The sequence below is a fragment of the Heterodontus francisci genome, chromosome 40 (genome assembly GCF_036365525.1).
Source record: "Heterodontus francisci isolate sHetFra1 chromosome 40, sHetFra1.hap1, whole genome shotgun sequence".
Lineage (NCBI taxonomy): Eukaryota > Metazoa > Chordata > Chondrichthyes > Heterodontiformes > Heterodontidae > Heterodontus > Heterodontus francisci.
Window position 1 is genome coordinate 19932791 of NC_090410.1, and position 144179 is coordinate 20076969.

At 44.0% G+C, this 144179-nt stretch overlaps 2 protein-coding genes across 3 annotated transcripts in view; both read right to left on the reverse strand.

Moving 5' to 3' along the window:
* LOC137353179 (adenosine deaminase domain-containing protein 1-like) overlaps positions 1–29605 on the reverse strand; it is a 101947-nt gene extending 72342 nt beyond the window's left edge. The window contains exons 1-4 of the mRNA XM_068019226.1: positions 29523–29605; positions 26331–26614; positions 23276–23449; positions 15524–15679 (exon numbers count right to left, since the gene is read on the reverse strand). Coding sequence (XP_067875327.1) covers positions 15524–15679; positions 23276–23449; positions 26331–26614; positions 29523–29605 — 697 coding nt within the window. The remainder of the gene's footprint in view (positions 1–15523; positions 15680–23275; positions 23450–26330; positions 26615–29522) is intronic.
* Positions 29606–54367: 24762 nt separating this feature from the next.
* rnaset2l (ribonuclease T2, like) lies at positions 54368–106810 on the reverse strand. 2 transcript variants are annotated; one of them, XM_068019162.1, is made up of 10 exons: positions 106668–106810; positions 99070–99179; positions 96227–96281; positions 92180–92244; positions 89959–90016; positions 78380–78444; positions 71419–71532; positions 67274–67322; positions 61735–61803; positions 54368–54932 (listed from the first exon to the last, which is right to left on the reverse strand). In XM_068019162.1, the coding sequence occupies exons 2-10, from the start codon at positions 99150–99152 to the stop codon at positions 54765–54767; spliced, it is 726 nt and encodes a 241-aa protein (XP_067875263.1). In that variant the 5' UTR covers positions 99153–99179; positions 106668–106810; the 3' UTR covers positions 54368–54764. The 2 variants fall into 2 exon arrangements, with proteins under 2 accessions (XP_067875263.1, XP_067875264.1); XM_068019163.1 differs by lacking the exon at positions 61735–61803.
* Positions 106811–144179: the final 37369 nt, after the last annotated feature.

Here is a 144179-nt window from a genome sequence, read left to right on the forward strand (position 1 = left end):
GGACAGGACATACCCAGGGATAGTGATTGCAGTGTCTGGGACATTGTCTGCAAGGTATGATTCCGTGAGTATGACTACGTCAGGCTGTTGCTTGACTAGTCTGTGGGACAGCTGTCCCAACTTTGGCACAAGCCCCCGGATGTTAGTAAGGAGGACTTTGCAGGGTCGACAGGGCTGGGTTTGCCGTTGTTGTTTCCGGTGCCTAGGTCGATGCCAGGTGGTCCGTCTGGTTTCATTCCTTTTTATTGACTTCGTAGCGGTTAGGTACAACTGAGTGGCTTGCTAGGACATTTCAGAGGGCATGTAAGAGTTAACCACATTGCTGTGGGTCTGGAGTCACATGTAGGCCAGACCAGGTAAGGACAGCAGATTTCCTTCCCTGAAGGACATTAGTGAACCAGATGGGTTTTTACAACAATCGACAATGGCTTCATGGCCATCATTTGACTAGCTTTTAATTCCAGATTTATTAATTAAATTCAAATTCCACCTTCTGCTGTGGTGGGATTCGAACCCATGTCCCCAGATCAATACCCTGGGTCTCTGGGTTACTAGTCCAGTGATAATACCACTACGCCACCGCCTCCCTTTTCCTGCCGCTCCTATGTGGTGCAACTGCTGTCGCTTGAACAGAAGTAGAGGCAGGCTGCTCGGATCCCTGCTCTGACTGTTGAGATAATAATAGTTGACAACCTCTGGGTGTTGCAGCCCATTAGGGTCTCACCAAAGACTGCTCCACCTGCACCTATTTAGGGGTAGACTTGGCCATTGGCAGAGGAGGCAGCATGCCAGGTCTGGTAAGGCAGTGGGGGCGTTGAAAATTGGGGCACTTTGAATGGAATCCCACTTCCATGTCCCCGAACGCCATCATCCCTTGCGTTGGGATGTACCTGTCTGCTGCATGGCTGCACTTCATCCATCGTTCTATCGGAGAACAGCTTGGTGCAGATCAGTGACACACTAAATCCAAGACCAAGGGTGTCAGTCATCCTAGTGAAGGTGGAAGACAAGTTGGCATCCAGAGTCTGTGCAGCCATGGTCAAGGCATGCGTTCATTCATTTTGTTGCGCCCTTGATGATCCTTGGAGTGGGCCACGACATCCTCGCAATGCCCAGCAGTATTAATCCACTTATGCTTCAGCTGCATTCAGTTCTCTGAAATTGTCGACAGTGTGTGTGTGGAGGAGCTGCCACAATGTCAGAAATTTTCTACACTCCCTCAAAACCTTTGCATCGATGGCCCCCAGGGCACAGCAGCTGCGTTCAGCTAAGCCGGGCTGGAAGGGGGCTGTGCTCTCAGACGCAGACTATCCGGATGTCTGTCTAACTGGGACCACTGAAGTGCAAGTGCCTGTCTTGTGCATGATAAGCATGAGTCCTATGACTGAGAAGGAATCCGCTCCTGTGGATTTGTCATCATTGTGAAGGCCCTGGCAGAGAGAAAAATATATGAATTAGCAAGGAAAGAATGTTGCAACTGATCATTATGATAATCCTACTTCACTCACTGCTGAAATTAAGTCAGCATGACTCGAATGCCATGTGAGATATGGGTCACTGAGATGTCCCAATTTACTCCTCTTCGACGGGCAGGGACACCAAAATGCCACTGATCTCCAGCACTTCATTCGCTACATGTGTCAACTGGGAACTCTGGACAACCCCTCCAGTTCTCTCCCTACAATTCTGCACCCTTTTCTCTTGCAACGGGGTTCAAACAGCAGACCTATCATTGATGTAATCATATGTGTTATTCCATAGATGCAGTGCATTTGGCGAGTGTGACTATCAGGGCAAGGCATCAAATTTCATCAGGATTAGGAGAAGTAGCAGTGGTGGATGGAGGTGTGAGGAAGTACATAGAAAGAGTATGATGGGTGCATTTGCAATATAAGTGGGTATGTAATCTGCTGGAGTAGGGTGGGGGTGGTAATGCACACAACAGAATGTAGGTGAATATACAACTCTACTCACCTTTCCTGACCTGGTTAGGTCATTAAAGCATTTCCCACACTGAATCCAGGAGCGTGGCACAATGCTCCGGGCCTGCTCAACCACGCCGTCTTTGTTGCAGCAGCTTTCTTCTTCCCGTTGCACCTAGCAATGCATCATTAGATCGATGCAGTTCTTGACCATCCTGAATCCATTCTGAGACTTCACATTCTCATGGTTCAAACTACTGGCTCCTCCAAATTTTGTCTTTGGATTGGTCCTCAACACTCCAATTGAGACAGAGCCATACATCCACCGCCAAACTCTGAATACTATAATTAGGTGGCTGCGTTAAAATAGCATCAATATGCTGAAAGCCCTTCCAGATTTAACACCATCACACCCCATTCCAAATATGCCTCAGTTATTATCAGGGTAATAGTCTCGCACAACTAAACCAATTGCTACACCTCAATTGAAAACCAAGACATAAAGGGACATTCATTTTGGCTATTTTCTTTGCTTTTAGTCCTTTTAAAACTGAGTCCAAATCACCATTACACTAAACGTTCACATTGTTCACAAGTCTTTGCTTCATGCTTAAATCCTACTCATCAAGTTTTCTGAAAATCATTCTAAACCATGAAAGGGCTTTAAAATTGCTTGCGTTCTACTTACTGACAATTTGTGGGGGGTGTGTGGAAAGGGATCAGAAATGATTATTTATTCATACCTCAAACAATGAATATCTCTCAGGAAGGATATTCAGCAAGCTTCTCCCTTCCCATTACTCTCACATCAAGTCTCATTCACCTATCAGCCAGTGTTTGCTCACCTACATCGACTCCCAATCTAGCAATGCCTCAATTTTAAAACCCTCATCATTGTTTTCAAATCCCTCCATGGCCTCACCCCTCCCTATCTCTGTAACCTCATCCAGCCCTAAAACTCCCAAAGATCATGCACTTCTCCAATTCTGGCCTCCTGCAAATCAGATTGTGTCTTCAGCTGCCTAGGCCATCAGTTCTGGAACTTCTCCAACTCTAAGATGCTCTTAAAAGCTACCTCTTTGACTAAGCTTTTAGTCACCTGTCCCAATATCTTCTTATGTGGCTCAGTGTCAAATTTTGTTTGGTAACATTCCAGTATAATTTTAATGGTGCAATATAAATGCAAGTTGTTGTTGTTTTCAATTGGAGGCACCCAAGATAAAAGAAATTCAATTCAATGACAATTTTCATAGGCAGTGACAACATAAAGAGCCTTTAATGTATCAGAAAAATGAAAAAGGATGTTTCTTACTAAACTGGAGATATCCATTGCCTTGAAAAAGCTGGCTGCATCAATTCTCAGGTCAACAAAAAACATTTGAATATAACTTTCATCTCCAACCTAGATTAATGATTAAGTCTATCTCACTCCTTGACAAACACTACAAAAGGCTGTTAGCTATGGATAGATCTTTCAAGTTTTTTTATTAGGAAGCATTGACTTTCAAAAATCTTTTTCTACTCTGTGCATGCCTGACAGCAATGCTAACTTCAAAGGATGAAAATATATAAGTCAGGGAACTCTGATTGCAGGAATGTGGCGGTAGCCTGGCGCCGCGGAGATGCAAGGTATCCTTGTGGGATTAAGGGGTGTACTCCTGCTCTTCCAAGGAACTTTAAAAAGCTATTATTTTAGGCAGACACTGGGCAGCACTCAGTTAAAATGGTTTATGTGCCCCAATGAAATCATCAGGTCACAACTTTGCCATTTAAATCATGGTCCCACGTCTAAAATCAAGCAAGTTACAATTGGGAATGCGGTGTGACACCCGCGCCTCCATTGGCACTGACTGCGGTTAAAAATTGGCCCTATACAAAATTAACAGTCCCTTGGACAAATGTGGATTAATTAAGGAATGCCAGCACCAATTTTTAAGGGCAAATTGTGTTTAAATAACTTGATCAGAGTTTTTTGATGAGGTAAAGAGAGGGTTGATGAGAGTAATGCGGTTGATGTGGAGTACATGGACTTCCAAAACATGTTTGATAAAATACAACATAACAGGACTGTCAGCAAAATCCCATGGAATAAAAGGGACAGTGGCAACATGGATATGGAGTTTGCAGAGTGCCAGGAAACAGAGTAGTGGTAATTGGTTGCTTTTCGGACTGGAAGAAGCCTTATAGTGGGGTTTCCCAGGGGTTGGTTTTAGGTCCACTCCTTAACTTGATCTATGTTAGTGACCTAGGCTTGGGTGCACAGAACACAATTTCAAAATTTGTGGATAACAAAACTTGGAAGTATTGTGAATTGCATTATGACTGAGGTGGGAGGAGTGCACTGTTTATTCTAGTTCCACTTCTCCACGGGTCACAACATATATTTAAAAATTTTCCCACTTAACGAGACGGTCAATCATAGACTCTATTTTTATCCCAGAATAAAACACACCAACCAGGTTTCTTTAATAAACAAAATTATCAGTTTATTATAAAACAAGTCTTAACCAGTAATGAAGTAAAGCATAAACAGATTGAAATATTAAATTCCTAATATTTGTCAGTTCCGAAGGGTCACTGACCTGAAACGTTAACTCTGCTTCTCTCTCCACAGATGCTGCCAGACCTGCTGAGTATTTCCAGCATTTCTTGTTTTTATTTCAGATTTCCAGCATCCGCAGTATTTTGCTTTTATTGAAATGTTAAAGTTCCTTTTTTACCTTAGCCCCTCACATTCACACACATACATCGGTTAACCAGAAAAAAAAGGGATTTTTGTTTTTAAGAGCTCTATTACAGACCAAAAAAAACACTTGGGCTAAATACTTGCTCATTCTTGAAGTAACAGCAGATGAGATATGCTGTGTTCCAAAACTGGTATACAGTCTGGCCTTCAAATACGTGTAGACGTGTCACTGGGATCTTTTAGAACTGTTCTTTTCCGGCGGCATTGAGAATTAATTTAGCAGGCTTTTCTTCAAAGACAAAGGACAAAATGAGCTGACACAGTGGACTTCTCAGGGTCTTTTAAAGATGGGTTAGAAAGCTGAGCTGGGTTGCGGTCTTCTCTCCTTCCTTGGGAACTCTCTTCTCCCCTTGGAAGTTCTCTTCCTTTTTATACAGTTCAACCCCAAATCAAAAAATTTCAAAAGCAAAACTGACAACAGAAGGTTAACCTTTTGACCCTCATCAATCTTGACCTGTCACTTCTTTGTACACAACTTCTCCAAGTGTCTAATGTTCTCTGTTGATTATTGAGCTGGAGGTCTGGTGGTTTCCCTCCAGGCTGGTTTTCCCTCACACGACCTCTCAGTGCCCCTTTTAAAAAACATTTCCAGGGACTGTTTTTCAAAGTCAAGCGGCCTTTACATGACCCCCTTTGAAACCCCTCAAAATTTAACATTTCTTCAATCCTTCAAAAATGAATCCTCAAAAAATACATTTAACAAAACAGAGGCCCTTTTAGGAGGCTCGTGCTAGATTTCAGGAGGACAGACGGGCTGGTGGAATGAGCGGACACATGGCAGACGAATGTTAGCTCAGCAAAGTGTAAAGTGGAAGGACGAGGAGAGGCAATAAAACTAAAGGGCACAATTCTAAATGGGGTGCAGGAGCAGAGTGACCTGGGGTTATATGTGCACAAATCATTGAAGGTGGCAGGGCAGGTTGAGAAAGCGGTTAGTAAAACATATGCGATCCTGGGCTTTATAAATAGAGGCATACAGTACAAAAGCAAGGGAGTTATGAAGAACCTTTATAAAACACTGGTTCGGTCTCAACTGGAGTATTGTCTCCAATTCTGGGCATTACACTTAGGAAGGATGTGAAGGTATTCGAGAGAGTACAGAAAAGATTTACAGGAATGGTTTCAGGGATCAGGAACTTCATTTATATGGGTAGATTTGAGAAACTGGGGCTATTCTGCTTAGAGAAAAGGTTGAGAGAAGATTAACAAGTTAGATAGAGGTGTTCAAAATCATGAGGAGTCTGGACAGAGCAGATAGGGAAAAACTGTTCCCATTGGTGGAAGGGTCAAGAATCAGAGGGCACCAATTTAAGCCAATTGGTAAAAGAAGCAACAGTGACATGAGGAAAAACTTTTTCACGCAGCGAGTAGTTAGGATCTGGAATGCCCTGCCTGAGGTTGTGGTAGATGCAGATTCAATTAAGCTTTCAAGAGAGAACTGGATAGTTATCTGAAGAGAAAAAATTTTCAGGGCTGTGGCGAAAAGGCAGGGGAGCAGGAATAGGCGAGTTGCTCTTGCACAGAGCCGGCACGGACACGACCAGCTGAATGGCCTCCTTCTGTGCTGTAACCATTCTATGATTCTATACTTTCTAATCAACATGGTTTTGTGCTTTCAACCAATTTCTATTTTTTCACCAGCTAACGCCGGTGGGAATTGAAAAATATAAGACTAGTGCGCAGGAGCAGCTCTTGAGGTCTAGGCTGAAGTACACTGCTAAAGCAGGTTAAACTCTGGTCTTTTGTGCAACCCCACTACCTTCTCCCCATCATTGGTGGCTGTGCCTTCAGCTGTCTAGGCCCCAAGATCTAGAAATCCCTCCCTAAACCTCTCTGCCCCTCTACTCCTGTCTCCATCTTTAAGATGCTGCTTAAAACCCACCTGTTCTAATGTCTGTCCTGCTTTGGTTCACTACAGAAGCAAAATTAGACACAATTGATAAATTGCCATGGAACATTTTACAAAGTTAAAGGCATCATGCAAATGAGTTATTAACGTAAAGGGAACTTTCTTTCTTTTGGGCCTCCTTATCTCGAGAGACAATGGATACGCGCCTGGAGGTGGTCAGTGGTTTGTGAAGCAGCGCCTGGAGTGGCTATAAAGGCCAATTCTGGAGTGACAGGCTCTTCCACAGGTGCTGCAGAGAAATTTGTTTGTTGGGGCTGTTGCACAGTTGGCTCTCCCCTTGCGCCTCTGTCTTTTTTCCTGCCAACTACTAAGTCTCTTCGACTCGCCACAATTTAGCCCTGTCTTTATGGCTGCCCGCCAGCTCTGGCGAAAGGGAACTTTACTCTGCATTGAATAAGGCAGATGAGCAGAGGGCACAGATAGACTCTTGTAAGTATAATGCCATAGCTATTACTGAAACGCAGCTTAAAGAATGGCTCAACATTACTGGTTACGGGGTTTTCAGATGGGCTAGAGAGGGGGAATTAAAAAAGGTGTGGTTAAAGAAACAATCAAAGCTGTGAGCAGAGATGGTATGCAGAAAGATCAAATGAGGCTATATGGGTTGAATTGAGCACCAAAAAAAAAGGGTTAATCGCACTGCTGAGAGTATGCTATGGGCCCCAAACAAACAAACAGTCAGAGGGGATGGAATAGTAGGGGCCTGATTTTTCCTTCCGAGGTCAGGAAACTAACGTCGGATCGGTTTCTGGGTCCCAATCCCACCCCAGGGGGAAGCAGTCACAAGCCCAGCCTGTTAATTGGCTGGAGGAAGGGTTCGGTGGCCATTCAGCAGCTGCGGGGGGTGGGAATGAGCGACTGCAGGCCTGAATTAAACACACTATGGCAGCCGTTTTAGTGATTCAATTGCAGTAGCGAACGTGGAACAGGAAAAGCAGAGGGGTGGAATGTGGGGCAGAGCTGCACATCACTTCACAGGCGCAGAGCTGGAGGTCCTCCTCGAGGCAGTGAAGGAGAGGAAGAGGCCACCCTCCCAAACTAAGCAGGTCTGGATAGAAGCGGCTGAGAACGTGAACAGATGGAGTGTGGTCAGGAGCAACCGGGTGCAGTTCAAGAAAAGTTTCAATGACCTTCTCCACTCTGGCACACTGAGTGCAACACCAGATCCTCATGACTGGCTTCTGGGTATCCAACCTCCAACAGACAAAACAGCTGAGGAGCCCAAGGGCACATGCTGCTCCTAAACATGGATGGAATGTGTGCCCAGGATCCTCAGCAAGGCTGAGAGTCAGAGCTGCTGAGGACCTCCTCCCAGCACTTTTATGCAGCTTCTTACATCAAGGAGCCATTGACATTGACCATAGATGCCACCAGCACCTTAACTCTCTCTTTCTTTCGTCCTTTTATTTATTTATTTATTTAGAGATACAGCACTGAAACAGGCCCTTCGGCCCACCGAGTCTGTGCCGACCAACAACCGCCCATTTATACTAATCCTACATTAATCCCATATTCTCTACCACATCCCCACCATTCTCCTACCACCTACCTACACTAGGGGCAATTTACAATGGCCAATTTACCTATCAACCTGAAAGTCTTTGGCTGTGGGAGGAAACCGGAGCACCCGGAGGAAACCCATGCGGTCACAAGGGAGAACTTGCAAACTCCGCACAGGCAGTACCTAGAACTGAATCCGGGTCGCTGGAGCTGTGAGGCTGCAGTGCTAATCACTGTGCCACCTTGTAGGAGAAAAGGGCACATAATGCCCGCGAAATAATGCAGACCAGAGGAGGAGCTTCCCAGCATACGTTTTCACCACCATGGAAGAGGGAGCAATGATTACCAGGGTGGGTGGCCATGAGCAAGTCAGGGAAGGTGAGATGGGCCTCCCTGGTGGGGAAGGTGAATAGAAACGGCAATGCATAGATTGAATGGGTTGCAACGCACTTCAGCCCAGCCAACAGCATGCCAAAGACTCAGCTGCATAGGGAAGCCTCAGCACTGCCAATACCTCTGCTCTCTACAGCCTCTTCTCATGATCTCTTCTTGTGTCTCCTATAGGGCCAAATATCACAGGAGTAGGACAGATTCCTGTGTCTGCATCGGGGTTAGTGCTGTCAGCGGAGATATCAGAACAAGCAACATCACATGCTAAAAGCGCACACTTCACCAGCTCAGTCACACCTCGGTAGGTCCTCACTCACACCTAGATAGGATGCACTGGGTGTTGAACACATCACTAGTGAGTAAGAGGTGGTGACAGAACAGAAGCAAATGTGGGCAGTCTCCCTCAGAGAATGGAGAGCAGACATCACCATGCTCAGCTGGACACCCAAGCAGGCCCTAGGGAGTCACAGAATCGTTACAGTGCAGAAGGAAGTCATTCCGCCCATCATGTCCGCAATGGCTCTCCGAAAGAGCAATTCCCTCAGTCCCATTCCCCCACCTTCTCCCCATAACCCTGCACATTCTTCCTTTTCATAGAACTGTCTAATTCCCTTTTGAATACTTCAATTGAACTTGCTCCACCACGTTCTCAGGCAGCGCATTCCAGACCTTAACTACTCACTGTGAAAAAGCTTTTCGTCATGTCACTTTTGCTTCTCTTTCCAAATACTTTAAATCTGTGCCCTCTCATTCTCGATCTTCTCACGAGTGGGAACAGTTTCTCTCTATCTGCTCTGTTCAGACCCCTCATGATTTTGAATACCTTTATCAAATCACCTCTCAGCCTTCTCTTCTCCAAGGAAAACAGTCCTAACTTCTCCAATCTATCTTCCTAACTGAAATTCCTCATTCCTGAAATCATTCTTGTGAATTTTTCTGTACTCTCTCCAATGCCCTCACGTCTTTCCTAAACTGTGGCGCCCAGAACTGGACGTAATACTTCAGCTGAGGCTGAACTAGTGTCTTATACAAGTTCAACATAATTTCCGTGCTCTTGTACTCTATGCCCTTATTAATAAAACCCAGGATACTGTATGCTTTCTTAACCGTGCTCTCAACCTTTCAATGACTTTTGCACATATACTTCTGCACCCCCTTTAGAATTGTACCCTTTATTTTAATATTGTCTCTCCATGTTCTTCTTACCAAAATGAATCACCTCAACTTCATCTGCCAAATGCCTATCCATTCCACCAACTTGTCTATGTCCTTTTGAAGTTCTACACTATCCTCCTCACAGTTCACAATGCTTCCAAGTTTTGTATCATCTGCAAACTTTGAAATTGTGCCCTGTCCACCAAGGTCTAGGTCATTAATATACACCAGGAAAAGCAATGATCCCAACACGGATCCCTGGGGAATTCCACTACAAACCTTCCTCAAAGCCCAAAAAACATCCATTAACCACTACTCTTTGTTTCCTGTCACTCAGTCAATTTCATATCTATGTTGCTACTGTGCCTTTTATTCCAATGTCTACAAGTTTGCTCACAAGTCTGCTGTGTGGCACTGTATCAAACGCCTTTTGAAAGTCCATGTACACCACATCAACAACATTGCCCTCATCAACCCTCTCCGTTACCGCCTCAATAAACTCCAGCAACTTAGTTAAACATGATTTTCCCTCAAGTAATCCATGTTGCCTTTCCTTAATTAACTCGCATTTGTTCACGTTACTATTGATTTTGTCTCGAATTATATTTCTAGAAGTTTTCCCACCACCGAAGTTAAACTGACTAGCCTGTAGTTGCTAGGCTTATCTTTACACCCTTTTTTGAACAAGGGTGTAACATTTGCAATTCTTCTGTCCTCTGTCACCAGAGGCTAAGGAAGACTGAAAGATTATGGCCAGTGCCTCTACGATTTCCACCCTCACTTCCCTCAGTATCCTTGGCTGCATCTCATCCAGTCCTTGTGCTTTATTCTCTTTAAATACAGACAGCCTATCTAATACTTCCTCAATCAATTTTAAACCCCTCTAGTGCCCGTCTTAGCTCCTCTTTCAACATTGCCTGGGTTGCATCTTCTTCCTTGGGGAACACAGATATTCATTTAATACCTCAGCTCTGCCCTCTGCCTCCATGTGTAAATCCCCTTTCTGGACCCTAATCGGCCTCATTCCTCCTTTTACCACCCTATTACTATTTATATGCCTATAGAAAATTTTGGGATTTCCTTTAATGCTGGCTGCCAGTCTCTTTTCATGCTCTCTCTTTGCTTCTTTTATTTGCTTTTTCACTTCCCCTCTGGACCTTCTATATTCAACCGGGTTCTCAATTGTATTTTCTAGCTAGCATCTGTCATAAGCACGCTTTTTCTTCTTTATCTTAATCTCTACCTCTTCAAGAAACAAGATTTTACATAGACCAGCAGCAATAGATGTGCTTCCACATCAGAGTTCTCTGAGGTAGCGTGGGATCATGGGCTGAGAACAGAGAAGTTCATTCAGCTCATATGTCACCATGGGTCAGGACTTTGAGCGTACGAGTTCCTCCACTGAGAGACTGGCCAACCTCATGGACAGCCACTGGTCCAAGCACTGGAACGACATCTTCAGAAGCCAGTGGCCTGCTCGTTGTTGGTCTTGTGAACAGATGGCTTCTGTGTAATGGAGACATACAAGATTCTGAAAGGACTTGATGAGGACAGAAGCGGAGAGATTGTTCCCACTGATCAGGGAATCTAGAACTCAGGGACACAGTCTAAGGATAAGGGGTCAATCATTCAGGACTGAAATGAGGAGAAATTACTTCTCAATCTTGAATCTTTGGAATTCTCTACCCCAGAAGGTTGAGGATGCTCCATCATTGAACACATTTAAGGCTAGGATAGACAGACTTTTGGTCTCGCAGGGAATCAAGGGATATGGGGAGCAGGCAGGAAAGTGGAATTGAAGCCCAAGATCAGCCATGATCGAACTGAATGGCGGAACAGGCTCGATGGGCCACATGGTCTATTTCTGCTCCTATTTCTTGTTTTCTCTGTGGCTCTGTCTCAAGGTCTCGTAAAGGGGTGAGTACTCATAACTTCAAAGGAAAGCCCCTGTTCTCTAGAATCCATCCACGAAGTTTGGGGTGTGAAATGAAGAGCTGTGGCACCCTGGACTTCTGGAGGATAATGGAATCATGGCAGCTGCCAGGAAAGCAAGCGCACACATGACGGAAGCTCTTGGTGTGGTTGCAGACCAGCTGAACGTTGAGAAGTGGAAGCCCTTCCTGTTGATGAATCTCACTGGCTGATCACTAGGTGCCTTAATGGCTACATAGGTGCAATCGATGACTCCCTGCACCTGGGGATATTCAACAATGGAAGCAAAACCCACTGCCCTTTGCGTCTGCAAGGCCACATCAGTCTGGAATTGAAGGTACTGTCCAGCTCTTGCAAAAAAGGCCTTCAATAACCTGCGAGATGCAGTGGTGGGCAACCATTTGCAAGATCCTTGGAAGGAGCCAGAGGCAAAGTTGTTCAAGGGCACAGTGACTTTGATGGCTAATGGCAGGGGTTGGCGAGCAGTGCTGCAAGGTGCAAGGTCATCCACGACAAGCTCACAAATTTCTGTGACCATCGGCCTGGACAGGCAAGGTCTCTTGTAGCACTGGTTCTCAGTCATCTCAAGGTAGCTCCTTCTTAGGCGGTACACCTTATGCTGAGGGTATGGCCTCCATGTCCCGCATCCCTCTCCACTGCCCTCCTCATGCCTGGGGCTCTGCTTTCCTGCACAGGATATTGCTCCTCATCACCACAGGAACCGAAATCTGACAGTCATGCTCCCACTGTCAGCTGCTGCCTTCTGTTTGCTCAGGTGGTCTCCCAGTAATGTCTGGAAGCCTTGCCCTATCTTCTTATGCCCCCATGATACCAGCAGGGCAAAGACCCTCTGCACTGCCCACCCGTGCAGTGAACACACTCGCCTGCAACCTGTGCATTCCCAGTGACACTTGTGTCAATAGTTGAGTGCCCCTCGCTGTCATTCTCCCTTTCAAGGGGCCAACCTAATTTCTTGGGGCAGCCATGACTGTCTACTCACTGTGTTGCCATATCCATGGACCCGGCCTGCCCGTGTGCAGCACATGCAACTCCATCAAATCTCAAGCTGGCCCTCAACAAGCTCTTTATCTTAATTGGACTTATTAGCAGATCAGGTGGGTTACCAGAGCCAACCTTCCCCCACCCTGATGAACCTCGTCAGCAGCGGGAAACTAGCACACCAGCTATGCCTTTTTTCAGTGCCCACCCACCTCCATTCCCGCCTTAGGACAGGACCTCCATCTCACATCTTTTTGGCTCAGACTCATTTTGCTAGCGTGAGAGTTGTAGACACTCCAACACAAAGAAGTAAGGGAATTAAGCAAAGTAATTAAGGAAAACCAGCATGAATTATTAAAAGCAAATCATGCTTTACTAACTTGGTTGAGTTTTTTGATGAGATAACAGAGGGTTGATGAAGATAATGAGATTAATGTAGCGTACATGGACTTTAAAAAGTCATTTGATAAAGTGCCACATACAGGCTTGTCAGCAAAGTTAAATCCTATGGGATTAAAAGGGACAGTGGCAGCATAGATACGAAGTTGGGTGAGTGACAGGAAATAGAGAACATGAGTATTGCTAAAAATGGAGACATGTTGTCGAAGCTTTTTGTCTTGCACTCATCAGGACAATCCGCAAGAATACCAATGTAAGGGAACACAACAACTTTATACTGTATGAGGAGAGAGTGCTGATTGGTTGGCAAGTGAACTCTGATTGGTAGGGCTCACAATGTGGTGCATTTGCATGTATATATTAATACACAGGGCTCTGTTCTTTGCAGACAGAAAGAACATGTACAAACATTGCACCGGTTTCAGCTAAACAAAATACGTGACAGACATTCGCTGGTTCATTCCTCAGAGCAATGCCTTGACCAGACTCAAGCTGCCTGGTTTAAATTTCAAACAAAGCTTGGCAGTTAACTGTCAGTGATCGTAAATGGTGCATTCTTCATGGCAACACCTCTACCAGAGTTCATTTGCCAACCAATTAGCACTCTCTTCATGTGCAGTATAAGTTGCTGTTTTCCCTTACATTGGTTATTCGTGCGCATTGTCCTGATGAGTGCAAAACAAAAGCTTCGATAACATGTCTCTATTTTCAGCAATAATCAAGTTCTGTACTACCAAATGAGTAAATACAGAACAGTTGTTTTTTGGACTAAAGGAAGGTGTACAGTGGTGTTCCCAGGGGTCGGTACTCTGACCACTGCTTTTCTTGATTATATATTAATAACCTTGTCTTGGGCGTACAGGGCACAATTTTAAAATTTGCAGATGACACAAAACTTGAAAGTGTTGTGAACTATGAGGAGGATAGTGATAGACTTCAAGAGGACAGATAGGCTGGTGAAATGGGTGGACGCATGGCAGATGAAAGGTAATGTAGACACCTGTGAAGTGATGCATTTTCATAGGTAGAATGAGGAGAAGCAATATAAAAAAGGTTATAATTCTAAAGAGGGTTCAGGGCAGAGGGGCTGAGTGCACAGATCGTTGAAGGTGGCAGAACAGGTTGAAAGCATGGTTAATATGGCATATGGAATCCTGGGCTTTATAAATAGCAGCAGAGGGTACAAATGCAAAGAAATTATGGTGAACCTTTATAAAACACTGGTTCAGCCTCAATTGGAGTATTGTATCGAATTCTGGACATCACACTTTAGGAATGATGTAAAGACATTAGAGAGTGCAAGAAAGAGTTATGAGAATAATTCCAGGGATGAAGGACTTTAGTTATGTGGATAGATTGGAGAATCTGGGAGTTATTCTCCTTAGAGAAAAGGTTTGATAGGAGGTGTTCAAAATCATGAAGGGTCTGGACAGAGTAGATAGAGAGAAACTGTTGCCAATAGTGGACAGGTTGATAAGCAGTGGCTACAGATTTAAGGTGCATGGCAAAAGAACTTATAGCAACATGAGGATTTTTTTTTTTAAATCCAGGATGGGGTTAGGGTCTGGAATGCTGACTGAAAATGTGGACGAAGAAATTCAAAAGAAAATTAGAAAATTATCTCAAGAAAAAATTTACAGGAACAGGGCAGGGCAGTGGGACTAGTTAAGTTACTCTTGCAGAGAGCTGGCATGGACACGAGAGGCTGAATGGCCTCCTTCTGTGCTGTAACCATCCTATGATTCTATTGATCTGTTCTACATCTGACCTTGTAGCACCTAATTCTTACACTGGGTGCCCAAATAACTGATCGGTTCCCCCACAAACATTCTTCATTTTAAAGAGCATAAAAATCACAGCTGCTACCATCGATGCAGTTGGTGGATTCTGTGGTTAGATCAAAATATCTTTCGCAAGGCAAGAAAATTGTCTTAATCTTATACATCATCTAACCTTACATTTTGCTCACAGTACATTTTAGATAGCAGACAGTGGTTGAAACAAGCATAGTTCGACACTTAAACAAGGCAATGCATTGTTTAAGAATTGTGTTGTAGCCCTTAAACAGGATGTTTTGTACAAGTTGTGTCTTGAAGGGTGGGGGGTGTGGGGAAATGGGCAGGAGGGAAGTCAAAATTCTCACCTTCTGAGCATCTCAAGAATCAATTCTGTATGAAGAGTACCACCCCCAAAAGATATCTTTTCTCAAAAAAATTTAAATCTCCATTGATAATAGATTTTAATTTCACAAGAATTCAAATTATAGAACACACGACGATGTAAAACCACAGGTTCATGTCTCCATTTTGTGTTAAATATCAGAACTTTCATTAAGGGCTAGAAATGCAGCATTGTATGCAATATTCTCTAAATGAGATGCTGAATTGAATAGAACAAAATTTGGTGCATAGGTACCAGGGGAAACTGCTGCTTAATGCTGTACTTGCATGGAGCCTTTTAATTGCATTTACTTCAACCGTGCGTGCTCTGTATATAAAAAAAAAGAATGGTGGTGCAATGTTTTACATTGTAAGCAATACTGAATTAACCCAAGAAACGTAGGTTCCTTACCCTTTGGTGTGATCTGCTGCAACTGTTGGAGAAGTTGTTTCAACGCAATTTCTGCAGAATTGTACTTGGCCTCTTTTTTGCTGAAACCTACTCCTTCTTTAAACTCAAACCCATCCACAACTGCACGAAGAGAATAACAGGATATGGCGGAAGCCTCTGCCAGACAAAATATTAAGTAAAGTCAGATTTTCACCAGTGTACAGAATTAATATATTAATTATATTAAAATACCACATCTGGAAATGAGCAAATTATCTGAAAAGCATAGGAACAGGAGTAGGCCATTCAACCCTTTAAGCATGTTCTACTATTCAATTAGATCTTAGCTGATATGTATCTCAACTTCATTTACCTGCCTTTGCTCCATATACCTTGATACCCTCACTTAATAATCTATTGATCTCTTGAAAATTTGAATCCATTGCCTTTAAGGGAGAATGTGTTCCATCCAGATTTCTGCTACCCTTTTTATAAAATGACTTTCTGACTTCACTCCTAAATGGCCAAGCACTAATTTTACCATAGTGTCCCCTTGTTCTGGATTCCCCCTCCATAGGAGATAGTTCTCTGTATCTACCCTACCAAGTAGATTTTTCATTTTAAACACTGCAACTCCTCAGATACTAAAGCAGTCTGTATCCCTATGCAGCAAGACCTGGACAACATTCAGGCTCGGGCTGATAAGTGGCAAGTAACATGCACAACACAGAAGTGCTAAGCAAGGACTATCTCAGAATCACAGAACTGTTACAGCGCAGCAGCCCATTCAGCCCATTGTGTGCGCCAGCTCTCCGAAGAGCGATTCATCTAGTGCCACTCCCCTGCCTTCTCCCCATAACCCTATACCTTTTTCCTTTTCAGTTAACAGTCTAATTCCCTTTTGAATGCCTCAATTGAACCTGCCTCCATCACACTCTCAGGCAGTGCATTCCAGACCTTAATGACTCGCTTCGTGAAAAGGTGTTTCCTCATGTCACTTTGCTTCTTTGACCAATTACTTTAAACTGTGTCCTCTCGATCCTTTTATGAGTGGAAAGTTTCTCTCTATCTACTCTGTCCAGACCCCTCATGATTTTGAATACCACTATCAAATCTCCTTTCAGCCTTCTCTTCTCCAAGGAAAACAGTCCCAACTTATCTATCTTCATAGCTGAAGTTCCTCATGCCTGGAACGATTCTCATGAATCTTCTCTGCCCCCTCTTGAACACCTTCACAGCCTTCCTAAAGTGCAATGCCCAGAACAATACTCCAGCTGAGGCCAAACTAGTGTCTTATACAAGTTCAACATAACCTCCTTGCTCTTGTAGTCTATGTCCCAGTCAAAAAAGTCCAGGATACTGCATGCTTTATTAACCAATCTCTCAACCTGTCCTGCCACCTTCAATGATTTATGCACATATACACCCTTTATTTTATATGGTCTATCCATGTTCTTCCTACCAGAAAACATCACTTCACATTTCTCCACATTGAACTTCATCTGCCACCTGTCTGCCCATTCCACCAACTTGTCTATCGCCTTTTGAAGTTTTACACTCTCTTCCTCACAGTTCACAATGCTTCCAAGTTTTATCATCCGCAAACTTTGAAATTGTGCCCAGTACACCAAGGTCTGGGTCATTAATATACACCAGGAAAAGCAAGGGCCCCAACACTGACCCCTGGTGAACTCTACTACAAACCTTCCTCCAGCCCAAAAAACATCCATTAACCACTAGTCTTTGCTATGTCACTCAGCCAATTCTGTATCCATGTTGCTACCATCCCATTTATTCCATGAGCAAGTCTGTTGTGTAGCACCGTATCAAACGCCTTTGGAAGTCTCTGTATACCACATCAACTGCATTGCCCTCACCAACCCTCTGTTACCTCTTCAAAAAACTCCAGCAAGTTAGGTAAACAAGAGGAAATCTAACCAATCTCCCCTTGATGTTCAAGGGTATTACCATCACTGAATTTCCTCCCCCACCCCCCCAAAACATCCTGGGGGTTACCACTGATCAGAAACTTAACTGGACCAACCATATAAACACCATGGTTACAACAGCAGGTGAGAGGCTGGGAATTCTGCAGCGAGTTATACACCTCCTCAATCCCCAAAGCCTGTCCACCATCTACAAGGCACAAGCCAGGAGTGAGATGGAATACTCTCCACCTGCTTGGATGAGTGCAGCTCCAACAAAATTCAAGAAGCTCAACAACATCTAAGATAAAGCAGCCTGCTTGATCAACATCCCATCCACCACCTTAAACTTTCACTCCCTCCACCACCGGGACACAGCAGCAGCAGGGTGTACTGTCTACAAGATGCACAGTGGCAACTCACCAAGGCTCCTTTGACAGCACCTTCCAAATCCGCGGCCTCGACCACCTAGATGAACAAGGGCACTTGGCGCACGGGAGCACCAACACCTGGAAATTCCCCTCCAAGTCACACTGACTTGGAACTATATCCCAATTCCTTCAGTCGTTGCTTCAAAATCCTGGTACTCCCTCCCCAACAGCACTGTGGGTGTACCTGCACCACATGGGCTGCAGTGGTTCAATAAGGTGGCTCATCACCACCTTCTCAAGGGCAATTAGGGATAGGCAATAAATGCTGGCCTTGCCAACGATGTCCATATGCCATGACTGGACAGAATTTAAAAAACAGCAAAGAATGACTAAAAGATTGATAAGGAGGGAAAAATTGGAGTACGAGAGAAAGCTAGCTAGAAATATAAAAACAGATAGTAAGAGTTTCCATAGATCTATATAAAAGTTAACAAAGCAAGCATTGGTCCTATTGAAAATGAGTCTGGGGAATTAATAATGGAAAGTAAGGAGATGGCAGATGAATTGAACAGGTATTTTGCATCGGTCTTCACCATAGAGGATACAAGTAACATCTCAGAAATGGCTGTAAACCAGGAAATGGAAGGGACGGAGGAACTCAAGAAAATTACAATCACCAGTGAAGTGGTACTGAGCAAATTGTTGGAGCTGCGGGCTGACAAGTCCATGGGTCCTGACGGACTTCATCCTACGGTCCTAAAAGATGTGGCCAGTGAGATAATTGATGCGGTTGTTTTAATTTTCCAAAATTCCCTAGATTTGGGGAAGGTTCCATTAGATTGAAAAATATCAAATGTAACACCTTTATTCAAAAAGGGAGGGAGCCAGGAAACTACAGGCCAGTTAGCTTAACACCTGTCTTAGGGAAAATGTTACAAGCTATTATTAAATAAGACATTATAGCAAAGCACTTGGAAAACTTCAAGGTAATCAGCAGAGTCAACATGGTTTTATGAAAGGGAACTCATGTTTAACCAATTTATTGGAGTTCTTTAAGTAGTAACATGTGCTGTGGATAAAGGGGAACCAGTGGATGTACTGTACTTAGGTTTCCAGAAGGCATTTGATAAGGTGTCATATCACAGGTTACTGGAGAAAATAAAAGCTCATGGTGTAGGGGGCAACATATTGGCATAGACGGAAAACTGGCTAGCTAACAGGAAACAGAGAGTAGACATAAATGGGTCATTTTCTGGTTGGCAAGATGTAACGAGTGGTGTGCCACAGGGACCAGTGCTGTGGCCTCAACCTTTTACAATTTATATCAATGACTTGGATGAAGGGACTGAAGGTATGGTTGCTAAATTTGATGATGAAAAGATATTTAGGAAAGTAACTTGTGAAGAGGACATAAGGAGGCTACAAAGGGTTACATATAGGTTAAGTGAGTGGGAAAAGATTAGACAAATGGAGTATAATGTGGGAAAGTATAAAATTGTCCATTTTGGCAGGAAAAATAAACTAGAAGCACATTATCTAAATGGTGAGAGATTGCAGAGCTCAGATGCAGAAGGATCTGGGTGTCCTAGTGCATGAATCGCAAAAGGTTAGTATGCAGTTCAGCAAGTAATTAGGAAAGTTATCATTTATTGCGAGGGGAATTGAATACAAAAGTAGGGAGGTTACCCTTCAATTATACAGGATATTGGGCAACCACATCTGGATTACTGTGTACTATTTAAAGGAGGATGTAAATGCGTTGGAAGCAGTTCAGAGAAGGTTTACTGGACCAATACCTGAAACGGGCGGGTTGTCTCATGAGGAAAGGTTGGACAGGCTACGCTTGTATCTGCTGGAGTTTAGAAGAGTTAGAGGCAACCTGATTGAAACATATAAAGATCCTGAGGGGTCTTGACAGGGTGTATGCGAAAAGGAGGATTCCCCTTGAACTAGGGGTCACTATTTAAAAATAAGACAGAGATGAGGAGAAATTCTTTTTCTCAGAGGGTCGTAGTCTTTGGAATTCTCTTCCTCAAAAGGCAGTGGAAGCAGAGTCTTTAAATATTTTTAAGGCAGAGGTAGACAGATTCTTGATAAGCAAGGGGTGAAAGGTTATCCGGGGTAGGCGGAAATGTGGAGTTGAGGTTACAATCTGATCAGCCATTGAATGGTGGAGCAGGCTCAAGGGGCCGAGTGGCTTACTCCTGGTCCTAATTTGTACATTCGTATGAATGAGTAAAAAAAAAAAATCACTTCTCATCTAACTGCAGAGAATACAATTCAAGTGTCTGTCTGTCTGTGTCTTCAATTTAACCCTTTATGTCCTGGTAGAATTCTGGTGAATTCTGCACTGTATCCTCTCTAAGGACAATACATATTTCCTGAGCTAAAAGAAAATACCGCAGTTGCTGGAAATCGGAAATAAAATCTGACGTTCTAATGAAAGGTCACCGTCCTGAAATGTTAACTCTGCTTCTCTCGCCACAGATACTGCCAGACCTGCAGAATATTTGCAGCACTTTGTCTTTACCGCTTTCCTGAGGTTTGGTGCCCAAAATTCAACCCAGTACTCCAATGGGGTCCGATCAAGGATAGCACAACTGATGCATTGCTCCTTCGTTTTTGTATTCCAACCCCGTTTAGATAAATTTCAATATTCCCTTAGACCTTTTGATTACATGTTGTACCTGTGCACTAGCCTTTTATAATTTGTGTACATTAACACTTAAATCGTTTTGTTGTTCCACAGTTTCTCAACGTTCAACATGAAGATAATATTTCAAATTGTCTTTCGCGGATCCAAAGTATCTGACCTCACACTGTCCAATACTGAACTTCATTTACCATAGAAAGACTAAGTGAATAGGCAAAACTATACCCCTTCGTAACTTCCTCTGCCCATCTACACAACTTACTGTGCCTAACTTAGTGGCATCTTCAAACTTAGATACACAACTCTATTCTTTAATCAAAGTCATCGATGTACATGTAGATAGGTTGAGTACAGATCCCTAGGTATCACAGGTCACATCTAGCTAGAGAATGTTCCCTTTGTCCATTACCTCTTTTTCCCATCTCCCAACCAATTACCAATCGTCATCAAAATGTACCTAAATTCTGCATCCTTTCATTTTGCTGATAATCTTTTACGGGTATTCATATCAAACGCCTCCTAGAAGTCCACACAGCCAATATGCATAGACACTTCCCTATCCACCATTCTAGTGATCTTGACTAGATTAGTTAGACATAATCTACTATTCATTAATCTATTAGCAAAATACTGCAGATGCTGGAAATTTGAAATAAATCAATGCTCTTTCACTCGCTCATACTGGTCCAGTTGCTCAATTACTTCGTCCCCAGTGAGATTCTAGTAACTTTTTCATGATTGATGTTAAACTTATGGGTCTGGCTTCTTCCTCCTTAAATAAAACAATGGCACCTACAATTTTGCAATTCAAAAGTAGAATTTCTGAAGCTAAAGGAAAATTACGTTTAACACATCTGCAATTTCCTCATCTGGTTCTTTTAAGAATCATCAGTTCCTGGAAATTTGGCTCTCAAGTCCTATCGTTCTCTCCATTAGCACCTTTAAAATTCGGTCAACCAAGTTCCTCCCCTCACTTAAATTTAGGTTCCCTCATACTACTGGTATTTATCCTCTTCACTGTAAAAATGGATATAATATTATTTAAAAAGACTACCATTTCCTGTTACCTATTATAGGCTCACCTACATTTGCCTTTAATGGACCCACATTATTATTCTTCTTCACTCAATACATTTAGAAAAACCTTTTCAGTCGACTAGTACAACCTTTGCAAGATTTTAGTACATGTTCCCTTTCTGCACCTCATTACTTTCTTTGTATCCTGTTGTTGCTTTATGTAGCTCTCACAATCAACTGGTTTTCCACTTTTCCTTGCATTTGTTTAAACCTTTTTTATGGCTTGATATCTCTCACCTTATTTGTTGACTATGGTTACTTAACTAAACAACTGGATCCTTTGTCTTTTAGTGGTATGTACTGATTTTGTACTGTACCAAATACATAGGAAAAGGAGTAGACTCTTCAGCTTCTTCAGCCATTCAATTAGATCATGGCAGATCTGTGGCTCAACTCCATTTCCCTGTCTTGGTTCCAAATCCCTTAATCCAAATATATAGAGAAAAAAAACCTTAGTTTTTAGTTTTTAATTTTTCAGTTGACCCCAGTATCAACAATTTTTTGAAGGAACAGAGTTCTAAATTTCTACAATCCTTTTTGGATGTTTCAATTCTTTCGCGAGATGTGGGTATCGTGAAGAAGTGCTTCCTGACATCACCCCTGAAAGGTCTAGCTCTAACTTTAAACAGGTTATGCACCTTTGTTCTGGACTCACCCACCAGAAGAAATAGCTTCTCTCTATCTACTCTATCAAATACTTTTAAGTATCTTGAATACCACAATTAGATCCCCCTTAATCATTAATACTCAATAGAATAAAAGTTTAGTCTATGCAACCTCTCCTCATAATTTAACATTTAGTCCCATTACAGTGAATCTGGCCTGCATGCCCTTGAAGACCAATATATCCTTCCTGAACTGCAGTGCTCAAAACTGAACAGTACTCCAGCTGCAGTCCAACCAAAGCTTTATACAACGTTAGCATAACTTTTACCCCTGCGTACTACAGTCCCCTAATATTCCATTAGGGATTTTTTTTTTTTTTTGTCCTTGTCATCTAGTTTTAGTGATTTTTCTTCTTGGACCCTTTCTGCTCCTCCAGTTCCCAGCTTCTCACCATTTAGAAAACACTTAGCTATCTTTCTTGAGTCAAAGGCGGATGACCTTGTGCTTCCCCATACTGAACTCCATCTGTCATAGTCATGCAGTCACTTTATCTATCAATGTCCCTTTGCAACTTTCTGCTCCCATTTACATTATGTACTGTCATCAGCAAATTTGAATATACTTCCCACTGTAGGTTTACTCATTAGAATTTCACCCCAGTTTATTGCAGCCAATTCATTTTGCATCCCTTTGAAGTTTTGGATGAGAAATTAATTGAGCACAGTAAACATAAAAAGCCAAATAAAAACAAGAAATGCTGGAAATACTCAGCAAGTCTGGCAGCATCTGTGGAGAGAGAAGCAGAGTTAACGTTTCAGGTCAGTGACCTTTCATAAAAAGCCAGCAGGTTTATAGTGTGATGGTTTAATGGATTGGTCCAATACCAAGGGGTGTTATAAATATATTATCTATACTTAGTGAGTATCTATGTGTTATTTCCCACAGGGCAAGTTACCGAAGGAGGGAAAATAGGAAGTTATCATCCCAGATAATTGAGTTTGAATAGCTGGTTACAGGTACTATGGCAAGACCATGGAGAAGGTCTGCAGTGAACAGATGGAAAGGAAAAGAAAAAAAATAAATGTAAATTCTTAAAAAGGAACATGTCTAACAGAAACTTTTAATGTCTTCAGCAAAATACCTGAATTCTCCACTTCTTGGAAATGCAGACTGCATCCTTTGCGTTGGCAAAAGAGATACAGCGCAGAAACAGGATTCACGTTTTTCTCCTCAAACTCTTTCAGCAGTGCAATCAAGCCACTCACATGTTCAACTGGTTCAGTAATTGCAGGAAGCTCCTCCGTACCAGAATTAGCTAACAGAAATGGAGACTCAGTTTGTAACAATAAAAATTCAACACTGTTGGGCTGCTACCTTTGAAATAACAGCAAACTGACTGCGATTCATTTATACATTTTTAAATCTTCCCTACGATCTTCAAAATGTCCTACCCCATATTTGCTGTAGCAAATGGAGTTGATGAGGGACTTGTTATGTAGAGATTAGAGATGAGAGAAGTTGGCATTGTTCTCCTTAGAGTCAATAAGGTTTTGGGGGGATTTAATAGAGGCATACAAAATTGAGAGTGTTTTGATACTGTACATAGGGAAAACCTGTTTATACTGGCATGAAAGCCAGTAATTGGGGACACAGGTTTAAAGGTAATTAGCAAAAGAATCAAAAGGGAGTGAAGGAGACTTTATTTTATGCAGCAAGAGGTGACAATCAGGAATGCACTGCCTAAAAGGGTGGTGGAAACAGATTCAATAGTAACTTTCAAAAGGGAATTGGATAAACACTTGAAAATGAAAATTTTGAGGGCTAAGGGGAAAAGAGCAGGGCAAAGGGACTAACTGGATAGCTGTTTCAAAGTGTCAGCATAGGAAAGATGGTCCAAATCGCCTAGTTTTGTGCTGTATAATTCCATGATTTGACTCTGATCTTATAATAGCCAATGGTTAATAATTAAAAAAGCTCAGCAAGAGTTTTGGCCCAGCCTGCAAAATGACAATTATCAGCCAAATAAGTTGGCATATCTAACAAAACAGCAAATTGCGAAACATAACTTGGGGAGGCAGTGGCATAGTGGTAATGTCATTAGACTAGTAATCCAGAGCCCAGGCTAATGCTCTGGACATGGGTTTGAATCCCAGCACAGTAGATGTTGAAATTTGAATTCAATTAATAAATCTGGAATTAAAATCTAGTCTAATGGTGACCATTGTCGATTGTTGTAAAAACCCATTTGGTTCACTAATGTCCTTTAAGGAAGGAAATCTGCTGTCCTTACCTGATCTGACCTACATGTGACTCCAGACCCACAGCAATGTGGTTGACTCTTAAGTGCCCTCTGAAATGGCCTAGCAAGCCACTCAGTTCAAGGGCAATTAGGGATGGGCAATAAATGCTGATCTTGCCAGTGCGCCCACATCCCACAAACGAACATTCTCATCTACAGAACTATTCTGAATTTTAAAAAGTCATGAACTTAAAAAATTAGATAAAACAAATGTAAAACATGTGCAGAGTAATCTACTCTGCAATTGCTCAAAGCACTTATTCACACAATAAGTGATTAATACTTGGAATGGTTTTCTATGTAGGGTAGTGGAGACAAAAACCTAGAGCCATTCAAGTGGCTGCTATGAATCGGGGGAAGGGAATCAGAAGTCTATAAAAGAATGACCTACATGGGCTGAGTTCACACGATTTTATGACCTTTGTGCAACATGCAGCTAGATAGATACTGGATAGCACATATGATATAAGCAAACACAAAGGGTTCAGATATCTCAAAACCTCAAGCAATTTGGTCAGCTGCACCAACACCTCCGAGGATTGAGATGACATTATCTGAGCATTGCACACGTAAATCACTTTCTAGATAATCTGTTGTCCGAAATTCTATAGGTCTGAAAATTATAATTTTGTTTATATTCTGATTGATATCAATATAATTAATCCAATTTTGATCCCACCAGCATTAGGGCACTAAATCAATATTGTTAAAATGAAAAGACAATAAAAAATACAAGTTACTCTTATAAATGTACTTGTTTAGATTGAATTGTCTCAATCCAGTTGCTTTATCCTAGTAGAAGATTACAGGCCCATATTAAAACTGTTAAGTGGTCAAATTTAACAGGCCATACTTAAAATAAATACCAGTATGAAAGAATCTTGAAGTGTCATTTTAAGAAACTGAAGACAGGTTGCAGCTAACACTACAGCATCTGATGTATCTTGAAGTGTCATTATTCATAAATTCCCAACCACTAGAATTATAGTTAATTGCTTTAATATGTCACTTGAGTCAAGAAGCTCTGACTTTTCAATGTAGAAATGTTCTATGCTCTTTAGCTATTCAGGTTCCTAAACTCCAGGTTAGAAATCTCAAGCAGCATCATGGTTGAGGGGTACTCCCACAAATACTACACAGCAAAGCGGTGTGAAACAACTCTGCAGCTGAGATTCCTCTTAAGGTAAGCAACTGATGCCAACTATGCTGCTATGGGAGTTGCTATCCAGGTATTCTCCATGGGCAGGAAAAGGAAAACAGTATAGAAAAATCACTGTTAGGAGATGGCTATAGAGTAACTATGCTGGAAAGTTCAAACCAGGTCTATAGCTTAGTAAGACAATGCCAGCAAGAGCCAGGAAACAAAATTAATTATCTGTTTCTCTGCTCTCATGCGAAAATTTTCTTCTTCCTCTTCAGTTTTCTCTCCAGTCCCATTGTTTGTCTTACTTCCGTTCCCACTGTCTAGTTGTTAAATACTGCACATTGCCATCTCAATTAGGTACACATACATGTGCTATGTATGCTGGGAAAGCCCTGACTCTTGCAGTCAAGTGAAAATATTACCAAATCATTGCACCAACAATCACTAGATGCCTGACCAGCAAAATCAAGTCTCCTCACCACTTTCCAAATCAAGGGGAAACCAGCCAAGTTTATGCAACCTGTTGCTTGTAATTTAACCCTTTAAACCACAGCATCGGAGAAAAGTACTAATGGAGAAAGGAATAGAAGGATCTGCTGATAGGGTTAGATGAAGTAGGGTGGGAGAAGGTTCATATGAAACAAACACCAGCAGACTGGTTGGGCCAAATGGCCTATTTTTGTGTTGTAAATTCTATACAATATAACCTCTAACAATTACTAAAACCTGTATTCTCATGGTTATATACTGTACCTGGGTTGAGTGCATCCACCTGCATCTGCAAACCTTTCTCATTCTCTGATTTCTCAGTTTGGAGCTGCAATGTGGCAGAAGCAGTTACATTGCAATCCAGGTTCATTCCTGAATCAGTCTGGTCTGTGGAATCTGCTGGTTTTAGGCCTGTAGTAATAGTTGGTGGGCATTCCATTGGGCCTTCATTTTGCTCTGATGGTGAATACGGCACATTTCGCGAAAGTGACGCAGCCAATCGAAGGATTCTTCTTCCTTCCTTTGGAGTCTCCCGTGCACTCATCTTCCTGAAATTTCAAAAGTTTTCTTATTCATGCTCATTTTAAAATTAAAAACTTGATATTACAATTAATTTTCATCCCAGCACACAGATAGAAACACAAGTTTGATCGGCCACATAACATGGCTGAATCTATTCACAACATTATAGGAAGATCATTAAGATGAGCACAGCTACCTGTGTCGTACAGGCAGCGAAAGAGAGCAATTGGCAGAGGCAGATCAATTCTTGACTACAGGTAGTACATAGCAGGTAAACTATGAAAATAGAATGATTCAACATCCACACAAAATTGATTATTTTAGGCCTCCCTTCTCCACACACTGCAATACAAGGGTAAGAATATTGCTTGTTCCCAGACAGTTTCTCAAGTCAGCTGTTAAAATGTGGGAACAAGCGATCCACTACCACCAACAAATGTCTCCAGAGCCAAATAGTACCCAACCAAGTAACTTTGTACATGTCAGTTAAAGGGCAAGTACAGATCTAAGATTACCTACTCAAATTTAGATAGCTGGAATTAAAACACATACATATGAAAATGGGACAACTGTTACCAACTACATATTCTAGTGTTTCAGTTCTTACATTTAGGATTACCTGGCAAGTCATCAATGCACAATTCAGTCCATCAGTTTCACCTTGATTAAAATCAGGTTTGCCAATGGAAAACAGTATTTGCTGTTACAACAATTTTTCTTTTTGAAATCCAATTAAATCTAAAACAATGATTTTCATGGTCTGTGAAAGTGGGGGTATCATAAATAACGCATAGTCTGAGTCAGCACATTATCAGTTGTAATTAGGACACTGATTGTAAAAACCACATGAGTCACAGAGGAAGAATTTCACCTACAATTCTAAAGGGCTGGATTTTGCTGTAGTAATGACAAACTGTCAGCACTCATCAAGACTCCTCTTCAACTGGAAGTAACTTCTGCACAGTTAAACATGGAAATAAGAAGTTGCTGTCAGTGATTCCATGCTTCTCTAGAAGATGCACTGTTGAGGTCCTCCCAGGATGTAATCAATTAAAAATCATTAAACTGCCAAAGACTTCCACTCTTAGACTAACTGTAAAAATCCTTGAAAAACCTTGTTAATGAGGTATAACTAGGTCTTTGAATGGAGTATCAAGTGCATAAGTATTGCTAAACAGCCTCATTGGCCTCAAGAAGCTGATTTTATATTTGCTGAATGTCAAATTTGTCATAAGAAATGCCACATTTTAAGTTTATGATACTTTAGTTTCTACTTTAATCCCAGAAGTAAGACCCAATCATTAATGTTGCAATTTGTAAACATTTAAAATGAAAAATGAAGTAATTCAGTGTTTTTTTTTAATTTCCTGGTTTGCCGACAGAGAATTCTTCAATGTGAGCGACTGCTTATCCTGCTTGGTAACATCACTGTTCCTGGATGGCTGCAGATCCCCTTGGCTCAGCACCAGATTCAAACTGACATTGGAAAAGGGGAAATCCACACCACTGAGATCGCTATATTTTTGTGGGCAACTTTCTTCGAGGTCAGCAGCTAGTGCTGTTGACTGCAAAAGCCAGTTCTTTGTCTAGTCACCACACAAAAATTTCTAACAGCAACAATGTTCAAGTATTCCGCCCAGTTCTGCAGACTATATATGCCAACATGTAGTTGAATATGTATACTAGATCTTGCAATAACTGATTTCTACATCAGTACTTCTAAAACAAATTGCGTGAGGGTTAAATACACATTTATCAGATAGTTACACATGTTCATGCTGCAAAATGCACACATTCTCCTTTTTTAAAGACTGGTGGAGGCATGGCCGGGGGGAGGGGGGGGGCAGCATTAAACATGCCTGGTTGAGGTACAGTCAATATTGGTTGCAATCTAAACAGCCTTCCATGCTATCTTTCAACTGTATGTGTGCCAATTCCATTTTGCACACTACTCAAATTAATAACACAGGGAAGTGATTTATTGCAGCAAGTGATTTGTTATTGCTCAGAAATAGTAATTTTTAATCACCTCAAGACCTTCAACGCAAAACTGCAACATCTTGCCAGCAAATTAAACAATTTAAAAATGCATTCACATGCTGCACTACACCAGATCACTTGCCCTAATTATAAATAGTTCCTCATTTGCCCACTAACAATTCTTTAAAATCTAAAGTTGTACCTCACTGGAGTAACTTTTAAAACAGTTACCAGTGACCATCTGTTCAAACATTAAATTAAAAAAATCAGAAAAAATATACTGATGATTCATATTTTAGCACCCATCAATTAAACAGAAATCTGAGGCTCGACTGGACACAACATTCTTCCATTCCAACACATTATGGCAAGCAAGTAGGAAAAGTGTTCACAATTGCGATACCCTAACACAGTACAATTTCTATCAAGGCAGTATAAAAACAAAAATCACTGATTGCCCACAAGTGTGGCTATGGCAACATCATTTTAGCCACATTCACTAATTTTTACATAAACACCTTGCGTACACCTAGATTATATATTTAAGTAAATGTACACAGGAAATACATCATTTAGTAAACAAGAAAGTAAAACAAATAAAAGCACTCACAATGCTTTTCAGCATGCAGATTTTCACAAATAACTGTACAAGAAGTTAAATTACACCATGCATACATTGCCTAAATAGATGTACTGAGATTAGGTGTCCATCCGATTAATTTATTTAATAAGCATAAATCCAGTTAGCCCAAAAGTGGTTACCGTATTGGACAACACTGATGTAATGCAAGTGGTCAAGGGGCAGAAGTGGAAGCTCAATGGGAAAGTTACTTTTACACAACCTCCAAATGCCATTTTCAGAATCACTGACATTTAGGGTAACAAACCAAACAGCAGGATGGCAAGTGGACCTAAATATCTTGGATGAGCACAAATAAGATATAGAACACCTGCCCCTTGGCAGTCATTGTGTCCCCAGGACAGGTTAGCCTCCTGTGCATTTTTAACTCGTCAGGCTTTGGGTGACCAGCCACCATGGTTTATCAATTGGAAGGTCAGTAAAAACTCTTTTTTCCGCAATTGATGCATTTAACAAAGAATGCCGTATGAATTTGTGCCTGTAAGTGGAGCCCCAGCTGGTTATGGACTGGACGAGAGGTGCTCCTCAGAAAGAGCCACAGAACCAAACATGGGGGCAACCATTTTACTATATATATCAGCATGCTTTGAACTACGATACGTTATGCGAAATAATAACGTCAACATTTTTTCCAAACTCCTGAAAAAAGTGCATCTTATTTTTAAAACGTGAAGATAAAACTGCTACAAACACAGCCCCATCAGATTAAACAGGTGAATTTTCTTCTGATTTTTACCCCTGGGTTAAAGTGAACCCTGCTTCTGACTGGAAGAGCTGATTCCTCCTCAGGCCTGCAGCTGCCACTGACGGAAAACAGCCCCCCAAAAAAACCGCGAACCGGAAGTGGCATGTAAGCCCCGCCTTCTCCTGCTCTCGGGCCAATCACCCCGCTGCTTTTGTTGATTGACAGGAGGCACGTGATTGTTGATTGACAGGAGGCACATGATGAAACAAACGGCCGTTTCTCTGCCATGGCCGGCATTATATGCAGGCTGTTGGAGGAAATGAATTTAAAGTTAAATTCTTTTCTCAAACTCAGTGGGGAGCTCGTAGATGTTTTGGATGAGGAAGATGTCCGGCATCCAAATGGAACATTTTTTGTTTTATGCCAAGGCTGCGTATGTGCAAGTCATGGGTGTGGAGAGAAAAATGTGGTCATGTTTTCCCGCCAAAACTGTTGGTGGAGATTCTTGCTTCAGTGGATATGTTTTGTGTAAAATGCAGTTTTCGTCTGTCTGGACTTTTCTGATTGGTCAGTTTAAGGAATGCAACTTTAGGAACTTTCCCCTTTATCCAAGGGGCTCCTATCAAATGAATCAAAAATTGTTACATTTAGTAAACTCTTCTATCTCAGTGTTACAATAAAATGAGTATCTGTTGGTGAGTTAATTGGTGGGCGGTGCGTGGGTTTCGTTTTCAGTGCCATTTTCGATTGGGGCGAAGGTGAGTAGCGGAATTGAATTTTTTAGCGGGATGAGATACATGACAGATTTGTATAAGTGTTGTTTTAGGGACGTGTTCGCAAGCTGTGCAGGGGAAAAAGCGGAAGGTAAGCTCCCTGGGGTACGGTCGTGTGCTGACTTTCTGGGGAATGGTGAGACCAGGTGCCAACTCTATCAATCTCTCTCTCTCTCTGGGGGACTCACTCCCACCCCCCCCCCTCCCCACTCCCCCGCAAGAGTATAGTTAGGTGAGGTACTTGGATTTAGGATTTAGTTACTCACTCTCTCCCTCTGTCTCTGGAGTACGGTCAGGTGAGGTGCACCCCCTCCTCCCGTACCCCCGTCTGTTCCACGAAGTCTCATCTCTTCCTCCCAACATGAGGGGTTTGGGGAGTGAACCTGAGCACACGCTACTCCCACCCCCACCCCCCCCCCCCCCCCCCCCCAAAAATACATTTGGAAACACAAACCTCACGTAGTATTTTCGACATTAATTGTGAAATTGTGGGTGTCCCCCAGGGTGGAGGTAGGATGCGGGGGTCCGTGGTGGAAAAAATTAGCAGAAGGTAAAGGGAGCCCAACAACAAAGTTACTCTGGCTGCAGGGATTGTGGAGCCAGCGGTTGGGGGGGGGGGGTGGGGTTGTAGTAAAAATGCTAATTTTAATGCAAGTCTCTGCAAGTTTTATTAATCAATACTGAGTAACAGTGCCATCTGTCCAGTTTTGGACATAACAGTTAACCTTTTTGAGCAGGCCTTGTGTAAATTTCTGAAATGTAAACCAGATGCCAAAAGGCATCAAATTTAAAATATAAAATGTTTGCTGTCTATTTAACTTGTTTTTGTTCTTTCAGGGGATGTGAGCACGCTGCCAAGGCCGATGAGCTGCCTTCTTGAACCACTGCAGTCCATCTGGTGTAGTTACACTCACAGTGCTGTTAGGAAGGGAGCTCCAGGTTTTTGACCCAGCGACAGTGAAGGAGCATTGATGTAGATCCAAGTCTTTGATGATGCGTGGCTTGGAAGGAAACTTGCAGCTTGCGGTGTTCGCAAATGTCTGCTACCCTTGTCCTTCCGAATGGTAGAGGTCGCAGGTTTGGAAGGTGCTGTCAAAGGAGGCTTAGCGAGTTGCTGCAGTACATTTTGTATATGGTACACACTGCTGCCGCTGTGCATCTGTGGTGGAGGGAGTGAATGTTTAAGGCGGTGGGTGGTGTGCTGATCAAGTGGGCTGCTTTGTCCTGGATGGTGTCGAGCTTCTTGAGTGTTGTTGGAGCTGCATTCATGCAGGGAAGTCACACTCCTGACATATCTTTTGTAGATGGTGGACAGGCTTTGGGGAGTCAGGAGGTGAGTTACTTCCCTTAGAATTTCCAGTCCCTGACCTGTTCTTGTAGCCACAGTCTTTATATAGCTTGACCAGTTAAGTTTCTGGTCAATGGTAACCCCCAGGATGTTGATAATGGGGGAATTCAGCAACGGTGATGCCATTGAATGTCAAGGGAAGATGATCAGATTCTCTCTTTTTGGAGATGGTCATTGCTTGGCACTTGTTTGGCGTGAAGCGATGTCCTGGGGTTTAGATGACAACCACAGCTATCTTCCTTTGTACTAGGTATGTCTCCAACCAGTGGAGAGTTTCCCCCTGATTCCCATTGACTGCAATTTTGCTAGGCCTCTTTAATGCCACACTCGGTAAGGCAGTCACTCTCGCCTCACCTCAGGAATTCAGCTATTTTGTCCATGTTTGAACCAAGGCTGTAATGAGGTCTGGAGCCGGGTGGCCCTGGCAAAACCCAAACAACATTGGTGAATATGTTATTGCTTTCTAAGTGCGGCTTCATTGCACTGTCGACGACACTTTCCATTATTTTACTGATGATTGAGAGTAGGCTGATTGGCTGAATTGGATTTGTGGACTGGATATATGTTATCTATGTATATATTGTTATACAATTTGTAAAGTGTTCGGAACTAATTAGCTAGGAACTAGTTGTTATGTGTAAGTGTTCCAGTAGGAGGCGACATTCACGGCTGTACTGGCGAGTCATGTTATATGTAACACAAGAACCAGCTTCTACAGTACAAAGCATAGTGCTGTAATAAACCAGACTGACTCCAGCCTTTTCCAAGATTAAAGTGTTCCCAACATCTGGGAATCAAACAACATAAAAATGAAACATGGTGGCAGCGAGTGTCTGTGAGTAAACCTACAACATTTTTAAAAGCATCAGATTGAGAAAAGTGACCCAAATTAGTGCCAGAGAGAGAGAGACAGAAAAACTGAGTGACTCGTGTGAAAACTCTAAAACAAAAAAATCGAAATTTCAGCTGGGATAGGGATGAATGCACTACTACAGCCCATCATGAATTGGGAAACTGATGATGTCGTAGAGGCATTTGAGAAGTTTAAACAAAAGTGCAATTTGGCATTCAATAGTTTCCTAAAAGGCGCTAATGAAGAGAGGGTCAGCTATATCCTTCTTTGGGCTGGAGATAAAGGATTAAATTTAATTAACAGCTGGGACCTAAGCAAAGAGGACAGCAGAAACGCAGACAAGTGCATTGTGAAAGTGACAGAATGCTAGTTCTTCGGAATGTTGTACACACCTGATGGAGTTAAGCCAAGCCCTGAAAGAATCTCAGCCATTTTGGGGATGGAAGCCCCACGAGATGAGAGAATTGAGAAGTTTCCTTGGTTTGATACAATACATGAGCCCCTTTATTCCGCACATGTCGGAACACACAGCAAACCTGTGGGAGCTGACGAAAGAAGATGTAGGGTACCAGTGGTCAGAGTTACATGACAGGAGTTTCAACAAACTGAAAATGGTAGTATGCAAGGAGACAAGTATGCCGTACTACGACAGAAAGAAACCTGTTACTCTGCAAGTAGATGCTTCCACCAAAGGATTGGGAGCAGCCCTGGTACAAGAGGGAAAGCCAATAGCATTTGCATCTAAAGCTGTGACATCAGCTGAGACAAGATACGCCAACATAGAGAGAGAGCTTTTGGCAGTCGTGTATGGATGTGAGAAGTTCCACACATATCTCTATGGGAGAAAACTTACAGTGGAGAGTGATCATCGTCCACTGGAGCAGATCTACAAGAAAAAGCTATGTAAAGCACCAGCAAGACTTCAGAGTTATGATTTCACTCTGAAATGTAAGCCAGGAAGAGAAATAGTGCTGGCAGACACCCTATCTCGGTTGTCACCACAATAGAACATTGGTTAGAAGATCTAGGCATAAAGATTCATCACCTAGTGAATGTAACACCACCAAAACTGAGTCAAATTAGAGATGAGACCAGCAAAGATGAGGAGTTACAGATGCTATCTCAGCAAGTGATCCAGGGATGGCCTGATAGGATACAGCACACACAGCCAGCAATACGGCAGTACTGGTCTATCAGAAATGACACCTCCCTAGAAGATGGTGTTCTGCTGGTCGGATCCAGAATAATCATACCCAAAACAATGCAGGAAGAACCTCTCCAAAATATACACAAAGGCCATATGGGAATGGAGAAGTGTAACATGTTCAAACTGACCAGCCAACAATGGTAACTGAGGAGAAACATGAGGCTGAGGAAGAACATGACAGCCACTAAGAGAAGAAAGAGACCTCGAAATTTTGCATGACCATCAGACAGACCACTGGTCCAAAACATGAAGTATTGCAGAACAGCGGCAGCAACTAACCAGCAATACAAATGCCAAATCAGCTGTGTACTGGATAGGCATATACAAAGATATTGAACATATGGTGTCTATATGCAATGTATGCCAGAAGTACAGAAACTCACAACAGAAAGAGTAGATGATAGCTACTGAAGTGCCACCAGACCATGGCATACTGTCGGGGTCTATTTATTCACACATAATCAAGAATGGTATCTCAGTCACAGACTACTATTCAAAATTCCCGTTTCGTCCGGAAGATGAAAGGCTTGAAAGCCACAACAATAATCTCAGCAGTACGAGTTCTGTTCACTGTGCAAGGGATTCCTGAAAGATTAACATGTGACAATGGCACCCAATTTACATCCAGAGATTTTAAAGAATTCGCTAGCCAGTATGGGTTCAACATCATCCCCTCATCACCACACTACCCACGGGGAGACGGATTTATAGAAAGACCCGTCCAGACGGTCAAAAGAACACTTGTGAAATGCCAAGAGACGAAGGAAAACCCAAACCTGGCCTTATTGTCACTCCGATCCACACCTCTCAAGGCTGACATGAAATCACCTGCAGAGCTGTTAAATGGAAGAAAATGTAACACAATTCTGCCAAGCAAAATACATCCTCCAAGTGACCAGGAGGAAGTGAGACAACAACTCACTGAAGCACAGGTAAGAGGAGAGCAACACTTCAACAAACATCCTAAATCCCTACCCAAGCTGTTGAAAGGACAAACTGTACATGGACAGGATCCAATCATAAAAACCTGGAGCCCAGCAAAAGCTGTTAGTGAAGCTGAGACTCCAAAGGTCATATATCACTGAGACCAAAACCAAATGAGAAGGAACAGAATCTATACTCTACCTACACCTCAGCTGGAACAACAGAAAAGACCATCAAGAACACCGGAAATATCACTATCCAGCGAGACAAGGTTATCAACATCACCAGCAAGTGACACAACATCTCCTGTACAGCATGCCAACTCACCACTGAGCAATAAATGCCAAATGTACAAGATGGAGGCACAACATCTTACCACCCAAGCGATACCATGAATAGTATTAAAAAAAAATACACGCTATAAAAGACTCTAAAAAGGGGTTCAGATTATTTCCATAAACCAGATCATTTTTTATTTATATTAACAGTTATATTGATATAGGGGCATTATCTTTTAAAGAAAGGGATGTTATATATGTATATGTTATACTATCTGTAAAGTGTTAGGAACTAGTTATGTGTAAGTGTTCCAGTAGGGGGCCACAGTCACGGCTGCACTGGGGCGTCATAGAAACATAGAAAAATAGGAGCAGGAGTAGGCCATTCAGCCCTTTGGGCCTGCTCTGCCATTCAATACAGTCATGGCTGATCATCCAAACTCAGTACCCTGTTCCTGCTTTCTCCTCGTATCCCTTGATCCCTTTAGCCGAAAGAACTATATCTAACTCTTTCTTGAATAGATTTAATGATTTTGGCCTCAACTGCTTTCCGTGGTAGAGAATTCCACAGGTACACCACTCTCTGGGTGAAGAAATCCCTCCTCATCTCAGTCCTAAATGGCTTACCCCTTATCCTTAGACTATGACCCCTGGTCCTGGACTCCCCTGCCATCGGGAACATCCTTCCTGCATCTAGTCTGCCTAGTCCTGTTAGAATTTTGTAGGTTTTTATGAGATCTGCTCTCATTCTTTTAAACTCTAGCGAATAAAAGCCTAATCGACCCAATCTGTCTTCATACGTCAGTCCTGCCATCCCAGGAATCAGTCTGGTGAGCCTTCGCTGCACTCCCTCCATAGCCAGAGCATCCTTCCTCAGATAAGGAGACCAAAACTGCACACAATACTCCAGATGTGGTCTCACCAAGGCCTTGTATAATTGCAGCAAGACATCCTTGCTCCTGTACTCAAATTCTGTCGCTATGCAGGCCAACATACCATTTGCCTTCTTAACTGCCTGCTGTACCTGCATGCTTACTTTCAGCGACTGGTGCACCAGGTCTCGCTGCACCTCCCCCTTTCCCAATCTATCACCGTTCAGATAATCTGCTTTTCTGTTTTTGCCACCAAAGTGGATATCCTCACATTTATCCACATTATACTGCATCTGCCATGTATTTGCTCACTCACTCAGCCTGTCCAAATCACACTGGAGCTTCTCTGCGTCCTCCTCACAGCTGACACTCCCACCCAGCTTTGTGTCATCTACAAACTTGGATATATTGCATTTAATTCCCTCATCTATATCATTAATATATATTGTGAATAGCTGGGGTCCTAGCACTGATCCCTGCGGTACCCCAATAGTCACTGCCTGCCACTTGGAAAAAGACCCGTTTATTCCTACTCTTTGTTTTTTCTCTGCCAACCAGTTCTCTTACCCCAATCCCATGTGCTTTAATTTTGTACGCTAATCTCTTATGTGGTACCTTATCGAAAGCCTTCTGAAAGTTTAAATACACCATATCCACTGGTGCTCCCTTACCTATTCTACTAGTTACATCCTCAAAAAATTCCAGTAGATTTGTCAAGCATGATTTTCCTTTCGTAAATCCATGTTGACTTTGTCCAATACTGTTGCTGTTTTCCAAGTGCTCTGCTATTACATCTTTTGTAATGGACTCTAGCATTTTCCCCACTACTGATGTCAGGCTAACTGGTCTATAATTCCCTGTTTTCTCTCTGCCTCCTTTTTGAAATAGTGGGACTACATTAGCTACCCTCCAATCCATTGGAACTGTTCCAGAGTCTATAGAATGTTGAAAAATGACATTGCAATGCATCTACTATTTCTAAGGCCACTTCCTTAAGTACTCTGGAATGTAGATTATCAGGCCCTGGGGATTTATCGGCCTTCAATCCCATCAATTTCCCTAACCCCATTTCCCTACTAATACTGATTTCATACAGTTCCTCCTTCTCAGTAGACCCTATGTTCCCCAACGTTTCTGGGAAGTAATTTGTGTCCTCCTTTATGAAGACAGAACCAAAGTATGTATTTAATTGTTCTGCCATTTCTTTGTTCCCCCGTTTCTGATTGTAAGGGACCCACACTCATCTTCACATCTTTTTCTTTTCACATATCTATAGAAGCTTTTACAGTCAGTTTTTATGTTCTCTGCAAGCTTACTCTCATACCCTGTTTTTTCGTTCTTAATCAATCCCTTTATCCTCCTTTGCTGACTTCTAAACTGCTCCCAATCCTCAGGTTTGCTGCTTGTTCTGGCCATTTTATATTTCTCCTCCTTGGATCTAATACTATCCCTAATTTCTTTTGTTAGCCAAGATTGAGTCACCCTTCCTGTTTTATTTTTGCACCAGACAGGAGTGAACAATTGTTATAATTCATCCATGCGCTCTTTAAATGCTAGCCATTGCCTACCCACTGTCAAATCTTTAAGTAACATTCCCCAATCTATCATAGCCAACCCGCTTCTCATACTTTCATTGTTTCCTTTTATTTAGATTCAGGACCCTAGTCTCTGAATCAACTCTCTCACTCTCCATCTTAATGAAGAATTCTATCATGTTAGGGTCACTCTTCCCCAAGTGACCCCACACAACAAGATTGTTAACTAATCCTTTCTCATTACACAATATCCAGTCTGGGATGGCCTGTTCTCTAATTGGATCCTCAACGTATTGGTTCAATAAACCATCACGTACGCACTCCAGGAATCCCTCCTCGACAGTGTTATTGCTAATTTGGTTTGCCCAATCTATATGTAGATTAAGGTCACCCATAATTATAGTTGCGCCCTTATTGCATGCATCTCTAATTTCCTGTTTAATGCCAGTGCTGTTTGGGGGTCGATATACAACCCAAACCAACGTTTTCTGCCCCTTGGTGTTCCTTAGCTCCACCCTACAGATTCCACATCAGGATTCTCTGAGCTAATATCCTTCCTCACTATTGTATTGATTTCCTCTTTTACTAACAACTCTACTCCACCTCTTTTCGCCTGTTGCCTGTCCTTCCTAAATATTGAACACCCTTGGATGTTCAGTTCCCATTCTTGGCACCCTGCAGCCATGTGTCTGTAATCGCAACTATATTGTATCCATTTACATCTACTTGCACGGTTAATTTGCCTACCTTATTGCAAATACTCTGCGCACTTTGGTACAATGCATTTAGGTTTGTCTTTTTAACATTCTTAGTCATCTTAGCATTATTACACCCTATGGCCCTATTTATTTCTTGCCCTTGATTTCTGTGCCTTCCACTTTAGTCTTTTTGTTTCCAGTCCTTCGTTTCGATCCTTGTTTCCTCCTCCTTAGTCTCCCTGCTCAGGTTCCCACCCCCCTGCCATTCTAGTTTAAATCCTCCCCAACAGCACTAGCAAGCGCCCCTGCGAAGGCATAGATTCTGGTCCTGCCTGGATGTAACCCGTCCCGCTTGTACAGATCCCACCTTCCCCAGAACCGGTCCCGATGTCCCAGGAATCTAAATCCCTCCCTCCTGCACCATTTCTCCAGCCACGCATTCATCTGGTCTATTCTCCCTAACTATACTCACTAACACGTGGCACAGGAAGTAATCCTGAGATTACTACCTTTGAGGTCCTGCTTTTTAATTTAGCTCCTAACTCCTTAGATTCATCTTGCAGGACCTCATCCCTTTTTCTCCCTATGTCATTGGTACCATCGTACCAGGACCGCTCGCTGTTCACCCTGCCCCTTCAGAATGTCCTGTATCCGCTCCAAGACATCCTTAACCCTAGCACCAGGGAGGCAACATACCATCTTGGAGTCTCGTTTGCGGCCACAGAAACACCTGTATGTTCCCCTTACAATTGAATCTGCTATCACTATGGCTATCCCAGTTTTTTCCCTCCCTCCTGTGCAGCAGAGCCATCCATGGTGCCACAAACTTGGCTGTTGCTGCTTTCCCCTGGGAGGCCATCCCCCTCCAACAGTATTCAAAGTGATATATCTGTTTGAAAGGGGGATGGCCACAGGGGACTCCTGCACTACCTGCCTGAGCCTACTGCTCTGTCTGGTGATCACCCATCCGTTTTCTGCCTGTGCAGCCATTACTTGCGGTGTGACCACCTCACTAAACGTGCTATCCACAACGTCCTCAGCATCGCGGATGCTCCGCAGTGAATCTACCCGCAACTCCAACTCCTGAATGCGTGTAGCCAGCAGCTGCAGATGGATACACGTCCTGCACACATGGTGGTCAGGGACACTGGAAACGTCCCTGATTTCCCACATAGCGCGAGAGGAGCACATCACAGGTGCAAGCTCTCCTGCCATGACTTACCTTTAGATTACTTCGTTACTCCCTTTAAAAAATACTAATTACAGTAGGGGCCTTGTTTTACTCCAAACAATACCCACTACAATGTTATATGTAACACAAGAATCAGGTTTTACAGTGCAAAGCATGGTGCTGCAATAAACCAGACTGACTCCAGCCTTTTCCAAGATTAAAGTGCAATTCTTTCCAACATCTGGGAACCAGAAACAACATAAAGACGAAACAACATATGTGGGCAATTTTCCACATTGTAGGGTAGATGCCGTTGTTGTAGTGATACTGGAACAGCTTGGCTAGAGGCGCAGCTAGTTCTGGAGCACTTGTCTTCAGTACTACTGCCAGGATGTTGTCAGGGCCCATAGCCTTTGTTGTATCCAGCGCCTTCAGCTGTTTGTTGATATCACATGGAGTGGATTGAATTGGCTGAAGACTGGCATCTGTGATGCTGGGGACCTCAGGAGGAGGCTGAGATGGATCATACACTCAGCACTTCTGGATGAAGATGGTTGCAAATGCCTTGTCTTTTGCACTGACGTGCTGGGGTCTCCTATTGTTGAGTTTGGAGATGTTTGCGGAGCCTCCTCCTCTGGTTAGTTGTTTAATTGTCCATCACCATTCACAACTGGTTGCAGCAGGACTGCAGAGCTTAGATTGAGCCATTGGTTGTGGGATCACTTAACTCTGTCTATCACATGCTGCTTCAGTTGTTTAGCATGCATGTATGTAGTCCTGTGTTGTAGCTTCACCAGGTTAGCACCTCATTTTTAGATATGCCTGGTGCTGCTCCTGACATGCACTCCTCCACTCCTCATTGAACCAGAGTTCATCCCTTGGCTTGATGGTAATGGTAGAGTGGGGGCCAGGCCATGAGGTTACAGATTGTGGTTGAATACAATTCTGCTGCTGCTAATGGCCCACAGCTCTTCATGGTGCCCAGATTTGAGCTGCTAGATCTGTTCTGAATCTATCCCATTTAGGACAGTGGTAGTGCCACACAGCATGATGGATGGTATCCTCAGTGTTTAGTCAGGTCTTCGTCTATGCAAGGACTGTGCGGTGGTCGCTTCTACCAACTTAGTACATTTATAATGTTGAGGCATTTAGTTATTTTCGTCAACAGCAGATAAAGTCTCAGAAATCCGACTATCTCACCTCCTGCTCTGCCCTAATTTTATCTCCTGCCCAATTATGGACTTGGCTAAAGGTGGCAATCCAGTTTTCTGTAGTACCCTCTGAGTTAATATCAGCTTGGTTTATTTAGTAGTATTGTACTGTCACCTTGGAGTTAAAAGGTTGTAGGTTTAGGTTGACATTTCAACACAGTACTGATGGACGTAGAGATGCTTGCTGTGAAATTGGACAGGGCCCAAAAGCAGGCACGGGGATCGCGATGAGGGATTACCCTGCGCCTGTAGCTTCTGATGCATGCAGCACATAAACTTGCTCTCTGCTAATTTACATGATTGTAGCTTGCAGCTAGCGCTAAGTGTGTTGTTGAGTGGTTGCGCACCTGAGCAGGGGATGCAAAATTGAAAGAGCTTAGCATGAGTTCAAGCTAGCCTGCACTACTTAAAGCAAGTCTGCACCTCTTATAAGGGAGGTGCATTGTAGCTGCAACAGATGCTGGAAATCATTCTACAACTGATTCTGACATGGGAAAGACAGAGAATGACACAACACGGCAAAAAGCAGGATCCAGTATTTTCTGATGCTGCATGGAGGTAAAGAGGAGGAGAGATGTCATCTATCCCCAGGGGTCCAGGAGGCCCTCCAGCCAAACTTTGCAAAGGCAGTGGGACCAGATTATCATATTGGTCAATGCCAAGAGTCTAATCCCAAGGACCTGGATGCAGTGCCACTAGAAGTTAAAGACTTTAGACAAGTGGTCATGATCAGTGAATGTAGCTTCCAATACCATATCACACCAAATGCACACTGTCCTCCCCTAACGCACCACACACATCCCCATCACTTTCCTATTAACAATATCAACTCATACTTTACATTCATAGCTTTACCTCACCCTCACACACCTAGCACTGCTGCAAGCCTCACACCCACATCTCACAGCTTGCACAAACTGTCAGCCTTTCAACCATGACACGAGCATCACCCAAACACATTGCACCACACTCTCGGACACACATGCCTCTCTTGCAGGTTGAGGTGTCACATAACTATAAGGCAACAGGAGCTAACGAGCAGGGGACAAGCAAAGTTCCATGTCCTTGTCCCATTGCAGGAGATAGTGCTCACAATTGTCAGAATGCCAACAGCTGGGCAGGGCTGAAACCATTGAAGATGAAGGTATCCTCATACCTAATCCTCCTCCTCTCATCCCGCAATTCTTTCTGATTCACAAACTGCAAATGGTGTAAGCATGGACTGCTGGCTTTCCTCTGCCACCACCCTCTCCCCCTCCCCCGCTCTCCCCTCAGCATAATCCTACCCTTTGTGCTTTTCTCCTTTCAGATATCCAAGAAGTGCAAACTGGCAAGACAGTAGTGAAAGAGCAAGAGGTGGAGGAGGTTGACAGTGATGAAGAGAAAAACACTGCCTCTTGTTCTAACACTCACAGCCACCAGCTCAGATACTGATGCTGCGCATGCTTTAGAGGATAGCTTAGAGGCTGGATTTGCTCATGGTGAGACACCAGTCACGAGTGGCCCACAGCCAGGGTAGAGGACAAGAATAGCTCAGTTGCCAGCTCGCCAGAGGGCAAGGTTGCACATGAGTTGTGCTGCAGAGGACTCAGATGAGCATTTTGATGGCGTAGCCTACAGAAGAGGGCTGATGGGTATGCACAGCGAAAAGCTTGATGCTTTACAGGCATGCCAGAAAGCCTGCGGTCAATGTCAAGAAGTGTGAAGGAGTCCGACATCAACTTGGCACATGTCACTGTGCAGAGCTTGGAGCCTATCCTTTCCAGCATGTAAGTAGTAGCCAACTCCATTTGCATGGTTGCAGATCCAACCATGATGCAGCGTCTGGTGGCTGATATCTCAGCTTCCATTGGAACACAAACCACGCAGTGTCTGGGTGCTGCAGTGGAATCTCAGCCTGAAGTAATGCAAGGATAATTTGCTGCCATAGAAGCTCAGACTGCTGTCATGAAAGTTCAGTTTGCTTCCACACAAACTCTGACATCTCTCATGCCATCCCAGCTTATTGCTATGCAAGCTGAGACTGCTGCCATCACAGCTGCAGATACTAGTGTTCAAAGGGGCTTCCAAGGTGTCATAGCAGTCTTAACAATCTGTCCTCTGAGACGTCACCCTGCGGGAGTGGCAATGGCCCTGTGGAGCACAAAACTGCTGTCCTCCCTCAGGATGATAGTGGTCAAGTTCTCACCACTGTCACTCTGCCAGTGCCTTTGTTGTTTACTGTCGGCCTATGTTAATTATATATATTAAATGTGTTTAATTGTATTTAGGGGGTGGGCATTAACTGGGGATTCACTTGTGCTTCTATAAATAGGAACAGACTGAAACTGGGGTGGTTGCGTTAAGAGGTGCATGCTTATAACGTGTATCTCTAGATAAGAGCTTATAAAGATTGGCTCCAGTTCTATCCTTCACTTCCGGGCTTTCTGGAATACAACACTCAGACTGCTGCAGCCTGTGCCAAGATGGGGCAGTCTGAAGCTCAGTCTTCCAGCGCTAGAGCTGTTGAAGCTCATCCTACAAGGCCATCTGCAGTCTCTCCAACTGCACATAGGATAGGAGGTAATATATTGGCATGGATTAAGGATTGGTTAACATGCAGAGAGTAGGAATGAACGGGTCATTCTCGCGTTGGCAGGCTGTGACTAATTGGATACTGCAGGGGTCAGTGCTTGGGCCCCAGCTATTCACAATATATATTAATGATTTGGATGTGGGAACCAAATGTAATATTTCGAAGTTCACGGATGACACAAAACTAGGTGGGAATGTGTGTTGTGAGGAAGATGCAAAGCAGCTTCAAGGGCATTAGGACAGACTTAGTGGGCAAGAACGTAGCAGATGGAATATAATGTGGAAAAATGTGAGGTCATCCACTTTGGTAGGAGGAACAGATATGCAGAGTATTTCTTAAAATGGTAAGAGATTAGAAAGTCTAGATGTACAAAGGGACCTGGGTGTCCTTGTCAGTAAGTCACTGAAAGCTAACATGCAGGTGTAGCAAGCAATTAAGAAGGCAAGTGGTATGTTGGCCTTCATTGCAAGAGGATTTGAGTACAGGAGTAGTGAAGTCTTGCTTCAATTGTATAGAACCTTGGTTAGACTGCACCTGGAGTACTGTGTGCAGTTTTGGTCCCCTTACCTTCAGAAGGATATTATTGCCACAGAGGGAGTGCAACGAAGATTCATCAGAAACAAAAACAAGAAATGCTGGAATCACTCAGCAGGTCTGGCAGCATCTGTGGAAAGAGAAGCAGAGTTAACGTTTCGGGTCAGCGACCCTTGTTCCGAAGAAGGGTCGCTGACCCGAAACGTTAACTCTGCTTCTCTTTCCACAGATGCTGCCAGACCTGCTGAGTGATTCCAGCATTTCTTGTTTTTGTTTCAGATTTCCAGCATCCGCAGTATTTTGCTTTTATTTAAGATTCATCAGACTTGTTTCTGGATGGTGGGACTGTCCTATGAAGAGAGATTGGAGAAACTGGGCCTGTATTCTCTAGAGTTTCAAAGAATGAGAGGTGATCTCATTGAAACCTACAAAATAACTTAAAGGGATTGCCAGGGTAGATGCAGGTAAGATGTTTCCCCTGGTTGGGAAGTCTAGAACCAGGGGACACAATTTCAGAATAAGGGGGAAGCCACTGTAGGACAGAGATGAGGAGAAATTTCCTTACTCAGAGAGTTGTGAATCTTTGTAATTCTCTACCCCAGAGGGCTGTGGAAGCTCAGTCATTGAGTATGTTTAAAGCAGCGATTGACAGATTTCTAAATACCAATGACATAAGGGGATATGAGGATAGTGTGGGAAAAGGGCATTGAAGTAGATGATCAGCCATGATTGTATTGAATGGCAGGGCAGGCTCGATGGGCTGAATGGCCTACTCCTGTTCCTATGAAAATGAGCAGTTATGCTTTTTCCACTGGGATAGCACTGCTAGGAGCAATGAGACAGGCAAAGGCACAAGGAAGACAGGCACTAAGGGAATGCAAAAGGGTAATTAGTTGACATTTGAATGAGTATGGCGTGGTTTGATATATGCATTTGGTTTGGAATGTTTATTTTGTGTTTTATTTTAGCCTTGTGGCTAATGCTGTGATGGTCAGTAACAGAAGGACAGTGTGGGAATGTTGGGGAATTGGGGTTGCGTTTACTGGTATTGCAGTCAGATGAGTCAACAATAGACAGCCCGGTGAGTAAGGGACTATATCGGTTGCCGCCTCCTCTTTTTTTCATGTCATCCTCAGCTGGGCACCGTATAGTTAGTCATAAGAGCTGTGGCCTCATGATGGCGAGGTTGTGCAGCATGTAGCATCCACCACGAATCTTGATATGCATTCTGCCAAGCACTGCAGGGCTCCTCCAGAGCAACTAGGCAGCGGAAGTATGGTTTTAGTACACCAATGGTTTGCTGTATCACATTTCGTGTGGCAGTATGGCTTTCATTATGTGCAGGCTGCCCATGTGTGCATGAACTGTAGTCATGTAGTCAAAGAATAACCCTTGTCACCTAGTAGTGTCATGGTGGCTGAAATGAAGATGGCACAGTGAAGTGCTGCCAGGAGGCCAGGCATTGACCTGCATGATACATTACCTATGGTTGCACACCAGCTGGACCTTGAGGGAGTGGAATCCCTCTAGGTTGCAGTACATCGCAGTGTTGGCATGTGGCACCCACAAAATGATGTGTATGTAATCAATGGCACCTTACATCATGGGAAAAGCCTACAATCTTCATGAAACTACGTGTTCACTCTGCCTGCTTCTCTCTGGCAAGAGTAAATTAAATGTATTCAGCTCTTTTGAAATACAGTGCCTCCATGGTCTTCCTTTTGCAACAGTGTACAGCAAACAGGGAGATGTTACAAATATCGTTTGCTCCAGCGTGATGCATAAAATGTCAATGCCACAGTCATTTTAACAGCTGCTGGCAATGCTGTTCTTGCCCTGCTACAGTTGTAGCTGCGGCAGATGGCAGATTTCAGTGAGGATGTCCTTAGCTAAGAAGAGACTTCCGACACAATGTTCCTTGCTGAGAATTACTCCCTGAACACCTTGCCGGATTTGGCCACCTGCTGAGAACCTTTTTCCCTCGTCTCCCTCTTCCAGCAGCTTGTCCTGCTCTATGTCACTTCTGCTCATTCTCCCTGTCTAAGAGGGATACAAACTACTGCACCCATGTCTGGGTGCAAGTGGTTTGTACAGAATCCTAGAAGTTAGGGCAATGTCCTGACATCCTAATCCTAATGTGACACACCACTCCCTGTAGTTTTTAGCAACTTTGAACAACTCTGGAAACCACTAAACACTTCAAAAATGCAGCATCAGCCAGTAGAAATCAATCGGGAATGAACTGTGAAAGTAGTTGATGAGCCCTTTATATAGCACTGGTGGGTGGTTCTTCCTGCTGCTGAAGGCATGTTCAGCTGTGCAAGCTTAACAGAGGGCACTAGCTGGAGCATTGAGCTCCAAATTGGCAGTGTTGGTCAAAATTGGTGTGACACGCTGATTGACATTTAGATTTGCCTGCTCGGCATACTTACGGCAAACACTCCCTGTGTGCACGCTAACACCCTCATCGGAAGTGTGCACATGTGCTGTGGACATCCTTTTGTAAGCAAAACAACACTTGAAAAACTGGGTGCCAAGAAGCTGAATTTCAAAGTAGATCCCTTTCCAAGGAATATCTGTCTGTTCAGTTGTACATAAAGGTTCCCGAATCACTATTTGGAGAAGAGCAGGAAGTTCTCCTGATGTCCAGTTCAATATTCTTGCTTCAAGCAACACCACTATGGATTATACTAGCTGTGAGAGCAGATGTTTAGATGCTGAAATTAAAGGAAGAATAAAGGGGGAAAAAACTGGTCCACCATTGGAAAAACATCTTAATCCATTGGCTGCCTTTGCTAAGGTAGAAATGGGAGAGGCTATAAGAGGTGACACAAAAACAGGGAAAGAACACAAGTATGCAGAAAAGTGATGGAACTGCCTTGGCACCCAATTCCTGTAAAATGGCTGCTGAAGTGAAGGTGTGATTCATGAGGTAGTTGCAATAGAAGTTTCCATTCCATTCCTCAATAGCATCCTCGTTAATTAGCATTGCAGTATGTCTGGAAGGAGATTGAGGCAAGCCCGAGTTTACAGTTGACCATTACTGCAACCAACTGTGCCACACCTGTGCTGCATGGCAGCTGCAGCTGTCCTATGAGCAAGTAGTATTGCTGTGCATCTGTTTACTTGTTGAACTGGAACCTGTGTGCATAGCTATCTGCCAGTTGTTGCCAGTGTTATGACCGAGGCTGGAGAAATGCACTGTCTTTCTCTCATTCCACTTCTCCACGGGTCACAACATATATTTAAATGTTTTACCCAGCTAACCAATACAGCCAATTTGTATACTTTATTTTACTTTCAGAATAAAAATCTGCCAACCAGGTTTCTTTAAAATCAATAATTTTGTTGTTTAGTATTGAATAAGTCTTATTTCATAATAAGACGCAAACCTTTAACACACAGTTTGAAATATGAAAGTATTAACATATACCCTTCTAAAATAGCCTAACACACATCTGTTAAAGAGAGAAAATTTAAAGAAAAATGAAAAAAACTGGTTCTGCAGAGATCAACTTTAGGAAAAAATAGTTTGGCTAAGTTATTGTCAATTCTTGAAGAAAAAGGATAATATATGAAATGTTTCAAAAGATCTTTAGGTCTGGCGTCCAGGTACACACAGATGGCTGTCACTGGGATCTTTCTGGAGCAGTTCTTTTCATGTGACGTTGAGGATTAGTCCAGCAGGTGTTTCTGAAGAATCACTGCATCAGGGTTTCATCTATCATACTGGATTCTAAGGGCTTCTCAAAGAGGTGGAACAAGATGAGCTGGCTGCTTCTCTCAGCAGGTTGCAATTCCAAGTCAACTCTAAACAATATTCAAAAATGAAACAAATTCCTGAACCATAAACCCAGACATGTGACTTCTCTAAGTCCAAACAGGTTCATAGTCCATAAGGCTCTGGCTGTTTATTTAGTTTGAGACGTGACTTGCAGTTGCAGTAAATGTTTTTTAAAAAGTCCCAAGTGTCCTTCTATTGACCCTTTATAAAAAAAAAAGTCCAGCATCTCTTCTGGTATTTTCTATAGTCTTTTAGGCACAAGTCCTCAAAAAATATTAATAATGGAAGCACTTTCATAACACAGGTCGGTGTGACAATGCCTGAAAATATGGTTGGTGGCACCTTGGAAGAGGCAACCAACCAGGCTGTAGTTGGCTGATGATCACTGGCATGCCCTCTTTTATTTAGTACCACTGAAAATATGAGGTGCTTCTGAAGAAAATTCATGTTACAGTTAGTCAGATATCCAGCGGTACTATTAGGTCTGCCATTCCAATTTCCTTTGGAATGGGAATCATAGAATTGTTACAGCACAGAAGGAGGTCATTCAGCCGATCATGTCTGCAGCAGCTCTCCAAGTAAGCATTTCACCTAGTGCCACTCCCCTGCCTTCTCCCTATAACCCTGCACATTCTTCCTTTTCATATTACAGTCTAATTCTCTTCTGAATGTTTCAATTGAACCTGCCTCCACCATGCTCTCAGGCAGCGCATTCCAGACATTAACCACTCACTGCATGAAAAAGTTTTTCCTCATGTTGCTTTTCCTTCTTGTACCAATTACTTTAAATCTGCACCCTCTCGTTCTTCATTCTTTCACGGTGGGAACAGTTTCTGCTATGTACTCTGTCCAGACCCTTCATGATTTCAAATACCTCTATCAAATCACCTCTCAGCCTTAAGTAAAAAAGAAAGAGCTGGAAGAACTCAGCAGGTCAAGCAGCATCTGTGGAGAGTTAATGTTTTAAGTCTGTGGCCTTGCATCAGAACTGGCAAAGGTTAGAAAAGAATTAGGTTTAAGGAAAGAGAAGGTGTGTATGTGGGGTGGGGGTGAATTGGTGGGGAAGAAAACAAAAGGGAAGGTGTGTGATAGGGCAGAGGGCAGGACAGATTAAATAGGCCAGGGCAGGACAGATTAAATAAGCATTAGGCCAGAGAGAGCAGAGTAATGAGCAGCTCTGTCCAAAAGCACAAACATGAAAAACAGGCACATGGTTAAAAAATAAAATAAAAAAAGACCAGTCATGCTCTGAAATTATTGAACTCAATGTTGAGTCCACGAGGCTGTAGAGTACCTAATCGAAAGATGACGTGCTGCTCATCGAGCTTGCATTGATGTTCATTGGAACATTGCAGCAGGCCAAGAACAGAAATTAGGGCATGAGAGGGGGTGTGGCTGATGTTGAAATGGCAAGCAACCGGAAGCTCAGGGTCATGCTTTCGGATTGAGCGGAGGTGTTCCGCAGCCCCTCAGCCTTCTCTTCAAGAAAAACAGTCACAACTTCTCCAATCTATTTTCATAACTGAAGTTTCTCATCCCTGGAATCATTCTCGTGAATCTTTTCTGCACCTTCTCTACTGCCTTCACATCATTCCTATAGTATGGTTCCCAGTCCTGGATGCACTGCTCCAGCTGAGGCTCAACTAGTGTCTTATGTTCAACCATAACCTCCATGCACTAATTATCTGTTTGCAGACACAGATCTGCATCTACCAGAATCTCTCTGTTGATCCTCCTTTTCCAAATGCATCGGATAAGAGGATTCCAACTGGGAAACCCATCAGTAGCAATAATGAAAAGAAGGACAAAAAAATAACAAAAGCTCACAAGACTCTAAGGGCTGGATTTTCTCTGCAGGCTTTGTGACCAATGGAGGGTTCCGAGCCTGCACTTACTGGCAGCGTGCCCAATGGTGCAGTCTTCCCAGAGGAGCCCTCCTAATTGGCCATCTCCACATTTGCCGTCCTATTAAGAATGACAGGCGGGCTCTTGATGGTGCCGGCCCAGTCAGACGGCTGGCAGGTCTGGAGCCTTGAAGCCCCACTGGGTAAAGTGGACGTTGACGAGGATGGTCATGGACTGTGAGGGCATCTCAACATGGAGGCCCCTCGAAGCAAAAGGGAAACCCCTCCAGGTGCATAGTTTGGACCGTGAGTGCAGTATTTTCTGCCAGTGGCCCCCTCTTTGGGGAACGGAACCTCTGGCTCCGATGGCCACCCCTCCCCCCAAAAGCCTGCCACAGGGAGATGGCGGCCTTCACGTACGGGGGATGGGGGCCACTCTGCTGGCAGCAAAATGCTGGCGCGCCCACAAAATTGGAGGTAATTGGGTCCATTATCAACTTAATCGGCTGCCCATCTCCGTGGTGCGAGCAGCCGATCCAGGTCCCCAACATTCGATAGGAAACTTCTCCAGTGGCCAGAATACGTCAGTAGACACCCCGATGCTGCTTCCCTCTATTTTCCTGACTCCACCGCCACCTTCAAACCTGCAATCATGAGGTCGTGAAAGTTCATCCCTGAGTGTCGGCAGAAAGAGAAAGGAAGGAAAATGGTGTAGAGATGGCTTTTAAACTGTTGAATGAATCTTCTTGCGAGGCCCTTTAAACTTACTGCTATTTAATATACCATCACTATACTATTCACCATCTAATAACCCTGGGTACCAAAGTCAACTTTATATCATTATGAAGCTCCCACATGTTTCAGACAGGAACATCTGCCAAAAATGTGTGTCCTGGTAACATAGGAACTGGAACACACCATTGAGCCCCTCGAGTCTGTTCTGCCATTCAGTGAGATCATGGCTGATATGTGACCAAACTCTACATACACACCTTTGCCCCATATCCCTTAATACCTTTGGATAACAAAAATTTATCGATCTCAGATTTAAAATTTATAGTTGATCTAGCATCAGTTACTGTTTGAGGAAGAGAGTTCCAAACTTCGATCACCCTTTGTGTGTAGAAGTGTTTCCTAGGCCTTAATTTTCAGGAGTCAGGACTGTTCCCCTAGGGGTAAGAAGTCACTCTTTGGGATTTTGACCCGGGCACCCTGGGTCAAATTGACATGGAGGCAGGTTCCCTGTCCAATTAAAGATGGCAGGCGGGCTCTTGAAGCTGAAGGGCCAATCAGTGGCCAGCCAACTTGAGAGGAGCAGCAGCCAAAAGTAGATGGTAAGTAACTGAGAGGGTGCTTCAACAAGAATGTACCCTCTCACCAACTTTTTAAAAATGTAAATAAAAACAGAACAAGCAGCCAGGCCACAACTGTTGAGGATGGGGGTGAGGAGAATCCCTCTACAGGCAGCCTTTGGCTGCACCCGCACCCAGACAGGCAGAGAGGGCCTGTATGTCTGCCTATAGCGCTGGCCTGCTGCTGGGCACGTACTTCCAGACAGAGGTAAACTGCCCTTCCATCGCATTGGGAAACTGGACGCTGACTGGAAAATCCCAGTCGGCCTTCTTTAAATGCCATTAACAAGGCTCTTAATGAGCCTAATTGACTGACCACCTCGTGGGGGCGGGCAGCCCTGCCAGGCGCCAAACCTGCCTCCACTAAAATGACCAGCACCAGTATTTTCGGGCCCCGCCCATCTCTGTTCCTGACCTCGGTGGGTCTCGCGCATTCTGCCACGAATTTCACTCCTGGCTCTAATTTTTAAACTATGCCCCCTAGTCTTAGCTTCCCCAACCAGCAGAAATAGTTTCTATCAAGCCTATTTGTTCCCCTTGATATCTTTGTATAGCTGAAGAATGTATGATCTCTACCCCCTTTTATAGTCCTCTAGATATAAACACCAGCATTGCAGTAATCTTTTTGATTATTTTCTCTACCTGTTCATGACATTTTAATGATCTATGTACCAGGACCCCCCCCCCGCCCCCACCCCAAGTCTCTTTGGAACTCCGGTGTTTCTAGCTTTTCACCATTTCGAAAGTACCATATTCTATCCTATTTAAGCTTAAAGTGAATGACTTAACATTTGCCTACATTGAAAGCCATTTGCCACTGTTTTGCTCATTCACTTAATCTATCAATATCTCTTTGTAATTTTATGCTTCCATCTACACTAACAGTGCTGCCTACCTTTGTGTCATTGGCAAATTTGAATATGTGCCTTTCTATCCCATCATATAAGTTGTTAATAAATATGGTGAATAGTTGAGGCTTCGCTGCAGAACACTACTAGTCACACTGCCAAATAGAGGCATGCAGTTATACAGCACAGAAATAAGCCCTTTGGCCCATTGTGTCTGCTGGCCATCAAGCACCTATCTATTCCAATCCCATTTTCTAGCACTTGGCCCATGGCTTTGTATGCTATGGCATTTCAAGTGCTCATCTAGATATTTCTTAAATGTTTTGAGGGTTCCTGCCTCTACACCCCTTCAGGTAGTGTGTTCCAGATTCCAACCACCCTCTGGGTGAAAACATTTTTCCTCTAATCCCGTCTAAACCTCCTGCCCCTTTCCTTAAATCTATGCCCCCTGGTTATTGACATCTCCGTTGAGGGAAAAAGTTTCTTCCTATCTACGCCCCTCATAATTTTGTATACTTCAATCAGGTTTCCCCTTAACCTTCTCTGCTGTAAGGAAAATAACCCTAGCCTATCCAGTCACTCTTCATAGCTGAAATGCTCCAGCCCAGGCAACATCCTGGTGAATCTCCTCTGCACCCTCTCCAGTGCAATCACATCCTTCCTATAGTGTGGCGACCAGAACTGCACACAGTACTCCAGCTGTGGCCTAACTAACGTTTTATACAGCTCCATCATAACCTCCCTGCTCTTATATTCTATGCCACGGATAATAAAGGCAAGTATCCCATATGCCTTCCTAACCACCTTATCTACCTGTGCTGCTGCCTTCAGTGATCTATGGACAAGTACACCAAGGTCCCTCTGACCCTCTGTACTTCCTAGGGTCCTACCACCCATTGTATATTCCCTTGCCCTGTTAGTCCTCCCAAAATTCAGCACCTCACACTTCTCAGGATTAAATTCCATTTGCCATTGCTCTGCCTATCTTACCAGCCCATCTATATCATCCTGTAATCTAAGGCTTTCCTCCTCACTATTTACGGCAGCACCAATTTTTGTGCCATCTGCGAACTTATTGATCATACCTCCTATATTCACATCTAAATCACTACAAACAGCAAGGGTCCTGGCACCGATCCCTGCGGTCCACCACTGGTCACGGGCTTCCAATCGCAAAAACAACCCTCGACCATCACCCTCTGCCTCCTTCCACTAAGCTAATTTTGGATCCAATTTGCCAAATTGCCCTGGATCCCATGGGCTCTTACCGTCTTAACCAATCTCTCATGCGAGACCTTATCACAACCCCTTACTGAAGTCCATGTAGACTACATCAACTGCTTTACCCTCATCTACACATCTAGTCACCTCCTCTAAAAAGTCAATCAGGTTTGTTAGACATGATCTCCCCCGACAAAGCTATGCTGACTATACTTGATTAATCCCTGCCTCTCCAAGTGGAGATTAATCCTGTCCTCAGAATTTTTTTCCAATAGTTTCCCTACCACTGATGTTAGACTCACTGGCCTGTAATTACCTGGTTTATCCCTGCTACCCTTCTTGAATAATGGTTCAACTTTCGCGGTCCTCCAGTCCTCTGGCACCTCTCCTGTGGCCAGAGAGGATTTGAAAATTTGTGTCAGAACCCCTGCTATCTCCTTCCTTGCCTCACATAGCAGCCTAGGATACATCTCATCTGGGCCTGGTGATTTATCCACTTTTAAGCCCACTAAAACCACTAATACCTCCTCCCTATCAATGCTAATTTGTTCAAGTATATCACAATCCACCTCCCTGATCTCTACACCTACATTGTCTTTCTCCATCGTAAATACAGATGAAAAGTAATCATTTAAAACCTCACCTACGTCCTCTGGCTCCACACAGATTGCCTGTTTGGTCCCTAATGGGCCCTACTCTTTCCCTGGTTATCCTCTTGCCTTTAATAATACTGAAATAAATAGTCACATATGAGTGGATTTATTGCTGTTAAACTTACACATACGTATATATGATACAGAGCATTAACAATGAAGGAATAGTTAAACCAATATTTTGAACAAAAGTACAAAAGTCAAAGAAGAAAACATAGCTTTGATTTTTTTTCAACATGTATATATTTTATCAACTACCTGCAGGTTCTCCATGGCCAGATGTTGGATAAAGCTGTACACTCAGCCTCAATAATATGCCTTAATAATGATATTCCTTCCCAGTTCCTTATTCTGAAAAGTCAGAACAGCAATGGGGATTAGAAAAATTCTAAGATGTGTTTCACAGACAAAACACAAGTGCTGAAAAGTCTTGAGTGTTTGAATTTCAGTCTTGTCTGACACTCAGCTTTTGCAACACGTTGCTGGAAGCCTAGTTGCACAACACACTGGTGTACAAATGCATTACCAGAGAATGGGAAGACTCGGGTTTGAGCCCACAACTACCAAACCCGTGCATTTTCCAAACCCAGCCAGAATGTGGGAAGAGAGCAAAGGAACAGGGAATGTGAGAAATAAGGGACAAAAATATATGTGGATGTGGGAGGGAAAACACAGTTTAAAAAATCTGTAGGTCATTTTCAATGTGAGTTGAATCAGTTCTCAGGTGATTGCGCTGGAGCGATCTCAATTCAAGAGCGGAGCAGGAAACACATACACCATAGGAGAAAAGAGCTGCAGGAGAGGTCACTTTATTGTGAAAGATAAACAGTTCAGTTCTTGCTTTAGCTCCCAACTGGTGGACAATGTACAAGACAACACTTCACAAAAAGTGAGTAAACTTTTTTTAACATATACCTTAATAAATGAAACTTAATACAGTTGGGTCAAAAGTACTGCAACCTGTAGGCTAAAATTTAAGCACTTTAAAAATAAAAATAAAATAGGTCATTTCAAAATGGGCCATACACAATATCCTGCCAAAATAATGTCACTGGAAAATGATGCTGCAGCATTTGCCTTTATGCAGTAGTAAAACAAACTTCAAATTGTGATTTGGGTGACAAATGAAGAGCTGAAGATAGGAAGATCATCCTTAAAACATTGGAAGGATGGAAATAAATAACACCCCTTTAGGAACAAGGATTATAGGGATGGTGTGTGAAAGGATAAAAATATATTTCAGCCTTGTTTGTACATGGTTTGTAATAAGATTTACTGAAATTTTCCTCAGGAGTATGACAGCCAAGAGAAAGGTCCTTACTTAGGGGAATTTTGACTTGCATGAGAATCTGCCGTTTCTAAATAAACAAAGAACAAAAACAGTATTAGAGGAAATAGTTGCATTGATGGTGTTGTAATTCATTACCATTTTATCTGAAAACTTCAACAACAACTTGTATTTAAATAGTGCCTTTAACATAGTAAATATCCCAAGGTTTAACACAGGAGCCTTAGAAAACAAAATTGGACATTAAGGCATATAAGATATTAGGCCAGTTGACAAAAAGCTTGGTCACAGAGGTAGGTTTTAAGGAGTGTCTTAAAAGAGGAATAGAGATGGAGAGGTTTAGTGAGGGAATTCCAGAGCTTGGGGCCTTGGCAGCTGAAGGCATGGCTGCAATGGTATAGTGATTAAAATCGGGGATGCTCAAGAGGTCAGAATTGGATGAGCGCAGATATCTCATATGGTTGTGCGGCTGGAGCAGGTTACAGAGAGAGGGAGGGGTGAGGCCATGGAGGGATTTGAAAACAAGGATGAAAATTTTAAAATTGAGGTGTTGCTTAACTGGGAGCCAGTGTAGGCCAGAAAGTATAGGGGTGATGGGTGAACGGGACTTGGTGCGAGTTAGGATATGAGCAGCAGAGTTTTGGATGGCCTCAGGTTTATGAAGGGTGGAAGATGGCAGGCCAGCTCGGAGTGCGTTGCAATAGTCAAGTCTAGAGGTAACAAAAGCACGGATAACAGTTTCAGCAGCAGATGACCTGACACAGGGATGGAGTTAGGCCATGTTATAGAGTTAGAAATTGGCAGTCTTCATGATGGCACGGATATGTGAAAATTGAAAGTAACTCAGCCAGTCAAAATAAAAACAAAGTGCAGGTCTGTCAGCAGAAAGAAAAATGATAGGCTAAGGTTTTAGAAAAGCTTCATTAGACACCTGAAACATTTACTTTAAAAAAAAATTGAATGCTAATAGACATGCTGCATACTTCCAGCATTTTCTGTTTTTATTTCAGAATTCCAGTATTTGCTGTTTTCTTTTTATCACCTTAGGTAATGTAGACAGACATTAACCTTCTTTGAAGAGAGTTAAGAATCAGAATCAGAGATGGAAAAAACCTAACAAAATATTTTTATATGGTAGTGCAGTTCTTTGGTGAATCTATATGCAATCATATTCAGTTACATGATTCCCACATGGAACATTCCTGATCTCAGACGTAGCTTTGGGCAAATTGCACAATGAAGATTAGATACTGTCCCAGGAGGAAATAAAAAAATAGGATCAGAGGAAGAATCATCTCAGGTTTCAGGCACACACTTCATAGTGGTAGCTTAGTATAGGTAGATTTCTGGACCTAGAATAGCATTCAGACACATTGACTTTTGGTCAGTCTGTTTAGTGCCCACAAAATATAGAGGTCTGTCGCAAAAGACTAAAACTCACTTATGCACCGATAAAGTTGTGGCTGCGCAATTTACTATTTGGAAGCTCTGGCTTTTCTGCTTAGAGGAGCAAATTAGAGTTGCAAAGGGCTTTATCATACTAAAAATTCGCAGTGTGCAAATATATCACCACTGACCTTAAAAGCTGAGACAATGCGGATGCAGAGCAGCATAGTAGCAAGGGTTGAAATGAAAGCTTGGAGACTTGAGCATGTATCCCAGGGTATAATTTTTTCTTAGACAAGAGAGGCAAAGCTAGCCCTAATCTCTCACAGTTCTAATTTTTCCTGGTTCTGATGAAAGGTTATTGATCTAAAACGTTAACTGTTTCTATCTCCACAGATGCTGCCTAATCGGCTGGGTATTTCCAACATTCGTAGTGTTTTGCTTTTGTGATTGTGAAAGGCAATCTGCTTTACACTGCGCCTGAGTTTCTTTTCCATTTCGTGCTTCTTCCCAAGCCAAATTTATACCATCCCAGTCGCTCGCGTTTACAATGAAGATTCTTCTGTATCACTGTATGTGCTGGGGGTTGATGGGGTGGGATCTTTCACTTATTTTTCTCTGAGAGGGAGAAAAATTTAATCAGAATGTCTCCTACTGACCTGCTTTGTGTGCTTTTTAGTGGGTTGACCAAGGAGTGGCATTTATTTGCAGCATACTTGGAAATAGCAATCAGCTTAATGATCCTACTGCCTTGATTTAAATATGTAGCATGACTGCTCAAGGAGAAGAAGAGGTATTTAGGGAAGATAAATAGGAAATATAATAATATCACAACAAATTGACGGAGATATTTCCCCCATCCTTATATTAACGTTCTTCAGATTTTCTCCAGCCATGGCTAATAACCTAGTCTTCGGGCTCTGCGAATGTTAATATGTAAGTGACCACAAGAGTACATGGTTGATGACACCAGTACGCCATCCCCAAAGCACTGCTGAAGAGGGACAGTGCTGCTCACGCATCCATCAGCACCATCATCGAACACACCATTGGCATGCTGAAAATGTGGTTCCGCTGCCTTGACTGGTCTGGAGGGGCTCTTCAGTAGGTGCCACAAATAATCATTATCTGCTGTGCCTTGCACAACCTTGCAATTAGACAGGGCAACATTCTGCAGGAACAGGAGGATAGGCAGGCCTCCTCAGATGAGGAAGACTATGAAGAAGGTGAGAAAGGACAACGATGCCATTATAGATATGAGAGACATGCAAGGGAGTTCAGGGAGAACCTCTTATTTGCACATTTCGGCCAATAATAAGCCACTTCATCAAGGAACGTTGGGAGGAGAAACATAAACATTTCCCACACCTCTTCGCATAAGCCTGAGGTCTTGTTCTTTGCTGCAGTCTTAAAGAATCTTTGTTGCACTTTGATGTGACTGGCAGGTGAAATCTTTTATGGGCTACGATGGATGCAAATACACACCATTGCAAGCAATGTTAAGTTGTGACCGCAGAACCACAAAAGTAAAGCATGTCAGTAGTGGAAAAAGTGAATGACCATCAATCAACAAACAGCCATCATTGAAGACTGAAGGCTCAAATAGCAATGAGAAATGGACACTGGGCATTTTCTGAGATGCTTTGCAAGCATCAATGTGTTCCTGCCATAGGCCTCCAATGAACATTTTTGTTTTCAGCTGAAACCAAGCAAATGATTTACAAGAGTGCATCATATGTTAAAGTACATAAAGGTGTATTGAAACTTATTGAACAGTTGCATACTATTCGCAGCACCCGTGCCACCTTTTTGCTCAAAACTGTTCCTTTTTAGGCTGTGTTTGCTAACAACACAACCGCTAGGTGGCGCAGTACTTGCACATGTGCAAACGCAGGCTATTCAACTGGAATGTCAGTGTCTGCGACATTCAGGCAGCTGCCAGGATTCAAGATGGCACTACTCAATTTATCACAGGAAATGCTTATGGCTAGATCGATGTAGCAAACTAACCTTACATTAAGTTGGATGGAAGCCCAGTAATATGCTACGTAGTTATAGGATACTAACTGTAATCCTCAGATCCATTTAATATTCCAGTAATCCTATTAAATACAAAAGAATTTTATGATGGAATTTCCATTGGAAGATAGTGAATTGACATCCCGATCGATGCAAAAGAAAATCGGGCAGAGTATAAAATGTGCTGCCAATTCGTTATGTGATTTGTTTATGTGACTGACCAGGACTGATTTCACCTGAACGCAGCTACTAGCTCCTGCCCCACTGGCCACTCTCCCCCCTTGGCAACTCGCTATCTTCCCCTCTCCCTCCTCCCCACTGGCCACTTCCCCCCACTTAGCCTCTTGCTCCAGACCTCGCTGCTCCCCCCCACTTCCCTGGCTGATTGTTCCCCGCTTGCTCGCACCCCACCCCTCCAACCACTGGTTATAGGCCGCGCTGCTTCCCTCCTCTCAGCCACTCGCTCCCACGTTTGATGGTTCTCCATGCGCCGTCCGAAGAAGCAAGGCTGTCCGCTAGGGGTGATGGGCGACGTAGGAGCGAGTGGCCGAGAGCAGGGAAGTGGCACAGCTTCGAGCTAGCGGCTGGAGGGGGGCGCGGGGAAGCGAGAGCGAGCAGCCGGAGAGCAGGGTGGTGTGAAGCGAAGAGCGGGGAACAATCAACCAGGGGAGTGGGTGGAGCAGCGAGGTCTGGAGCAAGCGGCTGAGGTGAGGAAGCATCGAGGCCTGGAGCGAGTTGCCGAGGGGGGAGAGCTTCTGCCTCAAAGTCTCCCGTTCAGCCGCTCCCTCCAGACCAGTGGGGGGCAGGATACCCGATGACGCTTTATCGTGCATGCGTGAAGATGGGCCAGGCGTGGATACGCGATGACGTTGGCGCTGCGTGATGACATCATCCTGCGCATGCGCCACTTAGTCCTGGCCAGATGTAGGCTGCGCATGTGCGCATCTTTGAGCACTCTGATGACATCAGCGGGCTGCTACATTGTCAGGAGTCACTTTGTTTTTTTTAATGCCTTCTGCCACTACGTCTAGGTGCTACCCCAACATTAGCAGCTGAGGTGGAGGCAGTCTGCTCAGTTACTACCCCACTGCTGTGGATGACTGTGGCAGGTGTCCTATGGAGGAACAGGAACTTGATGGCTCCATCCTACTGGGCGTCTGCAGCAATGGTGCTTGAGTATCCCCATGTGCTCGCCTGCTGGAGTTAAGAGGGTCAATGTCAGCGGTGGGAGGATAAGACGCTGCTTACCCTAGGAAGTGTCCTGAGAGAAAGGCCCCGGCGCAGCTGGCACATGCTCCTCTTCCATCTGTGTGCACAATGGCACCTGCCTGTTTCCTTGAGGGGAAGGAGCACCTGTAGGGAGGTCCAGGTTCCTTGTCCCCCTCTTGCTTTGATTCTGCTGCTTGGAGTCCATGGCAACAGCGATGGAGTACAGGTCAGATCACATATGGCTCGAGTGCTCAACCAGACGCGCCACAGAGCTCGCCAAATTCTCGACTGAGGAAGCCATATGCTCAAATGCCTGGGACATGGCAGACGTCATCGCTTGCATGCACTCCTCCATGGCTTTGCTACACATCCAGCAGACTTCTCGTAGCATCATGAGCATGGGGCTGAGCAGGGGCCTGTCCCCAGCAGTGCTCCGATTGTCAGGAGACCCAACTGGCACATGCTCCCCCAGCTGCTGGGACGTGTCTGTGTCGAGCACACTATCTTGTGACCAGATTCTAACCTTAATCCCCCCCGCAGACCATGTGGATATATCTGCACTGGTGGATGTGGAAGAAGAGGCAGGTGATGGTGCATCCTCTTGGGCATTGTCTTCCTCTTCCTCCCCAGAGGAGGAGTCATGGGCTTCACATCTTTCAGACACTCGAGTGCGGGCACCTGCAGTGGAGACACGAACAGAGGCACATTAAGCATCAGCTGCGCATGAGTTCAGCCACTTTTGGTGCGTGTGCACACATGGCTGCCAGACTGAAGATAACACTTCATCCTTATGGCTTGAGGATTCTACCTCGCCATCTGATATTGCCCTGCCTCTCTCCTCTCTCGCAATTGGTGCAGCCTCTTCAGCTGGTGTCAAGACTCTAAAGTCATCAACGCCCGCTCCTTGTCTTGGCTAACTCGTGCTGGTTGTGGGTGTGTTTGTCCTACAGGAGACAGTACAGAATGAATGAGCATCACAACTGTAAACATGCATTGACATCACTCATTCAGGACTGGGTTTTGCGTGACATATCCAAGCACATCAACAATGCCAATCATCAACTTGGCACAAAATCATTTATTATATGGCACCAAGGCTGCTCATGAAATCCAGTGCATGTCTTGTTTTCCCTCTGTCTTAAAGAGATGGAGCCAGGGTGAAAAACAATGGAGCAGCTTCGCCAAGACCACATACCCTCGCCGATCTGAGCAAGTTATTGATGCACTTGCAACACTGTACTACAAGTGACCCCACAGTTCGAGAACTCCTCTGCTACCTCCATCCAGGCCGCTTTGGTCAGGCAGGAGGCTCTTCACACTCCATCTGCAGGGAAGAGGATCTCGCACCTTTCCTGACGACTTGGAGGAGAACCTACAGGGAGAACCTGCACTGAACCATCGGGGGGATGCTGCCTGCTGGATGACATATTCTTTTGTGTTGCTGCAGAAATAAAGTAAATGATGTGAAGTTGGTGCTGGATCACAAAAATTAAGGGAGGACAATGCATTTTGGATTTATTTCAAGCTTGATTTCAGGTTCCTATGCAGAGCCCTGCATGACAAGAATGCTTCTGTTCCTTGAGGCTGCAAGCACAGAATGTTTTATAACCGTGGCAATCATGGTGCTTGGCCAAGGGATGGCGGGTTCCACCAATGAAAGGCCATCCCTGCTGCTGAATCCCACGTGTCCCCCGTGCTCATCGTACACGGCTCATTTAAATATTAAATTGCGCGGAAACAGGGAAAACTGGCGGAAGCGGAAGTTATGCCACCTTCCGGTCTTGCCATCGGGAATGCCGCAGGACTCATGAAATCCTGGCCGTAGTGTGCATCAACTAACTAGGATTGGATGAGAGCTAGAGGATGCTACAGAGGCAGAAAACTGCAGGGCTGTTGATTCTGATTCGGAGGGGATTCGAGGATGCTCAAAGGAAACCATTGCCAGAGGGAACAGCTCATATACCCAAAAGTTACATCACACTGGTGCCAACAAGTTGAGAAATGCCTGTCCTGTCACAGGTATATTGGTCTACTCCATCATTGAGCGACTAAGGAGATACTTTGGAAAAAATATGAAGAACCAAATTACAAATTACAAATTACAATTACACTGCTGCTGTTAGAATAAATATGTCTCTGTAGCAACTCCATAATAAAAAATGGTTCAATCTTTAGTGTTTTGGAATAAAACCGTGTGTCTTTTGCTCTTAAATTCAATAATTAATGTGATCAAACTGGCCAACCTATGAACATCTTACCTTGTTGTTGAAACATTGGAGATTAACATGAGTGCCCAGATAAGACAGTGCAGAGTGGAAATGATCAAACTGTGAATTGAGAAAAGACAGATTCAAGTTGATTAGAAAAGAGTGAAGGAACAGCACAGGGCAAAAGGGAAAATGGATTGAAAAGCAAAAGAAGACAATGTAAAAGATAGAGGACCAGAATGGGATAAAGGATACGAGATGGCAAAGTTTAGGAATTCACTAATAAATATGGTATTTGAGACACCAGGGTTAGTAGTTGTCACAACTGACTCCTGGCAAACTGATAATTCTTTTGAGTCCAACGAACAGGTTCTTAAAAATTTCTAACATATGGAAAAAGTATATTTTCAAAAAATAAGGAAGGATAAATGCGCATTAAAATACATACTTTTGATTTATAATTGTATTGATAAAGAGTGTCACATTATATTGTATATGACACATTTTATATTATCAGTAGGGATTATATACTGAGCAGTGTGGCACCTGTATGCGATTCTTTTGGCAATTTGTGCCGCTACTACATATTTTCCTCTGAGGAGGGAGAAGAAGAGCTGATTGCTTGGCTCTTTTTATCCCATCCTTGTTATGTAGCCTTGTTTGTATTTGTGCTTTTGTAAGATATGTTGTTGCTGCAGTTTTTAGTTATTGGTCATAATCCAGTTTGATGAGCACTTTACAAGCAGCTGAAGTGATAGGCAAAAGTCAACTCAAGGGGTTAATTTTAACCCAAGCCACCTGGGTGCTGACAGTTCATGATTTAACCGGTTCTCCTAAAGCAGGCAGCAAGGCCACCCAGCCAAAGCCGACGCATTCCATTTTTTACACATACATGTTATATCCCAATAACACTATCGGGACGTTGACGGTAATTTTAACTTGGCGCCCTGAGTGGGAAGCCACAGTTAATTTCCCGACAGGCCAGCCTGATGGGGAAGAGAATCAGGGCTGGAAGAGCCCCAGAAACAGACATTTTTTTTAAACACTTTTTTAAAACTTCCCTTATGTGTCCAGGAGGAACAGGAGTGCTCTCCGGGCTCCACTGCCATGGACTCTCACCCCCCACTTCTCAATCATGGGACACCCCCGCACCCCTCCCCCCACCCAGAGGACAGCTCCAGCAGTCGACCTCGCCACTTGCCGGGTCTTGGTGGGCATACTCCGGGGAGGGTTGTTTTCTATCATCTCGCCTCAATTTCCCATCCAGATCAGAACATTTAATATATCCCAGGCCTCATTTCTGGAGCAACATGGGAGTTATAACTCATATGGCTACTCACCCATTTCATCCAGTTTAATTTGGAATAGATTCAGTGGGATATCAATGACATCAGGCCAGCCTATGGAGTTAACACGATCAGTTCCAGGGATGAGGAATTAGAGTTATATAGCGAGACTGGAAAATCTGGGGTTGCTCTCTTTAGAGCAGAGAAGGCTAACAGGAAATTTAATTGTGGTGTTTAAAAGCATGAAGGGTTTAGATGGAGTAAATAAAGAGAAACTGTTTCCAATGGCTGAAGGGTTGATAACCAGAGGGCACAGATTTAAGGTGACTGAAAAAAGAACCAGAGGTGACATGAGGAAAAACTTTTTTATGCAATGAGTGGTTAGGATTTGGAATCTACTGCCTGATTGGTGGATACAAATTCAATAGTCGCCTTTAAAATGGTATTGGATAAATACTTGAAGTAGAAAACATTGCAGGGCTATGGGAAAAGAGTGGGGGAGTTGGCCCGCCTGGATTGCTCATCAAAAGAGCTGGTGAAGACTCGATGGGCTGAATGGCCTCCTTTTGTGATAAAGATACAGAAAATCTCCCAGGAATACTAGGGAACCAAGGGATTCCTTTTGTGCTGCACTGTTCTATAATTCTAACCTGGAGTACATCTGGATCCTGATGGACTTCATCCTCGGGTCTTAAGTGGTTAATGAGATAGTTGATGCGTCCTAATTTTCCAAAGTACCCTACATTTGGGGAAGGTTCCATTAGATTGGAAAATAGTGAATGTAACTCCTTTATTCAAAAAGGGAGGGAGACAGAAAGCAGGAAACTACAGGCCAGTTAGCTTAACATCTGTCTTAGGAAAAATACTAGAAGCTATTATTAAAAACGTTATAGCAGGGCACTTGGAAAAATTCAAGGTAATCAGGCAGAGTCAGCATGGTTTTATGAAAGTGAAATCATATTTAACCAGTTTATTGGAGTTCTTTGAGGGAGTTACATGTGCTGTGGATAAAGCGGAACCGGTGGATGTATTGCAGTTGATTTCCAGAAGGCATTTGATAAGGTGCCACATCAAAGGTTATTGCAGAAAATAAAAGCTCATGGTGTAGGGGGTAACATATTGGCATGGATAGAAGATTGGCTAGCTATCAGGAAACAGAGAGTAGGCATAAATGGCTCATTTTCTGTGATCTGTGCTGGGGCCTCAACTTTTTATAATACATATAAATGATGAAAGGACCGAAGGTATGGTTGCTACATTTGCTAATGACACAAAGATAGGTAGGAAAGCAAGTTGTGAAGAGGACATAAGGAGGCTACAAAGGGATATAGATAGGTTATGTGAGTGGGCAAAAACCTGACAGATATAGGAAAATGCAAAGCTGTCCATTTTGGAAGGAAGAATAACAAAGAAGCATATTATCTAAATGGTAAGAGATTGCAGAGCTCTGAGATGCAGGGGGATTTGGGTGTCCTAGTGCATGAATTGCAAAAGGTTAGTATGCAGGTACAGCAAGTAATTAGGACAGCTAATAGAATGTTATTGTTTATTGTGAGGGGAATTGAATACAAAAGTGGGGAGTTTATGCTTCAGCTATACAAGGCATTGGTGAGACCACATCTGCAGTACTGTGTACAGTATTGGTCTCCTTATTTAAGGAAGAATGTAAATGCGTTGGAAGCAGTTCAGAGAAGGTTTACTGGACTAATACCGAATGGGCAGGTTCTCTGATGAGGAAAGGTTGGACAGGCTAGGCTTGTATTCGCTGGATTTTAGAAGAGTACTGGGTGACTTGATTGAAACATATAATATCCTGAGGGGTCTTGACAGGTTGGATGTGGAAAAGATGCTTCCTCTTGTGGGAGAATTTAGAACTAGGGGTCACCATCTAAAAACAAAGGGTCTCCCATTAAGACAGAGATGAGGAGAATTTTTTTTTCTCAGAGAGTCGTGAGTCTTTGGAACTCTTCCTCAAAAGACAGTGGAAGCAGAGTCTTTAAATATTTTTATATCTATACCATGTGGTCTTATTTTGTTCAGTAACCTTTGATGTGGCACCTTGTCGAATGCCTTCTGGAAAGCTAAGGACACCACATCCATAGATTCCCCTTAATCTACATTGCTTGTTACTTCCTCAAAGAACTCTAATAAATTAGTTAAACACAATTTCCCTTTCACAAAACGATGTTGGCTCTGCCTGATTGCATTGACATTTTCTAAATGACCTGCTATAACCTCCTTAATAATAGATTCCAGCATTTTCCCTATGACAGATGTTAAGCTAACTGGCCTGTAGTTTCCTGCTTTCTGTCTTCCTCCTTTCTTGAATGGCAGAGTTACATTCTCTATTTTCCAATCTGATGGGACCGTCCTGGAATCTGGGGAATTTTGGAAAATTTAAACCAATGCATCCACTATCTCAGCAGCCACTTTTTTAAAGAACCTAGGATGAAGTCCATCAGGATCTGGGGCTTGTCTGCTTTTAGTTCTAATAATTTTCTCAGTACCCTTTCCCTAGTGATGATAATTGTTTTAAGTTCCTCCCTTCCTTTCAACTCTTGATTCACAATTATTTCTGGGATGCTATTTATATCCTCTACAGTGAAGACAGATGCAAAAAGTCTGTTCAATTCCTCCACATTTCCTTATTTTTCATTATTCTCATTCTCCCCAAATTCAAGCTCTAGAGGACCAACACTCACTTTACTTTTTTCCTTTTTAAATACCTGTAGAAATTCTTACCATCCATTTTTATATTTCTAGCTAGCTTTGTTTCATACTCTAATTTCTCTCTCTTTATTCTTTTAGTCATTCTTTACTGTCCAATCTTCTGACCTGCTACCACTCATCGTTGAGTTGTACACTTTTTCTTTTTCTTTAACTATCTTTAACTTCCTTTGTTAGCCACTAGCCATTGTTGTAGCCCTATTTCTATTCCTGCTTTCACCATTGATGAGACCCTTCTGGCGCGTAGCATTGTGAAATTTATACTAAGTACTATATGCAGCATTAATGGTACTTTGATCCTCTAATCACTATAACTGCAAAATAAGACCTATCACGTAGGCTGTCTGTTGTACAATGCATCGCAGTTTTGGTCTTATGAATTTATGTCTCTGGTCAATGCATAAATAAAACAGATGTTCTTGGTTGGAGGGAAAGGAAAATATACAAGTGCAGCAAATGTAAGTTTATTTAGAGATACAGCACTGAAACAGGCCCTTTGGCCCACCAAGTCTGTGCCGACCATCAACCACCCATTTTTCTAATCCTACATTAATTCCATATTCCTACTACATCCCCTCAATTCCCCTACCACCTACCTACACTAGGGGCAATTTACAATGGCCAATTTACCTATCAACCTGCAAGTCTTTGGCTGTGGGAGGAAACCAGAGCACCTGGTGGAAACCCATGCAGTCACAGGGCGAACTTGCAAACTCCACACAGGCAGTACCCAGAATCAAACCCAGGTTGCTGGAGCTGTGAGGCTGCAGTGCTAACCACTGCGCCACCCAGATGAAAGAAGTACCTAGGCCTTTGCAGTGGATATCAGATTCCAGTGGGAAGGGGTTTGGTAGCTAGAAGCCACATTTAAGGTAGTTGACAAAAAAAATCCAAGGAGTAAACTAACCAATGGGTAGCACAGTGGCGCAGTGGTTAGCACCACAGCCTCACAGCTCCAGCAACCCGGGTTCAATTCTGGGTACTGCCTGTGTGGAGTTTGCGAGTTCTCCCTGTGTCTGCATGGGTTTTTGCCGGGTGCTCCGGTTTCCTCCCACAGCCAAAGACTTGCAGGTTGATAGGTAAATTGGCCATTATAAATTGCCCCTAGTATAGGTAGGTGGTAGGGGAATATAGGGAAGGTGGGGATGTGATTGGAATGTAGGATTGGTATAAATGGGTGGTTGATGGTCAGCTCAGACTCGGTGGGCTGAAGGGCTTGTTTCAGTACTGTATCTATGAATAAAATAAAATAAATAAAAATTTAAAAAAATTATGCACCAATTTCTGATGATCTGGAATGCATGACCTGATACAGTGGTGGAAGCAGATTAATTGGTAAATTTTAAAAGGAATTGGGATACATACTTGGAAAAAGGAGAAATCTGTAGGGCTTTGGGGAGAAAGAGCAGGGAAGTAGGACTAATTGGATAACTCTTTTAAAGACCCAGCTGATGGGCCGAATGGTCTGCAGTACTGCATCATTATATACCAAAACAGTAATGTACCTGACAGTCAATGAAGTGTAAATATAAATATTCAATTCTCTAAATAATTTTGGGATAGATATTAAATCTTACCGTGTAACTGTTATTACATGAAGGGATGATCCCAGCAGCAGAAAAGGCCCTGAAAAAAGTTAGAAAGTCTAAGTTGATGCTGTTGTAAATTAAAATGGGTCCAACAATTCAGTATGTTTAACCATGTCATTATGAATGTTACGAGCTCACAGGACACCAGTCTGGTGTGAACAGTGTCTTTAATGAATCTGACTGTAACAGTCAGAATACCTCATGGTAAAGGTCACATGACTACAGCAAGCCAGGAGGCACATTGGTACAGTATTGCATTTCTATCCCAAGCATCCTTTTCTCATACAAAAAACCCCCCAAAAATGTGCATACTTTATCATAGACACTGTGAGTTGCCCAGTTTATCCACTATGAACACAACTGTTCTCATGCATTAGCAGTTTGTCATTCTTGTCAGTCTCTGCACATGCATTGCACACATAGTCATCACTTAATGGTGCTTGTGCGCATTGTCATTGGTTGTTCAACTGGTTGATTTTCCTTCACCGGCGAGCATCGTTCCCGTGTCACCTGTTGCCGCGGTAACTGTTGTTTTTCCATTTCCATTGTTGGGGTGCTGTGAACCTCTGGAGCTGATGGTTGTTCTGTGGTCTGTGTAGTTGGTGAGTTCTTATCTTCCTGATTGGCCACCTGCAATGACGGAACAGCTCCTCCAGTTGTGCGTATGTGTCTGTGGTTGCGAAGGTATATCTGGTCGTTCTCTTCCATCACATACGATCGAGGTGACAACTGCTCTACGCAGGTCCCAAATTGTCACTTGGGCTGACTCTTGTTGAGAACATTGAAGGATGGATCTTGACTTGCACTTCAATGCTCAATTCTGGCAATGGTTTGGCAGTTTTGTCAAAGTGAAATTTAACTTTCTGCCGTTTCACCTTGATTTTGTCACTCACACCTGTTGCTACTTCTGGTTTCAGTAGCTTTTTTGCTATTGGAAGAATAATTTGAGTGCGGCGTGACATTAGTCTTTGTACTGGAGTACTTTCCATGTCTTCGGTAGGTGTGTTTTTCCACTCAAGGATTTGCTCGATTTCTTTATGATTCCTTTGGCAATTTTCACTGCTGCCTTAGCCTTTCCATTTGACTCAGGATAGTGTGGAGATGATGTATAGTTTGAATTTCCCAATCCTTTATGAAGCGGCTGAATTCTTCGCTCGTGAATGCGGGCCATTGTCAGTCATCATGATGTCTGGAATACCATAACGACTGAAGTGTGCTTTGAGACATTCTACAATCTCACCGGTAGTCACTGAGGTCAGCTGGTCTACCTCCCAGTAGTCAGAATAGTAGTCTACGGTGACAAGATAATCAGTTCCTATGAGAGTGAAGAGGTCTACTCCCAGCTTCATCCAAGGTTTGTCTGGGATGTCATGTGTCTTCGGCGGCTCTTTAACTTGCTTAGCTTGCTACTCATTGTACGCACTGCACTGGCTGATGCGGTTCTTGATTTCATTGCTCATGTTTGGCCAGTAGAGCACTTCTCTTACCTTCCTCTGACTCGACTCAATTCCTTGGTGGCTTGCATGGATGCGCTTTAGCATCTCTCCTCTCAACTCTTTAGGGATAATGACTCTATTTCCTTTGTACAAGATGCCATCTTGGGCTGTCAATTCATCTCTGTAAGCCCAATATGCTCTTATGACCACAGGAGTGTCCTTGATGCTGTCAGGCCATCCTTTCTTCATTTCTTCTTGCAACACTTGTAGAGTTGGATCTTGTTGGGTAGTTCACTTGATTTGAGCAAGGCGCATGACTGTCAGATTCAATGTCACTGCTGGGTTGATGATTTACAGAGCATGTCGCGCTGCAGCTTCACATTGGATTAGGAAGATTTCACACTCTGTCGTAGCATCCTCTACTTTCTTCATAGAGAGTGCAGTTCTCAACAGCATGTCAGCGATGTACATCCATTTCCCTTGCTTGTATGTCACATCCAGATGATATCTCTGTAACCAGAGATATCTTTGCAGACGCTTTGGAGCAGATAGTAGCGGCTTGAGGAAAATGCTTTGAAGTGGCTTGTGGTCGGACTCGACTGTCACTTAGTCTCTTCCAAGTAAGTATTGATGACAATGTTCACAAACAAAGACAATGGCCAGGCACTTTTTCTTGATCTGAGCCTAGTGTCGTTCTGTTTGCATTAATGCCCTGGGCACCACACTTTAGGAAGCATGTGAACGCATTGGAGAGGGTGAGAACAGGTTTACGAGAATGGTTCCAGGATGAGAGACTTCAGTTACGAGGAGAGATTGGAGAAGCTGCGGTTGTTCTTCTTAGAAGGGAGAAAATTGACACAAGATCTGATGGAGATGTCCAAAATCATGAAGGGTCTAGGCAGAGTATATAGGGAGAAACTGTTCCAATTGGTGGAAGGGTCGAGAACCAAAGGATGCGATTTAAGGTGATTGGCAACAGAAGCAATGGCGACGCGTGGAAAAACTTTTTCATGCAGTGAGTGGTTAAGATCTAGAATACACTGCCTGAGAGTGTGGTGGAGGCAGATTCAATTGTAGCTTTCAAGTGGGAACTTTATAAGAACATGAAAACAAAAAAAATTGTAGGGCTACAGGGAAAGGGGAGGTGCGTGCGACTAGCAGAGTTGGTCTTGCAGACAGCTCGCATGGATTAAATGGGCTGAATGGCCTCATTCTGGACTGTAAACATTCTATGATTCTATGATCAGGAAGTGTAATATATATTTGCACAACCAAACATTTACTTTAAACTGGAGTCTCTGAATGGGCAGCACACTTATGATTACACCTTAAACTTTCTATGATTTCTATGGATCAGTGGACAAACACACTGACAAGGCACCGATAAAGATTGAGCATGCAAGAACACAGGCATGTATGTACATTTGGTAAGTAAACAGTTGCCAGAGTATTATTGATCATCTGTGTGCTGTGCCAAGCTTACAGTGTTCTATCAGCATGCCTGATATGGCAACATTATAAAGTTTGGCAAAATACAATGACCAACACTTTCAAATATCCATAAATTTCTTGTGCACCAGTTCACACCATCTGTCACACCATCTGTTTATGTTCCTCTCACTCTGGTCTTTAGAATAGGATGCCTCAAAGGTATCACCCTTCTAGCCAGCAGCTCCCGCTACTGAAATGGTGCCAATATAACCCTTAGCCTTGCTGCAGCCATTTCTTCCCCTCAAAACATCACAGGTTTAAGGCAACCTAGTATCCATTTAAGAGGTGCTAGGAACAAAAAACCCATCCCATGACCTCAGTACTCTTCTAGCATATTATGCAGTGAGTTGGCACAATGCCGGCTTAATATAGGCCCCAACCGGAGTATTGCGTCAGTTCTGGTCACCACATTTCAGAAAGGATGTGAGGGTCCTTGGGAGGGTGCAGTGGAGATTTACCAGAATGGTTCCAGGGATGAGGGATTTTAGTTACAAGGTTAGGTAGGAAAAGCTGGGTTTGTTCTACTTAGAATAAAGGAGATTGAGGGGAGATTTAATAGAAGTATAAAAGATTATGACAGGCTTAGATACGTTAGGCAAGGAAATGTTGTTTCCATTAACAAATGGAACAAGGACTAGAGGACACAGTTTGACAGTTTTGAGCAAACAATGCAGGGGGAATATGAGGAAGTACTTTTTTAGCAGCGGGTGGTAATGACCTGGAACTCGCTGGATGATGTTGGACGGCCACCTGAGAGAAATAGACTTTCAGGGCTACGGGGGTCCAGCCAGGGGAGTGGGACTGACAGCACAGCTCTGTGGAGAGCCGGCATGGACTTGGGCTGAATGGGGTCCTTCTGTGCGAAAATGATTGTATCTGCCAAACAGCTGACCTTCCACTGGGCAAGGTTAGCCTTTAGTGTTACAGATGTGTGCATCACTCAAAAATTAACAGACAATATGCTGAATGTTTGTACTGCATTATCAGGCTCATGGTTGAATACATAACATACTGTGACTCAGTACACCATGCAATTAAATATCAACATCCTGACAAAGAGGGGACTCTCGAAGGGTGGGCAGAATATACAATTTGTCAACGGTCTAATAAATAGACAAATATTTTGGACGTGTTTAATTAGAGTGAAATCTTCCTTTTAACTTGCTGTTCTGGGCTTTCTCTTGATACACTGACAGCGTTACTCACGCATCAATGGCAAACTTTGTTCTGAGCTGGAGCACCAGGCTGAAGTATTTGTGTGGGCAAGACATGCTGTCAGCACATGCTCCGCAGGTGCCATGTTTGGACCATTCCTTTTTCCTGCAATGTAGGGAAACATCATAATGCGTAAGTGTGCCACTAACATGTAAAGAAACAAATCAGTTAGTATTTCTATACATCAGATTCAACATTGGGAAAACAAATATGTTTTGTTTATTTTGTTCTCTATATAGTCACAGATGAGGAAGTGGGAATTTAAATGTTTCCATTCCTGCTTAGAGTTTCTTCAGATTCAGTGGAGGATTTCATTTAGCATTTAACCTTAGATTGCTATGGATAAGTTATTTCATCGGGGAACAAAAATACTGCTCTATAGTGGGGGAAGAAACGCATTCTGCATTATCAGGTTTCTATCTGACACAAGATAAATGGCACCAAATATTGATCAGGTCTTTCTATGGAGGCAACCAAATACATTTTCAGTTTAGGCTTTGATGGACTGAAACGGTAACCTTTGAAGCTCAGAAATGAATATTGGTTCAGAAAGGTAAGAAAATGGTTTAAACAAATTAAAGAATAAAGATTAGAATTAATATCATAAAATATTTTTCATTTTTCCAGGAATTGCACATAGGGTGTGAATACCAAATCTTTAGGTGAAGTAGAGTTATTTGATGGGAGATAACGGCCAATCGGATTCTCCCAATTTTAAAGTCACACATTGGAGGAGATTTTAACATGCAGCAGCGGGGGGTTGGTGTGTGTGAGGAGGTCTGGTAGCATGCGGGAAACCCAGAAATAAGTGCAGCGGTCTGTTAATGTTTTTTTAACCCAGCCATTTGACTTCTGGGATTCCCGATTAATTAGTGTCAGTGAGCGGGATGACGCCTCGCATGAGGTGATTTCAATTCCACTATTTCAAGAGGCACTGAAAAGATGACTGGAGCTGGAGAAACAAAAGAAGTAACTGTCCCATTGTGCCAAGTGTGTGCCTCGCTTTACTGATGCTATGGGCTGTAGGGGTCCACAGGGTGATATCTCCTGACGACCAACAGGAGTAAGAAGCCTGCCTCTGAAAGCAAGAAGGTATGCCGCAGGTTGCTCAGGAGGTGAGCAGCAGAATTGTGATGCCACGCTCCTGGACTCAGTGCCGAAAGTGGCATAATGATCTAATCAGGGCAGGAACGGCGAGTGCAGTGGTACATTCAACTACCTCCTGCTGTGTGTATCACGCCAACCTCCTCACTCTGCCTTCTCAAGTCTACTCCAGCACATCACTCCTCACGCCAACTTACCTTGCAGATGCACCCATCCTTCTCTGTCTATGCACTTCCTCACATCCCCATCTATCTAACTTTCACTGACACCCTCATCCTAATGCAATGTCATGCCTCTCATAGTCAGCTGCAACAAATACTGTCCATCCATCTGTTCAGCTGATTCCATTACTCTCACTCATAGGTCTCTTCATTCCCCCCTCCTTGCAGGAGAAAAGAGTACAGAACACCAGGGAGAGGCAGAGAATTGGAGGTGGCCCCCAACATCTAACATCTGCAGAGGAAGAGGCGCTGGAGTTCAGTGGAATCTCGGCGTGCTTGGCTGTCGGAGGCTGGGAGATTGGGGCCTCCCAGCTGCCTGGTGATAGAATTGAATATTGCACAGCCACATGCCATATATCACTCACTTATGTTGACTTGACAATAGCAGCCAGTGCAATATGATCATGTGCATAATGATCACTTAAAATATTCTAAACTCGACAGTTCTAATTCATGTCTTTAATCTCCTAGCAAGTGTTCCACAGCAGGTGGCCCAGGAGGGGGACAATGACGAGGTTGCACCATCACAGGACTCATGCAGGCAATGCACCAGCTCAAATATTTATACTTCAGTGGGACTGGTAAAGAAGATAGTTTGGTTTTCACCCACTGACTCATCTATCACAAGGGAGCAAGAGCAGATGGCAGAGACAGGGACGGCAAAGTCCTCTTCAGAGGATGCAGGATTCTCCAAACTCTGCTGAGCTGGATACAGATGATTAACCTCGGGAGCCATCGACAAATAGGATACTTTTGAACAGGGCAAATGAGCAGTGCGATGTACTGGCAGACTTTCTAGTAGCACTGCAGAGAGATTGGAAGAGTCCATCTCAAGCATGAATGACATGATATTACTGGCACTTCCGATGTCTTTGTCCGTGGATAAAGTGGCCACCTGCATAGAGCATCAAATGCAGCAGTTGAGTAAGTGCATGCAGGCCGTCACCAATGGCTTGCACACTATGGGCTGAATTTTACCTTGACGACGGGGGTCCTGGTGATGGCCTGGAAGGCGGGGAAACCCCACCTCGGCCCTGTTTTGGACCCCCGGCCGAATTCCATGGTGGACAGCCAATTAACTGCCCACAGTCAGGGTCCCCATCCTTTTAAGGACAGGGATCCCACCTCCAAGAGTGCTGGCCAATCAAAGGGCTCAAGTACCAGCAGCGCCAACAGATACTACAGGAGGTTCAAGAGCAGTGCTGGAGCCCCAGACCTCAGAGAAGAGGGGCGGGCAGTCCGGCAGGTCCCAGCGAGGGTGGTCGTTGAGGGAAGTGGGGGGGGGGTGGTGGTGAGGTTTGCAAAGCAGCCTTTGCCACTGGGACCCTCCGTGGGCCACAGATTACCCAAGCAATCCCCACCCCTGGGAGGCTGCCTTTTTTTACTGGGCGACTTTCCCACTTGGTGGGGCTCCCACCAGCGCTGGTACAATACCAGCGGCATCAGGAAGAGTGTCCTCAGCCTTCCCCTCCCCAGACTAAATTTGAAGGCATCAGGAAGGCAACGGCCATCCTGCCTTCCCACACAATTGTAAGGCCCCACCCCGCCTCCATTCCTGTCCCTAGAAAACCCATAAAATTCATCCCTATGAAAGACACTTTAAACAGGATTGATGAAACTCTAGCCTTGACCATTCATCGCCCCACTGATCTGCAGCAAAGTGCTTTACAGCTCATTGCTAGCATGGAAGTGCAGGTGCACCATGAGAGGGAAGATGGTGAAAGGGGACATGGAAGTGGGGGCTTGCCTCAAAACGCTTCCACCTCACCTGTTGCTATCCCGTCAGTCAGTACCCCACCTGCTGCTTCATGGCCTGATGGCCGAGTCTGGCCCTGCACACGTGCAGATGGAGCAGTCTTTGGCGAGGCCTTCACAGGCTGCAGAACCGAGAGGACATTGGCCAAGAGCATCTCAGCAGTCAGAGCAGGGATCTGAGCAGCCTGCCTCTGCCTTTACAGAAGCCACAGAGGTTGCACCATGCAGCAGTGCTAGGAAGAGTAAAGATTTCTTGTTGCATAGGGGTATGCACATGGGTGTTTTACACAATGAGAGATTGTTAAGCTTCTGTTTAATTTATGAGCTACATAAATATTATTTGTTTGCACCACTTTCTCCTCTTGTCCATTTTGGTTGCCGCCTGGCAAGCAGCCTTCACTCTTTCTCTCTTGTGTTGAATAGTAAAACACAACTTTTTTTTTTGTTCATGGGATGTGGACATCGCTGGCTAGGCCAGCATTTGTTGCCCATCCCTAATTGCCCTTGAGAAGGCGCCTAATGGGGTGGCTGTGAAAGGAAGGCTTGTTGATTGCAGGACTACTTTACGTTGGTGGAAGGTGGGGTCGATGGGGGGATGAGTGGGTTTAGTATGTGCCTGCCTGATGGGTACACTGATGGAAACTAACTGAACCTTGCCATTATGGGTGGCCATAATGGTGCTGCTGCTTTGGCCCTATCACATTTCTCCTCCTCTTCTAAAGAGATTCTGTACCCTGTGCCTTGCTCCTCCTGCAGGTCCAAACCTCACTGCTGTGCAATGTTGTGCAGAGCGTAGAACACCATGACCATTCTGGAGACCCTGGCTGGTGCCTCCAGATCTGTCGAGGCACCTGAAACACATCTTCAGCATGTCAATTGCTTGCACAATGACACATCTGCTTGTCATATGGCTTTCATTGTAGTGCTCCTGGGCCTCATTGTGTGGGTTCCACATGGGTGTTGTCCGGCACTTTTTAAGTGGTTACCCCTTAAGTGGTACCCTTTTAAGTGGTCTCCAAGCAGCCAGCTGGTAGGTCTGCTTTGAGGTCCGAAGAGTTTAAGGAGGGTGGACTGGAGACGGACAAAAACATCATGAAAACACTCTGAAAATCCTGCACACACCTGCATAATCAATTTTTTGTGGTTGCCCGCCAGCTGAAGCCCTTCTGGTTCACGGACACTCCTGGGTGATCTGAGTGTGTCTTAATTGACACCTGCGTGTAGTGAATTGTGCCTGCACCTGTGAGAAGCCACCCAGAGCTGCAGACCTGAGTGCCTGATCATTCTGACTGGCATCATCGGTGACAAACATGGCATCAATCACCTGTGTGATGCATTTGTGCGTGGCCGACTGCGTGATCCTGCAAATGTCTCTGGCATGGAAGGATCCAGAGTCAAAGACATTGAGGGTGGTAGTGACTTTGACAACCACTGGAAAAGCATAGCCACCAGGTTCACTTGGCACCAGGTCTTCTTCCAGCAGGCTACAAATGTCTGCCACCAGCTGATGTGAGACCCTGATTCTCCTGAGAGACTGGTGTTCCAACATGTCCAGGAAGCTCATCCTCTACCTGTATACCCTGTGTTGTGGGTATTATCACCTCCTGTGAACTATACATCTCTCCTCATTCCCCCCTTTCTCCTGTGGAGCGGTGGGTCTGGAGTAGAAGGCTACTGCTGCTGGTGGTGGTGGTCCTGTTGCTGGTTCCCCCATTGCTGCTGATCTGATAGATCACAGCTGCAAAGTGGAGATCAGATGCACAAAGCTCCAACGTATTAAAAGACACCTCCAAAGTAGTGAAAGTCACATGTAAATTAGTGAAAGTAAACTCTCAGAACAAGTACAATAAGTAAAAGTACTTTGCACAATTAGGCAAGGAAGGTGGTCTGAGGCTTTGGTACTTAAGGGAATATTTGCCAATCATTTTTATGGCCTCCTGAGTTGCCACTGTGCTGTCGCCTGCTTACACTGGCGAGTTTCAAGAAGCCCTGCGAAACCCCTGCACCCGAAGTTTAATTCCAAAACCTCAACGAGCTAGTAGCATGTTTAAGTTGCCTGCATGTCTGGCATGAGGGCATTGCTCGTACACCACCTAATGCACTGCAGTTAAATGTGGAAGTGAACAGGTTGGAGCCAGCTTCCCAACACGCTGTCAATTTCAGTGCTTTTAATCCCACACCCATTCCCAAACCCACTTACTCCTGGAAGTAGAAATTCCCCTCATTCTGTCCTTATTTTTATGTTTCCTTTGACGGAAGATCGTAATTGCAGTTTGTCAAGTTTACATAGGAAATTTCCATTGTAAATATGGATATAGGAATTTACTGGGAAAAGTTGACAAGAATTGCATGGTGACAATATTTCATTTTTTTATACATTAAAATATTAGAATGTAAAAATAAAGTGAGAATGAAATGTGGGGGTGGGTGGGAAGGGAAGGTGAACAGAAGTACAGTACAAAAATCATCAAAAGAAAAGGAAATAGTAAGTTTTAGTTGTTAAGGTTAATATATTGTAATTAAGCTACTTCTGTTTGAGGACCATAAGAAATGTAATATTGATGATTCTTTCAACATCACAGTGGACAAGCTGAAATAGAATTGGTCCAGGGAGACTTCAATTTTTCTGAATCTGTGAGCATCTTAAGGGCCTAATTCTAATTAATATTCAGTTGCAGTAATACATGATAAACCACATATCCACAAACACAGGATAGTGAAGGTTGAGACGAGGAATTTTATTTCCTTCAAAATGTGTTGGTTCACATTGCATAGCTTCTAATAAATGTCTGGAGGGGTGGAGGGAATGCAGCACTTGATAATTTCAGGGTTATCAGTAAGAACCATGAAGTTTATTTATAGTTTTCTTTTTTCTCCCTGCTGTTTTTGATGATGACAGTGCTACGCAACATTTGGGGGCCAAGAGGATGCTTTGCTGCCAGGGCTTTCAGTGTTGCTGTGTAATCATCCCAAGGGTGATACGCACGAGCAACACAAAAAAAGCCACCTTCTTATTTTCCGTTCGACCCAGTAATCTATTTAAAGTCCCATCTCCAAAGAATGTCTTCCCAATCATATATGCTGAGGCAGTGGCCGGAATTTTACAGCCCCCCAATGAGCAGGCTGGTGGCGGGGTGGAGGTGGGGGGTGTAAAATTGAGTGGAAGGCAGAGGGGGGCTGTTCCCAACGCCTTCCCGCTCTCGCTGCAATTTTACACGGGATGGCAGCGAGAAACGGTTCTCCCGCCCCAGGCCAATCAAGGCCCTTAAGTGGCCAATTAACTAGCCGCTGCTGGTATTTTACTCGCGGCAGCCAATTGGCAAAGGCACCAAGAACAGGTTTTACCTGGCGGCCTACTTGTGGGCGGGGTGGGGTGGCGGCCTTCTGATCGAGCCGCTGTGCCCAACGGAGGGCCGCCCCCAGCGCACAACAACCCCCCCCCCCACCCAACCAACCCTGCTTGCTTCGCCGTGGCCCAGTCGATTGGCAAGGCCCCAAAATCTTACCTTTGTTCTGGGGCTGTCCTTTCTCTTGACACTGTTGGCTGGGTGTAGTCCCAGCAGTGGCTATCACTCCCAGTGGCGCTGCTGGATCTAAGAGCTGCCAGCCCGCTGCTCTATTTGGCAGGACTTCCTGCCTCAAGGAGGTGGAAGCTCCGCCCAAGGCCAATTAAGGGCCTGGGGAGCGAAAAATACTGGCCTGGCTCATCAGGCCTGGTAGAAGTGGGCTTGCTCCTGACTTTTCATCTGGTGGGTGGGGCCTCTCACCCAATGTTAAATTCTGGCCAGAATTGGGAAATCACTCTGTCAGAATCAGATTAGAGCTTGTAAAAGCATTCTTGCAATAATTACAGTATAATGGACACTACTTACCAAAATTTGAAAGCATCCTCATTGATTAGACTTGGCCAGTACTGATGTAAGTCAGCCCAAAGATCCTGAAACACAAGTAAATAAAAAAACTGAAAAGTTAAATGAAAAGCAGCAGCAGGTTTTTTATTTTATATTTTTATTATTAATGCCTGCGGCACTAAAATCTCAATGGTATGACAAAGGTTCACTCTTTAAGAATTGACAAGATCATAAAACCTTTTGGCCCGGAAGAACAGAGAGAAAACAAAATAGAATAAATCTTGGGATGAAAGAAATGTTCTCCTATCCTGTCCCTTTTAGGGCTTTGGGATGGGGCCTTGTGTTACATTTTTGATGTAAGAGGAAATAGATCCAAACTTAGAAATTCAACTATAATTATTATGAGTATAGTAATAATGTGTTAAATTCCCATGAGGATGAAGAAGTACTTTCAGTCTAAAAGCACTTCTCCCAGAAACATTACTAAGGAAAGAAAATATTGACAGGATCTCCTTCCTGCAGAGCTGCGAATAAACAGCTCATGGATATATACCAAGTCAAGGCAGATTATTATTTCCCCAATAATGGCTGCTTTATGCATTTATCCCTGACATCAAAGGATCTGTTACAGATACAGCACTCAGCGGGCCGGATTTTCAAATGCCAGCAGGGTTGAGAATTGGTATAGGCGTGGTTTAAAAATTGCAGTCCTGGAGGGCATCTCTGGATCTTGATGCCTCCGGGACGGACTTCGATCATTAAAGTGAGGATGGTGGAAAGGGAATGGGGAACCTGCTCGCCTCCAATTAATGGACCATTAAGCTGTAGGGGAGCTTGTTAAGGAGCTGGGGAGGCCAGAACTGGAATTTTCAAGTGGATTCAGGCGGACCTGAACAGTCTGGTGCACGTTAATGCACAGTTATCAGGTTCGCAGCAGGGCGATGGGAAACTGTTATTAGGTTTAGAATTTTGGGGCCATGGGGGATCTTGCGCAGGATCACATGCATTACCTTAGATTTGGATGATTGCTCACCATCTTGTTACTTTATGCTGCTGCCTGCCTTTGCCACTCGGCGCCACTAATTGGGCATTTACATTTCAAAATACTTTTGCATGAGCAACACAGTTGTGGCACGGGGTCAGGGACCAGAAATTATCCAGGCATTGGGTTCCCAACCCCGTTTTGAAAATCCAGCCCAGTATGTCACCACTTGTCAGAATCCAGGTCACCTTGGGCATGACTATCTGTGGGGATTTTACCTCACCAAAATATACAGTCACATCTCTTTCGTCAGTCAAAGCTTTATCACTATTACTTGATTTGCCTTATATCTAAATTTCATCCTCAGTTGTGATGGTTATTATCCATGCTCCTTAGAGCAGGTTAAAGTAAACTTAGATAACACATGGGTGAATAGATTTTCTGGTTTGGTATATTCTGCACTGAATGTTGGGCAGTGAGGGAAGAGCACCACTCGATTTTAAGTACACTGATCCTGCATGTATTTCCAGGGTCAGCCTCATTAAAAGATGTAGACAAACTCCGAGGGCTGCATTTTTGGGCCCCACCAAGGTCGGGAACGGAGGCGGACGGGGTCTGAAAATACTGGCGCTAGTTGGTGTGCCGGTTTCCTGACTCCGTTCCGGGTGCTGGCTGGGCAACCCACCCCGATGAGGCAGGTAGCCAAATAGGCTCATTAAGAGCTTTGTTAACCACAGTTAAAGGAGGCAAACTGAGATTTTCCAGTCGGCATCCGGTTTCCCAACGCAACAGCGTGTGATTTAGCTGCCTAGAGATGGGCATCCAGCAGCAGGCTGGGAGGGCCACACTCCAGGCAGGCCAACAGTCCCTCCCTGCCTGCCTGGGTGTGGGTGCAGCCAGAGGCTGCGCTGTGAGGGATTTCGCACCTCCACTCCACCCCCACCCCAACTCCCCCCCATCAACAGTGGTGTCCTGGCTGCTGAATCTGTTTCTTATTTAAAGTTTTAAAAAGTTGGTGAGAGGACGCTTCCATGTTGAAGCACCCTCTCCATTACTTACCCTCTACTGCAGGCTGCTGATCTTCTCAAGTTGGAAGGCCACTGATTGGCTCTCCAGCTTCGACAGCCCGCCTGCTTCTCTTAATTGAACAGCGAACGTGTCTCCATGCCAATTAAGGTGATGACTCCAGGCAAATCCCAAAGAGAGACTGTTTTCCTCCGGGGGCAGGTTCAGGTCCTGGAAACAGTCCCAACTCTTCTTCCTTCAATAGGACCAGTGAAATTCTCCTGGAGGAAGTGACCCAGTGGAACAGTGCCCTCTTTGGGAAAGAGTGCCACAGGAATCCCTGCTGAGTTGCTCAAAATGGTAGAAAGTGTCTTGTCAAGTACAACACTTGTAATTAACTCCCACTCATGCAGTGTTAAAGTACTTTCATTGTTCACCATAAGTGTGCAGTATGTAGTTGGGTACACTGTGCCACTATCTTTCCTCTGGTGATTCACTCACATACATCCCATCTAACTGCCTACTGCATGTCATGTAATCATATCCACTATGAATTGTATGCTCAAAGTTAGGTGCCATGGTTTGCCATCTTAACAACTGGAAATTCTCCATACACTCAGGCGATCACAAGAGAGAAAGAACTTGGGCTGGATTTTCCTTCCAGGGGCAGGAAACGGAGGTCAGGACTGTATCTGGGTCCCGACCCCAATTCTGGGCGGAAAAGTCACAAATTGGGATTTTCAAGGGTGTGCCCCCTTAATTGACATGGAAACAGGTTCTCTGTTCAATTTCCTTAATTGGGTGGGCACTAAAAGCTGGAGGGTCAATCAGAAGCCTTCCACCTTGAGAGGAGCAGCCAGCTGTAATGGTAAGTAAGTGAGGGAGAGAATACTTCAACATCTCTCCAACTTTTTTAAATCATTAATTAAAAAATAGATTCACCACTGTGGATGGCGAGGAGCCCCTTTACAGGGAGGCCTGTGGCTCCTGTCCCACCCAGGCAGGCAGGGTATCCCACCTGGAGGGCAGGAATTTGGCCCCGATATGAGGGTGGGAACAGAGATGGACAGGCATAGAATTTCCCAACACTAGCCGGCGTGCCGGTTCCCTGCCACGGTCCCGATTTCTGACCATTTTCCTGGAGGCAGGATTGGGCAAGGAACAACTACATGCTTTCAAGAGGTGGGTAGCTTGTTTTGTCAATTAAAAGGACAATTAAGGCCATTGATCAGAAGCCAACTGGAATTTCCCTGTGGCGTCGGGAGCATGGCAGATGCCTGGAAGCGGCCTCCTGGCAGCAGACTGGGGCAGGTGTGAGTGCCAGTGCTGCAGGATCACATTGAGGCCCCCAGTGGCTGTACCTACCTGGCCAGAGCTACGGCAATGGTGGTCTGGCAGCCGTGACCATTTTTAATTTCAAATATTTTAGAAGGGCTGAGAGAACGCCTCAAGTTGGAGGCACCTTCTCTCTCCCTTAGCTGCAGCGGCAGGTTACAGCTCCTTCTGTGCTGGAGAGGCTCCTATTGGCCCTCCAGCTTTGAGAGCCTGCCTGCCATCCTTAATTGGACAGTGAGCATGATGCTGGCATTGGGGTCCCAACCCCAAATGGAAAATCCTACCCAAAGAGTAAAGTTAAATTCTGTTTCCCACTCCACAAATGCTGCCTAACCTGCTGAATATTGTCTAGGAGCCCTACCCCACCACCCTCCTGAACATGTCTGTGGAATACATATTGATGGTGTTATAGCCAGGTGAGGAGGGGGGTCTCAGGCTCCCCTCTTGCCCTTCCTCTTATTTGACCACAACATGGTTAATTTCTTTTAAACAGTGATTGTGCTTACCACCTTTGTGAGCATTTTACCTTTACTGCGATCCTGAAAGAACCAATCGGACAGGTTTTCTTGAGTTTAAACAAGAAAGCGGTAGTTTATTACACTTAACACTCTAACCCCGATTTAAAATAATTAAAAATATGCTACATATTCACGCACACATTCACACGAGAATCACATTGCACACAAATAGATTACAGAGGGGAAAAAAAGATTTGGTGGTAGGATTAAAGTCCAGAATAAATGGAACTTAAAGTGGATAATCTGGTAGTCCTCAGGTGAAGCTGTATTCTTGAAGTACTCACTGGTCAAAGTGCACTTTGTGGTTGGCCTGCTTTGCTCAGGGTTTTCTTGAAGGCAGAATTATAGTTGGCTCTCTTCCCCTGGTCGCTGGCTGCAGCATTCTGTAGGCTTGGAGAGTCCACAGTCGCAGATGGTTTTCAAACTTAATGTTTTCTGGGGAGAGAGAAAGAGAGAGAAAAAGGGAAGCATGCAGCTTTCTGCTGCTGCATGCTCTGAGTTACGGCTTGTTTTCTCTAAGTGAAACAAAACTTCTGTTTTCTCAGAGACAGACAGACGGCCACATGGTTCTCTCAAACTCCTTTGCTTTTAATGAGATACAAGGTTCAGAATTGGCTCCACAGGTTCCAGGATGCCAAAAATTACACTCGGAGGGGTTTGCTCTTTCAAAGTCAATGTGTCTGGATGGCCTTGACTGTCGTGTTAATGAAGCAATCCTAGGTAATTCAATTACTTAGAGCAAGCCATCGTTCTGGGTCCAGGGCTTCTCAAACTTCAGTCTGCAGTTCAATCTCCTGGTATTTCAGATGCAAATTGCAGTGGCCACCTTGGCTGCTAGTTTTTTAAAAGTTAATTAGGATTTTTTCCATTAAAAGTCTAATGTAAGTTTCCAACTGATGAAATTAATATTTCTCATTTGGCATATGGGGTTTTCTTGACAATGGGATAACTGACAGCCTTAAAATTAAGGAATTGTACTGTTAATTGGGAAGCAAACCTTGATCTGCATAATTCAAAGCTGATGGTTGCAAATTAGTTAAAGATTCAGAGTGGACTCTTTTCTTAATCATCTAAGGCACACCATTGTACATAAGTACACATAAGGCCACAAGGGTGGAATCTATTACCCCCAGACCTTCAGAAATCCTGCCACTCTGTAAAATTGCACAATCCTTTTCGGCTGCTCATGGCTCTGCATGGGAAATTAGATGAAATTGCCAGTGTGACCAAATAAGGCATCCATCTTCTGCTTTAAACATATATCTGCAGCTAGTCAGCTTACGTTGCAGGTGTTCTTAATGATAACCTTGAGTGGACGCGAAGTTAAATGTGGTTGTTGCCTGGTTAGCTACTGGCAGTGCTGTATCCATTGATGAATTTGACTGCTGGTTGACTTGGAGCATGCAACACAATTCTGTCAAGGCTTCCCTTATAAATCCAAGCCACTAAGTATCTGCGGGCACAAAATTCAGAACATAGCATGTATTTTTTGGGCACTATGAGTGCACTGAGTGCTGCTTGTCTGCACAGAGTGTGAAGAAGAGAGTTTGGTAAGTAGTGGGATTTTAAGTGTTAATTCTCTCTAAAGTCTAGTTTTTGTTTACATTTGGCAATTAATTAAAATTACTATTTAAGTTAAGATGCAAGTTAAGTTTCTTTCAGTTGTAAACAGAGATATACAAGCTCTCAGAGTAGCTAGTTAATTAGGTAACTAGCTTAAACTTGTTTCTGAGCTCTAGCAGAGCTCTAGCAAAGGTGACTCATAATTGTTTGTCAGAGAGTATAAATGCAGGGGTCTCTGAGCACTGCTTGAGTGCACGGAGTGTGAAGAAGGGAGTTTGGTGAGTGAAGGAGTTCAGTGAAGAGGGAAACTATAAATTTTAATTAAGAGAAATAAATTTAATTAAATTAGCACAATTGTTATGACTGAGGCAGGAGGAGTGCACTGTTTTTTCTAGTTCAACTTCTCCACATGTCACAACATATATTTAAATGTTTACCCAGTCACTGATATGGTCAATCATAGACTCTATTTTCATCCCAGAATAAAATACACCAACCAGGTTTCTTTAATAAACAACAAAATTATCAGTTTATTATAAAACAAGACTTAACCAGTAACGAAGCAAAGCATTAACACACAGATTGAAATATGAAAGCTCCCTTTTTACCTTAGCCCCTCACACACACACATACACCAGTTAACCGAAATATAAAGGGATTTTCTCTTCAGAGCTCTTACAAAAAAAAGCCAAAAAAAGAATACTTTGGCCAAATACTTGCTCATTCTTGAAGGAAAAAAAGAGATGTAGAAAGATGTCAGTTGTCCCTTTATTCTGGCATCCCAAATATGTGTAGATGGCTGTCAATGGGATCTTTCTAGAACAGTTCTTTTCAGGCGACATTGAAGATCAGTTTGGCAGGCTTTCCAGGAGAAATGCGGCAACAGGAGTTTCTGGCAAGCCTTTCAGCAGGAATGCAGCATCAATTTCTCTATTTCTTACACTCACTTCTAAGAGCTTCTCAAAGAGATGGAAAAGCTGGCAGACTTTTCAAAGAGATTGAAAAGGATAAGCTGGGGCTTTGTCCTTGGCAGGTTGATTTTTAAACTCCTTTCAATACAGTGTCCACAACCCAACTGACTGTTCAAAGCGAATCCAAAAACAATATCCCAACGGTCAAGCCTCCTGACCCCTATAAACCTTGACCTGTTACTTCTCCGTCAACATCCTCCCTAGGCTGGCTACATATTTGAAGACAGGTGATTGTTTACAAACCAAATCTAAAAGCCTTTCCAATGACCACTTAAAAAAAAACACAAAGTCCAGCATCTATGGAATCCTTTTCAGTTTTAAAACACAAGTCCTCAAAAAAATTAACAAAAAATGGAAGCACTTTTGTAACACAATAAACATGGTAAGACAGGTGATGTGGCATGGCTGCAGCATGTGGGAGCTCCTGGATGCCGCAGCAATCCATGGCAACCACGTCTGTTGTGTTAGGGGCTTGAGGAGCTTTGGCTCAGAGTAGATGAGCTGGAGGCTGAGCTGCAGACATTGCGATGCATCAGGGAGGGGGAAAGTTACCTGAACACTTTGTTCGAGAAGGTAGTCACACCACTTAGGATAGGGTCGTCTGATTTGGTGGTCTGGGACAGGAGGGTGTGACTGCAAGTCAGACAGGTAAGGGAATCATGAAGGTGGGAGTGAAGCAGCAATTAGGCAATACGTTCGAAGTTCTTGCAGCTTGTATGGACAAGAGTGAGGGCTGTAGTGTGGATTAGCAGACTGACCATGGCACCATGGTATAGGAAGCCATTCAAGTGGGGGGAGTTAAAAGGAATATAGTGGTAGTAGGGGATAGTATAGTCAGGGGTATAGACACTGTTCTCTGTAGCCGAGACCATGAGTCCAGAAGGCTGTGTTGCCTGCCTGGTGGCCAGGGTTCAGGACATCTGCTTAGGGCTGGAGAGGAATTTAAAGTGGGAGGAGGACAATCCAGTGGTCTTGATCCATGTAGATACCAACAATGTAGATAGGATTAGGAAAGAGGTTCTGCATAAGGAGAATGAGGATCAAGGCACTAAATTAAAAAAGCAGAACCTCAAAGGTTCTGGATTATTACCTGAGCCATGTGCAAATTAGCATAGGGTAAATAAAATTAGAGAGATGAATGCGTGTCTCAAAGACTGGTGTGGGAGAAGCTGGGTTCTGGTTCGTGGGGAGATTGATAGATTTCTACATATAAAAACATCAACGGTTATGGGGATAGTTCAGGAAAGTGGTGTAGAAGTAGAAGATCAGCCATGATCTCATTGAAAGGCAGAGAGGGCTCGAAGGGCTGAATTGCCTCCTCCTGTTCCTATTTTTTATGTTCTTATGAGTGCCCTTAGAGGTCCAAAATGGTGTCCATGGTGTACACGCACACTTATGGAGTGAGTGGCAACAGCCGCCATATTGGTGAGTGCGTTAGCATGCGCACAGTTAGTGCCTGCCGGGAGTACGCAGAGTAGGCAGATCATGCCGCTTATCATTGTGCAATGCTAATTTGACATCAGTGCTGCAATTTTGGAGCTTAACGCTCACACATCTAAACACAAGTTCCACAGGAGGAAGGACTCCCCACCAGCTCTTATTTAAAGGGATCATCAACTACTTACAGGTTAGTTGCTGATTGATTTCCACCAGCTGTTGTTGCGATTGTAGAAGTGTTTGGTGCTTTGCAGAGTTGTTTAAAGTTGCTAAAAACTACAGGGAGTGGTGTGACAGGTGCTGAAGGACTTTGTTCTGACTTCAAGGATTCTGCAGAAACCACTTGCAAGATGTGGGTGCATTAGTTTGCACCCCTTTGGACTACAGCATGACTGGGAGAATGAACAGAGGCCACTCAGAGCAGGACAAGCTACTAGAAGAGGAAGAAGAAGGAGGGAGAACGCAGCAGGAGGCCATATCCACTCGGTGTTCAGGAGCAATTCTCCCACCTGAAGGTCAGCGAGAAACAATGGGTTTGGAGGCAGGGAGAGCATAAAATTGGGTGGGATGTTGGCGGTGGGTGGGGGAGGGGCAGGGCGGAGCAGTTCCTGCCACCTTCCTGCCTCTGGGGAGGGTAGATTGATGAATGGCCTTCCCGCCACCAATTTACCAGGGTAGTTAATCCCCAATTAAGGGCCTCATCCCACCGCCGCCACAATTATCCCGATGGCGGGTGACCCTGTCGCCACGCGGGAAGCACGGCACGACAAACCATGCTGGCTGCTTCCCGATTCCGGGGGGGGGGGGCGGGGCGGGCTGGTCCCTCGTTAAAAGGCACTTAGTGCCTGAACAAGGGACTCGGCATCAGGAAGGGGGCAGCTGAGACCCACTGCCCTGCCCCTCCCCTGTGATCCCTAACACTGCGAGACCCCTCCCGCCCTGATCTACCTGTGGCCTGGTCCAGCGCCACTTCTGGACCTCGGGTAGGAGCTCCTCTGGCAGCAGCCACCACCTCCACGGTGGCGCTGCTCATTGGAAGAGCTGTCGGCCTCCAATTGGCCTACAGCTGTCCAAGGTTGGAAATCTGGCGCCGGGGTTCTTGAACCCATGGAGGTCCACCGCTGTCCACTTAAGTGCCTGATTGTCGGTAGTTTCGGCGGGCCTCGCAGTGAAGAGGCAACGCAAGGTTCTCGGCGTCGCTTTTTCTGGACATCCAGACCCCCGTCACCAGCATATAATTCTGGCCAATGTGTGAAATGTCTGCACTCCAGTAAGGACACCTTAGTGACATGTGCCACCTGCTGCAGCCATAACTGCAACCTCAGAGCAGGGCAAGAACTTCATTGGGCGTAGCAATGAAGGCCATGAACATTTATGTATTGGGGTCCTTCCAGGCTGGAGCTGGAGATATTTGCAAAATCTCCCAGTTTGCTGTCCTCTGTTGCATAAGGGAGGTCACTGAGGCTCTGTAATCAAAGAGCTCTGAGTACAACAGCAGGCCGAGTGAGGATTGCAGGCTTCCCTGTGGTGCAGAGTGCTATTGACTGCATGCACGTCACTTTGCAGGCACCGCATAAATACTGAGATGTACTGCAACTAAAAAGGATGCCATTTCCTCAATGTCAGCCAGTGTGCGACATCAAGCAGTGAATCATACAGGTCAATGCCTGGTATCCTGGCACCAGTCAAGATACCTTCATCCTACGGCAGTCTGCTGTGCTACCTACATCACATGTCTTGCTAAATCACAGTGGTGGAGAGGGAACAACACTGAGTAAATGACTCTTTATAAGCACTTCCATCAACAGCTCCGATCTAAGGACCCCTGAACCCCCATTTTAAAGGGGCAGATAGACGAGTTTCTGAGATACCAGCAAGAATGTTGGGAAATTGTTTAAAGGACATTAATGCATCACTATGGCCTCATTCAAATAAAAGAACAAATAAATAAAAGTTCTGTCGCCCTAATAGTGCAAAATTGAATGAAGCACTAGATGGAGAGGTGGTATGACAGATCTCTAACCTGATCTTCAGTGGGTTTGGCCCAATTTATTCCCATTTATTGGATGAAATCAACTGGAAAATCTTGGTTAATTATCTCATGCTTAGACTGACTCATTTCTGAAAAGAAATAATTCATCTTCTAATCTGTATGCTATCTGCCAAGCAAGCAGTTAATTATCAGATTTTATTTTCAAAACCGCGATCATTATATACTTATGCTGATAAATTTTGTATATTGGATGTTTTGAACCTAGTTTGATCCCCAGTGGTATGATGCGATATATTTACGGCTAAATCTCTTGACTACTTGACTACTTTTATCTGGCAAAAATATGCTTCACTTTTCTTTCAGACAATATCTGCCAAACTGAGATCTTGTAAATTTATAAAGTTGTAAATTAATATTTGTGGTTCCATAGTTCAGAGTATTCAGAAGTCAATACAGAACTTCTACTTCTCACAACACAGAGCTGAGGATACTGTAGGGACATGGGTTCCCTATTGATGTGACTTCCTGTTTTCACTCTGCTTCTTTTTAACTAGAATGTTAGCTAATATTAAAATATTATTCTGCCTAAATAATACAACTTTTTTTTTAACTGCTCTTAAGTTTGCCATGGCACTGTGTCACATTATTCAAAGCTAGCAGAGACCCACAAAACATTTGCGGTGAAATTAGTATCTGAATGCAATAGTATTTCTTTAAATCCCCATCTCATGCCATTCCAAACTTCCCATGCCATCCCTTTCATGCCATACCCATCCCATTCCTTTCATCCCTCTCACATCACCCAATCTCATCCCCCATCCCACCCTATGCCATCCCCATCCCCCATTCCCCATCTCTCCCATGCCGTGCCATCCTGTATTCCATACCTCCCATGCATCCTCCCCCCATGTTTTCCCCTCTCCATCATGCCATCCTGTTACCACCCCCCGCCCCCATGCTGTCCCATTTTCCCCCTCCATGCCGTTTTTTTCCCCTTCACCTTGAAGAACATTACTAAGGGGGAATTTTATGCTCTCCCCCGTGGCGGGTTTGGAAGCGGGGAGAGCATGGAATCACGTGGGATGGTGGCAGAGGGGACCCTGTCACCATCCCACCTCCACCGAAATTAAGTCCGAATTGGGAAGGCCTGTGAAAGGCCTCGCTGCCAATTGAGGCCCTTAACCAGACAGCTAATGCCCAATTAAGGGCCTCATCCCGCCGCCGCAATGATCCAAGCGGCAGGTGGCCCTGTCACCATACGGGAAGCACGGCACGAGAAACCGTGCGGGCTGCTTGCCAGCTGCGGTGGTGGTGGGGGAAATCCCTCGTTAAAAGGCATTTAGTGCCTGAACAAGGGACCCAGCATCAGGAAGGGAGGAGCCCGCTGAGAGGCCCCACCCCCGCCCTTACTGCCGACTCCCCTATACCCCCTCCTCTGCGACCCCCACCCTGCGAGACCCCTCCCACCCTGACCTACCTGTGGCCTGGGTCCAGCACCACTCCTGAGCCTCGGGTGGGTGCTCCACTGGCAGCAGCCACAGCCTCCGCGGTGGCGCTGCTTATGTAGAGAGCTGCCAGCCTCTGATTGACCCGCAGCTCTCCAAGGGCGGGAGTTCCACCGCCAGGGTCCTTTATCCCGTGGAAGGCCTGTCTCAGTCCAGGTTAAGTGCCTAATTGGCACCTGATTCGGCGGGCTTCCCACAGAAGAGGCGATGCAGGATTCTCGGCATCGCTTTTTCCAGACATCACCTGGATAAATCCCAGTCTAAGTGCTTTATTTGACTATTTTTCCTTACACCAATGTCGTCTTGAGTTAACTTCCATGTGGCATTGCAGAACCGTTTCCCATCTGGCCTGAAATTAAATACAAATGCCATTATTTAGGTTGGGGCCAGTTCAACCCAATTAATCTAGCTAACTCATTCAATTAGATTTGATCCATTCAATTTTCCCAGTACATTGAAACAAATTCGAATATAGCCCGCTCAATTTGGCCATTCCAAACAAATCCAACCAGATCGATCGAAACCAACTAATTGCTAACCAACTGATTCTATCCAAATAAACATGTAAATTCTCATTACATGACTGTTACAAAAACTACAGAAATTTTTCTAATCCAAACATTTTCTATTTGTTTCATTTTTTCCTACCCAAAGTCAGAATGTCCTAACTCTTATGGGGTTAAGGTTCCACAGATGCTAGCAGTCCTCTGATACCTTGCCCTTGTGGCCATTCTTTGGGGATGAAATTACATAGCAAGTTTTGGCAGACTATTCAACCCAAATTATTGAGGGCCCGATCCAGTCCTCACCCAGTATCCACAAGCATATACTTCGCAGTAGCAGCTGCTGGACAGTAAGGTGGGAAGCATAGCTGAATGTTCATCTCCATAGCTTGGGACCATTTGTAGTAAACCAATTGTTATTCTAGCTAAATCAGATTGGAACTTGGAACTGGACCTTTTTTGATGGACCAGTAAAGGTTGCCCCAGGGTCACCAAACAAAAATCGTTACAACAAGTGATGTTTTTAGGGCGCCACTACTATGGGATGGTCCAATCAAACTAGAAAGATACCAACATAAGCATCAAGTGTCGCCAAAAACATCAGGATACCTTCCCAAATAAATTAGGATTTTATTATTGATGTCGACAAGACATTCTGTACCCTGTGCTGCCTAGCAGTTGTGGAAGGCATCAAATGTACCAATAGGCAGCACACGCCCCCTCTCCAGACACAGATAAGACCAAAGAAGAGAGATAGGCAGGCAAAGGGACCTCCCCAATGGGGTCTTGCTCTGGTCTATATAGCTTACACACTTGTCTTTGCCTATATGCAAGTACTTTCTACAGAATATAATAAAGTTACTCTTAATGTTCAAAGCTTATTCTTTCCAAAAATAATCTATATATATATATATACACTGTGTATGCATTACCAAAATAATGGTTTATTTGAAATAATTAAGTGCAGGTCATTGCTATATGCACGGAACTAGAATTTTGACTACAGAAATCACTACATGGATGAGAGGCTCAAAGAGCTGGGTCTGTATGCTTTAGTAAATCTGGGGTGATTACCAAAGGGTTGTATAATAATGAAAAGATTATGTGTATTCATGTGAACCAGTCATTCCAACTGGGTAGGTTAGAGAGGGCCAAGGGTTGTATTTACAAGTTACACAAAAGAAGAGCTAAGATGGATGTTGGCCAGTTTTTATTTTCGCACAGAAAGTGGGCCTGTACAATAGGAAGCCTGCACATATAGTGAATGTTAATTCACTGTATTTCTTCAAGAGAAAGCTGGACTTGTTTCTAGTTGGTGCAGAGATCTCCTCGTATACCTGTAATATACATTAGAGTTATGTAATCTCCTGGACTTGTTTCTATCACTCAGATTTGGTTCCCAAATTTTGTCTTAGATTTTCACTAATTTACTATCTCTCCTAGGGGATTAAGTGGCTCAGGGTGTGTAGAGTTTGTAGCGTGATGCATGGAGCATCATAACTGTGTGGAGCAGGTGAGATGCGCCAGTGGGTCTTTTTCTGTCTGTCATGTCTGTATGTTCATATGACAGATGGAGGTTTCAGATTGGCTTCCTGTGCTCGATTTTCTGAGTTGAAGCTAATTGAATGTACTAACTTTTGTAAAGAATTTGTTAGTTTCCTCAGGTTTGTTGGGCATAGTTGTGCTTTAATCTTGTGCCTTTCCACATTTTTGTTGCAAGTAATGGAAATTGGTTACTACGTGATGCTAATTATACTGTTATTCCCAGCTTTATTATAAAATACCACTGGAATAGTGCTCTAGCCATCCAAACCATCAGATATAAGCTGATTTCCATTTTGCGGCGAAGTAAGCACATACGGCTTTTTTTATAATGAGTTGTATGAAAATATCCTCAACCAGTTTTGTAATATGCCCATGACAAATTAAACCACTAAGTTCTGCAGATATAATAGAACTTCAGACAAATAAAAGTAGTAAACATATAGTTAATAGTTCTTTTTAATTACCAGAGTCCATGTATGGTCCAGCTATCCACATGCTTTGGAATCTCACAGCGAATATTTGAAAAAGTCTAAAGAAATGGAAATAATTGTTGTTCAGTTTTTTATTGTATTTATATTTCTACTACATAGCTACTCAGCTGGTATCCTCTGTCAGCTGAATTAGGCTGTAGATTATTTTTAGAGCTTCTAGTAAGAGTGTTTTGCTGCAGTGTAATACAGAGTACTGTCCTTTCACCTCTGAAACTGAAGTAGGTTTAGAACCATTTCTGAGGGACGATGGTAGGGAGCTACCACTGAGGACCACAGGAGAAGCTGAGTTGGTAGAGCCAGATGTGATAGCACGCATTGCTACATGAAGGTGTTGCATCATAGTGGTTGTCTATCACACATAGATCCAATTGAGGAGGAGAGTCTTGATTACATATGTCTTGGACACATTTCTATCCAACTGAACAGGTTATACATTACAATTTTGAAGATGATGACTATTAACTTTTTGTTTTCTGAGAAGACATTGTTCCTATTGCTTCCAACCAGCCAGAGGAAGTGTTTTCTGCACTCAAGAAAAATTAATGACCAATAGATGAGTTCAAGTGGGACGGATGGCCATTCCTCATCTCCGCCTTTTCTAATGTTTGTAGTATGGCCAACATCTGACCCTTAATTTATATAAAAGTTTTGAGGGCATTTCCACACTATAGATGTCATACTTTGTAAAACACCAACAAAAACTATACGAGAAAGAAACCCATTATTTCTCATCTTACTGAGCTTGAGGTAACATCCCAAGATGCTTAACGAGAGTGATACCAATAAAACATTTATGACACCGACCCACAAAAGGAGATATGACCAAATGACCAAAAGCTTGATCCAAGAAGTAGGTTTTAAGGAGCATCTTAAAAGAGAAGAGAAAGGCAGAGAGGTTTAGGCCAAGACAGCTGAAAGCACAGTGGTCAATGGTGCCACGATTAAAATTAGGGACATATAACAGGCTTGAATTGGAGGAGCGCAGAGATAGCGAAAGCTTCTATGGCTGTAGGAAGATACAGATATAGAGAGGGGCAAGGCCATGGAGGGAGTTGAAAACAAGGATGAGGTGTTTAAAAGTGAGGCGTTTCAGACAGAGATCCACTGAAGGTCAGCAAGCACAGGGGTGATTGTTGAATGAGATTTGGAAGAGTTAAGATAGGGGTAACAGAGCTCTGGACAAGCACAGGTTTATGTAGGTGAACGTTAATTAGCCTTTAATTGACATGAGGACCTATATAGACCACTTCCTTAAAGGCAGTACCTGATCAGTGGACTGAGAAGGGAAGACAGTTTACAACCATGCTCCAGTCTGCAGACTATCCATTGACAATGCAATCAGAGATTGACTATAACTGCTGCCATTTTGGTAAATGTTTTTATTATAGATTGTTTTTAATTTCAGTTCTATCGGCTGCAGTGGAACTTGCTGTCTACCCAGCGCCCAACATAATAAGCTATTTTGGGAAAAGAGTTAGCATACTCGCCCAATACCTCAAGGTAGTGGCAAAAAGGTATTGTTCAAAATTCTGATAGAGTAGCTGCTGAGCCATTAATTCCAAAGCAGGATGTCACTGATCAGAGTCCCAGGGTTGGCCACTGATCAGGGTCCCAGGGTTGTGGGACATTAAACCATGCCTGTTACACCTGAGTGAGGTCCATAGTTCTCATTTAACCTACTCGTCGGAGTGGCTTGCAAAAGTTAGGTGGCCCATCACCGAGAAAGACATAAACTAGCCTAACTCCATTCATGCCATCTGCATTAGTTTTGGTCTGGTTTTTGAGTGGCTTGGAAATTTCTGAAATATAAATGAAATACTAAACGTCTGTTAGTAAACGACAACTTATATTTATATAGTTCCTTTAAGGTAATAAAAGACCCCGAAGCACTTCACAGGAGCATTATAAAGCAAGATTTGCCAATGAGCCACATAAGGTGATATTAGGGCAGATGGACCAAAAGCTTGGTCAAAGAAGTAGGTTTTAAGGAGTGTCTTAAAGGAAGCAGCAGAGAAGTTTAGGGAGGGAATACCAGAGCTTATGGCCGAGGCAGCTGAGAACATGGCCACCAATGGTGGAACAGTTAAAATTGCAGATGAGTGCAGAGATCTTGAAGGCTTGTGGGGCTGGAAGAGATTACAGGGATAGTAAGGGGCAAGGCCTTGGAAGGATTTAAAAACAAGGATGAGAATTTTAAAATTGAGGTGTGTTAGTTAGTGTAGTTAGCTAGCATAAGGATAATAGGTGAATGGGACTTGTGAGAGTTAGGATACGGGCAGCAGAGTTTTCGATGACCTCAGGTTTACAAAGGGTAGAATGTGAGAGACTGGTCAAGAGTGTGTTGGAATACTCAAATCTAAAAGTAACAAAGGCTTGGATGAGGGTTTCAGCAGCAGCTGAGTTGAGACAGAGGTGGAGTCGGACGATGTTACGGAAGTGGAAATAGGCAGTCTTAGTGATGTGGTTGGAAGCTCATCATGGGTCAAATATGATACTGAGCTTATAAACAGTCTAGTTCAGCCTCAGATAGTTGAGGGAGAGGGATGGTGTCAGTAGCTAGGGAACGGTAGTGGGAAGTGAAAACAGTGGCTTTGGTGTTCCCAATATTTAACTGAAGGAAATTTATGCTTTTACTGAATTTTGGACAAGCAGTCTGATAATTTAGCAACAGTGGAGAAGATGAGAGAGAGGTGGTTGTGAGGTCGATCTGGATCAGTGTACCGGTACGTGTGAAAACTAATGCTTTGTTTTCAGATGATTTTGAAGTGGGGCAGCATGTAGATGAGAAATAGAAGGAGACCAAGGATAGATCCTTGGGGGACACCAGAGGTAATGGTGTGAGAGCAGGAAGAGAAATCATTGTAAGTGGTACTCTAGCTACGATTAGATAGATAAGAATGGAATCAGGCAAGTGCAGTCCCACATAGTTGAATGATTATGGAGAGCTGTTGGAGGAGGATGGTTAGTCAACCATGTCAACAGCTGCAGATAGGTCAAGAAGGATGAGGAGAGATAGCTTACCTTTGCTACCTTTATGGGCGGCACAGTGGCGCAGTGGTTAGCACCGCCGCCTCACAGCTCCAGCGACCCGGGTTCAATTCTGGGTACTGTCTGTGTGGAGTTTGCAAGTTCTCCCTGTGTCTGCGTGGGTTTCCTCCGGATGCTCCGATTTCCTCCCACATGCCAAAGGCCAAAGACTTGCAGGTTGATAGGTGAATTGGCTGTTATAAATTGCCCCTAGTATAGGTAGGTGGTAGGGAAATATAGGGACAGGTGGGGATGTGGTAGGAATATGGAATTAGTGTTGGATTAGTATAAATGGGTGGTTGATGGTCGGCACAGACTCGGTGGGCCGAAGGGCCTGTTTCAGTGCTGTATCTCTAAACAAAACTAAACTACTGTCACTTAGGATGTCATTTGTGACGTTGGTAATAAACATTTCGTAACTGTGGTGGGGCGGAAACCTGATAGGAGGGATTCAAACATAAATTGCTGGAAAGATGAGCATGGATTTGGGAGTTGACAGCGCGTTCAAAGACTTTGGAGAGGAAAGAGAGGTTGGAGTTGGGGCAGTAGTTTGCAAGGTCGGTGGTGTCAAGGGATGGTTTGAGGAGAGGGGTGATAACGGCAGATTTAAAGGAGCGAAGGATAGTACCTGAAAAGAGAGAGAACCATTAACAATATCAGCTAAGATAGGGATAAGGAAAGGAAGTTGAGTGGTCAGCAGTTTAATGGGAATAGGGTCAAGGGAGCAGGAGGTGAATCTCATGGACAAGGGGTTTCTCTAAAAAAAATTTAATTTTGTGTTTCGTGAAATTGAAGCATTGGTTTTAAGAGCAAAGCAAACTGCAGAATTTGTCCCATGATCCTGCTCCTTTTAACATAGTCTCTGTCTAGTTTTGGACTTGATACAAGGCAATGGAAAAACGATGGGTATTATTCTAATAAACAGTATCCCAGGAGTCCTGTAATTTGCTTTACAAAAACCTGTGAATGTAACATTATTTGCAAAATTCTTACCATGCAGAATGATCCTGGCCACAGTTGAGCAAATGTCAAACACTTCCAGTGGCAGCTTTGAAAGAAAGGTCATAAAATGAGAACCAACAAAGCTGAATGTTTTTTCAAAGACAAAAGTTTCTGAGTATGCTGAATTTCTGAAGAGGTTTTCAGATTGTAATTCTGACTGCAGACTGAAGAATGGCTGAAAATGACGAATAACATAGTTTTTCTAGGGGCTCTCTCCACCGCTGGTGCACAGTAACAGCAGTGTGTACCATAAACAAGATGCACGGCAGCATCTCGCCAAGCCTCCTTCAAAAGCACCTTCCAAACCCACCTAGAAGGCCAAGGGCAGCAGACGCATGGGAACATGACAACCTGCAAGTTCCCCTCCAAGCCACATACCATCCTAATTTGGAACTATATCGCCATTCCTTCACTGTCGCTGGGTCTAAAACCTGGAACTCCCTCCCTAATAGCACTGTGGGTGTATCTACACCACTAGGACTGCAGCGGTTCAAGAAGGCGCTTCACCACCACCTTCTTGAGGGGAATTAGGGATGGGTAATAAATGCCGACTTTGCCAGCGATGCTCACATCCCATAAAAGATTTTTTTTAAAGTATGCTGAGGTCAAGGATGTGAATTATATCCCTGACTGCCAGAACAGTGAGTTCTGGAAAGCACTGAACGAAAATAGGTGAGGAAGAGCAGCCTAAGTTGGACTGCAGTTCCACAGCTAATTGCAGTCAGTTATGAACTAGTATTGGCAGAGATATAAGACACAGGTCCCCAGGCTGGCCTCCAACTTAGAAAAGGGAACCGGGTGTAATATATTGAAGGTTGCTGATAATACAGAGCTAGATGGGGAAGTAAACTGTGACAAGGACGTAAGGATGTTGCAAAGGGATATAGACAGATTAAGTAAGTGCATAAGAAGGTGGAAGTTGGAGTATAATATGGGAAATGTGAAGTTATTCACTTTGGTAGGAAGAATGGAAAAGCAGAATATTCTTTAAAAGGTGAGAGAGCAGTAAATGTTGGGATTCAGAGGGATTTGGGTTTTCTCACACAAAAATCACAAAGTTAATGCAGGTAGGAAAGCTAATGGTATGTTAGCCTTTATTACAAGGCTGGGGGGTGCAGGGTGATGGTTGCAGTACAACAGTAAAGAAGTTTTGCTGCAATTATATAGGGCTTTGATGAGACCATACTTGGAATACTGTGCATAGTATTGGCCTCTTTACCTTGCCGTAGAGGAAGTGCAATGAAGGTTCACTAGATTGATTCCTGGGATGAGAGGGCTGTCTTATGAGGAAAGATTGAATAGAATAGGCCTATATTCCCTAGAGTTTAGAAGAATGAGAGGGAATAAAATTCTTAGAGGGTAGTCGGTAGATTCCCCTCACTGGAGAGTCTAGAACTAGGGAGTTAGAATAGGGGTTTGAACATTTAGTATCTAGTTAATCTCTAGTTCACTTTCTTTCTTCATTTAAGCCATTTAGGATTGAGATGAGAATTTTTTTCACTCAGATGTGAATCTTTGGAATTCTCTAGCCTAGAGGGCTATGGATACTTAGTCACTGAGTATATTCAAGCCTGAGATTGATAGATTTTTGAGCACTAAGGGAACTGAGGAATATGGGGATCGGACAGGAAAGTGTAGTTGATGTAGAAATTCAATTATGATCTTATTGAATGGCAGAGCAGGCTCGAGGGGCTGTATGGCATACTCCTGCTCCTATATCTTATGTTCTTATGTCCTAGTCAATAAAGTTGTGTAGGTGAGAACATCCAAGGGAAAAAATAAAATAGCCAACAAAAATTTAATTACTATTTCATTTTTTTATTTGATTAGAACCTAAGAATATATATCTAACTTTTCCTGGCATCTGTCAATGATTGCCATCATTACAACTGTGAAACTAACAACAACGCCTAGTGTCCACACATGGGCAGTTAAACGTGGAAATCCAGAAGTTGCTCTCAGTGATTGCCTGTTCCTCCATAGGGTGCTGGTTGTAGTCCCCACAGATGGAAATCATTTGAAATCACTTGAACTTCCACTTTTACGCCATTGGTCTCACTATAAAAACCCTTGAAAAAGTTACTCTTGTTGAGTAATGCGTACCTACATTTTTTAACGGTGTACTAAGTTCATAATTACTGCTGAACAACCTCTCTTACCCCAAAAAAACTAATTTTATATTTATGGAATGTCAAATTTCTCCATTATGATACAAAATTCCATATGTTTATAATATAATAAATATCAATCTTTTATGGTTTGTTTATGATATTTCAGTTTCTACCTTAATCTCTTTTGTATGTCCCAATCTTTTTTTCACTCTTTGTAAAATAATTTAAAAGTGCTTTTTACTTCTTGGTTTGCTGTCTATGAGAATTCTTCAATGTGATTGGCTGCTTAGTCTGCTTGATGACATCAATGATGCTGGGTGCCGGAAAGTTGGTGCCAGAATAAACTTAACGTTGGAATAGGTGAAAGCCACAGAGTTCACTAGAACTTTGTGGGAAGCTTTCTTTGAGTCAGTGGCAAACACTATCACTTCTCCACTGACTGCAAAATCTGGGCCATTGATTTGGATATGCTAAATGGTTAATTTTTTGCATACTTGGCATATCCTTGTTTGTATGTTTAAAGAGGAGATGTACCAATGGAATTCAGAGAAAACACAGGAACAATTATAGCACATTGGAAAAGCCTAGTAATAGTGGTGGAATGAAATCTGTGAAACTTTGCACCAGAATGGAGATGAGAAACAGGAACAGAAAATGCAGTAATATTTTTAGATACTAGGTTTATTGTAGCACCTGCAGCAGACCATAATGTGCCAAACCTACCGGTCTTTCATATCAGCTTGTGCTGCTGCGGTGGCCGTCAGAGCATAAAGCACAACCAAACATATTCCAGTGTACAAGGCCATCAGTAAGACACATTCACAGTTCTCCGCCTATCAAAAGACAGAACAACCAATGAATTATATTGTTGGGAACTTTTCTAAAGATATTATGCCAAATCTTGCTGGAAAAATAATGCAGTATTAATGGTGCATATTGTTGTTAATGCACAAAAAAGACAGCAAATTCAGGGGATTAAAGATACGCTGTGAATTGCGAATCTCCAGAATTTATTGGTTAATTTATGCTGCTCCACTACATGCTTCACACAAACAGATTCTTGCCCTTAGCCTCCCTTTTTTTTATAAGAACTTGCTGGATATGTACTTTATTTACCTATTAAACTTGTCACAGAAGTGAAGGGTCATGACTAACAGCTAAGTATCCTTTTTAACACTGTGATCATTGTTAATGCTATGCCAGCCAGCCAACCTCTTTAAGTCCAGAAAGAGAACAATTTAAACTGTTGAGTCTCCATGCAGTAAATTCTTATTTATAATTTTTTAAAATTAAAATGGTTTCCTTTTGTATATCTTTTTTCTCTCCACCTTAATCCAATCTTTCTTTCCCTCTCTTTATTTCTTTTTTTGTATCTTCCTTCTCTGTTGTCCCTCTGTTTCTTACTCAAATCTTAAATCACCTGATTAAGAAGATACCCTGTTGACTAAAGTCCATTCACTAAAGTCCAATATACCCCATTGCCCTCGCCATTATCAGCTCACACTTCCACCAAGTAACGGTGCAAACATTTTTGAGCTGAAGGGTGCAGGTAGACGTCTAACTAGTGGGGCACGCCACAAGATGCCCCACTCCAACAAGATTTAGCCCAATACATATCAGAGTGTTGCATTGTTCTACAAATAAATAGTATATTTTGTTTACATGATATTGATGGGCCAGATGTTACGACACCTGATTCTGTTGTACACGCTTAGAAGTGTTACATGCTTGACATGGGGGGTTATTTTGTTCCCAATGGTCTGTGTACAGGAAGTAGTATTTGGATACAATTTTTCCTACCTTTTCATCAAAAATTGTTGGGTAGGGTTTTGTCTGTATTGGGTATTCTGTCCACCCACCCGACCCTCCCACTGCACACATTGGGCTGATATTTTAGGCCCTGTATGGAGTGAGCATGGAGACGGGCAAGAATGAAAATTCACGCCGCCAGCCGGCGTGCCAGTTTCCCAGTGCCATCCACCCCCAGGCCATTTTCCCGGAGGTAGGATGGAGGGTGGGGAGCGGCGAGACGGCAGGTCTACCCACCCGCAAGCAGCAGGTAGCCATTTCAGTTTGTTAAAGACCTATTAAGGCCACAGTGTAGCTGGTTGGAGGCGGCCTCCCGGCGGCAGACCGGGGAGGAGGGGGGGGTGGCGCCTATGCTCCAGGTAGGCTTTGCGGTTCTCCCCGCCTGCCTGGCTTCAGCTGCAGCCGCAGGCCGCTGTGTAGAGGTGTCCCCCGCCAAATTGATGACGTGGCTGCGAAAAGTAATTTTTATTTTAAAGTTTAAAATGTTGGAGAGAGGGCACCTGTATCTTGGGGTGCCTCTCTCACTTCGCTGAAAAGCCAACCTGCTGCTTCTTCAGTGCTGGAGGGCCTGCTATTAGACCTCCAGCTTCGAAAGTCCACCTGCTGTCCTTAATTAGATGGTGAGCCCACCCTCTGGCTATTAATTGGCCAATTGGGGGAAAATTAGCCTGGCATCTGACTCCATTTGACCCTGACGGCAGGATCCCAAAGTCCACGGGGAAAACTCTCCTCATAGCTAATGCCCTCCAGACCAGGCAACATCCTGGTAAACCTCCTCTGTACCCTCTCCAAAGCCTCCACGTCCTTCTGGTAGTGTGGCGACCAGAATTGCACACAATATTCTAAGTGTGGCCTAACTAAAGTTCTGTGCAGCTGCAGCATGACTTGCCAATTTTTATACTCTTTGCCCCGACCGATGAAGGCAAGCATGCCGTATGCCTTCTTGACTACCTTATCCACCTGTGTTGCCACTTTCAGTGACCTGTGGACCTGAACGCCCAGATCTCTCTGCCTGTCAATACTCCTAAGGGTTCTGCCATTTACTGTATACTTCCCACCTGCATTAGACCTTCCAAAATGCATTACCTCACATTTGTCCGGACTAAACTCCATCTGCCATTTCTCCGCCCAAGTCTCCAACCGATCTATATCCTGCTGTATCCTCTGACAATCCTTATCACTGTCCGCAACTCCACCAACCTTTGTGTCATCCGCAAACTTACTAATCAGACCAGCTACATTTCCTCCAAATCATTTATATATACTACAAACAGCAAAGGTCCCAGCACTGATCCCTGCGGAACACCACTAGTCACATCCCTCCATTCAGAAAAGCACCCTTCCACTGCTACCTTCTGTCTTCTATGGCCAAGCCAGTTCTGTATCCATCTTGCCAGCTCCCCTCTGATCCCGTGTGACTTCACCTTTTGTACCAGTCTGCCATGAGGGACCTTGTCAAAGGCTTTACTGAAGTCCATATAGATAACATCTACTGCCCTTCCTTCATCAATCATCTTCGTCACTTCCTCAAACAACTCAATCAAATTAGTGAGACACGACCTCCCCTTCACAAAACCATGCTGCCTCTTGATAATAAGTCCATTTGTTTCCAAATGGGAGTAAATCCTGTCCTGAAGAATCCTCTCTAATAATTTCCCTACCACTGACGTAAGGCTCATCGGCCTATAATTTCCTGGATTATCCTTGTTACCCTTCTTAAACAAAGGAACAACATTGGCTATTCTCCAGTCCTCTGGGACCTCACCTGTAGCCAATGAGGATGCAAAGATTTCTGTCAAGGCCCCCGCAATTTTATCCCTTGCCTCCCTCAGTATTCTGGGGTAGATCCCATCAGGCCCTGGGGACTTATCTACCTTAATGCTTTGCAAGACACCCAACACCTCCTCCTTTTTGATAATGAGATGACTGAGACTATCTACACTCCCTTCCCTAGGCTCATCATCCACCAAGTCCTTCTCCTTGGTGAATACTGATGCAAAGTACTCATTTAGTACCTCACCCATTTCCTCTGGTTCCACACATAGATTCCCTTCTCTGTCCTTGAGTGGGCTAACCCTTTCCCTGGTTACCTTCTTGCTCTTTATATACGTATAAAAAGCCTTGGGATTTTCCTTAATCCTGTTTGCCAATGACTTCTCATAACCCCTTTTAGCCCTCCTGACTCAAGTTCCTTCCTAATGTCTTTATATTCCTCAAGGGATTTGTCTGCTCCTAGCCTTCCAACCCTTACGAATGCTTCCTTTATCTTTTTGACGAGGCTCACAATATCCCGCGTTATCCAAGGTTCCCGAAACTTGCCAAACCTATCCTTCTTCCTCACAGGAACATGCTTGTCCTGGATTCTAATCAACTGACGTTTGAAAGAATCCCACATGTCACATGTTGATTTACCCTGAAATAGCCGCCCCCAATCTAAATTCTTCAGTTCCTGCCTAATATTGTTATAATTAGCCTTCCCCCAATTTAGCACCTACACCCGAGGACTAGTTTAGTTTAGAGATACAGCACTGAAACAGGCCCTTCGGCCCACCGAGTCTGTGCCGACCATCAACCACCCACTTATACTAATCCTACACTAATCCCATATTCCTACCACATCCCCACCTGTCCCTATATTTTCCCTACCACCTACCTATACTAGGGGCAATTTCTAATGGCCAATTTACCTATCAACCTGCAAGTCTTTGGCTTGTGGGAGGAAACCGGAGCACCCGGAGGAAACCCACGCAGACACAGGGAGAACTTGCAAACTCCACACAGGCAGTACCCGGAATTGAACCCGGGTCGCTGGAGCTGTGAGGCTGCGGTGCTAACCACTGCGCCACTGTGCCGCCCTTATCTTATCCTTATCCACAAGTACCTTAAAACTTATGGAATTATGGTCACTGTTCCCGAAATGCACCCCTACTGAAACTTCGACCACCTGGCCGGGCTCATTCCCCAATACCAGGTCCAGTACGGCCCCATCCCTAGTTGGACTATCTACGTATTGTTTCAAGAAGCCCTCCTGGATGCTCCTCACAAATTCTGCCCCATCCAAGCCCCTAGCACTGAGTGAGTCCCAGTCAATATAGGGGAAGTTAAAATCACCCACCACTACAACCCTGTTACCTTTACATCTTTCCAAAATCTGTCTACATGTCTGCTCCTCTACCTCCCGCTGGCTGTTGGGAGGCCTGTAGTAAACCCCTAACATCATGACTGCACCTTTCCTATTCCTGAGCTCCACCCATATTGCCTCGCTGCATGACCCCTCCGAGGTGTCCTCCCGCAGTACAGCTGTGATATTCTCCTTAACCAGTAATGCAACTCCCCCACCCCTTTTATATCCCCCTCTATCCCGCCTGAAGCTTCTAAATCCTGGAATATTTAGCTGCCAATCCTGTCCTTCCCTCAACCAAGTCTCTGTAATAGCAACAACATCATAGTTCCAAGTACTAATCCAAGCTCTAAGTTCATCTGCCTTACCTGTTATACTTCTTGCATTGAAACAAATGCACTTCAGACCACCAGTCCCGCTGTGCTCCGCAACATCTCCCTGCCTGCTCTTCCTCTTAGTCTTACTGGCCTTATTTACTAGTTCCCCCTTATTTATTTCACCTGCTGTCCTACTGCTCTGATTCCCACCCCCCTGCCACACTAGTTTAAACCCTTCTGAGTGACGCTAGCAAACCTCGCAGCCAGGATATTTGTGCCCCTCCAGTTTAGATGCAACCCGTCCTTCTTGTACAGGTCCCATCTGTCCCTGAAGAGAGCCCAATGGTCCAGATATCTGAAACCCTCCCTTCTGCACCAGCTGTTCAGACACGTGTTTAGCTGCACTATCTTCCTATTTCTAGCCTCGTTGGTACATAGCACAGGGAGTAATCCCGAGATTACAACCCTAGAGGTCCTGTCTTTTAACTTTCTACCTAACTCCCTAAACTCCCCCTGCAGGACCTCGTCACTCTTCCTGCCTATGTCGTTGGTACCGATGTGTACCACAACCTCTGGCTGTTCACCCTCCCCCTTCAGAATGCCCCCTGCCCGTTCAGAGACATCCTTGACCCTGGCACCAGGGAGGCAACATACCATCCTGGAGTCTCTTTCACGTCCACAGAAGCGCCTATCTGTGCCCCTGACTATAGAGTCCCCTATAACTATTGCTCTTCTGCGCTTTGTCCCTCCCTGCTGAACAGCAGTGCCAGTCGTGGTGCCACTGCTCTGGCTGCTGCTGTTTTCCCCTGATAGGCCATTCCCCCCAACAGTATCCAAAACGGTATACTTGTTAGAGAGGGGGATAGCCACAGGGGATTCTTGCACTGACTGCCTGCCCCTTCTAGCGGTCACCCATCTATCTGCCTGCACCTTGGGTGTAACCACTCTCTAAAACTCCTGCCTATGATGCTTTCTGCCACCTGCATGCTCCTAAGTGCATCCAGTTGCCGCTCCAACCGATCCATGCGGTCTGTGAGGAGCTGCAACTGGGTACACTTCCTGCAGATGTACTCGTCCGGAACACTGGAAGCGTCACGGACCTCCCACATCTCACAGGTGAAGCACTTCACCCCTCTAACTGACATTTCTAGCACTATTTAATAATTATATATTAGTCCTGTTCCAGAGTTTAAAACAAAGATATCGACAATTGCATCCATACATCTGCATTGACATTTTATAACAATTTCGATTTAATCAAAGAAAATACTAAAGCAAAAAAAAACTAGAAAATCTTATAGTGCACCAACTGTATGAGATAATGGATACTGAATGCCCATAGGATTCATGCATATTGAGTTCACACTGTCTGCATTATTGAGCACTGAGTCATGCTCTGCATCAATTCGACATAGCACACCTTAATTTGCTGGGAAGCATCCCTCTTCTAGCAGGACAACAAGAAGCATCTTTAAGAGCTGCTGGCACCAGATAACCCACGTCTTAACCCTGGTGTATTCAGTGCATTATGCAATATATGCCAGGGACATTTTAATTTTGTTACTCAGCTGGTCTTATACAATAATGTGGGGTCAGCTTACAGCACCCAAGGAACAGTGTTGCACTGGCACTATGCCAATACAGTGTTAATCAGCCTGCAGTGTTTGGTACAGCACACATTTATCCCAGAGTCAATGTGCCAGACTCTCAGCAGTGTTATTATCAAGCTAATCTTGGTTGTTTCAGGAAATCTGCCTGGCAGAAAACACCCCAGTATGATGACAATGAACCGACAGTATTATTGCGTTAACAATATTTAAAGCAATCTGTTAGATCCTTAGAGAGCACCTTCCAAACCCGTGACCTCTACCACCTAGAAGGACAAGGGCAGCAAATGCATGGGAACACCACCACCTGCAAGTTCCACTCCAAGCCACACACCATCCTGACTTGGAACTACATCGCCGTTCCTTCACTGTCGCTGGGTCAAAATCCTGGAACTTCCTTCCTCATCCCACATGGACTGCAGCGGTTCCCAAGGGCAATTAAGGATGAGCAATAAATGCTGGCCTAGCCAGCGACGCCCACAACCCACAAATGAATTTTAAAAAAACATCAGATCCGACCTTTCTGGATAGAATAATGGGCTTCTATCTCTGAGCAACATTCAGAAATGAGGTATTTACAATACTGAGTATGGTCCCAATCCATTCCAGGGCTATGGCACACAGCGTATGATTTGTTCATGGACCCAGGCACATGTACTGTGCCTTGCAATTCTTTAGTACATTGTTTTGCTCATATAATTTAGCAACAACAACCTCATTCCTCATGTCCAGAGATTGCTATTGAGACATGCAGTGAAATTAATGGGCATTAATGCTTCACTAACAGATGAAAATACAGCTCACCCAGTGAGATGATATATAAAATTTATTCAATCAATTTTTAATAAAAGAACAGAAGAATTTACTCTGCCTTTCCACACTTAAACAATAGTTTTGTTTTTGCACAGGCTCAAAAAACAAAAGCATTAGACTCTGAGGTAAGTTTGCATTGCCGCAGAAATAATGCAACCTGTAACACAGTCACATCACCAAAAATAACTCTGCGCTCTTCTGTACGCCAACTTGTTAGCAGTACCTGGAATATACTTAGCAATACCACCCTTTTAAAGCAGAAAATTCCACTTCTTTATAGCGACAGTTTTTAATTAAATGTTGTAGGAATAGGTTTACCTTTTCAGTGCCAGGGCATAGAGCTTGCCGGACCAGAAGCCGTTATCACAAAATCGGACACAAATCGTTCATAATTTTCTATCTCTGCATTTTAAGCGACAGAAAATCATGGGGCGCACACCTACAGTTTCCCAATATGTGCTCCCAGGTGGCAGGGCTTTCCACTGGAAGCTCACATTTGTAAAATCAGCCTTATGGCACACATGCACTTTGCTATTTGTCCAAATCCTCCTTTAAAGAAGCAAAGTGTGCAAATAGCTGGCGGGCACTGTGCTAAAAAGGGAATTGTCACTACATCCACTGCATAAATCGCATCAAAACAACAGGGCTACTTACCACCTGTTTGCTATTTAGAATTACACAAAGGTGTTCCTTTATGGTTGTCTGCAGTTGAGCAAAACAAGACGTGTTTCAATTGTCAGAAAAATTCTAACTATATAAAGCTGAATGGTGACAGAATGAAGAAGTCTCCTATTTTACTTCCTCTTTCAATAAACAGAAAGATTGCAAAATGGGTGTAATATTATGACCAGTAATCTGGAGTTCTTTAGTGGAGCAGGAAGTAAGTTTGCAGTACTTTCCTTAACAAATTAAATTGAATTAGGTGGAGTTCATGACAGAGCAGACATTACATATGGTCTCTGGAAGGAATGGGCTTGATGAGTGAATGCCCTGTTCTCATTCCATGCTTTCTATTGTTCCAGTCGTCTTAATGTGCTATTATATAAGGAGCAGATCACATTGACTCAATTGATAGCACTCTTTCTTTTGGATCAGAAGGTTGAATGTTTGAGTCCCACACATGGGTACAACTCAGAGCAGCACTCCATTGCAATAATCAGGGATTGCTGAACTGTTGAAAGTGCTGACCTTTAGATGAAACGTTAAAGGGAGGTACCATCTGTCTGTTTGCGTGGACATTAAAGATCCCATATCACTCTTGGAAAAGTGGAGATTTCTCCTATTGACTTGACCAACATTCCTCCTTAATTAAGACAACTGGAATAACTGGTCATTCACCTCATTGCTGTCTACGGCAGGACTTCATTATTCCATTCATCAGAATCTGTGTTGCATTTGAGGGTGGGCATATCATGCACTGGTCTATAAATGGTAACAGTAGTGTAAAATGGCTTTCACGTTTGCTTAATAAAAACACACCAAAAGTAATTAATGGTATAAAACGTTTTGAGACTGACAATTTGATAAAGTGCTACAAAAATATAAGTATTTGTTTCATAGCATTTTTTAAGTTTACAAGATTACATTATTTCATGATGTGGAGTACTTTTCCAATTTCCCCTCAAGAGAAGTATTTTTTTGGTTTGTATTTTAAAATGTGCATTAATGCTTCTTTGGAAACAGCTATTTGATGATCAGCAGAAGGGAGCCCAGAGTAACAGCATACTTCCCTTCAGTGTTATTTCCCTGTGGGTAAGCACCTGGGCTGTACTTGACTGCACCTGATGACTGAGACGCTGCTGTTGTACAACTTCATTATATAGTGCCTTATCACATCAAAAAAGTATCAAAGTTCTTCACAGAATAGCTTATTTTGATGTGCAGTAACTGTTGGCAAGCAACTCGGTACTCATTATGTAGAGCAGCCACCTCTAAGCATTTTAATGGGAGAGGGGCTTCAATGCTAAAGCAGGTACCTTATCAAAAGATCTGGTGCTGTAATTATTTTTAAAATAATCTTTTACTGCTACTAATCTTTTGAATAAAAGAAGAAAGTTGATTTCATTCTGAAAATAAGGTGTGTTTTAAGAAAAGATTTATTTTGATTCTTCTTCCTGTAGACAATGCATGATTTGAAGTCTCCCCTCATTATCATCGAGTGCAAATTAGGGATGAATCAGACCTTGACTGCAGACTCCATGATATTGAAACTAATATTAAAATCTACATAATTCAATGCTGACTGATTGCATTCCACAGGAATAACACATTACAATCACATGGTACAATGATCCTGACAACACAATTTGGTTTTATTAATGAGAAATGAAGAATAATTGCCTTTGGTATATGTACTTATGCCAGTAATGAGAATCAGGTTCCATGGAGTGAGAAGTCCAATTCAAAGTTCTATTTTCTAATAAACTAATCATGTCAAATATTTACATTTTACCTAAAAATTATATTTCTGAACATGTAAACAGGCACATTCATGGATGCTGTACTACCAGCATAGAGCCTGGCCATACGGGATCCCAGTTAGGAGTAGATCTATAACTAGGGCCCTACCAAATTCATGGCTATGAAAAATGCGTCACAGACCGTGAAATCTCGGATCCTCTGTAAAATCTTGGGTCCTTTGTGAAATCGGCAATTTTGTGAACTTTGCATTTTATTAATTGTTTTATTAATTGACACAAGACTCACCTTGCTGATTGCTGGGCATGTTGTGAACATCACATGTTTTAGTCATTGATAGAAGGCTCAGTTCGCTGATTGGTAGATGAGGGAGGCCTTCCGGTGCAATTTTGAGAGAAGCAGTCTCAAGTAACAGCAGACAGGTGAGAATGTCAGAATGAACAAATCAAAAATGGCCACAACCATTGCTGCAGCACATCAAGTGTGCGTGCCGATGGTGGTATATGTTCTGTACAAGCTGCACTGTTGCATTGGATCACACATGGTGGGCAATGCATCGGTGCCACTTAGAGTCTGAAAGCGCAGTTACAGAGAGGCAATAAGGTAAATTTACATCCTCCAACTTGGTCAGAGGCCTAGCTATTAGGTGGGTGAAAACCCTGCCCCAGGAAGGATCCACGACCATTGCAGCACAGAGGAAATTCAGGTCTCATGTGTCAGCGACGGGTATGGTGAAGGCCCCTGAATTGTTCTTCACACAGCATGTTTCTCAGTGGAAATTTTTTTTAAGCTGTGAAAACCTACATTAAGGTCACCACAGCAGAAAAGAATAGAAAAAGCCACGCTACATCAATAAGAAATGGGTTAGAGAACTCCAAGCTTGTCGGTTATATGATCCCCTAACTGTCAAGGGAGACTTTGGAAAATTGGAGAGCCACTTTCGTCTCTTAGGCATATCCTCAAAGCTGGATTGAATAGAGCATTGGCAGAGGCCTGTAATCTTAGTTCTGATGCTTGTCTGCCCTATGACCTGTTAGGTTGAAACATTCTGGAAAAAAGTTATCATTGAACATTGTCCGCCAACAAGCTACAAGAACTTTGTCCTTCCCCACCTGTCAGACCTCCACAATTGAACTTCAAATGGAGCGTATTAATATTGAAACTGCCTACTCACTGATCGCTATCACCCAAATGTACCCAAGAGTCTCTCCATGGGCATCAGAATGGAAACCTAAAAATATAGGATGGGATGGGGGAGAAAAATATATGCAGCCAAAATAAATAAGTAAAAATATTCTTGCTTGGATTTGTTGCATCTGACAACTAAGTCAAATAGGTAGATTCCCACTATCAGATTCGATATTGTTATGACCAGGTGAGGAAGGGGTCTCAGGCTCCCCTCTCGCCCCTTCTCTGGTTTGGCCTTAACAGGGTTTATCTTCTTAAACACAGAGATTTTAGCTTACCACCTCAGTGAGCCCTTGCTCACTGCACTCTAATTGTAATTGCCAATCAGACAGGCTTTCTTGATTTTAAACAAGCCTTATCACTCTAACCCAGTTAAAATTACTACAGGACGCGATTCATCCATGCTCGCAGGCATATGAAAGGCACACACACAAATAGATCCAGAGGGGGGAAAAGAGTTAGTGGGGTTTGAAGTAGAGTTTGTAATAAATGGAATACAGATACAGTTCTTAATATCCTTGATATAATGTCCTCAATTGAAGTTAAGGTCTTGGAGTCCTTGCTGGGGTCACGTGCACATTGGTTCTCTGGTACCCGAAGGCTGAAGAGAGGCTTTGTCTGTAGTCCTGAAGCGTAGAAGGTGCCACTGTCATTTTCCTGGGACTTTGCTGAAGAGAGAGAGACAGAGAGAGAAGTCTTCCCCTTGAGGTTCAGAACTGCAGTCTTTTGTTCACACTCTCAGGCAAAATTCAAAAAACCTCAGATATGTTATGTGACCATCTCTTCGTCTGAAACATCAACTTCTAGAGTGGTCTTTGAACTTTAGAGTCTTTCAAGACATACTCGGTGGGGAGTGGGTGCGGTGTTTGACTCCTAGAAAGTCAAAGTAGTTTTGATGCCTTTTGATTGCTCCAATTGGCAAAACCAATCTTGCTAATTGGATCAGGGGGCACTCCCATTGTTTCTCTATTCAGCTGTCTGTCAGTCAGCCCTTGTCTTCTCAGAATGCAAATGTGCAACCATCTTTTTAGCTGTTCAGTTCTGCTTTTTTTTCTTTTAAGAAGTAATTTGTAGTGTCCAGTAAATGATTCAAGCAGTGTCCCATATGACAAAATTAATATGTTTCCATTTGGCAGGTGTGGTTTCTGTCACAATATTTTAAATCAGGACTGGCCTTTTTTAATTTCCCAAATCCAGCTGAAGAGTCAAGGCTGATAGGACACAATTAAAGTTCAGAAGAGTAGGAGAGAGATGACGTCAATAAATAATCATTGGGTGAAATTTTTTTGAAGTTTGTAGATTTTCAAAGAAAGTGAAGGTAAGGAATACCTTGCACACCTGTTGGGAGGAACAGGTATTCTGTCATGCTAAGAAATTTATTTCAAATCAACTGTTCAAAAGATATTTGAATTGCAGCCCATACTCAAAAGCATCAACTAAAATCTATACCTAAGTTAATTTGGAAAACCACCTTGTAGATTAAACGTCGAGAGGCCATAGTGGTAAATAACTGTTTCATTGTCGTTTGTGCTGAGGAACTAGGTACCGTTGACTACACAGGAACATCTTGTTTTTCATCATTCACAATGATTTCAAAGACATTGCATACAAAGATGGCAACCAATCAAAAAGCTGTTTTTAAAATGAATTTTACTTTGGCCAGCAGAAATTCACCTTTAGCGATCTTTTCCCATCAGCTGTCAAGTGAATGCGCCATCTGTTTCTGCAGTTACAATTTCTCTTGAAGCATTTTCTAGGTTTGGCTTTGTAAACACGGTGGCAAAGCCATTTATAATGGCACAGAAGCTGAATGCTGCCAGTAAAATCAGACTGAGAAGATTGACATAGAGTCTACAGTCACTGTCACCACTTTGGTACCTCGCCCAAGTGATCATCATGAGCAATGTGCTGGTAGTACCAAGTGGGCGGAGACCCCAGTTTTGGATACTAACAAGTGAAGGGCTGCTGCCTGCCCATCAAGTTCAACAAAGCTTTCCAGAGGGGTGGAAGATGGTGATAGGAAGAGCCATACAGCAAACAACATTTTTTTATCAAGCCTTCCTCTTTGCTGGCCATTACAAACAAGCACTATACAATCAGAGTCCTACCCGTGCACTTCCAATCGCACCAGGAGAAGACGCCCTCCACATTTGCATAACTTGAATAGCCTTATTGAGCCTACCATTGTCACCTCTAATGACCTCTGTATCTGCACACAATGGGCTGAATTTAGTACAGCCATTTGGAGCGGGATTGGTGTTTGGGTGGGGGGGGGGAACAGAATCGCGTTGGAAGCGTCCGCTCAGAAATCCAGCATCATTGGTTCTATATTCAGTGAGCGACGGGAAAGCACCAAGACGGAATCACCGACGCGGCGGGAATGTATTTTAAATTGCTGAGCACTTATTTTTAATATTTCTGCATCTAATTAATCGCATGGGATTAAGTGGATGGTGGGTGGCACTCACATGCCTTCAGATTCCTGACCTTTAAATGCTGGCGGCACTGAGACAAGGCTTCAGTGCTGAGATGGGTAGGCAGCCACGTCTGCCACTGCATCGGGGAAGAGGGGTTGCAAAGGCCATTGTCGTATGCAGTGCTGTGCGATCAGGAAGTGGGGGGTCAGGTTTTCGGGAGCTCGGCAACGGGGGGATCGGAGTCTCGGCTGCTCTGCAAGGTGGGGACATGGGTTTGGGTGGCTGTATCGGGTGACCAAACTGTTGGGTGAGATGTGTGGTTGCCCATACTGCTGAATGAGAGAGTGGACTATCAGCAAGGATGGGCACTGAGGGACATCAGGGAGTCTGCCGGGAGAGGTAGCAAAAGCTCAGTTGCCAAGACAAGGTCGTCTCTGCAACAACAGCTCTCTGTAGGCCCCTGGTCACCTGGCATGGGTTTCATACACCCTGTCTTTGGACCCCCGTGATGTGATGTGGTGCCTCCGAAGGAGGGAGGGCTAAGAGGCAGCTGCGCCTGCCTGTCTAGCTCCACGACGAGAGCAGCAGCAGCCGGCCATGCCAAGAAGGGCTCACCTACACCTGAGAGTGCACCGGACGCGAATCAGCAACCTACAAATGTTCGAGCAGCATTGTCAGCGAAGACTACAGCACTCCAGGGGGGCTGTCACTGATGTATACGCTGCAGGGTGAGTTGCGACCTATGGGATATGGCCCATTTGCCAGTGATCCTGAAGAGCACAGTGGCACAAAACTTTTTTACATGTCTGGAATCTTCCAAGGATCCACTGGAAACGTGTGGGGTCTCCCAGGCAGCAGCCCACTGTTGCATCAAGGAGGTGAACAATGCCCTGTTCAGGATGCCTGGCGACTGACCCTGACAGGCAGGCCGAGGGGGCTATCGAATTCAGGGCCATCACTAGATTCCATCGGGTGCAAAGTATAATAGACTGCACACATGTGGCCATCCAGCCTCCTCCTTCAATAGGAAGGGCTTGCATTCAATCAACGTTCCACTGGTCTGCGACCACTGCAAGTGTTTCTTGCAGGTGAGTGCCTGCTTCCCGAGAAGCAGCCACGATGCCTACATACTTTGACAGTCCCAGGTACCACAGCTTTTCAGGCCCAGCCTTCAGAGATGGATTCTCAGGGCAAAGGCTACTGATGGCTGTGAGGAACCCACACTTGCCACGGCTCCACCATAGCAACCATCAAACAGGCCTTTGAGCTGCTGAAGATGAGATCCCGCTGCCTTGATCGATCCGGCGGAGCCCTGCAGTATGCCTCAGCGAGGGTTTCGCGCATCATTATGGTCTGCTGTGCTCTGCACAATCTAGCACTGCAGAGGCGAGGAGGCCTTGCATGACGATGACATGACTGAACGACACACCTCCACTGATGAGGAAGATGCAGAGGAGGGAGAGGAGTAAGCAGCACTGGATGTTGAAGCCCTTGCACTGGAGGCCAGGCAGGTTGTGCGACAGGCCAAGGAGGCAAGTGACACTCTCCTACTTACCTGCTTCCAGCCACCCTGATGGACACTCAGGGAAAAAACAATAAAGACTCACCTCAATGCATGCAGTCTGTCGTCTCCTTTCTATTTGTGTTCCATGCCTAGCGCCCAGCTGAACCATGAGCTAGTGCCCATGGGAGATCGAATTCAAATCAGGCTGTGCCCACACTGGCATTTCACTAAGGGGGAAGGGGGAAGTCAGCAGCTCACAAGTAAGGCATGATAAAATAATCACTTTTACACAATGAAGTTTAATGGCTTGAACTTTATATGATGCAGCACATTCAAATTCCGTGAACCTCCAAATATGCCTTGGTGCTTTTTTAAATACATTTGCAAGTGCTGCTATGAGGTGTGACTCCATCGCCAGCAGCTGGGCTGGAGACAGACTGCTGATCAAGCTGCCCCTTGGCCTCTGATGACTTTCGCAGCCGTCCTCTGGTTACCTGAGGCCTGGAAGGCCCCGGCTGCCTGAGGCTTTCCTGCACTGGTGCAGGTCTCTCCTCAGGCATCGCAGTTGCTGGAGCTGGGCTCACTGGCAGAGGGGCTGAGGAGCCACTGCCCTCATCAGAGCACCCTGAGGGGAGCCTCCAGCTGTGGAGGATAGTCACTCCTCCTCCCTTTCAAGGCTCAGCTGAACCTCCCTGCTCACCTGAGAAGAATGGGGCGGCACAGTGAGCAGTGGTTAGCACTGCAGCCTCACAGCTCCAGTGACCCGGGTTCAGTTCTGGGTACTGCCTGTGCGGAGTTTGCAAGTTCTCCCTCGTGACCGCGTGGGTTTCCGCTGGGTGCTCCGGTTTCCTCCCACAGCCAAAGACTTGCAGGTTGATAGGTAAATTGGCCATTGTAAATTGCCCCTAGTGTAGGTAGGTGGTAGGAGAATGATGGGGATGTGGTAGGGAATATGGGATTAATGTAGGATTAGTATAAATGGGTGGTTGTTGGTCGGCACAGACTTGGTGGGCCGAAGGGCCTGTTTCAGTGCTGTATCTCTCTATGACTCTAAGAATGAGGAGCAGGAGAAGACTCCAGGCACCTCGTCCTTCTCTTGCCTTGCCACTGCTACGTCGAACTCATGGCCAAGGCGATGGTGTGCAGGTCTGTGTGTATTTGTGGGATCTGTCCCTCCATGAGTGTCGCCAACCTCTCGATGGAGGAGGCCATGTGCTCACATGCCTGGGACATGGCAGCACTCATGGCATGCATGGACTCCATCGTCCGCTCATGGCTGTGCATTGCCTCTGGCATCTCCACCATACGTGGCCTTACATCTCTCTGCAACTCCAGCATACCCTGTGCTATCAACACCAGAGGCTTGTCATCAGACTGGTGCTCAGCATGGGCCTGGCCACCCATAGTCCTCCGACTGTCAGAGGCCTCGGCTGTCTCAGCCTCATCCAGCTGCTTGAGCATGTGAGCAGTGCTCTCACCAGCTGAGCGGAAACTCACCGAGTTGAAAGTATCTGCGCTGGTGGAATGTGCAGGAGAGTCATGGGATGGTGCATCCTCTGAGTGCTCCTCCTCCTCAGAGGTGGACGGCTGTCCCCCTTCTTGTTGAATCTCCTGCAGCCGCCGACCTGCATGAGAGAACACAAGCATGTGTGGGTTAAGCTGTGCAGGTCTCGTCACGCCAACCATATGTGATGTGGGTCTCCAGAAGTGAACAGTATGTCAATGGAAGCCAATCCTCACTCTCTTGCACGGAGTCTCCAGTCTCTCCATCTGATATGGAGCGTCCGACCTGGGTCCCTGCCAGTTCTAGTGCCCCCTCCTCTGCTGTGGGGAGAGGCCGAAAACCTAGGATGCCTCTGCCAGTCCGGGCTGTCTCCCTCCTGTCATGGGCCCTTCTGTGGAAAGAAGAAGATACTTTGCATAGTGATCAACGTGACAGTTATGAGAATGTCAGTCCCTCATCCCCTACTGGGGTATTACATATCAAAGTGATTCATGACAACGCTTCGTCAGCGCTGACGTCATCAGGCTGCGCCGCGGTGCGCACATGCGCAGACGGTCTCCTTCTCTCTGCGCATGCGCCGAGGTCCGGCTTGCCAGGACCAGTTTGCGCATGCGCAGATGACGCGGTACGCACATGCGCAGACGGTCTCCTGCTCTCTGCGCATGCACTGCGGTCCGGCTTGCCACGGACGCTTTGCGCATGCGCAGATGACGTCATCGCATTACGTCGTCTTCCTCGGGCAACACGCCAGGTTGGCCTCTGCGCATGCGTCAATCTTCGGATATTCACGCATGCGCCAAGCTTCGGCGCGACTTTTTGAAAGTGGAAGGAGGAGAGGTTTCGTCGGGCATTTTCTCGCATTTTATCTGAATTATTTAGTCGTTTTGGAGATTTGCTTCATTTTTATTAGACACAGGAGATTGTTCCAAGGTAAGTTGCTCTGCCTTTGTAAGTTGCTTTGAAAACATTTCCATTGTCTGGGGCACTGCATGTGCTCCAGTCCCTGTTGTAAGCTGCTTTGAAAGCATTTCCATTGTCTGGGGCACCGCATGTGCTCCAGTCCCTGTTGTAAGTTGCTTTGAAAGCATTTCCATTGTCTGGGGCACCGCATGTGCTCCAGTCCCTGTTGTGAGTTGCTGTGTGCAGGCAGTACATGTGCTGCAGTCCAGCGAACAACCTACCATCTAAACGGTCACTTTCGTTTTTGTAACGTTTTAATGGAGTGCATTCTGTATTTCTTATCTCATCTCATGTTTCCCTTGTGGTCTCTTAATAGCCTTCCTGAACTTCAAACTTCGATCATGGCAACGTCAGTAGATTCCACAGAGCAGTTCCTTGCCACCTTCACAACCCAGGAGTTCGAGAGTTATGACGACTTCAGCAGTAAACTTGAGATGTTTCAACAGGTAGCATGGTCTGCAGGCACATCCTGTGATGTGCCTTGTTATGTTTCACTATGTTAACAATGCTATTTAAATGCGCTTTGCTGTTGTGCTTACAGGCAACGGGGAGTCTATTTAAAAAAGTGAGCACCCATACGCTTGAGAGGGAAAACAAGAGACGGCGAGTCGAAATTCCCATCCGCTTTAAGTATGCCTCAGTGAGGCTGTGCTGTGTACACTATGGGCAGCCACGCATCCGTTCCACTGGAGTGAGACCGAATCAGAGGTAGGTGCTGCGATCACTATATTTCCACTTGTGTAGCTTGTCAGTCCTGTAAAGCTGTTCCTTGATGCGCATTGAACCAAGATTCGATTTGCAGTATCAATACATCTCGTCAGTGAGATCCTGTGCCCACAAAGCTACGCGCATACCGCCCCCGTGTCTACGGACTGCCTTTGTTGTGATTTCCTGGATTGCCCAATGGCTGGGCGACCACCTCAGCGCAACCTCCTCTGGACTGCGAAACAGGTGCGCACCAGATTTTGGGACCTTGTCATGGTGCACATGTAAACTGCTGCCAGCAACACACCTGGGGATGGCTGGCGTTTTAGCGAGGGCATGAGGCACGTGGGGCGTGCTCATTGAATGTGTGTAACTTTTCAGGTATCTCGCCCTGGGCTGTGAGGTCTTCATCAGTGTGAAATTCAATACGAGCAAGAACAAACTGTGTGTCAGCTCCTACCATCTTGTGCATACCGGTCTTGTTTTGCATCCAGAATGTTTACGCTTCTATGCCAGGGGACGACAACTGAACCACGATGAAAGGCAGAAGGTAGAAGAGTTGGTCAAGCTGCAGGCTGGGAACAAACAGCTGAAGGATTATATCGAGCGTTCATTCAATAAGACCGTGACCCTTAGTGACATTAGAAATGTAAAATCCCGGCTCAAAACAGGGGATGACAGCATGGATGCTCTGTGTGATACGCTGGAGAGGATTCAGCAGGACGGGGCTGCAGTACGGGTTGGCCTGCAGGGAAGCAGCATCCTCTATATTGCCTTCATGACACCAGCCATGAAGGCCCACATGCAGGCCTTTCCTGAACTGCTGTTCATGGACGGAACGTACAAGGTGAACAAATGCGGCTACCCTCTGTACCAAGTGATGGTGCAGGACAATGTTGGTAGGGGCAGGGTTGTGTTCTATGCCATGGTGAGGAATGAGACGGCTCAGATGCTGGACGAGATTGTGGGTGTTTTTGTCGATTTCATGGGATCCAGCGCCTGCCGCGTGAGATCAGCCATTGTGGATAAAGACATCAATGAGATCAATGCGATCAGGAAGCATCTCCCAGCTGCAACGGTTCTCCTCTGTCAGTTCCATGTGATGCAGAGCATGAGGAGGAAGATCAGCAGCTACCCACTGAATGATGAACTGATTGAAACATACAAGATCCTGAGGAGTCTTGACAGGGTGGATGTGGAAAGGATGTTTCCTCTTGTGGGAGAATCTAGAACGGAGGGGGGGGCTCACTGTTTAAAAATAAGGGGTCACCCATTTAAGACAGAGATGAGGAGAATTTTTTTTCTCTCTGAGGTTGGTGAGTCTTTGGAATTCTCTTCCTCAAAAGGCGGTGGAAGCAGAGTCTTTAAATTTTTTTAAGACAGTGATAGATAGATTCTTGACAAGCAAGGGGGTGAAAGATTATCGGGAGTAGGCGGGAATGTGGATTCGAGGTTACAATCAGATCAGCCATGATCTTATTGAATGGTGGAATGGGCTCGAGGGGTTGAGTGGCCTACTTCTGCTCCTAATTTGTATGTTCGAATGCACCCGCCTTGATAACACAGGCGAGTTGCTGACAGGTTAGGAAACAGGCTGGGAAATCCAGTATTCAGAGTTAAAACATGTCTTAATGGCCTTCTTAACCACCTCAACCACTTCTTAATTCCCTACCCAACAGATCCAAGGGGATTCCCCACTTGCCTTCTTTCATGCTCCAGAAAAGCCAGAAGAGACTGGGATGGCGTCAGATTCTCAACCCAATGTCCATTTCTGAGAATTTCCCACCCTGCACACACTGAAACCTGGCTCCACCTGACTGGGAAAATTCTGCCCAGTGTTTCTCCAATTCTGGCCTCTTGTGCATCCTGATTTCCATTGGCGGTTGTGCCCTCGGCTATCTACGCCCTAAGCCTTGGAATTTCCTTCCAAAACCTCTCTTTCCTCCTTTAAGAGATTCCTTAAAACCTATCTATGTTACCCGTTTGGTCACCTGTCTTAACGTCTCAGCATGTAGCTCAGTGTCAAATTTTGTCTGATAAAGTTCCTGTGAAGCACTTTGGAACCTTTTTTTAACCACATTAAAGGTGATATATAAATGCAAGTTGTTGTTGAATTGCCTATGTTTCTCCAAAGGCGTATTCATCCCATTTATTGGGTCCAATAATTTGATGGCAAATATTTGACACACTGCAGTTCATCTGACACCTGTTCCCTGCACTATCACTGGCTTGAGATATGCAATTCACCTAAGACATATCGTGCATCTTAATACAGGCAGCCAGTGTGAAAGGCACTGGACATCTGTGCACAAGGCCCATTCTGTTGTGAGAAGTATCTAAATTAGAACAGTGCCCCATATTGTGACTTGATAGCCGAAGCAGCACAGCACCCATTTGGAATGGGTGTTGAAGGAAAGGCCCCATTAAAAAAAGGGAACACTCTTCCTGTGTTTCATGTTCCTTGGTGCTCTCAGCTCCTTGCTATCTTGTGCATCTGTGCTCTCTTCAAGCCAAAATATCTACTTGTTGTTGAATGGACAGTCAGCAGCCCTTCACCAGCTGCTGGGACCCCAACTTCAGGTTCAGGCTTTCCTGGTTTGTCAGATGTGACATGTCTGGTGACATGCCACAAATTTATTTAAACAACTTGCACATTTTTAAAATTTTTATCTAACAGCAATATTTATTATACTAGTCAATCTCTCATGACATTACAGGCAAGTGTAGTCTTCAGGCAGGAGGGGTTTAAAAGACATGGGATAATTGGACTGAGAACACACATGTAATTCTATCCCTATTCTCAAATCATATTCTGTCCTGTGTCACTTTGGAGAAGTAGAGTTGGTTGCAGCAAATAATTGCCCAGTGTTCAGTAAAATTGACAGCTCCTCAGATACTGAAGCAGTTCATGCCCACATGCAACAAGACCCAAACAACATTCAAGCTGAGGCTGATAAGTGGCAAGTAACATTCAAGCCACACAAGTGCCAGGCAATGACCATCTCTAACAAGAGAGAATCTAACTATCTCCCTTTGACATTCAATGACATTACCATCACTGAATCCCCCACTATCAACATCCTGGGGGTTACCATTGACCAGAAATTCAACTGGATCAGCCATATAAATACCATGGCTACAATAGCAGGTCAGATGCTGGGCATTCTGTGGCGAGTAACTCACCTCCTGAGTTCTCAAAGCCTGTCCACCATCTACAAGGCACAAGTCAGGAGTGTGATGGAATACTCTCCTTTCTCCTGGATGAGTGCGCCTCCAACAACACTCAACAAGCTTGACACCATCCAGGACAAAGCAGCCCACTTGATTGGCACCCCATCCACCACCTTCATCATTCACTGCCTCCACCATCGACGCACAGTGGCAGCAGTGTGTACCAGCTACAAGATGCACTGCAGCATTACCATAAGTGGGAGGGTGTAATTATAGCATGAAAAGTTGGCATAGGTATTATAAATGTGGCATAGGAATTTTATAATTTAAAAGTTGGCAGGAAATGTAAAGACAGAAAATTTGTAATACATGTAAAGAATTAAACTCATAATACACTGCATAAAAGTCTAACTAGTACAATACAATACCGTGGCTAAACCCAAATTATTGATGAACTGTAATTCAGGGAAAACCTTCTCTACAATCTCCCCTGCTATTGTGTTCTGCTTGTGGTCAAAGCATCTCACAGGTTTGCTGCACTTTTATGCGCACTCTGGCAGCACAATTCAGCCAATCTACACACAAAAGTTCAGACTGATTACGAGGACATAATGTGGCACATGCTTTCGTTATCATTGAGAGAATTTGCAAGGAGGATTGAAATTTATGGGGTTCAAGCATGTTTTGTGGCAGCATGAAGGGAATGTCGCCCAAGCCTACACAGGCTGCATCTTAGTTGAGAATGCTCGCTGCTAAAACTAGATGAAAAAAACCTGCAAACATCTCATCTTCCCACTGCCAATGTCTCTCAAGTTGAGCACAAAAGAGAAGAACGTGAAGATTGCAAATTTGAAAACTTGCCAGGGTTTTAGGAATCACTGACAGAATTGAAATCAAACTAAGCCTGAAATCCTGTTGAGTAATGTTCACTTCCCAGCAAGTGGTCCATTTATGTCAAATAAAAATGTCACAGAAATTACCTTTCTTGCATAAACACTAATCTTACACATTTGTGCACACATGTGGTTGGATTCCACACTGCTTCTCATAATAAGGTAAATTATCCGTTGCTTAACCATGATGTATTGATGATAAGAAAAGATATTACTATCATGTCAATGTTGCATATTTGCTTGGTGGACACTATCATCTAATTCTACTGAGCTTTGTCTATCTGAACTAAACCATTCACTGCTCCATTAGTGTATACAGGAAAGAATTAGACATCTTGGCAGATGGGTGTAAACAGTTTTGATGTAAAATCAATATAGATTGACTCACAGTGAGAATCAATGCATGGCTGTAATTTTCATTATGGGGTCGGGAACCCGACACTTAGAACTTTTCCGTGACGCAACGTGATTTTCAAATTGAATCTCATTATTGACCTGGGGGCATGTCTGGTGCCCGGTTAGAGGCGCTGGAAGTGTTCTGGAGGTGGGAGCACATCACTGAGGGCAATTTTAAAAGGTAAGTGGCAGCCATGACTGGGCTTGCCATTGCCTTCAGTAATGCAGCACCAGAGAAATCAAAGGGCCTCTGTGGGCATCCGCCCCCGGGGGGGGGGGGGGGCGCACTACGTTTCTCTGATGCTTCCACGGAGGCACTCAGTGGTGCAGTGTCAGAGAGGGGAGAGCTGTTCTTCCCAGCTTCAGGAAGGAGAAATTCGTCCAAGAAGGTGGATGAAGGTGGCCACGGAGGTCAGCAGCCGGGGACCCATGAGAAGGACCTGCGTCCAGTGTAGCAAACAGTTCAGTAACCTCTTGCGGTCTGGTAAGGTGATTGGCCAGCGGCACCCGTTTCATCGGGCACCAAGCCTCTAAGCACCTGAATGCAAGTAAGCTGACCTCACAGAGTGTCCATAGTTCTTCCTCACACTGCCAGAGTAAGTGAACGGTCTCTACACTGAGATGCAGCCACTCTGATATGGGGCGACATTCAGATGGGGATATCACTGAGGAGAACATCAGCCAATGTGTATGTCATGCTGGGAGAGATGAGGGAGATAACCCTTATCCTAGCAGCCACCACAGATGTGGGCCTGAAAAGGTGTGGCTTCTGGGACTCTCGCAAGATAAAGGAGGCTTGACAGCTGCCTGGGAACCAGGCACAGACCTGCAATATTCACTTCCTGTGGTCACAGACCAGCTGGACATTCAATCAGTGGTAGCCCTTTCAGGAATCTGACTAGCTGGTGTGTCAATGCCTTGATAGCTACGTGGGTGCAATCGGTGGCCCCCTAAACCTGAGAGAATCCATCGATGGCAGCAAAACCCAAAGCTCACTTTGCTTTGCAGGCCCATCTGTGTCAAAGTGGATGTAGTCCCCCATCCTCCTGAATATGGCATCTGTGACCTGCCTGTTGGCGTGATGTGTTGCGAACTGCAAGATGCCACCTAGGTCAGCAGCTGATCCCTGGAACGACCTGGTTGCATAGAAATTCAGGGCCAGTGACCTTGACGGCTGTAGATAAGGGACTGCCATGGGGGCCACGAGGCCTCAGGTCATTGTGGATCAGAGTACACAGGTCCGAGACCATCTGTCTGGATAGGCATAGCCTCCTATGGCATTGGCACTCTGTCATTTTGCAGGGAGCTGACTTTTGGGCAGTAAACCTGACGTCTTAGGTAGCACCTTCTTCCCCTTGCAGCCCCCTTGCTGCGCTCCTCTCGTCTCCTGCTGTCCAGGAGGTTGCATCTGCTGAAGCTCATCCCGGCTGCTCTGTCCAATGTCAGAGTAACCTGCTCCCATCTAAACGCCCTCAGTTGGGGTTTGTGCATTCACCAGGCCTTCCCCTGCCACCCCCAGCTGCCCCAGTGATGCCAGAACCTCATGACCCTCTCCAGATTCCTACCACTCACCACTGAGAAAAACAAGTCTTTAATCTCCACCAGTGGCTACTCTGCGGCTTTGGAGCAACTGAGTTTTATCTTGTACCTCTGCATTATGTTAATCAGCCCTTCCCATAGCCCTCCTGCCGTATTCCAGACATGGTGTTTTCCCCGTTAACCTTCTTTAAAAATTGTAAATTGCTGCTGACAAGCCTGTTAATGAGCTCCACAATGAGCTCAACAAGCAATTATAGGAGGCGTGTGGGATTGGCATTCCTCCCTCCCGGCATCCCTTTAAAAATGTCTTTGTATTCCAGAGGCAGCGGGACCTAGTGCCACTCTCTGAGAATGTGATCTTTAAATCGCACTTGCACCTACTTCTGCCCCCAGCACCCTTTAAAAATCCAGCCCTATGTGTATTAACCAATAATTCAGCAAGTGTGCCATTGTATTAGAGTGCAATACAAACAATGAATGTGGTCAAATGTATAAGTTAAATATAGTTTATTCAAAGAACAGTGAATAATTCTCATAGAGGTTGGGGCACAAAGGGTGAGTGCAGCAACACAGCGTGGCACATAATGATCATTTGACGGGTTTGCAGCTGTAAATTCCCTCTTCAGCAAGTTCTGAGTTTCAACCTGACTGTTATGAGCCTGCTGGAAGCTAATTACATGCTTTCTCATTTAGGATATAGAGCAGGATGTAAAGAGAATGCTCTACAATACTGTAGTGTTCTTTGAGTCTACTTGGAAAAATATTGTTCACGGATTTACAGAAATAAATGATCCTATTGTTTAATAAGAAAGGCGTTGATTTTTAGAAAGAAAGTCTTGTGACAGCATTTTAGGAGACTAATGTACAAAGCCACAGAGTGGTGGATTTGAGTTTGATCACCCACACTATGTGAATTCCCAATCTACACCATGTTATAAATGCCCTTAAGAAGACAGAGAAGATCAGAATAATTATACCTAGGACACTTTTGTGCATCTCCTTGCAGCTGGGTTGGAATGCATTGGAAGATGCCTCTGGAAAAGTTGCCCATTGACTCTCTCAGTTGCAGTTGTTACATGGGCTTAAAAGATGAAAGAAAATGGAACAAGAGTTTATCCCCAAAATAAAAATAAAAGAAGGACAAGAACAGCTAAAAACAAAGCATTAATTAGATAGACATAGTCAACATGCATTTTTTTCCTCCTCAATCCCTTTGTTTCTTCACATAGAGCTTCATCCAAGGTCAAAAGTGTGGGTGAGGGATCTCACTCTACGCTTAAGAAATACACAACAGCAGTCCACGGATGGCTATCTATGCCTTTGAAGAAGCACCTGACCTGTACCAGAACCTCCTCATATCACAGCTGAGGTGTGTCATAGAGTATTTGTGCTCAACTAGACTGACCCCATTTTTATTTCTTACTGAAAGATGCACTACTTGCCCATTTCTGTGTAACTTGTCATTCAGTAAGGTGATGAAGATTTGATTTTTTTCAATTCTTCAAAGATACATGTCTTCCATAAGTCTCATCAACAGGAATAAGTTTTACCTTTGACTGTTACACCCTTAGTCCTTTTCCTGTTGTTATTCTTGGCATCATTATCTCTTCTGGCCTCCAAATCTCCTCCATTGCTAAAACTTCCTCCAGGAAACTAATTTTCCTCTATTGTGTCAAACATTCTTATCTTCTCATCAAAGTGTAACTATAGAACTCAAGTATATCAAAAATATATGCTTTGCTTCTGTTTTTAGGGAGGCTCTTCTTGCACTTTTCTCATAGACCTTGACAGGATATAAATTAAGGCTTATCATCACAAAGGTGGGTTCTCTCTCACCTCTAGCCTTCAACCTCCCTGCCCAGCCTAACCTTTCTTTATTTCATTGAAACTTTGGTTCTGCTCTGAATGGTCCTCTCCAAATTCTCCCAACCACATTTTGTATTTATAAACTTACTGCAAAATGCCAGCATGGGCTCAATGGACCAAATGGCCTCCTTCTGTGCTATAATGACTCTAGACTGTGTTCTAATACCTCTTGTTAACAAAGTGTTAGTTAAGAAAACTTTTTCTAAATGGTACAATGACAAAGTTGGATCTCAGTAATAAATAAAAACGGGTTGTCTTTCATAACATTATATACTGGAAAATAAATTGTGTTTGTGGAACTTTGGTACACTTTGTTACAACCAAATGAGAAAGGGGTCTAGGGCTTCCCCTCTCACCCTTTACCTGGTTTGGCCATAACAGGGTTTAATTTTTCAAACACCGTGTTTTAGCTTCACTCTCCGTGATTCCTTGCTCACTGCTCTCTAATTGTAATAGCAAAAAAATCAACCAGACAGGTTTTCTCAGATTTAAACAAGAAAGGTGTAGGTTTATTAACCTTAAAACTCTAACTCAGTTAAAACTACTAAGAATACGCAATGTGACCATGCTAGCATGCATACGCGATAAACACACACGCAAATAGAGACAGAGGAGGAGAAAGAAGGGGAAAGGTTTGAAGTAATAGCTGGAGTTCAGTTACTGGCTTTAGGTTGGATGTAAAGTCTTTGATTGAAGTTCAGTCTTGCAGTTCTCATTGCAGCCCAGTGCACACTTTCAAACTTGTTTTGCTGGTTTTCTGTCTGGAGTCTTAAGTTACTTCCATGGGTCCCTGGAACTTTGCTTGAGAGACAGAGAGACAGGGAGAGACCTTCCTTCTCTTTTGTTTTCAAATTGCAGTCTGTTCCTTTCTGTGCGGTGCAATTCAAACAACTCCAGTTTGGTCAGCAGGATAGTCATGTGACTAGCTCTTTATTTGGAACAACCTCTCCTGCAAGGTTTGTGGATTTCCCCCAAGCTTACTAGACACTCTCAGTGGAGGTGGGTACACATTCAATGTCTCTTGATTGTCTATTGACAAACTCATCTGGCTAATTGAATCAGGGAGACACTCCCATTGTCTTCTTCAAGCAACTGTCTTTTAGAATGCAAACGTGCAGCCTTGTTCCCAGCCACTATCCTTTAGAATGCAAATTTGCAGCCATGTTTTCAGCAACTGTTGTGGTATTTTTAAGCAAGTTATTTCAAGTCCAGTAACATTTTAAAAATAATGTTCCATATGACGAAGTTAATACCTCTCAATTTTGGTAGGTGTGGTTTCCGTCACACCTCCACATCCAGTGGAATGAAATGCGATATTAGGAGAGCATTTCATTATAAAAAGAGAGAGAAGAGAAAGTACAGGAAAACACACATGCATTTCTCTGATTCATTCTCATTCATTCAGAAATCCTAAAAATTGTTACAGCCTGTCTTTCCTTTGTAGCAGTGCTGCTTTAAACTGCCCCTTTTCCCTTGCGATGGGTCTGAGATAGTTATGTGTTGCCCAAAGGGGCTTGAAGTTTCTTCACTACCAGCCTGCAATACGTTGGGAATGGGCATCCCAATAAACAAGTGATTTTTGGTGCGGTTTGCAGTTTGCACATTTCCATGACTGCCTAGGGTGTCTTTGTTCCTGTCGAGGTCTGCAGGGGAGGCTTGGATTTAATTAGCCCTGGTTTGGAGGTCTGCTCATGAGAGTCAGCAGTGGGTGGATCCACTCAGATCTCTCTTTCAGTATTCGGATGAGTCATGCTAGCGCTTTTCAATTTAGAGTATGGTTGGTTCCCTTTTCTTCGGACTGTGGGGGAGGATTCTTTGCTAATCTTCCCTTTATCCTCTGGGACACTCCTCAGGTATTTGTCCAGATTCTACTGCATGCCCCTGTGGCACTTCGACTAGGTAAGGCATCACCCTCACAGTTTCTCTGCCCTCTTGAGGACTTTCTTTGTCCTTGCAGGTTTCCGTAAATGTTGTTAACAACTCTGGCGGGGTGCTTCCAGTGTCTGCATTTACATAGGAGGATGTGGGATCTAATTTTTACAACATTTAGGGGTTGGCTGATCGGACAGTAGGGATTTCCATTTGGGAATCGTCTTGGATCTCCTTTAACCTGTCCTCTTTGTCCCTTTTTCCTCTTTCTGCTCTACCTTTTGACCAGCCCTGTGCCTGTCTGTCCCCTTTTGTTCTCAGCAGGAGTCCCTTACAGTTCACTAGCCCTCTGCTGGAGGATCTCCAAATGCCGGTACAGGACTTAGGGGTGCAAATTTCACTGTAGGTTGGGGTTTCCCCTCAACCTGGTACATGTGACAACTCCTACAGTACACCACACCTTTGTGAAGTTTTGGCCAGTCAAACTGCTGGCTTACGTGGGCTTTGGTTTTTCGTATACCAACATGTACAGCCACTGTAATCTCATGGGCAATTCTTATTATTTCTCTCTGGTACCTTTGAGGCACCACTAACTGGTGAACCACTGTCCACGCTTTGTTCTCAGGTCTGTGAGGAGAACTCCACTTCCTCATCAGAACCTCATTCTTTAATTAGCAGCAGTCAGGGACTCCCTCTGCCTCATTTTCAGACTAGGCAGCATGTGCTAACTCTCTCAATACAGTGTCAGCTTGCTGAGCCTCAGCTAGGGAAGATCCATTTAATTAATTCCCTGGGTCCTCTGCCTTTCCAAAGAAAGTCTCAGACAGACAGACCTGGTCATCTGTCTGCAGTGTTAATTCAGTCTCCTCTGGGGGAGCTGGTTTGATCATGGCCTGATCCACTACACATTCAGGGAAACTGCAGGGGACCGTCTCCTGCCACTGCCCTGTCTCTCTGACCTCCTGCGGTCTCTCTATCGCTACGGGGAAGCTACCACCTTTGCTCCTGCCAGCTCATTACCTAGGAGCAGTTCAACCCCGACCCCGGGTAAACTAGGGGCAGTCCCTATGATCACCGGTCCCGAAAATAGGTCATATCCAAGTGCACCCGGTGTAAAGGTACAGGAATACACTGCCCTCCGATACCATTCACCACCATTCTGGTATTTACTGCACTCTCTGGAGGAAAGGCCATGCCTTTTCCCAGTAAAAAGGATCTCATGGCCCCTGTGTCCCTGAGGATTACTATGGGCTTGCTTGCCCCACTCAAGGGATATAGGGTTACTCTCCCTTTAGACACAACATCCTGATGACCCTCAGGAATCCTATTAGATTTTCCTGCACTCACAGCAGTATGTTTTCTGGGCCTTACTACTGCTGCAGTTAAAGCCACAGCTTGTTCAGCTGTACTTTCCATCAGGGTCCTTTCTCCTTCACTGGGCGGGTGTGTCTTGAATAACCCTACAGGCTTTCCCCATAGTTTCCAGCGGTCAGCTCTCAGATGACCTGCCTTATTACAATAGAAGCACACAGGTCTCTGGGCCTCGCTCCTACTACAGCACCTTCCTTTTTGGCTGGAGCAGGGCCCCCTGTGCCTCCTCTTTTTGTTCTCTCTCAGGACTGCTTGGGCTGCTATCACCTTCCCACCCTTTGTCCTTTTTGGATTTATGGGGGTGACTAGGAAAGGTTTTCCCCTGGGGAACTGACTTGTTTATTAGAGCAAACTCATCAGCCAGAACGGTGGCTTGCCTTGCTCTGTGTACTTCTTGTTCCTCCACATGGGTCTTTATGCAGAGTGGGAGAGAGTTTTTAAATTCCTCTAGCAAAATTACTCCTCTGAGGCTTTCATAGCTGGGCTGCATTTTAAGAGCCCTCAATCACTGGTCAAAAGCCAGACGCTTACTTCTCTCAAACTCCAAGTAAGTTTGATCAGCTTGCTTCTTAAGGGTTTGAAACTTCTGGCGGTCGGCTTCTGGTACTAACTCATATGCCCCAAGGATAGCATTTTTTGTCAGTTCATAATTTGAATGAACTCACATCCGGCAACAGGGAATAAACCCCATGGGCTTTTCCTGTTAATTTACTTTGTAGCAGAAGAGTCCAGCTCTCAGCTGGCTACTTTAACTGCCTTGCAAGTTTTTCAGAAGACACAAAAAATGCTTCCACATCTCCCTCATTGAATTTTGGGATCAGTTGGGAAAATTTTAACAATTCTGCAAACACATCCCCGCACTTGTATCTTCCATGCTTTCACTGGGGTTACTCTGTCGTCCCCTAGCTAACTCAAACTGCCTCAGCTCTCTTTCCCCACGTTCCTTCTGGAAGGTTCTTTCTTTCTCTCCCTCTTCTCTCTTTTTTTCTTTCTCCTGACTCTCCCTTTCTCTCTCTCTTTTCCTGCTTTCTAATTCAAGTTTCCTCTGTTCCAATTGTATCTTTGCTTGCAATACCCTGTCTGGGTCTGCTTCTAACCCTGTTTCTGGCTCTTCAGGTTCGAATGCAAAATGGTTAGCCACTAGTCTTAGGAGTTCCAATTTCCTAACTTTGGCCCGGAGAGTGATCCCATACTACTCAGCCATATTTCTCAACTCTTCCATGACAGTGCCTTTAACTTATCCCAAGTTACTTCACCCTGGCTTGGGGAGTTACTAGCTTCAGTCACAGACATGTTAATATTCTAGCAAATACAACCACAAGAAAAACTATATTAAAATCCTTTCCCTTTTTGATTGGGATCAATTTGACTTCCCACTTCCAATTTCCCATTTGTCTGCGGGTCCAATCCGGGATGCATGCCCCCAAGTTTCTGTTATGACCAAGTGAGAAAGGGGTTTAGGGCTCCTCCCTCAGCCTTTTCCTTGTTTGGCCATAACAGGGTTTAATTTTTAAAGCATCGTGTTTTAGCTTCACTCTCCGCGAGTCCTTGCTCACTGCTCTCTAATTATGATGGCAAAGAAATCAACCAGACAGGTTTTCTCAGATTTAAGCAAGAAAGGTGTAGGTTTATTAACCTTAAAGCTCTAATTCAGTTAAAACTACTAAGAATACGCAACGTGACCATGCTAGCATGCATGCGCGATAAACAGACACACAAATAGAGACAGAGGAGGAGAAAGAAGGGGAAAGGTTTGAAGTAATAGCTGGAGTTCAGTTACTGGCTTTGGGTTGGATGTAAAGACTTTGATTGAAGTTCGGTCTTGCAGTTCTCATTGCAGCCCAGTGCACACTTTCAAACTTGTTTCGCTGGTCTGGGAGAGACCTTCCTTCTCTTTTGTCTTCAAATTGCAGTCTGTTCCTTTCTGTGTGGCACAATTCAAACAACTCCAAGTTGGATAGCAGGTTAGTCATGTGACAACATGGAACAACATCTCCTGTGAGGTTTTGGATTTTCCCTGAGCTCTCCATGGTGGGGGGCGGGGGGGGAGTGGAATGTTGGCTCTTACACGTTCAATATCTCTTGATCTTGTCTCCATTGACAAACCCATCTGGCTAATTGAATCAGGGAGGCACTGCCATTGCCTTCTTCAGTCAACTATCTTTTAAACTGCAAATGAGCAGCCATGTTCCCAGCCACTATCCTTTAAAATGCAAATGAGCAGCCATGTTTTCAGCCACTGTTGTGGTCTGTTTAAACAAGTTATTTCAGGTCCAGTAACAGTTCAAAAATAATGTTCCATATGATGAAATTAATATTTCTCATTTTCAGCGGGTGTTGTTTCTGTCACAACCTATTCTTCATTTTGGTTAAATAGGAATGAAATATTTTTAAAACCCATACAATTTTAATCAATGAAAAGGGAAACTTTCTTCTTTCTGCATAATGGAGCATGTCCAAATTTTCTCGCTGTACTCCACCCATGCATTTCTTTCTGTTCAAGCAGAACAAAAGAACTATCTGCCCTGAAATCTTTCTTAAAATATTTACATTGAGTCATGGGGGAAATGGACTGCTGGTTAAAAAAGTTAAATAAATGAAGTCTTTGCGTGCTTAAATATATGAATCTGAAATCTATATTTTTTTTAAAAAGGCCTTACAATGGTTATAGGATGATACCCAAACGGAGCGGATGCTCAGGAAAGACTGAACAGGCTGGGGCTTTTTTCACGAGGAAAGAGAAGACTGAGAGGTGACAAGATAGAGGTCACCTTTGAAGTTATGAAGAGATTTGATAGGGTAATTGCAGGGAAGATGTACGTACTTGTGGGGGCATAAATACATGATAGTCACTATAAATCCTAATAAGGAATTCAGGAGAAATGTCTTTACTCAGAGTGGAGAGAATGTAGAATTCACGACAACATCAACAGGTTGAGATGATTAAAAGATGCATTTAAGAGGAAGCTAGATAGGTACATGAGGGAGATAGGAATAGGAGGATTTGCTGATCGAGTTAGATGAAGTAAGGTGTGAGGAGATTTGTATGGACCATAAGCACTAATGCATTGTACATGCTCTTCCTCCCCCCTACATGTTTATTGTGCTGAACTCAAGACCATCTCCTACTGTAACTCATTCTATCTCAGGACTTCAGAAGTGTGAGTCTTCTCACATCCCTGTAGCTATCCTTTTTCCTTATATGTATTTTTAAAACTCAAGTTTGCAGTCACCTGATCATTTCCACTTCATTTGCCTCTTATTGTTTACCCTCTCCAACCTGTGGCCGACACAATGGACTTGGTTTCTTAATAAATAAAGGAAGATGGTGGCGTAGTGGTAATGTCACTGAAATAGTAATCCAGAGGCTCAGGCTAATCCCCTGGAGACATGGATTCAAATCCCACCGTGGCAGCTGGTGGAATTTAAATGCAATTAATTAGTAAAAATCTGGATTGAAAGCTAGTCTCAGTAATGGTGTCATGAAACCATCATCGATTGATTTAAAAAATCTATCTGGTTCACTAATGTCCTGTAGGGAAGGAAATCTGCCATCCTTACCTGGTCTGGCCTACATGTGATTCCAGACTGAGAGCAATGTGGTCAACTCTTAACTGCACTCCTAGGAAGCCACTCAGTTGTCAAGGGCAATTAGGATTGGGTTATAAATGCTGGCTTTGCCAGCGACGCCCACATCCCATGAAAGAATTTTTTAAAAATGGCTGGGATTTTATGTGACTTGGAGGGGAGAGGAAAGTGGGACCAGAAGCGATTGGCGCTCTGGCTCCAATTCCCATTCTCGGAGCAATCTCATACTGGTGGCCAACATTCACTGGCCGGAGGCAGTGGCTGCGTCATCAGCTGACACACTTGGATGTGCTGGCGCCGTCTTTGAAGGGCCGCCAGCACTGGAATGTTGCTTCAGCCCATCCTGCCCAGCAGCTATGTGACCACCTTTACAGCAGCCTCAGATGACATCCAGCCAGCATTGTAGACCTACCATTGGGAGTGGGCGAAGAGGTCACTGATGCAGCCTTCTGCCACTTCCCCATCCCACAATTGCCGCTGCAGGTGGCGATGTGGTTGCTGCTGACCAGATCTGTGTGTCTGCACCTCTCTCCCTCACAGGTTCTCCTCGCTGGAGGACCCGCCTCCTGAATGGACAATGCCCATGGCACTAGGGCACTGCCAGTCTGAAGGGCCACTCTGCCAGTTGCTTCCTCAATACTGCCCACTCTACCCCCCACCCCCAGCCCCATCTCGATTGATCCCCGTGGCAGGAACTTGATGGCACAATGGAGGCACGACTCCAAATCCCTTGCTCTTCAACTCCCCACCTCCATGCTAAATACTCTGGCCATGCTGCACCAGCCTTCTTGTGAAGAAGAACTCCCTGACCCATGGCCGCGGAATGCAAAAATGACCTCAGCTGCAGCCCCATTGCCATCCTTAAATACCTGCCAGGCCATGATGCCCCGTGGCCCCGTGCACTCCTCGTTAAATTTGAACGGACACGTAAAAGCCATTCATTGGGTCTTCAACAATCTTAACAAGCTCTCAATTGCCGGTTTTGAAAAAGTGCATGCCATTCTCACTCGACTTGCTGTCCGCCACTGGTAAAATGTGAATTATCACATAGTTTACAGCAACTATACATTCCTTCAAGGCACAAAACCCCCAAAAGTAAAGGCAGTCAACTGTGGCTAACAAAGGAAGTTAAGGATTGTATCAGATGATAAGAAAAGGTCTATAAAGTTGCCAGAAAAAGTAGTAAACCTGAGGATTGAGAGGATTTTAGGATACAGCAAAGGAGGACCAAGAAACTGACAAAGAAAGGGAGAATAGAATATGAATGTAAACTGGCAAAAAACATATAAACGGATTGTAAAAACTTCGGTATGTAAATGGAAACGTTTAGCTAAGACAAATGTGGGTCCATTACAGGCACAGTCAGGAGAATTTATAATGGGGAATAGAGATGGCAGAGAACCTAAATGATTACTTTGTGTCTATCTTCACTGAGGAAGGTACAAGAAATCTCCCAGCATTGGAGATCCAAGGAACTAGGGAGATGGGGAATTGAAGGAAATTAGTATTAGTAAGAAGGTTGTATTGGAGAAATTAATGGGGCTGAAGGTTGATAAGTCCCAAGGACCTGATATTCTACATCCCAGAGTGTTGGAAGAGGTGGCTATGGAGATAGTGGATGCATTGGTGATCATCTTCCAAAATTCTGTGGAATATGGTACGGTTCCTGCAGATTGGAAGGTAGCAAATGACACCCCTATTTAAGAAGGGAGGGAGAGAGAAAACAGGGAAATACAGACCTGTTAGCCTTACATCAGTCATTGGGAAAATGTTAGAATCTATTCTAAAGGATGTGATAAATGGACACTTGGATAATAATAATCTGATTGGGCATAGTCAACATGGATTTATGAATGGGAAATCATGTTTGACAAACCTGTTGGAGTTTTTTAAGGATGTTATTAACAGAATTGATAAAGGGGAGTCGGTGGACGTAGTATACTTGGATTTTCAGAAGGCTTTTGATAAAGTCCCCACAGGAGGTTGGTTAGCAAAATTAAAGCACATGGGATAGGAGGTAATATACTGGCATGGATTAAGGATTGGTTAACAGGCTGAAAACAGAAAGTAGGAATAAACGGGTCATTCTCGCGTTGGCAGGCTGTGACTAGTGGGATACCGCAAGGATTAGTACTTGGGCCAAGCTGTTCACAATATATATCAATGATTTGGATGTGGGGACCAAATGTAATATTTCCAAGTTCGCAGATGACACAAAACTAGGTGGGAATGTGTGTTGTGAAGAAGATGCAAAGCGGCTTCAATGGGATTTGGACAGACTTAGTGAGTGGGCAAGAACGTAGCAGATAGAACATAATGCGGAAAAATGTGAGGTTATCCATAGAAACATAGAAAATAGGAGCAAGAGTAGGCCGTTTGCTCTTCGAGCCTGCTCCGCCATTCATTATGATCATGGCTGATCATCCAACTCAGTAGCCTGTTCCCGCTTTCGCCCCATACCCTTTGATCCCTTTAGACCCAAGAGCTATATCTAACTCCTTCTTGAAAACATACAATGTTTTGGCCTCAACTGCTTTCTATGGTAACGAATTCCACAGGCTCACCACTCTCTGGGTGAAGAAATTTCTCCTCATCTCAGTCCTGAAAGGTTTACTCCGTATCCTTAGACTATCACCCCTGGTTCTGGACTCCCCCACCATTGGGAACATCCTTCCTGCATCTACTCTGTCAAGTCCTGTTAGAATTTTATAGGTTTCTACGATATCCCCCCTCACTCTTCTGAACTCCAGTAAATATAATCCTAACCAACTCAATCTCTCCTATTACGTCAGTCCAGCCATCCCAGGAATCAGTCTGGTAAACCTTCGCTGCACTCCCTCTATAGCAAGAACATCCTTCCTCAGATAAGGAGACCAAAACTGCACACAATATTCCAGATGTGGCCTCACCAAGGCCCTGTATAACTGCAGCACGATATCCCTGCTCCTGTACTCGAATCCTCTCACTATAAAGGCCAACATACCATTTGCCTTTTTTACTGCCTGTTGGACCTGTATGCTTACCTTCAGTGACTGGTGTACGAGAACACCCAGGTCTCGCTGCATTTTCCCCTCTCTCAGTTTATAGCCATTCAGGTAATAATCTGCCTTCCTGTTTTTGCTACCAAAGTGGATAACCTCACATTTATTCACATTATACTGCATCTGCCATGCATTAGCCCATTCACTCAACTTGTTCAAATCACCCTGAAGCCTCTATGCATCCTCCTCACAACTCACCCTCCCACCCAGTTTTGTGTCATCTGCAAATTTGGAGATATTACATTTAGTTCCCTCATCTAAATCATTAATGTATATTGTGAATAGCTGGGGTCCTAGCACCGATCCCTGCGGTACCCCACTAGTCACTGCCTGCCATTCGGAAAAAGACCCATTTATCCCTACTCTTTGTTTCCTGTCTGCCAACCAATTTTCTATCCATTGCAATACACTACCCCCCAATCCCATACACTTTAATCTTACATGCTAATCTCTTCTGTGGGACTTTGTCGAAAGCCTTCTGAAAGTCCAAATAAACCACATCCACTGGCTCCCCCTCATCAGCTCTACTAGTTACATCCTCAAAGAATTCTAGTCGATCTGTCAAGCATGATTTCCCTTTCGTAAATCCATGCTGACTCTGTCCGTTTCTACCACTGTTCTCCAAATGCTGTGCTATAAAATCTTTGATAATGGATTCTAGAATTTTCCCCACTACCGACGTCAGGCTGACTGGTCTATAATTCCCTGCTTTCTTTCTACCTCCCTTTTTAAATAGTGAGGTATCCATTTTGGTAGGAGGAACAGATGTTCAGAGTATTTCTTAAATGGTAAGAGATTAGAAAGTGTAGATGTACAAAGGGACCTGGGTGTCCTGGTCAATAAGTCACTGAAAGCTAACATGCAGGTGCAGCAAGCAATTAAGAAGGCAAGTGGTATGTTAGCCTTTATCGCAAGAGGATTTGAGTACAGGAGTAGTGAAGTCTTGCTTCAATTGTATAGAACCTTGGTTAGATCGCACCTGGAGCACTGTGTGCAGTTTTGGTCCCCTTACCTTAGGAAAGATGTTATTGCCAAAGAGGGAGTGCAAAAATTTTCACCAGACATGTTCCTGGGATGGGGAGACTGTCCTATGAAAATAGATTGGGGAAACTGGGCCTGTATTCTCTAGAGTTTTGAAGAATGAAAGGTGATCTCATTGAAACCTACAAATTACTTAAAGGGATAGACAGGGTAGATGCAGGTAAGATGTTTACCCTGTTTGGGGAGTCTAGAACCAGGGGAAACAATTTCAAAATAAGGGGGAAGCCACTTCAGACAGCGATGAGGAGAAATTTCTTTACTCAAAGGGTTGTGAATCTTTGGAATTCTCTACCCCAGAGGGCTAAGGAAGCTCAGTCATTGAGAATGTTTAAAGCAGAGATTGACAGATTTCTAAATACCAATGACACAAAGGGATATGGGGATAGTGTGGGAAAAAGGCATTGAAGTGGATGATCAGCCATGATCATATTGAATGGCGGAGCAGGCTCGGTGGGCTGAATGGCCTATTCCTGTTCCTATGTGGATCCGGCGTGATGACGTCGGAGGTCCAGCCTGACGCCACCCCATGTGATTTTATGCCCCTGCAACCCCGCCTCCAATGCCATCCGCTACAGAACCATAAAATCCTGGCCGAGGTGTAATGCGATAACAGCAACATCAACCTATTTGTATCTAATAATATCACTGCACGGTAGATTGATCAGTATTAAAAGAGTGAGAGGCAAATGTTTGGGATTTATCATTTATCTTTCACAAGGACTGTTCTTTTTATTTCTTGCCAGTTTTTTCCCTCTGCTCTTCTCACAATGATATTGTTTCCTTGCAAGGGTACATTTTCATGGGCCCTTCTGGTACTTTGCCCAAGTGGTTACTAGTCATGTGTGACTCTTGACGATGAGCATCATCAGGTAATTCAATCAATTGCAGCATACTAGATAGGAGTAGCAAACTCAGCACAGACCTTTCTGATCTTTATAGTTCAGCTACCCACTGGATAAACTCACTGATCCACTGGAGAAGTCTGTTGAGAACCATTCTAGTGAAGTATCCCACCCAACTGGTTAACAGTGCTCCTCTTTCAGACCCCTCAAAGCCTCTGCATCAAGGCTCAAGTCACTTGTGTCGCATTCTCCACTTGCTTGAATGGGTGCAGTTGCAACAACACTGTAGAACCCTGACACTGTCTGGAACAAGACAGTTTGCTTGATTAGTGCCCTGCCTCTGGACAGGTGACTGTTGGTCGGCGGCCCATTTTGCATCCCTCTTGATTTTTATTTCCATTGACTTCAGTGGGGAGAGATGTAAACCGTGCTGTAACTCGCTGTCACAAATTTACACAAGACCTACCCTGACATTCTTACCAGTGTCACCCACATCCTTTGAATAAATTTTTTAAAATAAAATGCTGATGGGAGCTGTGTGTTTCCACAATTTTATGTTTTTGTTTTATTTGCAGATTTCTGGCATTGGGAATTTTTCTTTCATCTGTGTGTATCTGCGAGTGAGGCATGGGAAGAAGATAAAACCACGGTGGAGTTGACAATAAATTAAACAATTGTGTCAGGCAAACCCCCCACCTTCCAAGACTGAGGCACACATTATTTCACCACATGAACGTTAAAACTTAAATTTGCAAGCCTGTGCCCGGAAAGACATTTGCATGGTAACAGACCATGTTGAAACAAGAGACAAATGACCATGCCATGACCCATTCAACCAACAATGGACTTTTGATTATCAGACATTGAAGGTGGGGGAGCTAACATTCCAGGTTGACTGCTAAGATAGCAGAATTCACAAACACAGAAGAAGTGGTCAGACCAGTTTTAGTCACATGACTAGCTGGCTGTTGGAAATTGAACTACCAACAGAGTGTTTGAAACCAGAAAGCTGTGTGCTCCTGGAACTGAAGCAGAACCCTCTCCTGTCTGCCTGTTCCCATCTCCTTCCCACAGAACTGAATCTTGTGAAAACACGTGAACCTCAAAGAGATAAAAGTCTCCTACATGAACAAGGTTTAAGAAAAATACTGGGCCCCAACGAAACGCAAGAATTACCTACAAAAGGACTAGTCTGTGAGCTCGAAGCACAGTAACGATATTGCCTCAAACTGTTCCACTTTATCTTTTCTTCTCTTTTCTGTCCCTATCTGCGTGTGTATATTGCATGTGCATGCTAGCGTGGGCATGTCGTATATCCATAGGCATCAACCATATTAGAGTTTAAGTCTAACTTTTAATAAATTTCACTTTTCTTATTTAAACATGAGAAGACCTGGCTTGTTGGTTTATTTGCCTTATAATTGGAAAGCTGTGAACAAGGATTCACAAACGGGGAGCTCAAAAACAGTGTGTTTAAAAATAAAACCAGGTAAAGACAGCAAAAGACCCCTAGGCACATTTCTCACCTGGTCATAACAATTGTGTTAATCCTTATTAACAAACAGAGAAAAAAAGAATTAACCGGATCCTGATGCAACAGAGAGTAAAAGAATATGAGTTTGGTGATAAGGCCAAAGAGTTGTCAACCTTCTAGGAATGCATTCAACTAGCGTTGACAACATACTTTCCAGGAACATGAACAATGTGGAGATAGACAGCATATTTGGCCTTTTTGATTTCAATCTTCTGTTGTTGTAAAGAAAAGATCTTGACCTACCAGATTCCCTTAAACAATACAAATGGCTCAGCATTTTAACCAAAAATTAAGTGCAGAAAGTGCCATTTTGAACAACAATGAAACCTTTTCCAAATTAAAAACTCACCACATTCCTACTTCAAGTTTCATTTTATGACCAATTTCCTAACTGTACATATACCCACATGTGTGAGCTATGAATAGTGCTGACCTCAAATTCAGAGCCTGAGAATTTCATTGAGGTTTACAACAACTAGTATTTATATAGCACCTTTAATGTAATAAAATGGCCCAAGGCGCTTCACAAGAACATTATGAAATAAGATATGACACCAAGCCATATTAGGTGAGATGACCAAAAGCTTCATCAAAGAGGTAGGTTTTAAAGGGAGTCTTAAAGGAGGAAAGTGAGGTAGAGAGATCGAGCAGTGCAGGAAATGGAATTTTAGAGCTTGGGACCTAGGCAACTGGATGGACGGCCACCAATGGTGGAGCAATTAAAATTGGGGATGCTCAAGAGGCCAGAATTGGATGAGCACAGATGCCTAGGAGGGATGTGGGGCTGGAGGAGTTACAGAGATATGGAGGGACGAGGCCAGGGAGGGATTTAAAAACAAGAATGAGAATTTTAAAATTGAGGTGTTGCTTGACTGGGAACCGATGTACATTGGCGAGCACTGGATGATATGTGAACGGGACTTGGTGTGAGTTAAGTCATGGGCCTCATGTTTACAGAGGGTAAAATGTAGACGACCAGCCAACAGTGTGATGGAATAGTGTAATTTAGGGGTAACAAAGCCATCAATGAGGATTTCAGCAGCAGATGAACTGAAACAAGGTTGATGCCGGACGATGTTTCAGAGGTGGAAATAGGCAGTCTTAGTGATGTCATGACTATGTGGTCGGAAGTTCATCTCAGGGTCAAATATGACACCAAAGTTCCGAACAGACTTGTTAAGTCTCAGATTGTTGCCAAGAGCACTGGAGTCAGTAGCTAGGGATGAAGTTTGGAACACGGACCAAAAACAATGGCTTCAGTCTTCCCAAGATTTCAGTGGAGGAAATTTCTGCTCATCCAGTACTGGATGTTGGATAAGCAGTCTGATAATTTGGCAACAGTGGAGGAATCGAGAGAGGTGGTGATGAGGTAGAGCTGGGGGTCATCAGTGTACATGTGAAAACTAATGCTGTGTTTTCAAATGATTTTGCTGAGAAGTAACTTGTAAATGAGAAATAGGATGGAGCCAAGGCTAGATCCTTGTGGGACACCAGAGGTAATGTGAAGGTGTAGGAAGAGAAGCCATTGCAAGTGATATTCTGGCTATAATTAGATAGATAAGATTGGAACCAGGTGAGAACAGTCCCACCCAGCAGGATGACAGTGGAGGGGCATTGGATGAGTATGGTATGATCAAGTGCGTCAAAGACTGCAGATAGGTCAAGAAGGACAAGGAGGAATAGTTTACCTTTGTCACATTCATACCGGATGTCATTTGTGACTTTGATGAGAGCCCTTTCGGTACTGTGGCAGGGCGGAAACCCAATTAGAGGGATTCAAACATGGAGTTCTGGGAAAGGTGGACACGGTTTTTGGAGGCAACAACATGTTCAAGGGCTTCAGAGAGGAAAGAAAGTTTGGAGATGGGGGAGGTTGTTTGCAAGGATGATGGTGTCGGGTTTTTGAGGAGGGGAATGATGATGGCAGATTTAAAGGAGAGAGGGTCAACATCTGAAGAGAGAGAACCAGTAACAATATCAGCTAACATTGGGACCAGGAAGGGAAGTTGGACAGTAAGCAGTTTAGTAGGAAAAGGGTTGAGAGAGCAGGAGGTCGGTCTTAATGGGCAAGATGAGGGCATGAGGGGAGATGGAGAAAAACTCCAGAAAGAAGCAAGTTCAGGGCCAGTGTAGGAGGGATCTTTAGAGGAAGTTTGACCCATTGGGCTAGTGGAAGGGAGGGACACGACAGGCAGATGGTCTTGATCTTAATGACAAAGAAGTCCATGAGCTCCTTGCACTTATTGTGGGAGCACTGAAACAGGCCATTTGGCCCAACAGGTCTGTACTGGTGGGTGTGCTCATTCCTTCACCTCAATCAATCAACATATCCAGCTTCCTTTTATCCACCTTTTTCTTTTCTACCCTCCATGTACAGCAGCTCAGGATGTTTTCTATGTTAAAGACATTACATAATGCAAGTTGTTAGAGTTGGAGATGGACATATCAGAATTTGAAAAAGTTAAACTTTAGAACTTGTTATAAAGGTATGTTAAAGAATCATAGAATAGTACAACACAGGAGGCTATTCAGCCCATCTAGTCTGTGCTGGCTCTTTTCAAGAGCTATCAGTTTGACTCACTCCTTGGCTCTTTCCCATACCCCTGTAATCTTTTTCTCATTCAAATATTTATTCAGTTCCTTTTTGAAGATTACTATTGAGTCTGGCAGTGCATTCCAAATCCTAACTACTCTTGCATGTAAACATTTTTCCTCATGTTGCCTCTGGTTCTTTTACCAACTACCTTAAATTGGTTCTCTCTGGTTACTGACCCTTCAGCCATTGGAAACAATTTATTTTTATTTACTCTATCTAAACCCTACATGATTTTAAACACCTCTATCAAATCTCTTCCTAGCTTTCTGTGCTCCAAGGAGAATTTCTTATGGAGTGATTCTTATGATTCAAGGATACATTGATCATACTGTTATGTCAATGTGCTTTGTTGAATGATAATTTTCTTTAATAGACTGACTGGAGATCTGAATTTATATTTTTTTAAAAGGCATTTAAAAAGACCAGCTAAAAAGGATGACTTTGCTGGCAGCTTAAGATGATTACCTGATTTGCAACACTGTATCCTACATTGCAAAGGACTGTGAGGAGGGAGACAAAATGTCTGCTCATATTCCAGCAAGAACCAAGATGCAGGAAGTTTAAGGGAACTGCTTGTTCTTTTTCTTTTTAGCAAGAGAGAAATACTGCTCACTGCTATGTCTGGAATCACTGAGTGTCTGTCATGTGACAAGCTCCTCCTCATCTGTGGTTTTCAAGTTTGTGTTTTTCTGCAACAGGGAGAGGAGAAGCAACTGGACTCTGACACATGCAGATCTAAGTGGGGGTCCCTCTCTCTCTCTTTCCATTTCAGCTTACAAGCTTTGAACTCTGCCTATTGACTAACCATTTTTGCATACTCCAGCTACAATTTCCTATTGGAGGAAATCATCTGCATCTCTGTCTCCAAGAGACCCTACCTCTTCAAACTAAAAGCCCCAGGACTACCGAATTCAGCTAGAAGCCAGCCGAATCACCAAATCCCACAGACTGTATACCTTTTTTTCTATGGACTCTAACTCAACCAATCTACCTTTCACCATTCTAATTCCTAACAGCACTGTGGGTGTACCTACCTCACATGGACTGCAGTGATTCAAGAAGGCAGCTCACCACCACCTTCTCAAGGGCAATTAGGGATGGGCAACAAATGCTGGCCTAGCCAGTGACATCCACATCTCATGAATGAATTAAAAAAAACTCTGTATCCTATTTGTGTATGTGTAAACCTATAGTGTGTGTGTGCGTGTGTGTGTGTGTGTGTATGAGTGAAAGTTGGCGCATGGTTTATTATTTTCATTAGTTTGGTTTAGGTGCAGTAAAGTTACCCTCTTCCTTTGTTAACTCAAGAAAACCTGTCTGATTGGTTCTTGTTATGATCATAGCAAGTAAATAAGCAAACATCTACAGGACAAAGCAGCCCGCTTGATTGGCACCCCAGGCACAAACATTCACTCCCTCCACCACCGACGCACAGTGGCAGCAATGTGTACCATCTACAAGATGCACTACAGCAACGCACCAAGGCACCTTAGACAGCACCTTCCAAACCCATGACCTCTGCCAACTAGAAGGACAAGGGCAGCACCTGCAAGTTCCCCTCCACGTCACACACCATCCTGACTTGGAACTATATTGCCGTTCCTTCACTGTCACTGGGTCAAAATCCTGGAACTCCCTTCCTAACAGCACTGTGGGTGTACCTGCACCACATGGACTGCAGCGCTTCAAGAAGGCAGCTCACCACCACCTTCTCAAAGGCAATTAGGGATGGGCAATAAATGCTGGCCTTGCCAGTGACGCTCACATCCCATGAGTGAATTTTTTTTTTTAAATTGGCCGGTACATCCACTTTAGGAAAGAATTAAACCTGTTGTGGTCAATCAAGGAGATGGAAAAGAGGGAAGCCCTTCGACCCCTCCTTACTTGACCATAACAATACCATTATGTTTAGTGTAACCCATTGCTACAGTATTTACCTGCTACAGTTGGCTGCTGCTAATCATGTGGGGCTTCTCACCCTCTGTTCACAACCAGAAGGGAAGGTCTGCAGAGTGCCCAGGCCTAGAGACTTTCCAACATCATAGGTATGAGGTGTTTACTGATGACCAGGACAAGTTAACAAGTTGCTTGTCACTTACATACTTTGGAGAAACATCAAATCTTAGCTCATTAGTATTTTAACCATATTTTGACTCATTGACTTTTTTCCAAAATTACTACTTTCCATTCAAACACAACCCTTAATTGTAAAGTGTTGATTTTAACCCTGTTTGCCCATTGGGAGGGTGAAGATGACAAACTGGTCACATTGAGTTCATGGCCACTCCCTTCTTAACTGGCCTCAGAACAGGCATGGGAGCCTAACTTCTCCAATCCTCCCCCTCCCATGATCTTCCCATTGGCTACCATCCTTTCAGCCAATATAGCTCCATGCTCTGGAATTCCATCCCTAAACCCCTCCACTTGCCCACCTCCCTCTACTTCTCTAAGGCTCTCCTTAAAACCAAACACTGATGAATAGTTTGCTCACCACTCCTAATCGTTGCTTCATGAGCATGGCATCCGTTTTACCATACTCTTCTGTGAAATGCCGAGGCATTGTTTTCTGTGTTTTTTCCATTAGTTATACATCCCTTTTGTAAAGTAAATATATTTGTGCTTAACATTTCATTCCACTTTCCAGGGAGCAATGTCCATTCAGCATACTCCTGTTTTTATTCAGGTCACAGTACATGGCTAAAACTGTCAAGAGAGGTAATATTATTACTGATTGTTTGGCTTCTAAAGTGACTGAATAATGCCGTCCATGACCAACTCTTCTGCCTTTTTTAGAACAGTGGAACCCGAGGACAAGGCCTGCACTTGAAGGGGATAAATTCAAAACAAATCTGTGGAAAGAATGGGGGCAATTTTAACTGCGAGCAACAGGTGGCTTGGGTATGGGTGAGAAGTAAAAAAAATTTAAACCTCAAACTTGACTTCAACCAGCAAACCCCCGGTTTGAAATGAAGGCGGATGATGAATCCATTCTCAGGAGGTAGGTCGGTTGGTAAAATCTTTTCAGAAGGCTGCATGCCTCCATTTTTACAGTCATTCTATCTTTTTTCCCATTTTGGCTATGGGAATCCTGGTGGGTAAAAGGAGGTGGGAAGAGCTGGATCCGCAAGAGAAGTGTATTTACAGCATTGCTGGTGGGCCAGGAGGAGAAGGATGTTTGTTCCCGGCGCAACAAGCTGACATGCTTACCTCCCCACAACTGGCCAACTCTCCACCTCCAGGATCACTGAGCCCCCTCCAATCTCACCTCTGACCTCCGTGACCTCCGACCCCCAATCTCCCCCATCTCACCTTTTCCTCTAATGCCAACCTCACCTTCTCCCCTCCTCCTGTCTGCTCCCTGGCTGCAGCTTTGTGCGGCAACCACAGGCTTTCACACCCGACAGACAGGCAACCTGTCAATCAGGCTGGCTGTTGGGGGGAGACCCAGCGAAAACATTTAAAAGGTGTTAATTTCAGTACTTCCAGGTTTGCCGTCTGAAACTCTTCCCTCCTGCTCCCTTCCTGTAACTATCAGGGCCATTATTTTGGTGAGTGAATAGTAAATTTGTAGAACAGGGAGATGGTGTCAGCCGATAGTATTGATGCATTCAAATGCAAATTAGATGGATTTTCTTCAGAAAATGATACTTTGTGGTGTAGTATATGAGTTATTTGTGACATAATGTGATTAATGTAGCATCTTGATAGGAATAGGTGGTTTTG

Bases quoted from the DNA above. Each gene is read 5' to 3' on its own strand.
- rnaset2l (XM_068019162.1), bottom strand. From the start codon at position 99,152: ATGGCCTTGTACACTGGAATATGTTTGGTTGTGCTTTATGCTCTGACG. The intron at 92,245-96,226 runs GTAAGAATTTTG...CCATTTCTTTAG, and splicing joins GGCCAGGATCATTCTGCATG to ACTTTTTCAAATATTCGCTG. The intron at 61,804-67,273 runs GTAAGATTTAAT...CTCAATTCACAG, and splicing joins CATGTAATAACAGTTACACG to TTTGATCATTTCCACTCTGC.